This window comes from Pelobates fuscus, chromosome 2 (assembly GCF_036172605.1).
Source record: "Pelobates fuscus isolate aPelFus1 chromosome 2, aPelFus1.pri, whole genome shotgun sequence".
Lineage (NCBI taxonomy): Eukaryota > Metazoa > Chordata > Amphibia > Anura > Pelobatidae > Pelobates > Pelobates fuscus.
In genome coordinates, this window is record NC_086318.1 from 289,894,983 (window position 1) to 290,026,491 (window position 131,509).

The window sequence follows — 131,509 nt, forward strand, 5'->3', positions numbered from 1 at the left end:
GAGTTCTGATGTTCTGCAGTAGCTGTGCCTGTCTCTAGAAAAGGGGATTATCGCCTAAACGGATTTTTCCCCTTTTATGCTGAAACGGTCCGTTACAATTGGTGGCAAGCGGCGGGATCGTTCCTACAACCAGAGGGACAGCTACAGACAACACCATTCCTGGATTACAAAGTGAGGGCAACGCCAGTACCCGTACAGCGCCCCTATCTACAAGGAACCAACTGCAGCAGAGCAAGCATGGCACCCAGCTACACTCAAGAGGCGTATGACAGAGAGGTCACCGCGGTGCTGGCTATATGCGGACCCAACCTCTCAGAGGAGCTAATACAGTGTGTGAAGAAAGCAGTGCGAGAGTACTTGCCGCGGGAATCAGAGTGGGCCAGGGGGTTTGCAGACCTCCCTCCCCAGCGGCAATGTGTGGCCCAGGGAGCTGATGGTGTCGTCCATCCTCCCCAGCAGCCGTGTGTGTCCAAGGGAGCCAAAGGTGCAGTCCTTCCTCCCCAGCGGCAGGCTGAGTTACAGGGGGCAGAGGTTGTTGTTCCTGCCCCCCAGCAGCAAAGTGAGATGCCAAGAAGGCAGTGTGAAGTGAAGGGAGAGGAGAGCAGCGTCCTCCCTCCCCAGCGGCAATGTGTGCCCCAGGGAGCTGATGGTGTCGTCCATCCTCCCCAGCAGCCGTGTGTGTCCAAGGGAGCCGAAGGTGCAGTCCTTCCTCCCCAGCGGCAGGCTGAGTTACAGGGGGCAGAGGTTGTTGTTCCTGCCCCCCAGCAGCAAAGTGATATGCCAAGAAGGCAGTGGGAAGTGAAGGGAGAGGAGAGCAGCGTCCTCCCTCCCCAGCGGCAATGTGTGCCCCAGGGAGCTGATGGTGTCGTCCATCCTCCCCAGCAGCCGTGTGTGTCCAAGGGAGCCGAAGGTGCAGTCCTTCCTCCCCAGCGGCAGGCTGAGTTACAGGGGGCAGAGGTTGTTGTTCCTGCCCCCCAGCAGCAAAGTGATATGCCAAGAAGGCAGTGTGAAGTGAAGGGAGAGGAGAGCAGCGTCCTCCCTCCCCAGCGGCAGTGTGTGCCCCAGGGAGCTGATGGTGTCGTCCATCCTCCCCAGCAGCCGTGTGTGTCCCAGGGAGCCGAAGGTGCCGTCCTTCCTCCCCAGCGGCAGGCTGAGTTACAGGGGGCAGAGGTTGTTGTTCCTGCCCCCCAGCAGCAAAGTGAGATGCCAAGAAGGCAGTGTGAAGCGAAGGGAGAGGAGAGCAGCGTCCTCCCTCCCCAGCGGCAGTGTGTGCCCCAGGGAGCTGATGGTGTCGTCCATCCTCCCCAGCGGCAGTGTCTATCCCAGGGAGCTGATGGTGTCGTCCATCCTCCCCAGCGGCAGTGTGTCCTGCAGGGAGCAGAGACAGTCAGTCTCGCACCCCAGCAGCCGGACAAGAGAATGAAAGGGGAGACAGCTGGTCCCCCTTTCCACCAGCAGAGAGAGTGGCAGGGAGAGGAACCTGCTAACCCCCCTCCCCAGCGGCAGTTTACCGTCCAGAGAGAGGAGCTTGTTACACCCTCTCTCCAGCGGCAGCCTAACCCACCAAGGGGAGATGTTAAGCCCCACATCTGGGCAGATGGGACCGTAGTCTTTGCACTTACAGCCCCAGGGGTAGGGACGGTCGGTCCTGTCCCCCAGCCACAGAGCGATATACCTAAAGGGGAGACAGTCGGTCTCCAGCAGCCAGGCTCCCACCAGACTACTCCCGTGGTAGTGCTGGCAACAGGACAGAGTACCGCTGGTCTCTGCCCCCTCAACAACCCACCAAGACAGCATATCAGTCTCTCCCACAGCCATGGGGAGACACCTGAACTTGGACAAAATTCTCCCTCACCCAGGTGTAGTAACTGTTTATTATGGGTGGGCTGCTCTACTACTTCTGTTCTGTGGGTGGGTTGCTGGACTAACCAGGGCACTGACCGGCAGGAGGTCAGATACCCTGTTAGTCTAATTGGTAAAGGGGAGAATTGTGGCGAAACCAACTTCGCTACTGTGGGCTGGAGAAGCCTGGCTGCTAGCCTCCTGCCCTGCGACTATGGCCCCTGGACATATTGCACTTTAAAGACTATATTTGTGCATGTATAATTTATATTGCTGCTACTGGCCCTTTAAAATCAGCGGTGGACATTTTGGGACTAATGTCCCTTTAAGACTTTGTAACATATCACAGTAATACTGTCTTAAATATTATGTAGGTATTTGTGTTCAGTTAAACTGGGGATATGTAGAAATGTGTGTTTTATGTGTTAAATGTATCAGTATGTAATTTTATGTCTTTTACTGTCTTTTTGCAACCATGTGGTTAATGGAGTCTGACTCTAGTCCTAGATAATTGGATTACTTCTCCAATTATCTCCAGGGCAGAAGGGAGGAAGCCGGGATGCATTGTGGGGGATGTTTTACTTCTGTTTGGGCCAGATTGTGCCATGCTGCAAGCAAGGGCCCAAAATATACTTTTAGTAACTTTTAAACCCCTGGTCGGATTCATGCCATTTTTAATATGTTGTTCCCCTGAATGGATTGATTGTGGATATGTATTTTTATGTGAATGTGATGTATGGTTTTAAAGTTATGAAAGTTGTGTAAAAGTATATTTTACTCTGTATGCATAATGGGATTATGTGTCACACTAAGGGGAGGGGATGTGTGGGAGGTAACATCTATGTCATTGGTTCTTTTATGCCTCCCCCTGGGTGTGGCCTGTATGTGTGAGTTGGAAATAAAAGCCAGACTGGGTGTCCCAGTCTAGAGTTCCTGCTTAACCCTCAAAATGAAGTGTCGTCTCGTTCTTGGGGGGGATTGGATTGTAAGCTGACTGCCAAGAGTGTAAGCCGATTGTATGCTTTTCTTGTTCAGCTGTTCCAGTTCGGAGTGTTATTTCGTATCCAACTCGTGAGTTCTGATGTTCTGCAGTAGCTGTGCCTGTCTCTAGAAAAGGGGATTATCGCCTAAACGGATTTTTCCCCTTTTATGCTGAAACGGTCCGTTACAGTTTAGGTAAGTGTTTTCCTTCCCTGTCTTTTAGTGTACTGCAAGTCTATGACAGAGGACTAAATATATCAAGCTGTAGATAGACAGACAGATAGTTATATGGAATAGACACACACACACGCACACACACATCTAATTGGAAAATTTATCTAGGTCAGCCAAGCTTTACGTTTGGCTATATTAGGCAAATATTTGAAATACACTTTGAATTCATATTGAATTCTCACTTTAGTGAATAACCTTCTGTATGTTTTTTTCTTGCAAAACAGGAGACTCAGGACTATAACAGTTAACCAAACATCTTGGTGAAATCTGAGAATACTTTTTTTGTTTTTTAATATTGAGGCCCAAATTTGCCTTAGGTAGGGAATTTAGCTTATTTTCTATCATCGTACACAGAAACAGGCATGTGTGAATAGTTGAACTTGCTTTTTTTAATCCTATAGCAGCATATCACTTTGTGCCTGGGCATTGAGAGCTTTATGATCTTTATTGTTCCATTTTGATATATGTTTGGGAAGCTGCTAAATAGCATAGATTTATAAATATATACTTAACCTCATGTTTTTTTTTTTTTTTTTTAAATCTATTTTGTCTTACCTACTGTATGTGACTAATAGGGTAATGCTGCTTCTACTAAAAATTCAGACCATGCTAATATATTTCATGATATGAAATGCAGTATAATATACTTGTGCATTTTATTTGAAATGAACTGTAATTTGTCTGAGTTTTGGGTGATCAGTAGGGATGTCAGAATTAACTCCAAAGTTATGGACTTATCATGAACAAACAATGCACAAGCACTTTTGTAAGTTTCATGATGCAGAGTTCCATCCCTGGCATTGATTACAAGTAGCTTTTCTTAATCATTTGCATGGATGAAAATTATGCGAGCTGAACTGCCACTAAGACAAATTTCAAACTATCAGAACAAATCTAATTTTTTTTCTCATGTGAAATGATTCAGCCAAACCAAATTTTCCGCAATGCACATGTCTCTAAAGTTTGCATTTTTCCACATTTCTGTAAATTTACAAATTATTAACATCTACATAGTTCTCTTTTTACAAATCTAAAGACAACAATCTATTCATGAAATCTGTATTTTGTCCTAGGTTATTGGGATAACACAACTGTCCAGGGTTTGAAATAAATGTTACACTATCATGATAATTTAGTTGTGTACAGATTAATTGATCTAAAAAAAAAAAAGCAGTGCTGTTTTTCCTCATTAGATAATATAATATACATAATAGCTTAAGTAGATAAAAAAAAGAAAGAAAATAAAGTTTTATATCATTGCATATGGAATTTTATATTTTTTCTCATATGAACGGAATATCACCTGTTACCAGAGAGAAATTCTAATACTTCTGTTTATTGAACAACAATGTTGCCATCAGATTCAAGTGGAAAATTTCTATTCAGTAAAATTGCTAACAGAATTCAACAAACAATGCATACTTATAGATAAGGATGTACAATGTTTTTTATTTTTTTATTTGAACTGTTTCCAAAATGGGATCATTCGTTCACGTTTAATAATGACATGACAGAGACTGCTTTAGTCTTACTCTTTCTATCGGCTACAAACTATGAGAACGATGGAAAGGTTCTCTTGTTGAGTAATTATATACAATATACTTTCTTTCTGTGTAGCTTTTCAACAGATTATGATATCAGATAACACCTTTTGTAGCCACATTTTATTTAACATAATCAGCTTCCATCCTTACTCACTGCAGGATAAATGTATATCCATAATTAGTTCACGTTTGCTGGAAAATTCAAATAAAGCAGTAGATTCAAGTTTATGGGTAATGATAACATATAGCTTAGTTCCTGTTGTAAAGTCTTCCCCCTTGTTTTTAAATATTCACACTCTTAGAATTGCAATGTGTTTGCATAGTTAATCAAGCATTTCAATGTTTCAATGACAGCAGGCCCCCTTTAAGATTTGGAATATATATATATTTTTAATGGATACATAGTCTGCCCCTGCTTGAGTCTGCTCTAAGAAACCATTGACATTTCTATCTACAGTACCATCAGCCTGGAAGACATTATCTTTCACACTGAAGTTAATTTCCTTACTTTTCATGTGGCTTGTTGCCCCTGAATCAATATATCACCCATACACAGCAGTCTATTTAGTAACTATAACACATCGTCTCCATGAAATGTTTCCTTATTTGTGGCTTATCTTATCATATTGTATTGATAACCCTACTTGTCTTGCTTAGCATCCATGTCCCCTTTTCAAATGCCCTATTTTTCTACAACATAAACACCCAGGGTTCTTGTCTTGCTTTGTGACATTGCTGACTTTGAGAGCTGCATCTGATCACTCATTCTTACCCAATTTATCATAAGTTAGTTGGCCCATAATATATTACAGTTTAACTTCTAGTTCTTATATCATGTATGTGAATCTATATGACTCTGAAAGGCTGCATAGTGGAAGTACATGATTATCATTAATATCTTCTCTAGTAGCTTTTCAAATTTACTAACATAACTATGCGTTCATGCGTTTCCTATACCTCTTTTGGCCCTTATCTTATGCAGTTTCCTTAGCAAATACAGCTTACTGGTTAAAGTTGAATGTTAATGTAATTTATGTAATGAGACTCGCATACCATTTACTATTAATTAGAGTTGAGCGAACCCGAACTGAAAAGTTCGGGTTCGTACCGAACATTACTGTTAAGACACTCACCGCTTAAATAGATGAAACCGCCGTTTAGCCGATAATCCCCTTTTGTAGAAATGCAGGCTTTGCACAGCCGACCGCCAAACTCCCGAACCGAGTGTAAGGGAATGCGGTAACTCACAAACACAAAATCAGCCGAACTCCTTCCACGGCTAAAATAAATGAAATGCGCTTTCCAAGTAATAATTCCCCCCACAAATGAGACCAAGCTCCGTCTTGAGGGTCAAGCAGGATTCTGTTTAAAGGGGGCTACCTGCCCGGTATTTATGCAGGTCTCCCACCTGGTGGACACTCCCCTAGGGGACCAGAGGAAGACTGTAACACATATTGGACAGTAGCCAATCGCAGTGGCTTAGGTATAATCACTCCCCTTTACACACATATCCTGGAGATAATTGGAAATAAACCTAATTATCTCCAGGGATGGAGGCAAATCGCCATTTTAAATACAGTAATAAAAATACATTAAAATACATAAATGTGAAAATACCGAATGTATGTGGTTCGTGTAACATATCCCCAGATAGCCTGGATCTGAGTGCACATTTCTACCGAATAGCGCTCAGATCCAATGTACACAGTTCAATCGCCATGGAGTCAAAGTCCTTCACAAGTCTTTCGGTATACGATTGATTCCATGGGACGGCTATCTGGGCGAAGTTCATACGTACGTTGCAAACTCCCGAACGGACCGGTGTTCGTATGCCTCAACGAAATAGAAGGCGGGCGGTAGTTTTCAGTGGTGTTCGGTAGATAAAGTGTCTGCTTTTAGTTCCATAGAATCCTTGCTGAACACCGCTGATCCTTCTCGTGTTTCAAAATGGCCGCCGCCTCGTGGTCGTTATACGAACGACGACCACCCGTACGGATGGAATGGAGAAGTGTCTGCGGTTAACCACAACGTTCTAATTGGAGCCAAGAGGTTAACCAGCAGCACACTCCTCTCCTGGGTGGCTGTCCGTTCGGTAGTTTCAATCGGTATTTAGAGAAACACACGGACAGGGGCATACGGACAGGAAATCAAACGAAATAAAGGCAAACAGACGAACCAGCAATCTTAGTCTGTACAGATGGATCTGTCACAATTAAGTTTTTTGGACCCCGGGCTCGAACACGGACATATCACTGTATGTTCGGGTTGGAGTTCGGCGATTTAATGATGCGTTTTGAAAGGCTGCAGGGGAGCCAATCAACAAGTGTTTGAATCGGGTGCCCTTAGAAGCCATCACAGCCCCCCCACCCCACCCCTGAGCGGTGGTTGGGGGCCATAAATAAAAATTGGGGGGACACACTTTAGACATTAGTGCCCCCAGCCCCCACCCCTGCGCAGAGGGTGGGGGCACTAAATAACAATAAGGGAGGGGACCTACTGTCCTCCCCCCTGGCCCCCACCCCTAAGCGGTGGGTGGGGGCCATAAATAAAAATTGGGGGGGGACCAAATGTCCTCCCCCCGGCCCCCACCCGTGAGCGGTGGGTGGGGGCCATAAATAAAAATTGGGGGAGGACCTAATGTCCTTCCCCCCGGCCCCCACCCCTAAGCGGTGGGTGGGGGGCATAAATAAATAAAAATTGGGGGGGGGACCTAATGTCCGGCCCTCACCCCTGAGCGGTGGGTGGGGGCCATAAATAAAAATCCGACCAGGTGACTAGGGGTCCCCAAACCCCTAGTCACTCCCCTCCCCCCAAACAAATTACCCCTACCTACCCCCCTCACCCTAAAAATAAGGAGGGGGGACCATTAGTAGTACCTGTAAAAAAAAAATTACCATTTGATGTTTTCTTTCTTCTAAAACCTTCTTTTTTCAGCCCCAAAAAAGGGCAAATAAAAATCCAGAATAACCAACGGACAAAAAAAATAAATAAAAAAACGAACGCAGAAAAAAAAATCCTTCTTCACCCAGGGAGGGCTCCGCGCAGACTGAGCTCTGCAGGGCTGGGAAGCCTTGCCCTGCAATGAGGCTCAGAGCACTCTGATTGGTGGGTTTAAGCCATCCAAACAGACTGCTCTGACAGGTAAATGAAGAGACTGACAGGTAAGTCTCTACATTTACCTGTCACAGCACTTGGCTTGAAATCCACTAATCAGAGTGCTCTGTGTCATTTTACACAGCGTGGGAAAGTTCTTTGGAATTATCCAACGCTGTGTAAAATGACACAGAGCACTCTGATTGGGGGATTAAGTAACCAATCAGAGTGTTATGAGTCAAATTACACAGCGTCGGAAAATTCCAAAGAACTGGAAGGACAGTAGGTCCCCCCACCAAAATTCTTATTTATGGCGCCCACCCACCATGCAGGGGTAAGGGCCGGGGGGAAGGACAGTAGCCCCCCCCCCCCCACATTCTTATTTATGGCCCCCACCCACCGCTCAGAGGTGGGGGCCAGGGGGGAGGACAGTAGGTCCCCCCTTATTGTTATTTAGGGCCACCACCCGCAGCACAGGGGTGGGGGTGGGGGAGGAGGACAGTAGGTCCCCCTTATTGTTATTTAGGGGCCCCACCCACCGCTCAGGGGTGGGGGCCGGGGGGGAGGACAGTAGGTCCCCTCCCCTTATTGTTATTTAGGGCCCCCACTGGGGTGGGGGCAGTATATATATATATTTTTTTCTTTACAGTGAGCAGCCAACCCAGAACCCGGACTTTTTTTCAAATTCCGGCCTAAACCGCCGGACCCGAACATCCGATAATTAAGTTACCACAGCCACTTAAGCCAATTATCTCCAGGATAGAGGAGAAGATAGACCGGCCGCACAGCCTAAATCTGTGGAACTGTTTTGGGCATGAAAGCCATGCTTGCGTTCGGTCAAATGTGACTTCCATAAAACTTTTAAACCTCTGCTCTGATCTGGAGTGATTTTTGGATATGTTGTTCACTCAGATCAGGGCTATCCAGGGATGTTTGTGGGGATATGTTGTTGTTTTGGGGTGTTTCTGGACTTTGGGTAAAACTAGATATTTTCTGCCTGTGGTAATTGAGTTAGTTCATTGTGCTTGGTAATTGTATCACAGGCAGAGGGGGAGGGTTTATGTACATTAGCTGGGAGTGCATAACTGTACAATACTGTGTTGATTGGCTGTTGTGACTTTGTGTCCTGTGCTCCACAAGGTCCACATGGGTGGTAACCTTGTAGGGAAAACTGTATAAAACTGTATAAAAGAAATACCTTTGTGCTCATTAAACAGACTTGTTCTACCCTTCATGAAGTTTCGGCTCATGTTTGGAGGATTGGAGAACTACCTACACTCTGGGGATTGCTATAATCACTATACTCCCCAGAGTAAGCTCTTGTAATAGCTTGTTACTGTTCCTGTTCCTGTTCTAGGAGAGGTCTACCTATTGGAAGCTGGTCCCTGGTCTTGGGCCCAGAGTAGGAGGAAGATGGCAAGACCCCAAACAAGCTGTGGCGGTTCGTGTGGTCTGTGGGGTCTGTGTGTCTAGTGGAATGCTTGGAGCCCTCGGGAAGCACTAGGAGCATGCGTCGACGAAAGGTACCCAGTCGGTACCACCGCCTTATTGTTAATATTAGGCCCCACATCTGCTGGCACCAGGGCCGGATTTAGATGAAAAGAGGCCCTAGGCTATTCCGCTTATGAGGCCCTTTCACCTCCCATTTTTAAGTTTGTAAATTACATGAGAGACAATAAAATAGAGAGGGGGGTGATTGTGAGGGGGGTGATTGTGAGAAGGAGGGGGTGATGAGGAGAGGGGGGCTGATGAGGAGAGGGGGGTGATTGTAAGAGGGAGGGGGGGATGAGGAGAGGGGGTGATTGTGAGAGGGGGTGATTGTAAGAGGGAGGGGGGTGATGAGGAGAAGGGGGGTGATTGTGAGAGGGAGGGGGGTGACTAAAAAATTACCTTAAATCCCTGGTGGTCCGGTGGCCCTCATTTCTGGTCTGCAGCTCCGCAGAGCTGTAGACCATGGATCTTGCAAGACCCAATCAGAGCGTTGCCGTGGTAACCCGCGGCAACGCTCTGCTTGGGCAGTGCACGCGAGATCCATGGTCTGCAGCTCTACACATTGCAGAGCTGCAGACCACCGGTCTCAGTGATCGCGGCAGGAGGGGCATTGCAGTCTGACCCGGGCACCCCCCTAGTAAGTGGCACCCGGGACGGACCGCCCTCCCCCCCCCCCCTTAGTACGCCACTGGTCATATCATATGCATAGAATTTCTCCTTATTTTCGGTTCAGTGTTCACTGTTTTTAGAATAGTGTAATTTTAATTTTGCTAACAATTTGAATGTAGGCCCCTCTTGATCTTGAGGCCCTAGGCTGAAGCCTAGTTAGCCTATAGGAAAATCCCACTCTTTATTATAAACATTAGGATCTCCACCCTCCAGCATGGGTGGGGGCCTAGGTCCTCCCTTAAAATTCAAAGTATTCCTTACCAGGTGCCCATGGGAGGGGGCATAGGGTACTGTCACACCCCCATAATTTCGTAGGCCCAATAGCCATGGGATGAGACCTTTTATAGCAACTGGAAAGTAATGTCTGCTCAGTTGCTAGTTTTAAATGTTTAGTAGACATGAAAAGCAAGTGAATGATAATTTGCGAACATGCATCCTACTGTATGCATTTGTTGGTGGATTATTATTATTTTATTATTTATATGACACCAGCAAATTCCATAGCGCTGAGATAAATCTCCAATTCCGATGCTGTAAATGTGAACCAGCATTGGACCAACCAAATCCTGACTGCATTTTGCTTTAGTAGATCTGAGAATTCCCAATATGTTTGGAATTCAGTAAATCTGCATGTCAATATCATGGATGATTTGAATAAGGAATGTGTTTGTGTGTGTGTGTCAGAACCAGTAAAACATCCAAGAAGAATGAATAGCTTTTAAATGTAGTGGGGAGTAAATCATTAGTCATTTTAGTAATGGCCATTTCAAATTTTCAATAGAGTGAAGAGAAAGTGTAGAAGATCAGTGAGAGACTTTCAGGTCTAATTATTAAAATGAGAATTAAAGGCATATGTGAATGTATAAAAGTGTAAAAATTCACTTAGAATCCTCATTGAATTCCCACTTTAGTAAATAAGTCTCAATCTAAATATTTTTCAGACAAGGAGAGTATTGACATGGGATGTAGTTTAAGCAGAAATAGTTTCAAAGAGACAGTTTTTTTTTGTGGTATGATTGACAGTTGTATGTTTCTAGGATTTGATTTGCATGTGCATGTTTGAGGAAAGTGGGAAGATACCAGAAGAGAGGGAAAGAGATTTAAGATATCTAATAGGGATGGAAAAATTTGGAGAGTAACTGGAAAGGGCTAGAAGGAATGGAAAGACAAGAGGATAAATGGAGTCTTTTTCACCACTTCAGGAATCCTAGTACTTAATCATGGAGATCAAGAATGTCAAACGAGCAGGCCGCGGGGTAGTATGCGGCCCACAATGAATATCTTTGCGGCACCCGCGAGTCGCAAGTACATGCTTGGTGTTAAAGCAGAGTAGGCACCTGGATTCTCCACATTTCGTGTGCCTACTCTGCAAAAATGTACCTGGTCATAGAGGAAGCAGGACGCTGGCGGCAGCAAGGGAGCTCAGTCTTCCTGCTCCTCACTGCTCGTGCGCGCCATCTGTAGTGATGCCGGGTGCAAGAATAGGACGTCATATTCCGGCACCACTAAACTGTGCACAAGGGAGCAGTGAGGAGCAGGAAGGAGATCTCCAGATAGAAAGTCCCCACTGGACCCCAGGGAAAGATGTGAGTGTGTGCAAGAATGTGTAAATGTGTGTGTCTATCAGTGTGTGTGTGTGTGTGTCTGTCAGTGAGTGAGTGTGTGTGTCAGTGAGTGAGTGTGTGTCTGTCTGTCTATTTGTGTATGTTAGTGAGTGAGTGTGTATATGTGTGTGTGTCTGTCAGTGAGTGTGTCTGTATGTGTTTGTCAGTGAGTGTATCTGTCTGTCTGTCAGTGAGTGTCAGTGTGTGTGTGTGTCTGTCAGTGAGTGTGTCTGTGTGTGTGTGTCAGACAATGTTGCGATGGCCGCGGCTGGACAGTGGAGTACCTGGAGGTGCACGGAGGCACGCAACGCCACGTCACATTCCTATGTGACGTCGACGTGCTCCACCTTCACAGCATTTCAAGAAGTAGCGGGAGGATCCGCTTTGGCACAGGGTGCAATCGGCACCATTTGGGGGTATACCAGAGGCCGGACTCCGGAGTTGCATTCTGGCAGCGGTAATGTGAGTGGAGTCTGCTTGTTGGCTAGAGGGGGTGCTGGGATTTAGTAGAAGGGGGGGCTGGAATTTGGTATGGGGGGGTGGACTGGGATTTATATATTGGATTTAGTAGAGGGTGACTGGGATTCATTAAGAGGGGTGTCTTGTAGTTTAGTAGAGGGGTATGCTGTTTTTTTGTTCATACTGTACTTTTCAAAATAAACCTAAGTTTCTATGAAAACGTAAGTGTTTTTTATTTTGCGGCCCACATAAACTTAAACCTTGTTTATTTTGCCCGTGCTAGACTTTGAGTTTGACATGCTTGATGTAGATCAAAATATTGGCATTTGACAATGGCATGGAAAAAAAAAAGTTGTATTTTTTATGTAAAAATTTGTAATTTTTATGTTAGGCAGCTTGCCTTTTAATTTATAACTATATAATATCGTTGTACATTATTTGTTAATATAACATCATTCTTGCATTAAAGGGATTTGGAGCATTGTATGAAAGGATTTCTGAAGTGTGGAGCTACGATTCTTTATTTTTACATTAAAATGGAAATATATCACCTGAAGAATATCTTAGTAATCGCCTTTGGATATTTACTAATATACATTTCTTTTGGTGGACTTCAAACATTGCAGGTAATCTGTCCCTTCTTTTACACCACATAGGCCTGCTATATTTTCAATGTATTGCATTCAAGTGCAAGTATTAAAATTCGGGTCCTAAATTATTAACTTTAACAGTACTATAAGCAGCAACACCAGGTAACATTAAGTGGGGACTTTATTCTGACACTGTAAATGGCAAACTATTAGATTTCCATAGTTAAGAAGAAAAAGGACAGATCAAGTCAATTAAAAATATTACTTGATAATTCAGTGGTAGTATTGATCAGGAAATATAATTCGATGTGGCCTATTCAAATTTGGAAACATAATTGATATGGTTCAAAATTACAGTACAAATTTAATGCAAGTGGTTCAGAAGAAAATTTATTTTTCTTTCATTGACCATTGTTTTCTTTAAATGACCTTTGTAGGGGACTGGGCAGCCAGGTGGCAGAAGATATTTAATGTAGATAAATGCAAAGTTAGGCAATTTGAAATGAGGAACACACAAAGAAAATAAACCTCCAGGGAGATTCAATTATAGATAACAGTAAATGTGAAGCACTTGGGAAAAAGTATTGTAAACAGATTAAGCAACAATTTGCATTGCAATTCAAGCCAATAAAACACTTTGCAATGCCAATGCAAAGGTTATTATTGCACCTTCATAAGAGTGGTATTAATGTATATAGAGGAGCAGAGGCGTAACTAAAACTACAGGGCCCCGATGCAAAAGTTGCCCTGGGCCTGCCCCATACAGCCTCTCCATGTGTCACGTTCATGCCCCATAGCTCCTCCTTCTGCTCCATTCACGCCCCACAGGGTGAGTGTGGCATGGTTGAGGGGGAAAAGTATGCCAGAATTAGAGGGGTTCATGTGATAGGGTGAGTGTGACAGGGTGGAAACGGGCAAGTGTGACAGAGTGATGGAGAATGAGTGTGACAAGATTGGGGGGGTGGGGCAAGTGTGACAGTGCTAAAGAAGGTGAGTGTGATAAGGTAAATATGGCAGAGCGATGGGAGGTGAGTATGGAATGGGTGAGTGACAGGATTTTGGGGCGTTATTGTGAATGTGGCAGGGTGAAGGGAGGTGACAGTGTGCATGGTTGGGTGACAGTTACACAGGCACACATGCAGATAAGCAGACAAACACACTGACATACATGCAAACACACATCATATCACACATACAAATATATACACGGACACACATGCTGATACACAGACACACATACAGACGCACAGATTCACACACAGATACACATGCAAATACTCATACACACAGATACATATAAATACACAGACACACAGCATGACACATACACAGAATGACACTCCTACTTATACACACACTGACACACATTCAGATACATAGAATGACACTCCTACAGATACAAACACTGATACACATAAAGATACACAGACACACTGACACACATAAAGATACACATAGAAACATAGAAACATAGAATGTGACGGCAGATAAGAACCATTCGGCCCATCTAGTCTGCCCAGTTTTCTAAATACTGGCATTATCTTATAGTTAGGATAGCCTTATGCCTATCCCACGCATGCTTAAACTCCTTTACTTTGTTAACCACTACCACTTCAGCTGGATGGCTATTCCATGCATCCACTACCCTCTCAGTAAAGTAATACTTCCTGATATTATTTTTAAACCTTTGTCCCTCTAATTTAAGACTATGTCCTCTTGTTGTGGTAGTTTTTCTTCTTTTAAATATAGTCTCCTCCTTTACTGTGTTGATTCCCTTTATGTATTTAAATGTTTCTATCATATCCCCCCTGTCTCGTCTTTCCACCAAGCTATACATGTTAAGATCCTTTAACCTTTCCTGGTAAGTTTTATCCTGCAATCCATGAACCAGTTTAGTAGCCCTTCTTTGAACTCTCTCTAAGGTATCAATATCCTTCTGAAGATATGGTCTCCAGTACTGTGTACAGTACTCCAAGTGAGGTCTCACCAGTGTTCTGTACAATGGCATGAGCACTTCCCTCTTTCTACTGCTAATACCTCTCCCTATACAACCAAGCATTCTGCTAGCATTTCCTGCTGCTCTATTACATTGTCTGCCTACCTTTAAGTCCTCAGAAATAATCACCCCTAAATCCCTTTCCTCAGATGTTGAGGTTAGTACTCTATCAAATATTCTGTACTCTGCCCTTACTATCCAAGAGATCAATAATATTTGGGATTGTTAAAACCATTAGTGTCAATTGAACACATCATGTACCAGGAGTGGGGTTTCAACCCACGCGGACATTTGCCCATTGGATCTTAAGTCCAACGCCTTAACCACTCAGCCATCCTGTTGCTACACACACATGCAAATACACAGATACTTGATGACAAACATTCAGATACACGGAATTAAACACATACAGATACATAGGGCACACAGTGACATACAGATACACAGACATACAGACACACATGCAGACAAACATATACACATACTGACACACATACATACACACACACACAGACACATACAGAGACACAGATACATACTGACAAACACATACAGACACAAAAGCATACAGACACACACACACATACATACACACAAACACATACAGAGACACACACATACATACATACATACATACACACACTTGCATACAGACACACATACACACACATACAGAGACACACATACAAACACACAAATGCAAAATGTTTTAGCCACCCTCCTGTTTTCTACCTTTTAGGTGCAGGAGGGTGACTTCCTTGGGGTCCATTGGCTGGCTCAAGTTGATGCGAGTCAAAGTTCCCACTCTGACTCCCTCCTCTCCTTCTCCTCCTTTGCGGCTCTCGTGGTTGCTGGGAGGAAGTAACCGAGGCAGTCACTTTCTCCCAGCATATGATCTCATTACAGGGGGCCCAATCATGCTGTTAAAGGGCAACAGGGCTGACTGGGACGCTGGAAATCTATGCATAGGGTGGCCGTGTGGCTTTGGTGGTAGTAACCCATGGGCCAGGGCCGCACCACATGGAAAGCAGGCACCATGGTTGCAAGGGTCCACAGGGCGGCCAGGTCCCCTCGAGTGATGGGTCCGGTCGCACCTGTGACCCCTGCGACTGCGGTGGGTCCGCCACTGTAGAGGAGGTATTATTGTATCTGATAACAAATCAATGGCTTTACAGGATATAATGAAACTGGAAATAGTGCATAAGTTGGTTAAAAACAGCAAAGGTCAATATGATTTTAGACAAGCAAACTGCTAGAAAATATGTCATTTAAAAAAAATTAAGACATCTCAGAGGGGATATGGGCCTGTACAGATCTCTTTTAACCAATTAATTAATGATACTGCACAAGGGAGCAGAAAGAAATAAGATTTTAAGAGAGAGATAAGTGTTCTTTGCAGTAGAACATTAAAACATGTTATTATCTGCCTAAACAAATATAAACATTGCTGTTCCTCAGAAACATTTAGAGACCAAGACCACTACATCTAGATGGATGGGGTTTGGTGCTTAGAGTAACCCTTTAAAATATGAACTGCTGGGAATTTAAAGTGAATGCATAATAATTTTCCATCAAAATAGTTTATGAAAAATAAAACTTAGCTATATTTTCATATTGGCTATAAAGGCCTAACTTTCACTTTGATTCCTTGATAATACACAATTTAGGCGATAGTCCTGCAGGGTACTTTGTTTGTAACTATGTTTATATGGTGAAGTGTTTAATCAATCTGAAACAAAATTGATATTCTCAATGAAACACCTTAATACTACTTTGACACAAGTGGCCGGAATACATTTGTACCAGTTATCTACATTGCAAGTTATATGCTTTACCATAACCAAGTATGATTCAGATTTTTGTAGTATTGTGACTTTAATTTTTCTCCACAGAGTAGTCTAAATTCTCACGGAGGTCTTGGTGTTGTATCTCTAAGTGTTATATATGGAAGCCAGATCTTATCTTCCGTTGTTTTTACTCCATATGTAATAAGGAAGCTTGGCTGCAAATGGACAGTTACAATTTCTATGTGTTTTTACATCACCTATACCTTGGCAAACTTCTATCCGAAATGGTAACAGAAATATTACAATAATCTTCACTATTGTTAGTTCATAAGAGTCTGAAAACAAAATGGGATGTTGCTTCATAATATAGGTCTATTAAAAAAAAAAACATACAGATGTTTATTCATTAGGTTAACATACTAGATACCTAGATATCTCTATTCAACTTGAGTGAAAGTTATCTCTCCAAAAAAGTTCAGAATAATCAACATACTCACTAAATGATAAACAATCCTGATTCTGATCCTACTCACAATGGAAAAAGGTCTGGGGTTGCTGCATCTCTTGTACAGAGGAAGCCTTTGGGCACTTCTTATCTGGACTGCCCTTATGGGTGGCATTAGTCTGAAATGTGACATGCTAAAAGTCTCTTTGCAATGGCACATGCAAGAAAAATGTGTTTGAAACTGGAGGTGGAAATAATTGAAGGTTACAGTTGTTTATATAGTGTTTCTGCATATACTTGCGATGATATCACATATAAACAAAAGTATAAAAGTATATCAAAGGATATTCAAATAATTTATGAAATCTCACAAAGAACAGGGTAAGAATGGCAAAATACAAAAATAGAAAAAGTGGAAATGTATTTATTATTGGAAATATAAGTGGATATTTATACATGTTAATGGCAAAAATAACAGTATACATTGAAAAAAAACAGAATAATTGATAAATTGTAATAATTTAAGGTATTGCAAATCATAGTCCTAAAAAGTCATATTGGAAATATTATTAAGAGATTTTTCAAGTTGGGGAACTAGGGTCTAGTATTGGAAATTCTATTATTACTTATAGTATTACTATAAACAATCTACTGAAAGCTTTCCCTTTGGTTAGTACTTACCCATGTCTTAAAGGGAAACTCCAGTGCCAGGAAAACTATCCGTTTTCCTGGCACTGGAGGGTCTCTCTCCCTCCCACCCCCCAATCCCCGGTTGCTGAAGGGGTGAAAACATAGAGGCAGCGACAGGTCCCACGACGCTGCTTCCTCCTCCCCCACCGCTCCTCCTTCTGCTTACGTCTGATCTCGCCCGCCGGCCGAGGAGACCTCGGAGACCATGGCGCGCATGCGCATTAGCGCACCCCATAGGAAAGCATTGAAAATTAATTTCAATGCTTCCCTATGGGGAATAGAGCGACGCTGGAGGTCCTCACACAGTGTGAGGACGTCCAGCGACGCTCTAGCACAGAAAACCTGTGCTATGAAGCAGGAAGTTCCCTCTAGTGGCTGTCTAATAGACAGCCACTAGGGGAGGACTTAACCCTGCAAGGTAATTATTGCAGTTTAAAAAAAACTGCAATAATTAAACTTGCAGGGTTAAGGGTAGTGGGAGTTGGCACCCAGACCACTCCAATGAGCAGAAGTGGTCTGGGTGCCTGGAGTGTCCCTTTAAGCAAGATTTTGCATATTTGTTGTAGAGAGAATATGGGCCGTTTGTCTCACTCATTCCACCCATATGGACAGTCTAACTCCAAAATGCTGGCAGCTACAGCAACCCAAAACATTTGGTTTTGGCTTTCATTGGCCTTGTCGGTGAGGTGTAGCTAATGCCCCTCATTAGGTATGGCTTTTAGATGTGTTAAGTGATAAATCTTTACAATGGGTCATACATGGCATATTCTATAAATACTCAGAAGTGTGTTTAATGAAAAATTATGTATCTATATACATTTATAGCAGTATGTTTTGTGAAATTTGCTCACTAAATTGTAATCAATTAAAAAAAGACAAAATAATAAAATAATAGATTTGGAAAAAATCTCCAACAGAACTATAGTCACAACTAGATTTTGCAAGGTTACATTTTGCAATTCGGTTTTCAACCATTGCGAAGTGAGTAAACCTTTATGTTAGAGAAATCTAGATACAAAATTATACAACATTAATATTCATATTCATTTTACAGGTACACCCTTATTCCAACATCTGTGCTGGTAGGCTTAGCTGGGAGTCCTTTCTGGACCGCAAAATGTACCTATCTCACTCTTAGTGCACAGCAACGGGCTCAGAAAGAAAACAAGGTCACAATGCATATAATAAATCAATATTTTGGAATATTTTTCTTAATATTTCAGTCAGCGAGAATTTGGGGAAATCTTCTTTCTTCTTTAATATTACATTTATCAAGTGAAAACGGTAAGTGACACTATTTTGAATATCTATTTTTTTTTTCCAATGTATATTTTTATTGGATTAAATAAACATGAAATAAACATGGGAATGTCAGTCACAGTAGAATACATTATCTAATACGTATATGAGCAATACAGAGTGTAATACAGTGGTGAAAAAATCTCTTACATAACAATTTACGCAAAAGTAATAGAACACAATAGAGCTAAGTAATGTGTCATGACATATCAGAAAACAGAAATATGAACAAAGAGGGTGTACTTGTCACTGTACATCATACTCCAAGAGACTTATGAATATCTATTTTTAATTGTTCATTTGTAAATAATATTTCTGCCTGCACATAGTATGCATTTGTTGGTTTAGTTAATTATGTCTACTTATCCCTATATTTAACATATATGTATCTGTATGATATACAAATACAATTAACTGGAGAATCCCACATCTCTTTGTCTTGCAGCTGGGTACTACCATCTTAGCTCTTTGTCAATCATTATTGTAAGTTCTGTCTTTTGCACCTAGCCAGTGGCATTGCTAGGTTTCAGAAACATTGGGGGCTTGAGACCAAAATAAAACTTAATGACCCCTATATTAACAGAGAGGTGGGCATGACATGACATATCCCAGCCTTTCAATGCTATGTACATACCCTCTCCAAGATCTCAATAAAAGCATAACCGGAAATAAGAACATGCTGAACAGCCAGATATGCAATGTGATGTCACTATCCTTACTAACTAATAGTTTTGAGCAATGTTCTGTTCCCTAGCACCCTGGGGAGGCAAACATCTACTAATATTTTACAATTGTTGGTTGCTTGAGAAGCGGTTTCCTTATGTAACCTCCAACAATTACAATACATACAATACAATAAATACACAGACTGTTGAATATACACAGACTGTTGAGAACACACACAGAGACTACTGACTACACATACATACAGAATGCTGAGTACACACACAGACTGCTAAATACACACACAGACTGCTAAATACACACATACTGTGGAATACACACACACACAGACTGCGGAATACACACAAAGACAGACAAATGAATACACACAGACTGCTGAATGAATACACACACATACACTGCAGTGAGGGGTGCAGTGTGTGAGGGGTGCAGTGTGTGTAGGGGTGCAGTGTGTGTAGGGGTGCAGTGTGTGTGTGAGGGGTGCAATGTGTGTGTGTAGGGGTGCAGTGTGCGAGAGGTGCGCAGTGTATGTGTAAGGGTGCAGTGTGCATTGGGGTAGTGATACTGGCACCCGACTGGGTGCCTCCGCCATTCACTGCTTCCTAGTACCTCTGAGTACTTCCAAGCACTCCACCAGACACCACCAGCACCGTAGTCCCCACTTCCAGCGTTACAGCTTGCCTGGGGTCTCGCTGTCCTCCACCCACCCTGGACCCAAGACCAGAATCCAGCTTCAAGTGGGCAGATGTCTCCTACTCCAGAGAGTGTAGCAGGCTGCTCTTACAAGAGCAAGTGATTATAACAGAGAGGAGTATAGTGATATAGCAATCCCCAGAGCAGATACAACTGTTCCCTCCACACATGACATGAGACTCTATGTTGAGGGTAGGCAGGAACTCATTTATTGGCAGCCACAACTGGCCTTATATGCAGGTCCCCATGCAAGGGGCACTCCCCCCTGGACCAGAGAGTAGACTACAGTAAAAACAACCACACAATGACATTGGCTTTCAGGTCCAGGACACTCCGATACACAAATAAGATAAACCCTCCTCTGTGCCTGGGAGATAATTGAATCAGGAACTGTACTAATCTAATCCAATTATCTCCAAGCACAGAAAAACATACTTTTTAACAGTGCCCCAAAAGTATCCCCACAACCCATGGAAACTCTATAAAAGTTACATCCCCTGATAGCCCCAATCTAGGTGACCAACATATCCAAAAATCACCCAGATCGTTTCTGGGATTCAGGAATTTCCTGGAAGTCATAGTTTTGACCGACCGCACGCATAGTCCATGCCCAAAACATTTTCATTAAATCAGTGCTAATGGTTGGTCAACTTTGGTAGTCTTTTACAGGTTTCCCTACAGGGCCCATAGTCTGTGGGCAGGAGGCTGGCAAGCAAGCTCCTCCAGGAGCTTGTGGCAAATTCACGTGGGAAGGGGAGTTTGTCACAATATGTTTTCTAAAAAAATATTTATGTGCCCACTCCCTTCTTCTTACTTTTGCAAGCCATGGTGGTCTGATGGTGACAAGGAAACTTTAGCTTGCAGCTCCTCTGGCTGCAGGCCGACTCTACTCCTCTCGCAAGCTGAGCACTATGTCAGAGTGTTGCCTTTGTAATGTGCAACAACGCTCCCAACTGCCTGCTCGTGTCCTTCTTCTCTCCATCTCCCCTATTGAAATGCTAGGAGGCAAGGGAGGGAGATCTTTGATCTCCCCACTGGGCAGATAGCAAGGCTGACTCTGCTTGGGCTGGCAGGGAAGGTGAAAGGATCTCCTCTGTTGGCCTTGGCCCAGTGGCATCGCGGTGAGTCCCCTATGCTCGTGGGGTCCCCGGACAACTGCCCAGTGTGCCCATGTGCAAAGACAGTCCTGCAAATGCTCTCAATAATGTAATGCTTGGTCATTTTCTTTATGGCAGACCTATTTTTAATTACTGTTAAGAAGCTCTGGTAAAACTCTGATAAAGTGATAGATGTATAATGCCTGGCATGAAGTAAATATGCTTTTTTCCCCCCCAGAAATCATAAAACATCTGTACAATACAACATGTGGAGCAACTGATTCTCTTTCCATTGTATCAGCAACTAGGAATATGAATGGCACTGAAATAGCATCTATGAATTTACCCAGTTTCTTGATTTACTCAATTTTAGGAGTATATACAGGTATGATTATACATATTTATTAGTACAAGAAGGTATACTCATTTAATTAAGCACATACTTACATTCAGTATTATTGGACCTATTCATATAGGCATATAAGTTAAAGGGTCATTGCAACCAACATAACACATTTGCAACATTTAGAGTATGCTGGTCCTTGTCTAATGGCCCAAAGTGGCTTATAACTGCACCAATTATGCCTGCACATTGGATAAGTGATGCCAAAGAATATACTTTACTTCCTCATTTGCTGCTGAAGATCCATCCAACTTGTGCATTCAATCAAGTGAAGCATGCAAAGTTTGAATTTACATTTATCTACTCCACTCTTTAGCTTCAGCTTCAGTTTATTTGATGAGTAGAACTGTGGCTATAGGATAGGCAAAATAACCTATCCTATATACAGTTGCAAGAAAAAGTATGTGAACCCTTTGGAATGATATGGATTTCTGCACAAATTGGTCATAAAATGTGATCTGATCATCATCTAAGTCACAACAATACACAATAATAGTCTGCTTAAACTGATAACACACAAAGAATGAAATGTTGCCATGTTTTTATTGAACACACCATTTAAACATTCACAGTGCAGGTGGAAAAAGTATGTGAACACCTAGACTAATGACATCTCCAAGAGTTAATTGGAGTGAGATGTCAGCCAACTGGAGTCCAATCAATGAGATGAGATTGGAGGTGTTGGTTACAGCTGCCCTGCCCTATAAAAAAAAAAACACACACCAGTTCTGGGTTTGCTTTTCACAAGAAGCATTGCCTGATGTGAATGATGCCTTGCACAAAAGAGCTCTCAGAAGACCTACGATTAAGAATTGTTGACTTGCATAAAGCTGGAAAGGGTTATAAAAGTATCTCCAAAAGCCTTGCTGTTCATCAGTCCACGGTAAGACAAATTGTTTATAAATTGAGAAAGTTCAGCACTGCTGCTACTCTCCCTAGGAGTGGCCATCCTGTAAAGATTACTGCAAGAGTACAGCGCAGACTGCTCAATGAGGTGAAGAAGAATCCTAGAGTGTCAGCTAAAGACTTACAAAAGTCACTGGCAAATGCTAACATCCCTGTTAGCGAATCTACAATACGTAAAACACTAAACAAGAATGGATTTCATGGGAGGATACCACAGAGGAAGCCACTGCTGTCCAAACAAAACATTGCTGCACGTTTACAGTTGGCACAAGAGCACCTGGATGTTCCACAGCAGTACTGGCAAAATATTCTGTGGACAGATGAAACCAAAGTTGAGTTGTTTGGAAGAAACACACAACACTATGTGTGGCGAAAAAGAGGCACAGCACACCAACATCAAAACCTCATCCCAACTGTGAAGTATGGTGGTGGGGGGCATCATGGTTTGGGGTTGCTTTGCTGCGTCAGGGCCTGGACGGATTGCTATCATTGAAGTAAAAATGAATTCCCAAGTTTATCAAGACATTTTGCAGGAGAACTTAAGGCCATCTGACTACCATCTGAAGCTCAACAGAAGATGGGTGTTGCAACAGGACAATGACCCAAAGCACAGAAGTAAATCAACAACAGAATGGCTTAAACAGAAGAAATACGCCTTCTGAAGTGGCCCAGTCAGAGTCTTGACCTCAACCCGATTGAGATGCTGTGGCATGACCTCAAGAAAGTGATTCACACCAGACATCCCAAGAATATTGCTGAACTGAAACAGTTCTGTAAAGAGGAATGGTCAAGAATTACTCCTGACCGTTGTGCACGTCTGATCTGCAACTACAGGAAATGTTTGGTTGAAGTTATTGCTGCCAAAGGAGGTTCAACCAGTTATTAAATCCAAGGGTTCACATACTTTTTCCACCTGCACTGTGAATGTTTACATGGTGTGTTCAATAAAAACATGGCAACATTTCATTCTTTGTGTGTTATTAGTTTAAGCAGACTGTTATTGTCTATTGTTGTGACTTAGATGATGATCAGATCACATTTTATGACCAATTTGTGCAGAAATCCACATCATTCCAAAGGGTTCACATACTTTTTCTTGCAACTGTATCTCTGCTGGATAGGATTTATAGGTCATAAAAAAGCATTGGCCAGAATGAGAGGCTCCTGATTGGTAGAGTCTCATTTTGGTCTGGGTAGCTCTGATTGTTGCTTTTGCTTGCAGTATGTTACAAGCAGCAGTGTGAACTTTGAAGGTATCTTTGTTAATCATAGCATGTATGTATGCACATCATGCATGGAGCTACATTGATTTGCTTAGCAGTAACAGAAGGCAGCACTTATGGAAATTGAGTAGGTCCTACCATTTTTCATGCCTACAAACTAAATGTAACCTGTAAAACAAGCCTCGGTTAGTTTCCTTTGCTCCAATGCCTTCGTCTAGCAATGAAATAGATATATCTTCCAGATTGTAATTCTGAATTTCTTCAGAGGGTCACAGCACAGTGATGTTCATGGTGGAAGTCTAGTAAATTGGGAGGCTATTTGTAGAGATCCTATGAGCTCTTGGCTTTTACTGGGTTTCATTTCAAGCTGTTTTAACACCTCGCAAAGCATTGTATAGTACAGATGCATGGTTTAACTGTATATTCTGTTTGTGACATTATTTTGTTTCTCTGGCAGCATGTGGTGCTTTAGCAGTTTTACTGATCTATATGTTTTTGGATCCAATTGATCTTCAAAATGAAAAGAAAAAAGATGGATACCCTCAATATTTTTGGAATGATTTCCTTGCAACATTAAAACACCTACAAGACAAACGCCAATGTTTATTAATCCCCTTAACTATATACTCAGGAATTGAACAAGGATTTATTTTAAGTGACTATACAAAGGTGATGGAAGTATTAATTTAAATGTATAATTGCATGTATATGTAACCTATGTTCTAAGCTTTACCCTAAATGGCTGCTTAGCTTCAAGCACATTTATCAAAATTAGATGAGTGTTGCATTTATCTATTTTTCATTTAATAATGGCATAGGGAAGGGCATACTGTTTTTCCTGCATCCGACTGATGATGCAAAGTCCATGTGATATACTCTAACCATAATAGTTAGAATATAATTTAATATATTAATGTCTAAATGGTTGGCTCTCATGTAAACATGTGTTTGTTTGTTGATGTACAGCAAGTTTTAATCAGAGTCTGAACTTCAATGTTGCCAGAGCACAATCACCAATGTGAAGAAGACAGTCTTTTTCAAAGCAGAGTCCACAGCTCCAATCTGATGCCTGATCAGCCTTCGAAAATAAATTCCTGTAGAATATTGGGATTATTCACTTAAAGGGATACTATAGTCACCCGGACCACTTCAGCTCAATGAAGTGGTCTAGGTGCCAGGTCCTTCAGGTTTCTACCCTGCAGTTGCAATAATAGCAGTTTCAGAGAAACTGCTATGTTTACATTGCAGGGTTAGGCCAGCCTCTAATGGCTGTCTTCCGGACAGCCACTAGAGGCGCATCTGTGACACTGGAGGCATATTATGCCTCCATCACGCAGAGCGCCATAGGAAAGCATTGAGAAATGCTTTCCTATTGACAGCTTGAATGCGCGCGTGGCACTTGCTGCGCATGCGCATTTGGCTCCGCTGACGTCGGCAGAGGGAGCTGACATTGGCGGGGGAGGAGAGGTCACCAGCGCCGAGGGAGCCCGGCACTGGGTTAAGGTAAGGTAAGCTGCTGAAGGGGTTCTCCAATGACCTAGGGGCCTAGGCATGTTTCCACTGTTAGGCTTTGCTAACAAGCTGCTAATTGCTGCAATGGATGTTGCTAATGGTAAAGACTTACAGCTTTTCCCAAACTTGAAAATCTTATCTAAATTATTATCGACTGACAAGATTTGTATCTTTCTTAGAGAATGATAGAGATTGTTAAATAGAGAACAATAGGGATGTTAATTATTTATGGACCCATTTCTATGATATATACAACATTTTGACTACCTATTACTTTCTCACCAAATTTAAAACATACCTGAGCTATATGTAAAGGGAACTCAAATTAACATGTGCAAATTTTCCATACATCATATGGGAGAAAATATTTATTCCATGTGCAAGTACAAGCAAGTACTGTGCATGGTCAAAATAAAGTTCTTCCAAACAGACATGGTTTGGAATTGAGAATTTTTTTGTTTCTGAAGAATGACTGTAGAAAATGTTTGGTTCAATTAACAAAATATGGGTTGGTTCAAAAAATTCAAAATTGATCAAACATTTGCCTGGGAATGCCTAAAGTGATCACCAAAATGTGTCTATAGTGTCTTTTGAATAAAAAATAATAAAAAAAAAACTCTGAAATTGTAAATTAGAATTTTAAAGTTGTCAGAGGCTACTAGACTTGTTCACGGTGGACATGTTTTGGTTCTTCCAATTTTATATGGTTCTGACTTTTTTATTATTATTTTATTATTTAATTACTTAAAATAGTAATTTATTTTCAAAAGAAAAATGTTTGACAGGATGTAATTAAACAAAATAAAAACCCTTGTTAAACATTTTACCCAAAAAAAACATATTTTTTTTCTTTCTTTAACTTCTTAGTCATATGTCACCTGCTCTTTGGGAATTAAATTTGTTGGTTATGTGATAATCATTTTTGGAGCAATGACTTCGATTTGTTCTTTCCTGTTTGGAAAACTCTTTGAATATGTCAACAGGATTGCTTTCTTTATTCTAGGTAAGATGTGATTTGTTTTTAATATAATTTGTGTAGAAAATAATATAGGGCATGAAGTATATTCTTGTTGTACTATAACTGATTTATTTACCCAAAGGATCAGATGTAAGGAAGTAGTCATTATCATACATTTCAAGTTGACCAGTACAATACAAAAATCAGAAAATAGTAAGTAAAATCTTACTGGAGTATTTCTAAAAAGATACATAATAGGGGCATAATGAGAGAAATAACTATTTCTATACTATAAGATTTGAGAAAATCTATCACCTATATGCAGATCTCATTGGTAGTGTTGAAGGTGTATGTTAACCTAGTTCATTTAATGTATAGAGATCTACCCGATTAAAGTACAATAAAATACAATACATACGATTAAGCTTCGGATGGCTTGTATGCTTGTGAGAATGAATGTTTCTCTTCTTGTGAACATTAATATATTAAATGTATATGATTGTTACATATTTATTGGATTATGCGTTTTTTTGTCTATTTATTAAATTTTTGTGAAAAATCTCAAAGAATTAAAAAAAAAAAAAAAAGATCTGAGAAAGTTCAACTTATATTTCAACATTAGAACCAAACTGTGTTTTTACGTGACAAAAATCAAGGCACTTTAACTATTTAACTATACTCTATCATATAAGATGTCTGGTAGGTTTATTTCTGGAAAATTTCGGTATTGCCCCCATTAGGGAAATATATAGGGAAACAATAAAGGTATTTTGTGAATTATATAGGGTTTTTAATTATGCTCTTGAACCCATAAGGGGACTGGAAGTAAGTACTATAATAGCATTTCCTATTTAAGTAATTTTAGTTTCTATGCCTTGACTCCAGCAAATCAGGCCCTCACAGGCAATCACATTGCCGCAACAGCAGACCAAGGATCTGCCTGCAGGGGGACTGCCTGGATGTCAGACAGTCCCCATAACACTCTAAAATAAATAAAAAAAGTTTAAAAAGGCACCAAATTTTTATTTTTTATACATAAAACCTGGACATGGGGGTACCATGTAAAACATTTCTGAACACAAATATAATGAGCAGCAAAATGTATAATGCTGATGATATCATCTGTGAAAGGGCAGTTTATTTGTGAAAAATGCAAAAAACTAATATGACTGCTAACTTTTGCCAGGGTTTGTGACTAAGTGGCTACTAAAAAAGACTCGACATACTCCACTTTGAATACCCTGGGTTGTCTACTTTTGCAAATGGTATGCCATAATGCAGGTTATTTTCATTCCTGTGCTACCACACCGTCTCAAAGGAAACATAGGCCCAGTATGCAAATCTGCCACATTCATGTGTAAAGACTGAAAAGGGAGGAAAGTCCTAGATTTGACTCTGTAACTTTCCAAAACCCATAAAACCTGTACATGGGGTACTGTTATATTTGTGAGACATCGCTGAACACAAATATGTGTATTTTATTGCAGTAAAAGCTAACAGTATTATGACATTCACAGGTAAAATGCCTTGCAGAACTAAGAAAATCACATTTTTAAATTTCTCAAATTTTTAAAATGTTATTCATATTAAATTATGTTTCATATCTATATATTTGATGTGAAATGAAAGCACTATTTTTCATGAACAAAATGATATATCATAGGTGCAGGTGCACTGATTATGAAAGAGGTAAATAATGGTTGAACAGACAGGTAGCTCAAATTCCAGGTTTTGTTTTGAGCAGAACTTGTACAATTGAAGATTATGATAGCTTTAGTGTACTAATAATCTTAATTTTAATAATGACAGGAGGCGAGTATTTTGCATAATCTCTCTTTACTAGCTCCACACAGCAGCAAAGAAACACATAGAAAAAAGAAAAAAAAAATCACAAGAGAGTAGGATGTACATAAAGCATAGTGACCTCATCATTTCCTCTTTCAGAAAGTGACATCAAGCGGAAGTAAACATATAACAAGCAAATTATAACTCCCAAGTCCCACATCGAAGGAGCAAACTTCCAGAGAATTCCATACGAACATCGAAAAAGTGTTCAGGGATGAATCAAATCCAAAGGATTAAAATTCCCTGGAAGTTTCACGCGAACAACCAAATGTCTTCAGAGACTAATCATACTGAAAAGCTAATGTGTGACAGGTTTAAACACATAGTCATGAACATGTAAATCCAAGTAACGTACCGTGTACATCATCCCATAGAAGAATATTGTAAATTACAATCTGATAACTGAATAACCATTATGTAAAACCTAGTACGTTGGGGCTGTGGGAGAAACAACTCCGTCGAACACCCGAACATCCGGTACCTGACGGTAAGCCACACCAGACCAAGCAGGAAAGTCTGTCAGCAGATGCCCAGTCCCATAGAGAAAATGGAGAACGACCTCCACATCCCATAAGCCAAAGGTGGAGATCACTGGGTAGTTGCTAAACAAGAGGATACTAGTCCATCGGGAGTCCTCAGACCGGGACACGGGCCGTTGAGCTATCCCAATCACCACATAATGGATCAAGGTACAGTACCAAACACCAATCAGACCAGGAACGCCCAGATGGAGAGGCAGCATCGTCACGTCCCTGGGGCCCAAAAGACTCCCAAGAGGTCCCCAGCAGCCTGCGATAGTCCGCCAATCTGCCAAGAACCCCAAAAAGAGTCCAGGCCACCAGGGCAGTCGACCCTCCAGGAATAGAAGATGTGGGTTCCCTTCGGGTCCATGAGAAATAGTAGGATATGAATGTAGAAGGAGGAAACCCACACCAGTCAGTTCCGTAAGGTCCGGGAAACAAGGTTGATTCTGTCACAGTGGGACAGCCAAGGCAGTGTTATTCGCTGAACAACAAGATGATGGAGAATTTTCCCAAACATTGCAAGCAAGGAGGGGGAGACATATGTCCCCCGGGGAGGCGCAGTTGGCCAGACTGCGATCACTATTGTGCACTATCGTGCATTGTGGCAATTGAGGGACAGACCATTCTGGTGGTCCCTCTGATATGAGTCCGACCTCGAGGTTCTGCAAGGAAGGCAGGAATCGAAGATGCCTTTCATGATGTCTGACAGAAGACGGGAGTTGGTTCCATTCAGGCAAATGGCATACTGGACTGTCGACGCTCTGTCCATCCGTAGTAGGATGTAATAGAAGGAGTACTTCTTTACCAGTCTACGGATAGTGAAGTATTGACTGAAGAATTCTAGGTATGCAAAGTGTAGGGTCATGGTGTTGCAGTGGAGGACCATGTGAATATTCCTTGAGGATAGAGGAGACTGTGACAAACTGCCATTTGCCACTGGGCATTGGAGAAGATTTATTGCTAACCTCCTGCCCTGCGACTATGGCCCTGCAGTTCTGTAACAGAACCTTACAATTACCTGGGAATATTTGTTGCCAAGTCAGCCCTTTTTCAGAGACTATAAACCACCCTGGAATGGATTACCTGGTTCATGTGGAATAATCAGGAGAATTTGTTTATTTTATGCCATCTGTACGGTAGAAATTCAACCTGTAAAAGAACGAACCAAACTACCGAACACAGGACCACCCTGCTGTTAACTAAGTGGTATTTTACCTCCCAGGTCTATTTCAGCCGTTCGTATGGTTCAGCACGAATCCTTTGTGTTAAGCATAGGTGGCCGCCATTTCGGGACTTTGCACGTGTTCGCGGCCATCTTACGCACGGACAGCGGTGTTTGCCAGCAATCGCCTGGAACTAAAAATGGATACGCAAACAGGCGAACACCGCTGAGACCTCCAGAATAACGTAGCTTCGTGCTGGAACTACCGAACGACCTGCTGTTCGGTAGAAAGACTTAATAGGCTATGGGGATTCTAGCGACCATCAGGAATCGAATGGATGGCAAGATTTTCGTGCCTTTTTACCGCACGAACGAGGACCGACCGCAAGGCCAAATCTTATGGAACTATTTTCGGCTAGTGTGTCTGTGCGGTCGGTCAAAACTTTGAAGCTCCATATCTCCCGAACCCCTTTACCGAATGGGATGATTTTTGACTATGTTATACCCCCCGACTAGGGCCCCCGACTAGGGCTACTAAATTTATGAATGTACCCCAAGTATTTGGGGTACATCCAAAACTAGGGTAAAATTGTGTGCTTGTTAATTGTGTTACTTGTTTATCTGAGGGGAGGAGATGTGTGGGAGGTAACTCATGTATGATTGGTTATTTGTGTAATTCTTGTAAATCCCTCCCTTGCATGGGAGAATCCTTTAAAAGGAAGTTAGGTGAATAAAAGTTCAGTTCTTCTTGACCCTTCAAAACGTAGCCTCGTCTCGTTCTTGGAAGGGGATTGTATTGGATTACTACCTTGCCTTTTTCTACAGCTGAACCTGACTCTCCCCCTGGATCTTGTGGATGGGATTATACCAGCTCTATTTCTACATAGCGACTTGCCGGGGAAAAGGACGTCTCCAACGGCTGATACCCTCTCACTACCAGGGTAGCCGTTACAGAGACCTTTGAAGAGGGGGCTTCCGTGTGCAAGACGGGGAGTCGCTTGCGAATCACAAAAAGTGGAAACACGAAATACGATGGTTCCAGTCGGACCTTGGAGAATCGTGGGTGTTGACGAAGTCTTCATTTCTCTGAATCGACCCGAAGGAGATGGTCCAGGAAGATAATGCCTCACCTTCCCCACACGTAATTAAACACTGGTTTCGGTAGTTTAACGAAGCCCCCAAAGATCCGAGCTGAGGGATCAGGTGAAGAACCAAGGTTGATTGTGTCACAGGAAACCTAGATAGCGTCGCCAAGAGGAATGGAAAAACGACAAGCCAGCCATCTACGCGAAAGGGGTCCTTATTAGTTATCTCCTGTGGGTGTAGTAGAAAGTAAATTGATGGTACCCTAGGGGCACTCCCCTGAGGAAAACGGTACCTAGCGTATTTGTGCGTTCTGTGTTCTCTGTCCGATCATCTGAGCACTAGAGGTTGACTCTCGCTCTATATGGGTAATCAAGTTAGCGATAGCGGGGTACCGGGTCAGATGTCCCAAAGTGGTTGGCGACAAGCCCCACTGTCGACCAGTCCCAAAGAACACCCCTTATGGAGGTAACCATGTAACACCTTCCCCCTGGAGGTTTGGGTCTTGATTAGTGTGCCTTGTGCCTGGGGTCCCAATGATTTGGCGCCCAGATTCACCAACCATCCGTCAATATGGAGGAGTGCTGCTATCCGCATCCCATAGGAGAGGCGAACACTGGGGTTTATGATGAAAAATCTCTGAGCCCATTCACGAATATCATGAGCCCATTCCTGGACGGTGTTGGCGGTATCTGGCATCATACCCATGATAGGGTCTATAGAGTCCAGCAGTTAGTCTTGGGTGTCCCTGAGACTTTTCCTGACTGCCCTGCGGAGTCGCGGTCACCCAGAACTATGACGGACATCATCCGCTGGTCAAGCGCAATCGTCTGTGCAACTCTGTCCAAGAGGGAAGGGCATGGGTTGTCCGACCGCAAGCGGTTATGGATATCTTTACCTAGAGACTACAAAGCCACAGGTGCATAAAGTAGCCAGGTGATTGAGAGGGGACCAGTCTCTCGAATGTGAGTGACGGATGTGTAGGTTACACAGCCAGTGACCAGTAGGGTCCAGGGTCGTTTCCGTGTCTTCTTGGTCAGTAGCGTGCGAGGCACTGTCATCTTTGTTACCTGGGGTCACCCAGAAAGAAATAAGCAGGTAGGCTTATCGTAGTATGGAATAACCCTGTGTAAGGCACAAACCAGTAGGCAGGCACAGGATGCAGGGCAAACAGATCAGCCTAACATAGTAGTAGGCACTGCTCACAGAAACGCATGTAGGTTGTACTCTGAATCGTGGCCAAATAAAATAGACTGGGGATCACCCAGTAAATAGAGGTTGCAATAGCATGCCTCTGCTCAGCAGCACAGTGCAACACACATATAGTGGGGACTCACCCTAGGAGCACAGGGTAGGAACCCATTAGTGCTGGCCACAGCCCTGATAGAGAGCATCACTCAGTTCTCCCACCATTAATTCACTGTCAAGGAAGATATGCATTTAAGCAAGCAGCGCTGAAATCCTGTTCAGAAGTTAGTCGATGCTGCAAATACTGTGCCTCCATTCAGCATTCCAGTACAGCACACTCATAGTAGGGGCCTCACCCCGGATGCACAGGGTATGAGCCCTTAAGTGTTGTCCACAGCCCTGATATAGAGCATAAATCAGTTCTCCACAATGAATCACTGTTGATGGAGATATTCTCTCAAGCAGGAAGTGTTGAAAATCCTGTCCAGCGGTTAACAGAGGTTGCCCCAGTATGGCTTCCCTCAGCCTCATAGTGCAGCTCACACAGGGCCGGCATTAGGCCTGTGGGCGCCCTGTGTGAAAAATCACAGCGTACCCCTTTCCCCCCCCTCCCCCACTCCTTCCCCCCGCTCCTTCCCCCTTCCCACACACCCTGTCACACACACACACACAGGCAGACAGCCACACACTCACACACACAAACACACACAGACAGTCACACACAGACAGCCACACACAGACAGCCACACACAGACAGACATAGAATGTGACGGCAGATAAGAACCATTCGGCCCATCTAGTCTGCCCAGACAGTCACACACACACAGGCATACAGACACACACACAGGCAGACAGGCAGACAGGCAGACAGCCACACTCACAGGCAGGCAGTCATACACAGACAGCCACACACAAACACACAGGCAGACAGCCAAACACACAGAGGCAAACAGCCACACACACACACACAGTCACACACACAGTCAAACACACAGACAGTGACACACACACTGGCAGAAACCCCCCCCCCCCACACACACACAGGCAGACAGCCACACACATACAGTCACACACACAGACATACAGTCACACACACAGACAGCCACACACACACACACACAGGCAGACAGTCACACACACACAGTTACACACACACACACACACACACACACACACACACACACACACACAGTCACACACACACACAGGCAGTCACACACACACAGGCAGACAGCCACACACACAGGCAGACAGCCACACACACAGGCAGGCAGTCACACACACACAGGCAGACAGCCACACACACAGGCAGACAGCCACACACACACACAGGCAGACAGCCACACACACACACAGGCAGGCAGTCACACACATACAGTCACACACAAACAGACAGTCACACACGCTAGAGCCACACACACACATGCAGACAGTCACACACACACACACACACACAGACAGTCAAATACATAGACAGTCACACACACACAGGCAGACATTCACACACACAGAGAGTCAAACACACAGTCACACACACAGGCAGACAACCACACACACAGGCAGACAGCCACACACACACACACACACACACAGTCACACACACAGACATTCAAACACACAGACAGTGACACACACACTGGCAGAAAACCACACACACACACACACAGGCAGACAGCCACACACAGACAGTCACACATACAGACATACAGTCACACACAGGCAGACAGTCACACACACACACACAGGCAGACAGTCACACGCTCACACATGCAGACAGCCACACACACACAGGCAGACAGCCACACACACACAGGCAGACAGCCACACACACAGGCAGGCAGTCACACACACACACACATGCAGACAGCCACACACACACTGGTAGACAGCCACACACACACAGGCAGACAGCCACACACACAGGCAGACAGTCGCACACAGACAGTCACACACAAACAGACAGTCACACACACTAGAGCCCCACACACATGCAGACAGTCACACACGCACATGCAGACAGTCACACACACATACACACAGGCAGACAGTCACACACACACACAGACAGTCAAATACACAGACAGTCACACACATACACACAGGCAGACAGTCACACACACAGGGAGTCAAACACACAGTCACACACACACACACACACACACACACAGGCAGACAGCCACACACACACACACACACACACACGCAGACAGTCACACACAGACAGACAGTCACACACACAGACAGCCACACACACACAGGCAGAGAGTCACACACACACACACAGGCAGGAAGTCACACGCACAGTCAAATACACAGTCACACACACACACAGGCAGACAGTCACAAACACAGAGAGTCAAACACACAGTCACATACACACAGGCAGACCGCCACACACACACAGACAGTCACACACACACAGAGAGAGTCAAACACACAGTCACACACACACAGGCAGACAGACACACACACAGGCAGACAGGCAGACAGCCACACTCACAGGCAGGCAGTCATACACAGACAGCCACACACAAACACACAGGCAGACAGCCAAACACACAGAGGCAAACAGCCACACACACACACACACACAGTCACACACACAGTCAAACACACAGACAGTGACACACACACTGGCAGAAACCCCCCCCACACACACACACACACAGGCAGACAGCCACACACATGCAGTCACACACACAGACATACAGTCACACACACAGACAGCCACACACACACACACACACAGGCAGACAGTCACACACACACAGTTACACACACACACACACACAGTCACACACACACACAGGCAGTCACACACACACATGCAGACAGCCACACACACAGGCAGACAGCCACACACACAGGCAGGCAGTCACACACACACAGGCAGACAGCCACACACACAGGCAGACAGCCACACACACAGGCAGGCAGTCACACACATACAGTCACACACAAACAGACAGTCACACACACTAGAGCCACACACACACATGCAGACAGTCACACACACACACACACACACACAGACAGTCAAATACATAGACAGTCACACACACACAGGCAGACAGTCACACACACAGAGAGTCAAACACACAGTCACACACACAGGCAGACAGCCACACACACAGGCAGACAGCCACACACACACACACACACACACACACACACAGTCACACACACACAGACATTCAAACACACAGACAGTGACACACACACTGGCAGAAAACCACACACACACACACACAGGCAGACAGCCACACACAGACAGTCACACATACAGACATACAGTCACACACAGGCAGACAGTCACACACACACACACAGGCAGACAGTCACACGCTCACACATGCAGACAGCCACACACACACAGGCAGACAGCCACACACACACAGGCAGACAGCCACACACACAGGCAGGCAGTCACACACACACACATGCCGACAGCCTCACACACACAGGTAGACAGCCACACACACACAGGCAGACAGCCACACACACAGGCAGACAGTCGCACACAGACAGTCACACACAAACAGACAGTCACACACACTAGAGCCCCACACACATGCAGACAGTCACACACGCACATGCAGACAGTCACACAGACATACACACAGGCAGACAGTCACACACACACACAGACAGTCAAATACACAGACAGTCACACACATACACACAGGCAGACAGTCACACACACAGGGAGTCAAACACACAGTCACACACACACACACACACACAGGCAGACAGCCACACACACACACACGCAGACAGTCACACACAGACAGACAGTCACACACACAGACAGCCACACACACACAGGCAGAGAGTCACACACACACACAGGCAGGAAGTCACACGCACAGTCAAATACACAGTCACACACACACACAGGCAGACAGTCACAAACACAGAGAGTCACACACACACAGGCAGACCGCCACACACACACAGACAGTCACACACACACAGAGAGAGTCAAACACACAGTCACACACACACAGGCAGACAGCCACACACACAGGCAGACAAACACACACACACAGGCAGACAGTCACACACACAGGCAGACAGTCACACACACACACATAGGCAGACAGCTACACACAGTCACACACACACACACACACACACACACAGTCACACACACAGGCAGTCACACACACACAGGCAGACAGTCACACACACACAGGCAGATAGCCAAACACACAGGCAGACAGCCACACACACACAGGCAGACAGCCACACACAGACAGTCACACACAAACAGACAGTCACACACACACAGAGAGCCACACACACACAGAGATCCACACACACACAGGCAGTCACACACACATACACACAGGCAGACAGTCACACACACATACACACAGGCAGACAGTCACACACACATACACACAGGCAGACAGTCTCACACACACACACACACAGACAGTCAAATACACAAACAGTCACACACACAGGCAGACAGTCACACACACACACACAGACAGTCAAATACACAAACAGTCACACACACACACACAGGCAGACAGTCACACACACACACAGAGTCAAATACACAGACAGTCACACACACACAGGCAGACAGCCACACACACACACAGACAGTTACACACACAGGCAGACAGCCACACACACACACACACACAGGCAGGCAGCCACACAAACACACACAGAGTCAAACACACAGTCACACACACACAGGCAGACAGCCACGCACACACACAGGCAGACAGCCACACACACACAGTCACACACAGACAGCCAGACACACACACACACACACACACACAGGCAGAGAGTCACACACACACAGGCAGACAGTCACAGACACACACACACACACACAGGCAGACAGTCACACACACGGACAGTCAAATACACAGACAGTCACACACACACACACACACACACACACACACACAGGCAGATATTCACAAACACAGAGAGTCAAACACACAGTCACACACACACAGGCAGACAGCCACACACACATACACACAGATAGTCACACACACAGTCACACACACACAGGCAGACAGCCACACACACACACACACACACACAGATAGTCACACACACAGAGAGTCACACACACACAGGCAGACAGCCACACACACAGGCAGACAGCCACACACACACAGGCAGACAGCTACACACACAGGCAGACAAACAAACACACACACACACACACAAGCAGACAATCACATAATTACCTCTGTTCCTTGTGGAGGCAGACAGGCAGTGCAGCTCCTGGATTCTGGTTGTTGGGGGAAGCAGTTAGACGGTATTTTAGCTCTGCCCCCACCGCACAGTAAGCCCCGCCCCCGCTGCAGGTAAGCCCTGCCCCCACAGCAAATAATAAATAATATTTTTTTTATCTTAGCCGGCCATGTGTGAGCTGTGCGGCCGCAGGGCACCCCCTGCTCCATGGCGCCCTGTGCGGCCGCACAGCTCGCACACCCCTAAGTCCGGCCCTGGGCTCACATATAGTAGGGGCAGCACCCCTGGTGTACAGGGTATGAACCCTTAAATGCTGGCCACAGCTCCTATAGAGTGCAACAATCAGTTTTCAAACAATTACATTTGTTGTCAAGGGAGATATTCCTTTAAGCAGGGAGTGCTGAAACTCCTGTCCTGCAGTTAACAGTGTCTGTCATAGCATGTCACCATTTAGTAATGCAGTGCACATCTAGTAGGGGCCTCACCTGGGTGCACAGGGTATGAACCCTTAAGTTAGAGAGCTTTCCTCAGCTCTTCCAATAATTAATTCACTGTCATGGGAGATATTCCTTTAGGCAGTTTGTCCTGGAGATCATATCCAGCAGTTAAGAGGCTGTAGCAGCCAGGCTCCACTCAGTAGCACAGTGCAGCACACATATGGTAGGGGCCTCACCTCAGGTGCACAGGGTATGAACCCTTCAGTGCTGGCCACAGCTCTGACAGAGAGCACTAATCTGTGCTCAAACAGTTAATTCAAGGTTATGGGAGATATTCCTTTAAGCAGTATGTCCTGGAAATCATATCCAGCAGTTAACATAGGCTGTAACAGCCTGTATCCATACAGTATCACAATGTAGTATAAATATATAGTAGGGGGCATCACCCAAGGTGCACAGGCTATGAACCCTTTAGTGCTGGTCACAGCTCTGACAGAGAGCATTAATCTGTGCTCAAACAGTTAATTCAAGGTTATGGGAGATATTCCTTTAAGCAGTATGTCCTGGAAATCCTGTCCAGCAGTTAACAGAGACTGCAGCAGCCTGTCTCCATACAGTAGCACAGCACAGTAAAAATACAGTAGGGGGCTTACCCCTTGTGTGCAGGCCACAGTCCTGACATAGAGCACTAATCCATGCTCTAATAGTTAATTCAAGGTTATGAGTGAATTCCCTATTAACAGCTTATAAAAAGGGCATAATTCAAAATTAACATGCAACCCCAGTAAGACCCAAAAGCCCCTCAATAATTTGTAGAAACTCAATAAATAATATAGAAAAAACACAGCTGCACATAGTACAGAAGCACATCAAGAACAAACAGCAAAGTATATAAATATAATACAGAAACAACCTCAAAAGAGGCAATATAAACATAAAGTAATGGAGAAGAGTAATACTCTGATCTGTCTGCTTGATGGAGCAGCAAAGAAAGAGGAAATTATGAGGTCACAATGCCTTATGTACATCCTACTCTCTTGTGATTGGTTCTTTTTTCTATGTGTTTCTTTGCTGCTGTGTGGAGCTAGTAATGAGAGATTATGCAAAATACGAAGCCTCCTGTCATGTTGTAAAATTGGCTCTGTCCTTAAGGAGTTAATAAACATCACATGTTTATTTCATGGAACATGACCTCAAAAAAGCTAACAAACATATTATTGTTTCTCTTTGATGTGCATTTATGAAATTTCTTTTAAGGCTGATTGCAAAATGCTTTATTTTTCTAGCTACAGTAATTAATATTATCTGCATATCAGTTTTATTTGTATGGAGACCGAATCCTGAGCAACTTGGAATGTACTTTGTGTTTTCTGGACTGTGGGGCATTGCAGATGCTATTTGGCAAGCATCAGTAAATGGTTAGTATCTCCAATAGGAATAATTTGAGTGAATTGAAGATTTTAGGTACTCAAACTTACAAATATTTCTGTTCTTTTAAATGCACAATGCTTTTATTTTTATGTTGAATCCCTTTTGTGTGCTTGGTGTAAGGCTCAGAATGTACGTGAAGTTGCATGCATCTTTTTTTAAGAACTTTGTGTCATATTCTAAGAGAACCCATGAAAAACATTACAGTAATGGTAACATGTTTTGATGCACAGAAAAACTGGCAAATTCTGAATAGCATAGATCACACCACTTGCACACCTTTTAAATGTAGCATGCTTTGGACAACAGTAACTAAATCTGTCTATTATTTTTTTTAAAGCAGATAAATTGGGGGACTGGGCAGGCAAGTAGCAGAGGAGATTTAATCAGTAGCGTACTAAGGGGGGACGGTCCGCCCCGGATGTCACTCAGTAGGGGGGTGCCACCCTCTGTACCTCCTGCTGCTTCAGCTATAATAATCTCTTCTCGCAGCTCCGGCGCTCAGTCAGTGAGTTGACTGACTCAGACCACAGGTAGGGGATTCATCACTAAGCATCACAGGGGTTATTATGGAGTGTACCAGCAGGGGCACAGAACTTGTATTCTTCCAAGTTTCTCCCCTGCACGGCCACTTCAAATATGCTGGGGATCAGAGTCAACCTGTCTAGATCCCCTACACCTGCTGCACTGCCTGACCCTGGGTTGGGATGGAGAGGATGAGAGACAGCCCCTGCTGCACCCCCTGAATGGTAAGCTAATAATGTTATTGTAAATCTACCCTCACCTAATCATAATACCCTCTCTGCCATTATACCCTCACCCCCTCCCTCAGTCACCCTGTCACCTCCTCCCTCAGTCACCCTGTCACCAGTCACTCGCTCCCTCAGTCACTGTCACCAGTCACCCCCTCCCTCAGTCACCCTGTCACCCCCTCCCTCTGTCACCAGTCACCACCTCCCTCAGTCATCCTGTCACCCCCTCCCTCTGTCACCCCCTCCCTCAGTCACCCTGTCACCCCCTCCGTCTGTCACCCCCTCCCTCAGTCACTCTGTCACCCCTCCCTCGTTCATTGTCACCAGTCACCCCCTCCTTTAGTCACTCTGTAACCCCCTCCCTCAGTCACTCTGTCACCAGTCACCCCCTCCCTCAGTCACCCTGTCACGCCATCCCTCAGTCACTCTGTCACCCCCTCCCTCAGTCATTGTCCCCAGTCACCCCATCTTTAGTCACTCTGTTACCCGCTCCCTTAGTCACTGTCACCAGTCACCCCCTCCCTCAGTCACTCTGTCATCCCCTCCCTCAGTCACTGTCACCAGTCACTCCCTCCCTCAGTCACTCTGTCAGCAGTCCCCCCCTCCCTCAGTCACTGTCACCAGTCACCCCATCCCTCCCTCACTCTGACACCAGTCACCCCCCGTCACTCTGTCACTAGTCACCAGTCACCACCTCCCTCAGTCACTCTGTCACCAGTCACCCCCTCCCTCACGGTGTCACCGCCTCACAGTCACCAGTCACCCCCTCCCTTACTGTGTCACCCTCTCACTCTGTAATCATTCACCCCCTCTCTCACTCTGTCAACAGTCACCCCCTCCCTCCCTTACTATGTCACTCCCTAACTCTGCCACAGGTCACACCCTCCCTCACTCTGACACCTGTCATCCCCTCACTCACTTTGCCACCCCCTCACTCTGCCACATCATTCCCTCCTTCCCTCACTCTGCCACCTGTCACTACCTCCCGCCCACTCTGTCACCCCCTCCCTTCCACGCTCTGCCACCTGTCACCCCCTCACTCTGCAATCCTTATTCCACCCCACACTACATACTACCCATACAACATCCCTATCACCCCAAACTAAGTGCCTTACAATGCCCTACACACACTACATCCCTATCCCACCCCACACTATGTGTCTTACCCATACTACATCCCTATCACCCCACACTATGTGCCCAACATCAGGTCTCCTATTATTATTATTATTGCTATTTATAAAGCGCCAACAGATTCCGCAGCGTCTCCTAAATTGCAATCAATAAATACCTTATTTAAATAAGTTTTTGATAAAAAAAATTTTTTTATCAGGACAAGTAGATTGTCACGGCAGACAAGTAGATTGGGCAAACTCTTTAGTCCCTGGATAAGTAGTTTTTTTTTATTTTTTAACACCCCTGCCCTCCCTGCCATTTACACCTTACTAGTACACCTTGTCTCAATACCCTCCCTGCCATTTACACCCCTGCCTTGTCATAATACCCTCCTTGCACATACACCCCTGCCTTGTCATATTACTCTCCTTGCCATAAACCCACTACCTGGTCATAATTCACACCCTGGCATATACCCCTCAACAGGTCATATAATACCCACACTGCCATGATACCCTCCCTGCCAAATACCCCCACCTTAGCATAATACACACCCTGCTATACACCCCCGCCTTGACATAATACCCTCTCTTCCATATAGCACCCAATCCCATTGTTCCCCGTGACATATAAAACTCACCCCTGTCATATCAGACCATATACTCAACACCTCACCTGCAGCACCTCCTTCAATCCACTGTGTGCAATGGCACACACTGTCATAGTATCCACCACACTGTCCCACCCTGCCGTATACCTTTCTCCTGCTAGTTATACTCACCCACTTACATATACCTCCACATTGTCACATTCCCCCATGCAATATCACACACTAAGTCCCAGGCACATACAACTGTTCACCCACTTTTACATAGACACATTACACACAGGCTCACATTCACAGATTATATATGCAGTAACACACATTGCATGTACATAGGCTGTCACAAACACACATTTTCACACAAGGGGCTAGGACAGATATATACTGGGAGGCATTGAGATTAAAACAAATTTATGGACCATATAGGAGTTTGTGCGCGCCCTACAGTAAGGCGGGAGCCGGGATATGACGTTATCCTGGCTTCGGCATCACTACTGGGCGTGCAAGTGAGCTGTGCAGGAAGAGCACAGAGATCCCAGCCCAGCAGCAACTGCTAGTCACCAGGGGGAGGATCCACTCCAGCCCTCCCAGAGCAAGGTAGTGAGGTTGGTTGGACCTCTTATTAACTAAATGTGTGTGTATATCTGTGGTTGTGTGTGTATATAAATGTGTATGTGTTTAGTAGATAGCTCCCTAATTTGGTGTCCCTAAATATGTCAAATATAGAGAATTCCCTAAATTGGTGTCCTTATGTGAGATTACATATGTAAAGATACCAAATTAGGGTGCTGTTTAGCAGATAGCTCCCTTATTTGGTGTCCTTAAATATGGCAATCCCACATAAGGATAGCAAATAGGGGAGTTATCCGCTAAACAAAGATCAAAGTTAAGAGGTGTCAGCCATCCCAGAAATCTGGGTGCAAATGTGTTGTCTGATGCCAGCATGCCCAACATGCTGTCGTCAGACAGCCAATGGCAGCACATTACCCCATTCCCTAGTAAAAATTATTAATGCCCCCTCCCCCCTGCTTATGTGCCAAAATGAGGACCCGCTCCGGGTGCCAAATGCTCTAGGTACACTCCTGGATTTAATATAGATAAATGCAAAGGCATGACTTTTGGTAACGAACCCACAAACCACTTATACATTAAATGGGGTTGAGTTAGGGATAACATTTGATGAATATGACTTGGGAACAATTATAGATAAACTAGGCAATAGTATGCAATGCCAGTCTGCCATTGCAAAATTAGTAAGGTGCTTCCATGCCTAATAAGGGATATTGATTCACATGAATACAATATATTTTGCCTCTTTAATCAATGGTGAGATCATACCTTGAATATGCAGTGCAACTGTGGTCACCTGTTTTACAGAAGGATATTGCCAAACTAGAAAAAGTGCTAGATGGGCTACAAAATTAGTAAAACATTAGATATGAGGAAAGGCTAGAATAGAATTTTCTTGGTGCCTGATGATTGCCCATCCTTAACCGCATTGATAAAGCAAAATTAATACTTCAGCATTATTATCTTTGTCCAACTCAAATGTTAATGGTTAGCTGAGTGCACTGGGGTTCACCAGAGTTTATATTTCAAACTCAAAGGCAACTGCAACTTTAACCCCTTAAGACCGCAGGACGTACTATGCCGTCCTTATTTGGGCGGCTCTAAACGCCGCAGGACGGCATAGTACGTCCTGGGCGGTCTTCAGCCCCACGTGGCCGGCGGAACATGGCCGCTGCAGATCGCGGTCGGGGGGCATGCCTGGCCCCCCAGGCAGCCCCCCTGTGCCTGGGGACCGCGGTCTGCAGCTTCCGATCGCAGTGACAGGCTGTCACTGCGATCGGTATTTACCATGTGTCAGCCGATTTTAAAATCGGCTGACACATGGAGCCGGCCGCATTTTAAATCTGCAGATCGCGGTCGGGGTCATGCCTGGCCCCCCAGGCAGTCCCCCTGCGGTCAGTGACCGTGATCTGCAGAGTCTGATCGCAGGGAGAGGCTGTCTCTGCGATCTGAATGCAGAGACAGCCTCTCCCTGCGATCTGATCGCAGTGACAGCCTGTCACTGCGATCAGAGTTACTATGTGTCAGCCTATTGGCTGACCCATAGTACCTTCAGGCAGGATCCCCCTGCAGATCACGGTGGGGGGCATGCCTGGCCACCCAGGCACTCCCACTGTGGCCAATTACCGTGATCTGCAGGAGGTGATCACAGTGACAGCCTGTCACTGTGATCACTGATCCTGTGTGTCAGCCAGTGATGTAAAATCACTGGCTGACACTGTCTCTTAACCCCTTAAAGTAAAAAAAAAAAAAAAAATTTAAGTTAAAAATAAAATATACTTAGATCATTTATATATATATTATATATATGATCTAAGTGTATATATATATATATATATATATATATATAGACACACACATTTACACATACACTAAGTGTATTTTAATATTTATATATATAATTATATATATATATTAATATCAAAATACACGTAGAAGGATATTGATTAAATATATACATAATTATAATTATATATATATATATATATATATATATATATTTTATAATAAAAAATATATAAATACGTTAAAAAAAATAAATAAAACAATTAAAAAAAATAATTAAAAATATATATATGTGTGTAATTTCGTTCTAACTGTATTTTGATATTAATATATATATATTGATATCAAAATACTCGTAGAACGAAATAATATATATATGTATATACCTAAGTATATACGTATACATCACTATATGTATACCTATATATAAATAAAAATAATTGTAAAAAAATTATATACATATATATATACATATATATATCCACACACGTGTATATATAATAATTTTACATATATATTTATGTAATAATTTTACATAATTAGGTATCCTAATTAATTACAATTAGCGGGACCTGCCTAACAACCCAGGCCGAAAGTATAGGGAATTTAATTTGCTAGCACTATATTTAACCCTATAACTTTCCAAGACACCATAAAACCTGTACATGGGGGGTACTGTTTTACTCGGGAGACTTCGCTGAACACAAATATTTGTGTTTCAAAACCGTAAAATGTATTACAACAATGATATCGTCAGGGAAAGTGAAATTTATTGCATTTTTCGCACACAAACGGCACTTACACTGAAAATATTTTTGCTGTAATACTTTTTACTGTTTTGAAACACAAATATTTGTGTTCAGCAAAGTCTCCTGAGTATAACAGTACCCCTCATGTACAGGTTTTAGGGTGTTTTCAAAAGTTACAGAGTCAAACATAAGGCTTGCGTTTAATTTTTTTCACAATGAAATTCGCCAGATTGGTTACGTTGGCTTTGAGACCGTATAGTAGCCCAGAAATAAGAATTACCTCCATAATGGCATACCATTTGCAAAAGTAGACAACCCAAGGTATTGCAAATGGGGTATGTTCAGTCTTTTTTAGTAGCCACTTAGTCACAAACACTGGCCAAAATTGGCTTTCAAATTAGTTTTTTGCATTTTTCACACACAAACAAATATTAACGTTAACTTTGGCTAGTGTTTGTGACCAAGTGGCTACTAAAAAAGACTGGACATACCCCATTTGGAATACCTTGGGTTGTCTACTTTTGTAAATGGTATGCAATCATGGGGGTAATTCTTATTCCTGGGCTACCATACAGTCTCAAAGGCAACGTAACCAAACTGGCAAATTTCAATGTGAAAAAACTGAAAAGTGTAACATGCTTTATTTGACCCTGTAACTTCCCAAAACACCATAAAACCTGTACATAGGGGGTACTGTTTTACACGTGAGACATCGCTGAATACAAATATGTGTATTTTATTGCAGTAAAAGCAAACAGTATTATGACACTCACAGTTAGAATGTCACATAGAACTAAGAAAATTTAAAAAAATCTTATTTTCTGTCATTTTTTTATATTGTATTCATATTAAGTTATGTTCCATACCTAAATATTTGATGTTAAATGAAAGCCCTGTTTCCCCTGAATAAAATGATATATAATAAGTGTGGGTGCATTTAATATGAAAGAGGTGAATTACGCCTCAACAGACATATAGCGCAAATGCCAGGTTTTGTTTACGTTTTTTTTGGATCACAACTTGTACATTTGGCTGCGGTCTTAAGGGGTTAATGTGAGTGTTTACACCATTTCCCTTCTTTCGTCTTTGTGTATTGCAGTGCCTGCCCTATATGTGGCTTATTTTATTCTTTGATACTTTGCTTTACAAGCATTGCACAGAGCCAATTTTGTTTCATAGGTATCAAGATCTCAATCCCAGTGGTGGCCCCTTTGAGGGTACACCTACTCCATTTCCAGGGCCACCAATTTATAGGGGTTGCTATCTATTTACCATCATTTTTAAATTTTCTATTATCTAAGTTATCTTGCTTCTTTTTTATTCTATTGTCCCCCTGTTTTCCTTCCTTCCCTTCCATATGTTTATTCACTAAGACTATTCACCTTTACACCTTCCTTTCTGTCCTTCCAGTGTTCTGGGTGTTTTCCTTAATCATTATTTTGTTTCCTTTTACATAAAAGTGACTAAATCTCTAATGAAACAATTAACATCTAGTAACATAATGGGTTGTTCATATTGCATGAAAATAAGCCTTTTTTCTTTTGCACAGGTGAATTCTGATGATTTATTCATCTACCGGGGTCTAGCAGCCATGGATTTTTCTTATGCATACAATATTATTATTAATTTTATTATTATCATCATTTATATAGCTCTAACATATTCAGCAGCGCTTTACAATATTACAACTCTAATGTATTCATTGTGCACTTATGTTCAAGAAAGTAGTAACATTGCATAGTAGTTATAGGCTTATTTGCTTTCTAGAAAATTAGTACACATACTTATAATGGTCTCTCTTCCTTTATAGCTCTCTATGGAATACTCTTTGAAGGTAACAGAGAAGCCGCTTTTGCTAATTACCTTCTGTGGAAATCTCTGGGATATGTCTTATCTTTTGGATATAGCCCATTTTTATGTATTAACATAAAGTTATCAGTTTTAATATTTATTTTATTAGTGGGCATGTTTTGTTATGGAATTGTTGAATATTTTGAATGGAAAAAAACAGTATCGAAGATTACCAATATTATTGTTGTAGACAACGTAAACATACATTTATGAGACTATATGTAAAATAAATAAAGAAAAACGTAAAGCACATATTTAAATTTGTTTAATTAGAATAATAACTTTTTATAATTGCATATTTCTTTTTTTTACTGTAAAGTTTATTAAAGTTTTCCAAACCTATAATATAAAACGTACACTATAGTAACAATATAGATTTTTAATCAGCAAAATGATGCATGTTCATAAAGGAAGGCAGCAATTAAACAGTGAGAAATAAAGAGTAATCAATTAAGTAAGAAAATGTGGGTAACAAAAAAAAAAAAGACAAATGAGAAGAAAATTACCTTGTTAAGAAGGATAAATGGATCCATGATGATAATGCTGTTATCAACTCTGCAAACTTATGCAATGAGCTGAAGTGGTCTGGGTGCCTACAGTGTCCCTTTAAGCAGTAATTAACCCCTTTGTAAGTAAAGATTACCATGAAGAAGGAGTCATCAGGCTAGCTATGCTGACCCCTCAAGGCTGTCCCTAACCAGGAATGCACCCCAAAATGCCTCTTGAGTTGACCAGCCCATTTGGAATTGGTTAAATGCTTTCTTCTAATACATGCATTTTAACCCCTTCACGACCAAGGACGTATCAGGTACGTCCGACAAAGAACGGTCCTTAGGGACCGCGGACATACCTGATAAAATTACACACGTATATATAATATATATATAGAATAACTATATATTGTGTATATCTATTATAAAAATAAATAATTAATTTTAAAAAAAGTAAAAAAAAATGATATATACATATATATGTAATTTTATGCTAACTGTATTTTGATATTAATATATTAATATCAAAAACACTTAGAATTAAAATATATATATATATATATATATATATATATATATCAATGTATATATAAATAAATAAAAATAATACGAAATATGAAGTCTTGGTGTAGGAAAGAGGGTTTTGGGTTTTTTAGAGCACTGGGCTGATTTGGCGCTTAGGTATAACCTGTATAGTCCTGATGGATTGCACCTAAACGGAAGAGGGTCTGCTGTGCTGGGGTATAGGATGGCTAGAAGGTTGGAGGAGATTTTAAACTAGTATTAGGGGGGGAGGGTAAAAGCAATCTAGAAAATGAAGATAGGATAGAAAGGAGATAGATTTTAGCTCAATAAAGGGGGTGGAGATGAGGGGGTGAGGGGGGGGGGGGGGGGGGAGCTCAGAACAGAGGAGGTATGTAATATTGATGGAAATTCACCAAAAGTACAAATGACGCATGACAATATTAAATGTATGCTTACTAATGCATGGAGCCTATATAACAAAATGGGGGAACTAGAGGCAATATCATACACTAAACAATATGATATAATAGGCATAACTGAAACATGGTGGGATGAGACACATGACTGGGCAGTTAACTTAAATGGGTACACGTTATTTAGGAAGGATAGGAAAAACAAGAAGGGTGGTGGGGTATGTTTGTATGTCAACCATGAGTTAAAGTCAAATCTTAGGCATGTGGAGTGTGACAAGGAAAATGTGGAAGCTTTATGAGTAGATATCTGCTTGGGACAAACAAAGGGAAATCAATTATAGATTGGGATAAGTTATAAACCACCTAATGTAAATATCAATGAGGAAGAACAGCTGTTAGAGCAAATTGGGAAAGCTGCAAATCGGGGTAACACGTTAATTATTGGAGATTTTAATTACCCGGACATAAATTGGGATACAGTGACTAGTACTTCAGCAAGGGGAATCAGGTTTTTGAATGTGTTAAATGACACCTTTATGTCACAACTGGTACAAGCACCAACTAGAAAGGATGCTTGTCTGGATCTCGTTATAACAAACAATGTTGACCTTTTGACCAACATTCAAATAGGGGAGCATTTGGGAAATAGTGATCACAATATGGTAATTTTTTAAATAAACTCAAAAAAGCAAAAGCACGTGGGGTATACTAAAAGGTATAATTTTAGAAAAGCTAATTTCAATAAGATTAGGGCAGCTCTACAACATATCGAGTGGCATAAACTCTGTAGTGAAAAAAACACTGAGGATAAATGGAAACTATTCAAACAAATATTAGAAAGGTACATTTTTCAGTATGTACCATTGGGTAATAAATATAAAAGAAACAAATTGAAACCAATGTGGCTTAGTAGAGAAGTAAAACGGGAGATTAAAAATAAGAAAAGGGCATTTAAAGCATTTAAATTGGATGAATCAGAGGCATCCTATATAAGAGATAAGTAAGCCAATAATGCTTGCAAAAAGGCAATTAAAGTGGCTAAACTATAAAATGAGAAATTGATAGCCAAAGAATGCAAAACCAACCCCAAATTTGTTTTCAAGTACATCAATTCTAAAAAAAACATAAAATGAAAGTGTAGGTAGACTGGAAACAGAGATGGGTCTGTTAGTTAATGCAGATCAGGAAAAGGTAGACATTTTAAATAACAATTTTTCTTCAGGAAATATTAATAAGGATCCTATGGCAAGCGATATGCAAATGATTGCTGCAAAAAACTTGCAGATAACTTGTGATTGGATAACTCAAGACAAGGTGCTACAGCTGTTAGAGAAAATTAATGTAAATAAAGTTCCAGGGCCTGACGGTATTCACCCACTGATACCGGAGAAACTGACGGAAGCCAAGCACAGAGAGATGGACACAGGTTTCTTCAGGAAGGAAGAGATTCTTTATTCGATTCACCGACCGGGACTCAGAGGGACTAATGCCACCAAAAAACAGCAAAGTCTGAGTTCTGATCATACAGTGTAGGTCCCTTATATAGGCATGTAGCTCCTCCCATAATCAGTTCAACCTACACATACTCTTATCTAATCAACCGAATAGAGACTAAAATCCTGTTTGACCACATGGCTTGCCCAGCACAATGGAGGAGGGGAAATACTCGTATATCCTGTATTCCTACTTATGCTCCTTACACTACTGATTGTATCTTAGCTACGTGTAACTGACTTAACTGGTACATCAACATATGCAAATGCACATACCATGTGGCAATCTTGTCCTAGTAAATTTATTTTTACTGAGATTCCACCACATTCCCCCCTTTGATGCTTCTGATATTTCACAATTCCAGATGCATCACTTAACCATAGTTTGCTTACACCTCAGGTTGCTATGAACCAGACCAGACTTTGCGACTCCCTAACGATATGAATCCCTCAACATTCCTCTTCTTGTACTAGTTCTCCCTGATTTAGAGCCTCATACCTATATATAGCCATTATCTGTGCAGCAGCCTTTCTCTCTGCTATATTCTCTATAATGCTCTGCACAGACCTAACTACCAAAGGAATCAGACATGGTAGGAGAAGGCACAGCATCAAAATTAGCATGACTCCACCTACCAATGCCTTAAGTCCTCCAAACTGCTCATACCAATTACCAAACCAACTACTTGGATTATACCCTTTCCATACCTGGGTAGGCACATGCGCTAGTTTAACCATATGGCTAGTAAGCTCAGCTATTGCTTGCCCTTCATCATCTATTTGAAGACAACAATTGCTTAGGTTAAACTTCCCACATACACCTCCCTCTACTGCCAATAGGTAATCCAAGGCTAATCTATTTTGGTAAACGGCTGTCCTCATCCTAGTATTATGTTTCGCTAGGAGATTGAGCGCTTGTGATGTCTCATTGGTAATTATCTCAACCACTGCCTGTAATCTTATAATGCGGTTGAGCATATATATTGGGGTTCTATATCCGAAAGTACCATCTTCTGCCCAAGTGGCTGGCCCATAATAATCTATGATACGCTGGGGAGGCCATTCATTATCTTCCCAGGTACCTATCTCTAGGGGTCCCCTTTTCTTCCTATGATTCACATCATATACTTTAACTCCCAAAGTCTCTCCTGTTTCAATAGGCAACAAGAAGAAGGATGGTTTGAGCATACCTAACACACATGCCCCTTCCCAGTCCTGTGGTAACTCCGAATAGGCCTTCTTACCACAGATCCAGTACAAATTTGCTGGGGCTTTCCAACTAGATGTGATAGATAGATCAAACCACACGTCCTTTAAATTGGCATAACTTGCAAACGGGTTAGGTGGTTCTGAGACATTTGAAGCCGACCACCAGGTTGTATTCTTTGTAGTATCATCATAAGCTTTTTGCCATAGACAAGTTAGTTCTCCTACAGATGTGTTAAACATTATTCCTTTTCTTGCTATGCAAACATAACCTATAATGGAGGTCTTTAATCGCCACTCAGATTTACCTCTAACACTCATTTGATAATCGGCTTGAGAAGATATTATTTGTTCAATTGTCTCAGAACCGGACATTACCTCCTTTGCTTCCCAGGGCCATTGGTCTCCCATATTAGTACCTCCACACACATAGCAGTTGGTCACATTAAGACTACCAGCAATACTCTCGGCTAGATCAATAAACAAGTTCTTAGCATTATGGGGAATCTTATTTTCTACACTCATCTCTTGATAAAAAGAATGGAAAACCTGATGAGTTTGGGATGCTACGGTATCGGTCTCTATCCCTATAAATAATATTGTCCCAGGATCCAAACCCGTCCCATATATCTGGAACCCAAATAAGTTACCAAACCTATCTAAAAATTGTTCAGGATTATTAATAAGTATATGGACTGGGTTACACTCCATAGACTTACAATACGGTTTGGTAGGCAACTTAGTAACAATCATATCCTTATCTACTGTCTGTCCCCAAGTTGCCCACCCCACACAAGACCAATATGGGCAATAATTATAATCCCTATCTGGGCATTTTGGACTTACGTACTTATTTTTACTACTGGGACAAATATACTTATCGTTAGACCCATACGTTCTCTCCCACTTAAGATCCCCGCATACATTCCACGTTTTTCTACCACTTGATATCGCCTTACATGCATCAAATAGCAGAACACCCGAAGAATGTACGGTTTCTAATACTATTTTATTTATTAGGGTCCCCTGTGAGTCTCCATTCCGGAGGGTCAACCAAATTGTACGGGGTTGATACTCTGGATTGAAGCACTTAGGTTCGCCTACTCCTAAATGGCATACACTATACTCTATACCTAAGTATCTACACCTTGATACATATCCTTTACATTCATATTGTGAATGCCAAATTAGGGTCTGGGAAATATGATTACCTGTTATAGTAGTCTTAATGCAAACCTCACAGCTAGGTGTGTCGGTACCTCTACCTTCCTGAACAATAAAAAACATAAAATACACATTATCAAGAGCACTTCTTTCGACGTCTTCATCCTCAGTCTTCGTCCGTGCGATGGCACCTCAGCTTCCAGGGTGTAAGGGCTGCAAGGAATGGAGTTCTGCAGGTCCTCTCTTCCCTTCACAGAGGTCCCTTCGAGACACCCTGGCTATGTCACGTGGGTGAGTGGTCTGGCTTTATTATGGCCGACAAAACACTCACTTACTGATCTATTTAAACACACTTGTAATCCCAATATCTCCTCGTTACTCCGACTGAGTCATGCGCTTTAACCGGTTCTTGCAGGGATTCTCTGGATCTGGTGTAGCTTGCCAAGAATCTACTGCTGCTGGTTTAACCCTGGAGTGATGAATCCACTGAGTCACTCCAGCCACCTTTATTGCTGTAGGGGTAGACAAAAGAACAACATAAGGACCCCTCCACTTAGGCCCTAACGGTATACTGTTCCACTCTTTAATCCACACTTGATCTCCTGGATGATAGCTATGAACAGGGGGATAAATATTCACAGGTAATCTATCTTGTACCCATTTCTGTACCTCCTCCATAGTTTTACCCAACTCTACAACCTGCTGCCGGGTAATTCCTTCTCCCAACTGACTCAAATCCCCCCTTAAGTTACCAAGTACGGGAGGTGGACGCCCATACATGATTTCAAAAGGTGAGAGACCATTCCTTCTGGTAGGTGTACTACGAATACGTAACAGAACTATAGGCAAAAGAACATTCCACTTAAGTTGAGTTTCTTGACACATCTTTGCCAATTGGTTCTTAATAGTTCTGTTCATCCTTTCCACTTTCCCAGAACTCTGAGGTCTATATGCCGTATGAAGCTTCCACTTAATACCAAGCGTATGAGTCAGTTGTTGTAGGCACTGGTGAACAAAGGCTGGACCATTATCCGGTCCTATAGAACATGGTAGTCCATATCGGGGTATTATTATTATCGCACAACTTCTCCTGCTTTCTCTGTACGAGTGGGACATGCTTCTACCCAACCTGAGTAGGTACACACAACTACTAGTAGGTAGCGATGTCCGCCGGATTTAGGCATTACCGTATAGTCTATTTGAAGATCGGACATAGGGAGTCCCCCCATATACTGGACTCCCGGTGGTTTCACTGGTCCTTGCTTTGCGTTATTCTTAGCACATATTACACATCTTCGTACAATGGCTTGAGTCAAGTTGGACAATCTTGGTATGTAGAAATGTTTTATGAGAGATTCTTCCATACTATCTCTTCCAGAATGTTTCCCGTTGTGATAGTTCTGGCAATTTCTACAGCTAGTGATGCTGGAATGACTATTCTTCCATCTTCTAACTGATACCATTTGTTCTCCAGGTATTTCCCAGCTTCTGTCTTTAACCACTCTTCTTCTTGAGCTGTATAAACCGGAGTCCATTGAGACAGTGGAGTCGGTATAAGTGCACCTATATGTTCCACATATTCCTGTCTTCCTGATTCAGCGGCACGCTTAGCTGCATTATCTGCCATCCGATTTCCTTTGGTTACGTCACCATCTCCTTTCAGATGCGCCCGACAATGTATAATACCAACTTCTTTCGGTTCCCACACGGCTTCCAGTAGTTGCAATATTTCAGCTGCATACTTAATTTCTTTACCCTCTAAATTCAATAGTCCTCTTTCTTTATACAAAGCTCCATGGGCATGAGTGGTTAAAAACGCATACTTGGAGTCCGTGTAGATGTTCACTCTTAAACCTTCTGCCAATTGTAACGCTCGTGTTAGTGCAATTAATTCTGCCTTCTGTGCCGATGTTCCTTTTGACAATGGCCGAGCTTCTATCACCTTGTCTATGGTAGTCACTGCATATCCTGCATAGCGAATCCCTTCTTTCACATAACTACTGCCGTCCGTATAATACTGGACATCAGGGTTCTGGATAGGAAAATCACAAAGGTCCGGTCTACTTGAGAACACTTCATCCATCACCTCCAGGCAATCATGTTGACTCTCAGTAGGTTGGGGCTAAAGGGTAGCTGGATTCGAGGTATTAACAGTCTCTAAATGCACTCTTGGGTTTTCACACAACATAGCTTGATACTTAGTCATGCGGCTATTACTAAACCAATGATTGCCTTTATAGTCTAGCAGCGTTTGTACGGCGTGCGGGACTCGCACGTAGAGTTCCTGACCCAGAGTGAGCTTATTAGCTTCGGCTACCAGCAGGGCGGCGGCAGCTACAGCTCTTAGACAAGGTGGAAGACCACTGGCCACTGCATCCAGTTGTTTGGACATATATGCAACATGTCTTTGCCATGATCCCAAGTACTGTGTCAATACTCCCACAGCCATTCTTCTTTGCTCGTGTACATATAAGTAGAATGGACGTGTATGATCAGGTAGACCTAATGCTGGGGCACTCATCAAAGCCTTCTTCACATCTTCAAATGCCTTTTGCTGTTCAGGGGTCCACAGGAAGGGATCGTGTTCTGTACCTTTTATAGCTGCATAAAGAGGTTTCGCCAATATCGCATAACTGGGAATCCATATCCTACAGAAGCCTGCTGCCCCCAAGAATTCCCGCACTTGTCTTCTATTCTTGGGTATTGGTATTTGGCATACAGCTTCTTTTCTCTCTGGCCCCATTATCCTTTGACCTTCAGAGATATGGAATCCCAGATACTTGACAGTTGGCTGACACAACTGAGCTTTCTTCCTGGACACCTTGTATCCTGCCTTCCAGAGAATGTGTAGTAGATCATGTGTTGCTTGCTGACATATTTCTCTTGTAACTGCCGCTATCAACAAATCATCTACATATTGCAATAGTACACACTCTCCTGGGATGGACTTGAAATCCAGTAAGTCTTGACTTAAAGCTGATCCAAATAGGGTGGGTGAATTTTTAAACCCTTGGGGCAGTCTTGTCCAAGTCATCTGGCGTTTCGAGCCCATTACAGCATTTTCCCATTGGAATGCGAAGATACACTGGCTTTCCGCAGCAATTCGAAGGCAAATGAAGGCATCTTTGAGATCTAAGACAGTGAAATAGGTAGCCCCGCCCAGAATTAAAGCAAGCAGGTTATATGGATTGGGCACAACTGGGTGTATACTTACGACCGCATCATTGACTGCTCTCAAGTCCTGCACAGGGCGATACTCATCTGTACCGGGCTTTTGAACAGGCAACAATGGGGTGTTCCAGGGGGAAGTACAGAATTTTAGGATACCATACCGTATGAACTTATCCAAATACGATTGTATATTCTTCTTGGCCTTTTGTGGGATATGATATGTGGGATATGATATTGCCTTAAAAAGCTCACTGGATAGACCCCAAGTTTCAGTTCGATTCTAATTGGTGGGATATTGCGAGCAAGTCCTGGTGGGTTGTTCTCTGCCCACACTCCTGGTATATTAAACAAGGATTCATCACTCTTAGGGTTTTGGCTAGTCAACGCTGTATAAAGTCACCACTCTTCTTCCTTTGGTACAGATATTGTCATTATACCTGAAGGTCCAGATGAAATTTAACGTAGAGAAATGCAAAGCTATGCACTTCTGGGTCAAGAATGCACAAGCAACTTACACCCTAAATGGTAGTGAATTAGGGATAACTACACACAAGAAGGATTGAGAATTGTTATAGACAACAAATAAGTCAGCAATATGCAATGTCAATCTGCAGTTGTTAAAGCCAGTAAGGTTTTGTCTTGTATAACTAGGGGCATAAATTCTCGGGATGAAAATATAATTTTGCCTCTTTATAAATCGCTGGTAAGACCACACCTTGATTACGCTGTGCAATTTTGGGCACCTGTCTTAAACACTAGGGCACCTGTCTTAAACACTTGGGCATCTGTCATGACACTAGAAAAAGCCCAGAGACGAGCTACAAAATTTATAAAAGGAATGGAGATTTTTAGTTACGAAGAAAGGTTAAAAAATTTAAATATCTTTAGTTTGGAAAAACAGGACCTCAGAGGGGATATGATAACATTATACAAATATATTCTGGGCCAGTCCAAACCATTATGTGGAAATCATTCATAAACAGGGCTATACATAGGACACAAGGTCACGCATTTAGGCTCGAAGAAAGGAGATTTAATCTAAGGCAAAGAAAAGGTTTTTTTTACAGTAAGAGTAATAAGAGGTGGTTTTATCAGAGTCCATACAGATGTTTAAACTGAAATTGGATAAATACTTACAAAAACATAACATACAGGGATATCATTTCAAATTAGTGGGGTAATAGCTGATTGATCCAAGGAGACATCTGACTGCAATTTTGGGGTCAAGAAGGATTTTTTTTCTAGTTTGTTGCAAAATTGGAAGCGCTACAGACTAGGCTTTTTGCCTTCTTTTGGATCAACAGCAAAAACATATGTGAGGAAGGCTTGATGGACACAAGTCTCGTTTCAGCTATAGCTGTAACTATATACACATGTCCATGTACATAATTACATAAATAATTTCATATATATACAAGTAGATTTCAAATATATAAATATGTATATATATTTAAATTCTACATGCATATTTATGTAATATTTTTACATAATTAAGTAATTTTATAGATATCAATTTGGGGGACCGGCCTGAAAACCAGGTCGAAAGTTCAGAGAATTTAATTTGCTAGCACTATATTTAACCCTGTAACTATCCATGACACCCTAAAACCTGTACATGGGGGGTACTGTTTTACTCAGTAGACTTTGCTGAACACAAATATTAGTGTTTCAAAATAGTAAAACATATTACAGCGATGATATTGTCAGTGAAAGTGAATTTTTTTGCATTTTTCACACACAAACTGCACTTTCACTGATGATATCATTGTTGTAATATGTTTTACTGTTTTGAAATACTAATATTTGTATTCAGTGACGTCTATAACAATACCCGGCATGTACAGGTTTTATAGTGTTTTTGAAAGTTACAGGGTCAAATATAAAGGCCGTTTTTTCACATAGAAATTTGCCAGATTGGTTATGTTGCCTTTGAGAGCATATGGTAACCCAGGAATGAAAATTACTCCCTTGATGGCATACCATTTGCAAAAAAAGACAACCCAAGGTATTTCAAATGGGGTATGTTCAGTCTTTTTTATTAGCCATTTGTCCCTTTGGTATGTGAATTGTCCCTTTAGTATGTTGATTAACCATGGAGTAAAATAGCAACTGTCCATATTAATGTAACTATTTACATCTACAGATTTAAAATATGTGCTAGTTTTTAAAATTCCCTTCTCTATAAAAATCTGTAAATCTAAAAAGTGGACTGTGTCATGGCTTACTTCTCGAGTTAAAATAATGCCTAATCAGTCTAATAAAAGTATTAGAATTTAATTAAAAAAAAAAAAAAAATAATTCTTATATAATGCGGTCTCCTTTTCAGATAAAAAATATATAATTTATGTATCTTTTGTAGACGGCCAAGTTTGACACACAGTAATGCCCCGAATATACAAATGAATCTTCCCAATTTGTACAAATGAATCTTAATATCATATGTTGTCTTCTTTTAAAAAAATATATACAATTAAAGAGTTATTCAGGGATTCCTGACAGATATCAGTGTTACAATGTAACTTGCGTTAATTCTGAAAAAAAAATATTTGGAAATAGCAAAGTGCTATTTGCATTTATAGCCCTATAACTTTCCAAAAAAAAAGCTAAGAACATGTTAACATAGGGTATTTCTAAACTCAGGACAAAATTGAGAAACTATTTAGCATTGGTGTTTTTTGCAATAGGGTCAGTGCAGGACAGACGTTTCCTCTCCCAGCTTTGATCTGTCTGTGCTAGTTCTTTAAGTTTAAGAATATTTTGGGAAAATAAATCTTATACATCCACTCTCCAAATATACACATAAATAATAATATAAAAATACTGTTTAGTAGATAACCCCAAATGAAAAAAGCATGTATTTAATTAAGCATTTTTTCATAGAGGTTATGTATAAACACAGCTTGCCATAGTTGATGATCTCTTGTCTGACGTCTTTGAAAACCTTTCTCTTCTAACACAGCCCAAACTTTCTGTAACTTTTCAACTACAGAATTCCCAATCCAGCTCAATGATAACTCTTTGCAAGGCAGGGGCTCAGAGCAATTGCATTACTTTACATTTAGCTCCACTAAGCTAAACAACCAGGAAGTTTTAGGACCAATTATTATAGAAGTGCCAGTTTCTATTGAAATGCACACTTTTTGTAAAATGTAAATAGACACATCATAAATAAACATTTCAGAAAACTGAAGAACTTTTGTTGTCTGTAGTGTCCCATTTATCCCTAGAAAAGGAAGAATCTGATCTCCAGTGAGAATTAAAAAGCTGCATTCAATTTGAGAATGTGCCTGTGTCTTAGATACAGTTAATTAGTAATATTATTGAGCACTATATTCTTGTCGCTTGCATTTTCTTCTACATTAATAACTTTTTTATTGCAGTTTACAGATTACAAATATCCCAAACATTAACATTGGGTTGTCACTAAAGTTGAGCAGACACCTGGATGTTCGGGTCTGGCTGGTTCGGCCAAACTTTGAAAAAAAGTCCGGGTTCGGGATTGAACCTGACCCGAACTTGAAGTCAATGGGGACCCGCACTTTTGGGCACAAAAATGCCTCTAAAAACGTCCTGGAAAGGTCTAGAGGGCTGCAAAAGGAAGTAACATGGGGATGAGAGTAGGACAAGTGCCCTGCAAACAAATGTGGATAGGGAAATCACTTAAAATAACATAAAAATTAAAAATACAGCTGAGCCATAAAATAGCTCTAGATGGAATCTTTGATTTTAGCTTTGGAAGAACATAAATCAAAATCTAAAGCATGGCTGTCAGAAGGATCACCAGAATTATCCATTTGAGAGAGGGTTGGAGTGCAGGGTATTCTCTTTCATTGTTCAAACTGAGTTCAACTCCTGATGCATGGAGAAAAGGCCTTCACAAGCCTCTGCTATTGTGTACATAGTTTATACTAAGTGACCCATAGGTTGAGGAGGCGGTGACCGTGGCGGTGTAGGTAGAAGCGGCGGTGGAGGAGGAGGAGGTAGCCAACACTGTTTTTTTTATTGGGGTAGCCCCCAAAATATTGGGACATATAAAAAAAGAAAACAAAGAATAAGTGCACTTGAGTATAACAATGGCTGGGTGAGGCTGGTATAAATGTCTATTCTGCACAAGGTACAGACAAGTCTGGTGGGATCCATGCCTGGTTAATTTTAATAAACGTGAGCTTGTCCACGTTGGCTGTGGACAGGCGGCTGCGTTGTCTGTGATAACGCCCCCTGCTGTGCTAAACACACGTTTAGACAATACACTGGCTGCAGGGCAGGCCAGCACCTCCAAGGCATAAAGGGCAAACTCAGGCGATGTGCCCAATTTGGAGACCCAGAAGTTGAATGGGGCAGACCCATCAGTCAGTACATGTAGGCATGTGCACATGTATTGTTCCACCATGTTGCTGAAATGCTGCCTCCTGCTAAGATGTTCCATATCAGATGGTGGTGCTGGTTGTTGTGGCGTGCTGACAAAGCTTTTCCACATTTCGGCCATGCTAACCCTGCCTTTTGAGGTGCTGGTGGTGCCCCAGCTGTGTTGGCGACCTCTACCTCCTCCTCTGTCTTCGCCTTGTGCTTCCACTGAGCCCCTGGTGTCAGTTGGGAATGCCCTCAGCAGCGCATCTACCAGCATGTGCTTGTAGTCGCGCATCTTCCGATCACGCTCCAGTGAGGGAATTAAGGACAGCACGTTGTCCTTGTATCGGGGATCCAGCAGGGTGGCCACCCAGTAATCAGCACAAGTTAGAATGTGGGCAACAGCAGTCGTTGCGCAGGCACTGCAGCATGTAGTCGCTCATGTGTGCCAAGCTGTCCTCTGTGGGAGGTGTATCGCCTGTGTCCTCCATATCCGAATCTCGACTATCGCCTCCTGCTGCTCGCACAGTCTCTCCAGCATGTGCAAGGCAGAGTTCCACCTTGTGGGCACATTGCATATTAGACGGTGAGCGGGAAGGCCGAAGTTACGCTGCAGCACAGACAGGCGAGCAGCAGCAGGGTGAGAATGCCGGAAGCACGCACAGACGGCCCGCACTTTCTGCAGCAGCTTTGATATATCTGGGTAGTTTTTCAGGAATTTCTGCACCACCAAATTCAGCACATGCACCATGCAAAGGGATGTGGATCAAACCGGCTACGAGAGCTGCTACGAGATTTCGCCCATTATCCCACACCACCAGGCCGGGCTTGAGGCTCAGTAGCAACAACCACTCATCGGTCTGTTGTTCCATGCCTGCCCCCAGCTCCTTCGCGGTGTGGGTTTTTTCCCCCAAACATATGAGTTTTAACCCCTTAAGGACACATGACATGTGTGACATGTCATGATTCCCTTTTATTCCAGAAGTTTGGTCCTTAAGGGGTTAAAACAACCTGCTGTCATTTCCCCCTGGATGTGCTGAAGTTGGTGGTGAAGGTGTTACTCTGCCCGGATGAGGTGGTGGTAGAGGAGGAGGAAGCAGAGTAGGAGGCAACAGGAGGCAAAGAGAAATGCCCTGCAATCCTCGGTGGCGGAAGGACATGCGCCAAACTGCTATCCGCCTCACGCCCAGCCGCCACTACATTTGCCCAGTGTGCAGTTAGGGAGATATAGCGTCCCTGCCCATGCTTACTGATCTACGTATCTGTGATTGTGTAGACCTTGCCACAGATGGAGTTGCGCAGTGCACACCTGATTTTGTCCGCCAATTGGTTGTGCAAGGAAGGGATGGTTCGCCTGGAAAAGTAGTGGCGGCTGGGAACCATTTACTGTGGGACAGCTACCGCCATCAGGTTTTTAAAACTGTCCGACTCTACCAGACGGAATGACAGCATTTCAAAAGCCACAAATTTTGAAATGCTGGCATTTAGGGCCAGGGATCGCGGGTGGGTAGGGGCGTACTTCCTCTTTCTCTCCAGTGTTTGGGAGATGGACAGCTGAACGCTTCCATGGGACAGTGTGGAGATGCTTGGGGACGGTGGCGGATGTGGTGCCATTGCTGCCACATCCTCTGTCTGCTGGGTGGCAGGTGCCACTGTCACTCCAGAGGTGGAGGAAGAGGCCGAGACAGCAGCAGAAGAGGAAGCAGGAGGAGCCTGTGACCTTTCTTGGTTTTTGATATGCTTACTCCACTGCAGCTCGTGCTTTGCATGTAGATGCCTGATCATGCAGTTTGTGCTCAGGTTTAGCACGTTTATGCCTCACTTCAGGCTCTGATTGCACAGCGTGCAAACCACTCGTGTCTTGTCGTCAGCACATTGTCTGAATAACTGCCACGCCAGGGAACTCCTTGGAGCTGGCTTTGGTGTGCTCGGTCTCTGGGTGCGGTGAGCAGTAACAGGCTCCGCTTTTGCACCCTGCTCCCTCTTATGCTGTGCTGGTGCCTCTGTGCGACCACCGCCTCTTCCTCCAAACTGCACACCTCACTCTCATGACCTTCATTCCATATGGGGTCTAGGACCTCATCATCCTGCACATCATCTTCCACCCACTCCTCAACCCTGCCCTCCTTGCCGGTCTGCACACTGCAGAAAGCCAGAGTAGTTGTCACCTGTGTTTCGTCATCATCAGAGATGTGCTGCAGTGGTCCTTGCATGTCCACATCCTGACACATTAGTGGTTGTGCAACAGTGCACTCAATATCTTCCACTTCTGGGGCAGGGCTAGGTGGATGGCCCACGGAAACTCCACCAGCAGAGTCATCAAAAAGCATAAGAGACTGCTGCATGACTTGTGGCTCAGACTCCTTTGCTGATTTGCAAGGGGGTGAGGTGAAAGACAGATGGCCATGGGCTGCAGGTGCCAACTCTGAGCAGGGTGCCGGGTGGGAGACAATGTGCAGGAACTGGAGGCACTGTCAGCCATCCAATCTACTATCGCCTGTACTTGTTCTGGCCTCACCATTCATAGAGCGGCACTCGGGTCTACCAAATAATGCTGAAGGTTCTGTCGCCTACTCGCACCTGAGGAAGGTGTTTCACTTGTGCGTGTAGCTGGCACAGATCGACCACGTCCTCTCCTTGCAACAGGAGCTCCACCAACACCAGCAGCATCACGACCAGGGCCACGTCCCTTATTTGATGCTCTCCTCATTCTTTGCATTCACCGACCAAACTAACGGATGGTTTATGTCAGGCGACAATGTAACCACCAATAGTCAAATTTTTTGGGGGGGTTTATTAGACTGCAAGAAATGCACCACAGGCCGCAAATGTACTATTTAGCAGTTGAGCACCCAGAAAATAAGAATGTTTACAACTGCGCTGTAAGTGAATATTTGACGCTTCTATTTGACTCTCAGATATGAAGAGAACGCCCAAAATGTACTATTTAGCAGTTTAGCACCAAAACAATTAGAATGTTTACAATTGCGCTTTAACCACAGTATTTGACGCTTCTATTTGACTCTCAGATATAAAGTGCAGGCCGCAAATGTATTATTTAGCAGTTTAATACCAAAATAATTAGAATGTTTACAACTGCGCGCACGATTTGACGCTTCTATTTGACTCTCATATATGAAGAGCTTGTCCAAAATTTACTATTTAGCAGTTTAGCACCAAAACAATAAGAATGTTTACAATTTCGCTGTAAGCGCACTATAAGACGCTTCTATTTGACTCTCAGATATGAAGTGCAGGCCGCAAATGTACTATTTAGCAGTTTAGCACCAAAACAATTAGAATGTTTACAATTGCGCTGTAACCGCAGTATTTGAATCTCAGATATGAAGTGCAGGCCGCAAATGTACTATTTAGCAGTTTAGCACCAAAACAATTAGAATGTTTACAATTGCGCTGTAACCGCAGTATTTGACGCTTCTATTTGGCTCTCAGATATGAAGTGCAGGCCGCAAATGTGCTATTTAGCAGTTTAGCACCCAGAAAATAAGAATGTTTTAGCTTTAAATTGCTGAAAAACTTAAATGCTGGCCATGATAGAAAGGTGCCAGAACACACAGTGCATCGCAGTTTGCTGTGTTTGGTGCTGCATAGCCTCAGACTGGTAAGAGTGCCTATGATGACCCCACCACCGAAAGTACCTTCAATGGCAACCTAAGCACTAGATTTGATGAATCATGCTTTCTTTTAGATCAAGTGGATGGTCAGATGTGTGTGTTGCCAACTTGGGTAAGCGATGGCAGGACACTACAGGCAAGAGGCAGTGTTATGCTCTGAGCAATGTTCTCCTAGGGAACCTTGGTTTGTGGATGTTACTTTGATACGCACCACCTACCTAGAGATTGTTGCAGACCATGTACACCACTTGTGGTGGTCCCTGATGACAGTGGCCTCTTTCAGCAGGATAATGCAACCTGCCACAGTGCAAAATTGTTCAGAATGGTTTGAGGTGTTGCCTAGACATTGAGCATCTGTGGGATGTGCTGGAATAACAAATTCAAGGAGGCCACACCTCACTTGTTTGCAGGACTTAAAGGATCTGCTGTTAATGGTGCTAGATACCAGAGGACACATTCAGAGGCTTGTTGGAGTCCACATTGTGACACATCAGAGCTATTTTGGCAGAACGAAGGGTGTCTGAATTATATTAGAATGGTGGTTTTAATGGGCTCCTGATAATATTAATTAGGGGAAGGATCTAATGTCCCCACCAGCCCCCACTCATAAACGGATGGTGGTACTCTAATAATAATATTCAGGGGGAGGATCTAGTTCCACCCCAGGGGCTCTAATGAGTTAAATTTAGGATTGTATTTATGAGGGACAACTCTGGAGTATTTGTGTAGCTGTCTATTTGCATGCCTTTTTTTTATAGGAGTGCCTATATATATAGCACATATTAAGCCAATGTGACTTAGTGGGGAAGTGATCCAAGAGGTTAAAAACAAGAAAAGGGCATTTAAATCAGACAAATTAGAGGCATCCTATATAAGATATAAGAAAGCCAATGATGCATGCAAAAGGCAATTAGAATGGCTAAGGTAGAAAATTAAAAATTGATAGCCAAAGAATGCAAAACCAACCCCCAAATATTTTTAAAGCACATACATTATAAAAAACAAAAATTGATAGTGGATGTACACTGAAAATAGACATGGGGTGTTAGTTAAAGAAAAGAACATTTTAATTCATATTTTTCCTCAGTATATATTAAAAAGTATCTCATGGCAACAGATATGCTGCAGAACAATTGTGATTGGATGACTCATGACAAGGTGCTACAGCAGCTAAAGAAAGTTTACAAAGTTAACAAAGCTCTGGGATCTGACGGTATTCACCCATGAGTACTTAAGGAGCTAAGTGTGGAAATAAGTGAACCGCTGTATTTAATCTTTCAAGATTCTTTTCTTTCAGGAATTGTTACGGAGGATTAGAAGAAGGAAGATGTGGTTCCTATATTTAAAAAGGGTTCAATGTCTTTGCCTGGAAAGTATAGATTGGGTGTAGGATTTTGCCAAGGCATTTGATACGTTTCCTCACACTAGGTTAGTGTTCAAGCTAAAACAAATTTTTGTAGATCAAAATTATTGTTCTTGTTAGGAACTTTGGCTTGAAGACAGAGTATCGATAGTTGTCATTAATGGTAAATTTTCAAGCTGGACAAAAGTGGTGTTCCTCAGGGTTCTATTCTGGGACCACTTCTATCTAACATGTTTATAAATGATCTTGAAATAGGAATTAAAAGCCACGTTTCAGTGTTTGCAGATGAGACAAAATTCTGTAAAGTAATACAATGCGAATGGGGTATTGCTTATCTGCAGAGGGATTTAGATAGATTGCGGGACTGGGCAGATAAAATTGAGTGTAGAAAAATGCAAAGTTATGCACTTCGGGGTAAAGAATGCACAAGCAACTTACACCCTGAATGGTAGTGAATTAGAGATAACAACACATGAGAAGGATTTAGGAATGGTTATAGACCATAAATAAGGGATAAACAAGGGATGCAATGTCAATCCGCAGTAGCTTGGACCAGTAAGGTATTGTCATGTATAAAATGGGTTCAATAAAGCTATGTGTGCATTCCAGAATGGTTGCACATGGGCTCTGGCTGGGCTCTTCCAATAGTCCATAGTGTATAATGCATGAGTGTGCGCCGATACATGCGACGAGATGGAAGATTAGGCCCTCATGCGCAAATACCAGATTGGGCGCGAAGATCTTCATATTTAAGAAGAAACGCCGGAGAGTTCCACAGATCATCCCCAGCTCCTGAGGAAGTCCCGAATACCGCGGGACGAAATGCGTTGAGCCGAGCTAGAAACATAGAAACATAGAAACATAGAATGTGACGGCAGATAAGAACCATTCGGCCCATCTAGTCTGCCCAGTTTTCTAAATACTTTCATTAGTCCCTGGCATTATCTTATAGTTAGGATAGCCTTATGCCTATCCCACGCATGCTTAAACTCCTTTACTGTGTTAACCTCTACCACTTCAGCTGGAAGGCTATTCCATGCATCCACTACCCTCTCAGTAAAGTAATACTTCCTGATATTATTTTTAAACCTTTGTCCTTCTAATTTTAGACTATGTCCTCTGGTTGTGGTAGTTTTTCTTCTTTTAAATATAGTCTCCTCTTTTACTGTGTTGATTCCCTTTATGTATTTAAATGTTTCTATCATATCCCCCCTGTCTCGTCTTTCCACCAAGCTATACATGTTAAGATCCTTTAACCTTTCCTGGTAAGTTTTATCCTGCAATCCATGAACCAGTTTAGTAGCCCTTCTTTGAACTCTCTCTAAGGTATCAATATCCTTCTGAAGATATGGTCTCCAGTACTGTGTACAGTACTCCAAGTGAGGTCTCACCAGTGTTCTGTACAATGGCATGAGCACTTCCCTCTTTCTACTGCTAATACCTCTCCCTATACAACCAAGCATTCTGCTAGCTTTTCCTGCTGCTCTATTACATTGTCTGCCTACCTTTAAGTCCTCAGAAATAATCACCCCTAAATCCCTTTCCTCAGATGTTGAGGTTAGGACTCTATCAAATATTCTGTACTCTGCCCTTGGGTTTTTACGTCCAAGATGCATTATCTTGCACTTATCCACATTAAATGTCAGTTGCCACAACTCTGACCATTTTTCTAGTTTACCTAAATCATTTGCCATGAGACCTGATAACCACCACAGTGTTTTCCAAAAAAGGTATCCCCTAGGAGTCGTGACCAACAGGGTTTTGAGTGTACCCTAAGCAACATTTCCCAGTGGTTGGTGCTGGATGTAATATCCTGGTCTTACAACAGTACTGTCTATTTATATTCTATTTTATATATATTTCTACAATAAATCTTGCTACTTTTATTGGATCCTTTTGCATTGTTCAATCTTGTTGTTCTGCCTAGGTTTTTAGCACCCTCATTTGGTGGTTTGGGGCATTCCAAACCTTCACTTTTATTCAATACAAGCCATTTTCTGGAAATCTCTTCATAAATAGTTCTATACATAGGACTCAAGGTCACGCATTTAGATTGGAAGACAGGAGGTTTAGTCTAAGCCAAAGGAAAGGGTTTTTTACAATATGAATAATAAGGATGTTTAATTCTCTGCCTGAAGAGGTGGTTTTATCAGAGTATATACAAATGTTTACACAGCAATTAAATAAATACTTGCAAAAATATAATATACAGGGCTATACTTTTTAATTAGTGGGTAATAGCTTCTCGATTCCAGGAGATATCTGACTGCCATTCTGGGGTCAAGAAGGACATTTTTCCTAGTTTGTTGCACAATTGGATGGACTTCAGACTGGATTTTTTGCCATGAACACTCACTCACTGACCAATGCAGACTTACTGATCCAGAAAGACACAGACACTAACCTTGGTGGGCATGGGTGGCTGGCCTCTGTGATGTGCAATGTAGACTGATGCTGGCCTGGTTGTTTGGCAGGTTGGTGGCGGCTCTGCTCCCCTGTGTGCTGGCTGTCCTACTTTGACTCCCTCTGCCTCACTTACTTGCATAGAGGAGCAGGTGGGGACAGTGATGTCATATAGCTCCTACCACCTTTCTTAGATTAGCCCAGTGGTTCAGAACATCTTAAAATGTTGTCACTGTGTCGCAGGCCACCAGTCCAACAGTCCACCATGAAGGAGAAAAACAGGTACAATAGACTTCATTTTGTGCAGGCTGGGTGCTACACAACAATTGCTCCCATGGCAAGAAAATGGGCTGGCCGGTGAGGAGATCTCTGATCTTCATACCTGCCGTGTCGCTCAGAGGCTATGCCTCGGTGGCTGTATGTGAAATCTGGCGCACTCACTTATCAACTAAACAGCTACTTTGATGCTGACAAATTTGACTAGTTTTATTAAAAACACCTAATCTAGGCAAAAAATAATGGGGGTTTAGTTACACTATATGATCATACATTGCATAAGCCTGCCATAAACGTCAATGTACCCCATCTTTGGCAGGTCCTACTCTCACTGCCAACTGTCTACTAAATGAGCTACTCACTTGGGGAAATTCTTCCATCTCAAGTTCTCTGCAGTATAAGGCTTAAATAGGGTCCTGAGATGAGACACCTGTGACAGTAGTGTGACCAAGTGAGTAGCTCATTTAGTAGACAGTTGGCAGTGAGAGTAGGACCTGCCAAAGATGGGGTACATTGACGTTGTGGCAGGCTTATGCAATGTATGATCATATAGTGTAACTAAACCCCCATTATTTTTTGCCTAGATTAGGTGTTTTTAATAAAACTAGTCAAATTTGTCAGCATCAAAGTAGCTGTTTAGTTGATAAGAGTGCGCTGGATTTCTATCTTTACTGCACTTATTGGCCCCCAGCAGCACCCTATTTAAGCATGTTTAGGTGAGTGCAGCCAGACCCTTGTTTTCCCATATTTTTGTGAAATCTGCCCATGACTGGGAAGCAATGGCTGTTGAGTGGCTAGTTATAAAAAGGCTTCTGCTTTATGGAATGTGGGGGCAAAGAGAGGTTTAAAAACCCCCTTACAGAAATATGGATGCCTTATTGACTTTCATAGACTTTTGATTTGCTTATTTTTTTTAAAATTAATTTTAATGTGGTAGCTGGCTTGCATGTGCTGGCTGCCATCTAATTAACCAGTTTTTTTTTATTTTTATTTTTTAGTTTTTTTTACTATTTGCCATTTGGAAGACCTCAAGTCAATGATAACTTGCGGATGTCTATGCTGCCAGATGCGTTTGTTCCCAAATTGTATTAATTCAGAAGATTGCTGCAAACTAGCTTGGGTCAACTGAATTCCGACTGCATTTGGCTTTAGAAAATATGAAAACTGCCAGTGCAGTCAAAAGATTTTCACCAGATTTTGTCCATCTGAGCAAATTTCAGTGTTTAGAGAATAACGCCTTAAATGAGTTAGTGGCTTGCAGTGCATTGTAAATAAACTCTTTTGCATGTTCAGCCCAAGTTTGTAAATTTATTTGTTGAACATAAAGTACATTTTAAAGTAACTGATTTGTTGAACATAAAGTACGTAAAGTACATTTTAAAGTATAATCTCTTGTGTAATTATTTTAAACCATGTTCAGTTTGATGAAAGACAATCTGCTAATATTTCACACATACAAATAAAATTAAAGCATAAACTGGATTAATTGGGATGGGATTTATTCCTGTGCCAGAAGAACATATTGAGCTGAAATATGTGATTATTTGAAATTGATATATGTGCTGAATTAATGCATGAGGCTAACAATACCCTTTCCCCACCTTTTTGTAAATGAACATGTCTGGATGGGAGATCATATTAATGTTGGATACCCACTTTATTAAAATTAAAAATAAATAATCTTTAAGAAAAAAAAATAATTGTACATATAATTAATATAAAAATATAATTAATTTTGCATTGAAATAACTGACAAGGTAAAATGTCCATTCCTTTACATTTTACTTTTAGGTTTAGATGTCTGCTGTAGATCTCATCTGAAGCCTTTGCAAACCTCCCTTCTTCTCCTGCACAGACTATCTGTGGCTGTCCAATCAAAGACTTCCCAATGCAGCTCAATGAGAAGTCTTTGCAAGGCAGGTGGTATGAGCAATTGCCTGCTTCTTGAGTTTAGATCCACTGAGCTTAACACCTAGTAAGTAAAAGGACCGTCTGCCTGATTAAAAGCCAGAGGGGTGTAAGAAGGTTAATTCAAGTGGCAATTACTGAATGAACTTTGCACTTGTTAAGCTAAAGTGCTTTAGCAGCGTGATTTGTCCTTTTAAAATAAAAATCATTAAATGAATAAATAAATAAATAATAAAAAGAAACCTGGCACACGTGGCATCTGAGCAGGCTGAACATGTTTTTCTAGATACTAGTTTCTTAGAAGCTGACTGAGATGCTGCTAGTTTTTGATTCAGACTGGACACTTCTTCCTGCAGATTGTCACCAAAGCCTGGCAGTATGCAGAAGCCTTCTCATTTCCAGCTTCGAGAGTCAGCATTGCCTGACCACAACTTAGGTTTTGGAAGGGGCTCAGCAAAAAGGTTGTGTGTGTTAACTCTGCAAAGAAGAGGCAGCTGCACTCCTTTTACAAGCTGGGATTTTATAACAAGACACAGAGGCTCATATTGCATATCCTTTTCTTTACTGTCAACCAATAGCAGCAAAGAATACAAAACCAGTATGAAAACTAGAGTATAAGCCCCTCCCAGACCAAGTCCCAGTATAATAGTCAAAGAACACAAAAATAGTAAGAAAAATAGGGTATACATAGGTCACTCTCAGACCAAATCCCAGAATAATAGTAAAAGAATACAAAAACAGTAAGAAAAATATGGTATACATAAGCCACTGCCAGACTAAGTCCCAGTATAATAAACAGCCCCTCCCCTAGCTCCTCCTCTTTCTTTGCTGCTCCACAGTCAGTTAAGTACCGAATTCATTGTCTCTATAAATTTTAGTTGTACTTGTTATGTTAGATTTGTATTTTTATGTCACTTGTGACTTTATTCAGACTTGAAATGTTATATTACTGGGTTTTGTTCCTTATTGCTATGCATTTGTTTCTCCTGTCTTTGGGGCCCCAGGCCAGCTAGGGTTTTTCCCCATACTTTGAGGTCCCTCTCCACTGGTTTAAATTTACCTTACCTTGGCTCTTCCTTCCTCTTCTGTAGAACATGTGTTCTCCCCTATTTCTCTGTCTTTTCTACCTTTGTGTATCTCTGTTTTTCCCGGGTCCCAGGTCAATTTTGGCACTCTTTTGGCATTTTTTTTGCGCCACTCTATGGCCCTATTTGTACCATTTAAGGACTCGAGTTTGGCAGTTCACACACTAACGCCAGTTTCTCATACGCATCTCAACGGGCATTCTTAACGGCTAAATGGGAGGAAGTGACGACCCAGAGTCACTTCCTCCCACCTCAAAGACGATGAGCAGTGAGGAGGGGGAGCAAAGAGAGCCAGACCCCAACTCCCAACCACCCCAGCCAGCACACTGGAAGGTAGCCCCTTGCAAAGGTAGGAAACTGAAGAGTGTCTTTAAAAGTGTAAAGTGTGGGGGGCGGGGCCTGGCAGCCGACCGAGGCAGACGTGCAAAGCCAGAGCTCCTCAGAAAAAAGCTTGATCCTGATCAAAACCAGGGGTATTAACCCCCATTTTCAGACAACAACTCTGCCCTAACTACTTACCCACGGGAGGCAGGCAGGCTGAACGAGCCGAAGACAACAGGCTGTGTAATACCAGCACAGCCAGCGTCCGAGGCCTACTGCGTTGAGGTGGTGGGGATGACCGCTCCTCCACCTCACTCGGCTCCTGCTCACCGCTGTGCCCTGATTCCTCCCCCCTCTGGACCGGTTGGGGATATCCCGGTCCCCACTGGCGGACTAACCTACTACAGTGGAACGCCATCGTCAAGAGCAAACAGCGGCAGTACGCCCTATTCACAGTGACCAACTTTGCAAGATGGCCGCCGCAACATCCATGGCCTTCCACGAGGCGCGGATAGAAAAGGCATTTGAGCGCTTCTGGTCCCAATTCTGGTCTACAGTGGGCCAAAGAATAGAGCAGGAGGCAGAGGCAAGCCCCACTCTTACAAGCCCAAGAAATACCCACAACCCACAACCTGCTCTGCAGGGCCGCGACACGGCTCCAGTGACAAGCAGGAGGAGGAGGAAGAAACGGCAAGTACCCCAATCATGGAGACTCCGCGCTGCCAAACCAGACCAACCAAACCAGACCGCCAAACCAGAGCATGTTACCTTATCGTTTTCCCATTGATTTTATTACTGTCAGTTAAAGCAACATGTCTTAATTATTCCTCTTGTCCTCACCATATATGACATTGCTTATAGTATCCTGTTGCATATCGTCTGGCATTACTAGCATCAATCTATTTACATATAAGATAGTATAGCACAGATGTCGTTTTAAGCACAGGTGATAACGCTGACTTTTTCCCTTTTTCTGTACCTCAGCCTAAAGCGAGCATAGCCACTACAATAATTATACGCCCAGACGGTGATCGACTAATCCCTGTTGTAGCCCCACGTAGAATAAGGCCCCCTGCCACACATTAACATGTTCAAGTGCAGTTACTCTTGTACACAGCATGCCCCAGTGGCTCTTTACTCAAAGTTTAAATAGCTCTTGTCACAGCATCTTTATCTCATGTTTGGAAGCGAAGCGAGGTCACACAATGTTATGTGTATACCTAAACATCGAAAATCGTTAAAGCTCACTATATACTCTAATTTTATAAAAATGTGCTAGACTAAACATGTACCTCTCTGTTTAAAAGTTGACAATGCGATGGTGGATCGCCTTCGGGGTACCCCATGCGCGATTGTACTAAACTTATGCACTATAAAAAAAAAGAATAAAAAAAAAAAGGGTAAAGTGTGTGTGTCAGTATGCCTGTGTGTGTCAGTATGTCTGTCTGTGTGTGTCAGTATGTATGTCTGCCTGTGTGTCAGTTTGCATGTCTGTGTGTGTGTCAGTATGTCTGTCACAGTGTGTCAGTATGTCTGTGTGTGTATTAGTGTGTGTATCTGTATATTGTCAGTATGTGTGTAAGTGTGTATACCTGTGTACGTATCTGCGTATCAGTGTGTATACATGTGTGTCAGTGTGCCAGTATGTCTGTCTGTGTGTGTGCCAGTATGTTTGTCTGTGTGTGTGTCTCAGTATGTCTGTCACAGTGTGTCAGTATGTCTGGGTGTGCCAGTGTGTGTATCTATATGTTGTCAGTATGTGTGTATCTGTGTGTGTGTGTTTGTGTGTTTGTGTGTGTGTGTGTGTGTGCCAGTGTGTATACCTGTGTATGTATCTGTGTGTCAGTGTGTATATCTGTGTATCTGTATGTAGTCAGTGTTTGTATCTGCATTTGTCAGGTTATGTATGTGTGTGTCTGTATGTTGTCATTATGTGTATCTGTATGTTGCCAGTGTGTGTATCTGTATTGTCAGTGTATCAGCATGTGTGTCAGTGTGTGCATATGTGTGTCTGCATGTGTGTCAGGCTGTGTGTCAGTGTTTGTATGTGTCTGTGTAGCTGCATCTGTATCATTGTGTATATCTTTTTATCTGCAAGTGTTTTGGTGTGTGTATGTGTATCACGGTGTGGGTGTTTGTGGCAGTGCATGTGTATATGTGCATACATCTCAGCATTCAAACATTAACACTACACACAAATACACACCTGTATTCAAACTTCAATACTACATACAAACACACCTCTTTGTTAAACACCAAAATTATATATAAACACACATGTGCATTGAAAAACTAACACCACATATAAATGCATGCTTGCATTCAAATGCCATCTCCACATATAAACACATACCTACATTCACACAAACATACTCATACAAAAACATGCTTACATTCAAATACACAAACACTCTTCAGTGCTAAATACAATGCATGGGGAAATGGTAGAGCCCCAGCTGTCAAAGTTGCACCAGTGGCGGATCCAGAGCCTGATCTCGGGAGGGGCACTTGTAGATTATTTAAATACATAATCCAGACACAATAACCACTACAGCTCAGTGTAGTGGTTATTGTGCCAATAGTGCCGAGACCCCTTCCCAGAGTAAGTAGTCAAACTGTTTAAGAACAGTTTGACAACTTACCTGAGGTCCTCTGGGAAATGGGGCTGTAGTAGGGCAGAGGAGCAGTGGTATGTGTGAGTGGTGCAATGTGTGAGGGGTGCAGTGTGTGTGTGTGAGGGGGACAGTGTGTTAGCAGTGTGTGTGTGAAGGTTGCAGTGTGTAAGTGAGGGTGGCAGTATATGTCAGGGGTGCAGTGTGTGTGTGTGTATCGCAGAGTATGTGTGTATGGGGGGGCAGTGTATGTGTGGGGGCAATGTATGTGTGTGGGGGCAGTGTGTTTAAGGGGGGCAGTGTGTGTGTATGTGGGGGCAATGTGTGTGTATGTGGGGGCAATGTGTGTGTGTGGGGGCAGTATGTATCTGGGGGCAGTATGTGTATGGGGGCAGGGGCAATGTGTGTGTGTATGGGGGAAGGGGCAATGTGTGTCTTTATGGGGGGCAGGGGCAATATGTGTGTTTATGGGGGGCAGGGGCAATGTGTGTGTGTATGTGGGGCAGGGGCAATGTGTGTGTGTATGGGGGGTAGGGGCAATGTGTGTGTTTATGGGGGGCAGGGGAAATGTGTGTGTATGGGGGGGCAGGGGCAATGTGTGTGTGTGGGGGGGCAGGGGCAATGTGTGTATGTATGGGGGGCAGGGGCAATGTGTGTGTATGGGGGGCAGGGGCAATGTGTGTGTTTATGGGGGGCAGGGGCAATGTGTGTATGGGGGGCAGGGGCAATGTGTGTGTGTGTATGGGGGGCAGGGGCAATGTGTGTGTGTATGGGGGGCAGGGGCAATGTGTGTGTGTATGGGGGGGCAGGGGCAATGTGTGTGTGTATGGGGGGCAGGGGCAATGTGTGTGTGTATGGGGGGGCAGGGGCAATGTGTGTGTGTATGGGGGGGCAGGGGCAATGTGTGTGTATGGGGGGCAGGGGTGTGTGTATGATAAGAAGGATGGGGGGGGGCTTTTTTATATGTGTGTGTTTTTTTTAAATTTAATTAAAATAAATATAAATGTTATGTCCCCCCTCCCTTCTTACCTTTACTGGGAGGAGGGGGGACATCTTTCGTTCCCTGGTGGTCCCAGTGGGAATTCATTGGTGGTCCCAGTGGTAGGAATGAACTCTAGCCCGCGCTCCAGGGCTAGAGTTCACTCTCGCGAGATTTGGAGCATTGCCGTGGTAACTGCGGCAACGCTCCAAATCTCGCGAGAGGAGGACCCGGAGGAGCTGCTGGCTGAGCTCCCGGGTCCTCTCTCCCTCCCCTGCTGACTGTCAGCACAGTGCCTGCGGACCGAGGAGGGAGATCTCTGATCTCCCCGGTCCGCAGGCACATTGCAGGGCTGGCACTTGGGCAATGCCAGCCCTGCACCAGCCGGCGGAGGGAGAATCTCGGGGGGGCAATTGCCCCATTGCCCCCCCTGGATCCGCCACTGAGTTGCACGACAGATGGGGATCTACCTTCCCCCCCCTTGCCCAAAATAATTTATGCACCAGAGCCCGCTCTACTTTACGTCCGCCTCTGCTTGATTGCATGCCAGGGAGTTTGGGTGGGGGGCCCAAGCAAATGTTTGCCCGGGGTCCAATCAATATTAAAGACGGTCCTGTAGAGGTTACTCTGGGGGGCCTTATCTTTCCTAAAGAGATGTGTTTTGAGGCAATTTTTAAAAGATTGAAGACTAGGAGAGAGTTTGATGGTTGTAGGCAGGCTATTCCAAAGGAAAGGAGCCACCCGCAAGAAGTCCTGCAAGCATGCGTTGGCCGAATGGGTGCGAGCAGCAGACAGGAAAAGGAACATGGGCAGAGAGGAGAGACAGACAAGGGGCGTACCTGTGGATCAGTGAAGAGATATAGGAGGGGCTAGAATTGGTCAGTGCTTTATAGGTGTGAATAAGTACCTTGAATTGACTCCTATAGGATACAGGAAGCCAATGTAAGGACTGACAGAGGGGAGAGGTGTGAGGGGAGTGGCAGGAGAGGAAAATCAGTCTACCTGCAGCATTTATTACAGACTGTAGCAGGGCAATACGACTTGTGGGAAGACCTATTAGGAGAGAGTTACAATAATCCATGCAAGAGATTACTAGAGTATGGACAAGCTCCTTTGTAGCATCTTGCATAAGAAAAGGGTGGATGTGGGCTATGTTTTTAAGGTGGAATCTACAGGATTTGGAAACAGACTGGATGTGAGGCTCAAATGTGAGGCCAGAATCAAGTATAATGCCAAGTCAGTGTGCTTGCAAGGATGGACTGATGTGGGTACCACTAACTTGAAGGGAGAGTGAAAGAGGAGGATCAGTATTAGGAGGAGGAAAGACAAGGAGCCCAGTTTTAGAGAGATCGAGTTTCAAAAATCGGGAGGGCATCCAGTCAGAGATGGAAGAAAGGCAAGCAGTGACACGTTGCAGGACGGCAGGGGAGAGGTCCGGGGAGGAAAGGCATATCTGAGTGTCATCAGCGTACAGGTGGTATTGGTATCCAAATGTAGAATAACATTTAGTTAAAACAAGTGTTGGGTTCACATTTGTATTTGTTTATTTAGTTTGGGATATTATTGACAGATAGTTTTAACAAGTTTAGAGGTGACAAACAAGTAAATTGTATAGGTAGTAAGATGTTTTATCATACAAAACTATTTTTATTCCGAGACATAATTCCGTATGGAAATATCCTGGGGGTCTACTCTTGCACTACTTCCTATAGCAGTGGTAGTTTCGAATTGGTACATGCTGTTCTACTCCAAAGGCAACATGCGCCCAATGAACTTGTTTATGAAAATTGAGTATGTGTCGATAATTTGCAAAAACTTGCAGAGCCCTAAATGATATTTGTGAATGTAATTGTATCTGTTAATTGTTGCATGGAAAATAAGCTATTGTTTTTTTCATTCTTAAAGTTTTCTGTCGTCAGGTTACCAGTTGCAGGACTATGGAACCTTTTGTACAGATTTACAAGATAAGCATTTTACTAGTTCCTTAGAACTACTACTGGCATTGGAATTAAAAACTGATTAAAAGGCAGCAGCATTATAAATGAGGAATAAAGGTCAAAACACCTTGGTTTACAACACTTGTACAACCAGTACATTGCTGTTAGTTTGTCAAATAAATATAGTGAATGTAAGAAGGTATTAACTTTAAGTTGAATTAATTTGGAAAGGAGAAAATCAAGTTGTTTGTATATTAAAGAGTTACTCCCAGCACCATGGTCATTTATAGTGATTTAAAGTAGTCATGGTGTGTGGAGTCTGTATGTGCAGTATTTCACTATGATAAGCTGATGCTCTCTGCTATTGAATAGCTGGTGTGATCGGCATTGTTAAGAGGAGACCCGGCAACCTGTAGAGACCCAGAGAAGAAGGCACACCTTTGCAAAATAGTTTTCTCCTATACCAGTGAATGGCTACAGTGTACTCCTTGTATCATAAACCAGTAAAGAGTGCTACAATGGTTACAGTGCTTGGAGTAACCATTTAAGTTTTATTTTGTCACAATGACAACCTTTTCCATAGACATGCAAATTAATAAAACTAATGTTGTATGATTTACAGATATATGGAAGGCTTGGCCTGTAATTGTGGGAGGCACTTAAGTTCCCTATATAAACCGAGTGAGCCCCTGCTTACCTGTCTTCGACGTTCTCGGAAGTGCTTCAGTGTACTTCCGGTTCACGAATCCGTGACGTTACTGTTACATTTTTATGTGTGATGGTCATATTATTGCAGTCGAATAAATAGGTAATTTTGTTAGCTGTGTGTTAAGTTGGTTTCTCTCTTTTGTCCGGTCTAGTATTCCTTCCTCTAAAGTTTTGGTTCTTAAAAATTATTTAACCCCTTAAGGACCAAACTTCTGGAATAAAAGGGGATCATGACGTGTCACACATGTCATGTGTCCTTAAGGGGTTAAACGATCCCCTTAAAGGTATATTAAAAAAAAAAAAAAAAAAAAATACTATATTCATATAATTAGATGGCTGTTTATGTCCTCTTTTCTGTTATAGTCCTACTAGTTCAGACACTACTTGCAAGTGGCCCTTCGCGGTTATACGCGTTCGCAGCGTTATTAAAGAGGTAGGCCTCCAATTCACCCAGTTCGTTGGTATGTTTATTTCAGGTAAGCAGGTACTTAACATAAATAGGTCACGTTTCTTTCCCTTTAGTTCCGTTGGTTCCCTTCAGGACAAGCGTTTTCCTCCCGTCTTTAGGCAAATATTAGGTCAAGTAAAGTTTATTCCTTCCTCTACAGTATACCTAGTACGACACCGTCAGCAGGTACGTTTACTTGTGTGCCCCTGGGGGGGGTTTAGGACTAGTTGTAATTCTCCCGCCAATTTAGGTATATTCCCATAGGCCTCTTTGCCTATAAGTTTAGTGGTCCCGCAAGGCATAAAGTCAGCCTTCCGTTCGGAGGTTCAGGCCAATCGTCCCAACGCTTAGTTAAAGCCTTGCTTCAATTCATAGTTAGGGCCTCACCCGTCACGGCCAAACGTTTGTACATTCTTTTACGTGTCACCGAGAGGCCAACACCCCGCCACCCACCTCAGTGGCACAAAGGCCCCACGAGCCAAACCATAGGTAGTGCCTCTCATAGCCACTTGGCAAGTAGTTAGGGCCTCATCTGCCACCAACTTAAGCTAGTTAATACAATTTCGCCTGTTGGCACTAATCTAGTAAGCGGGGTCCCTCCGGTAATTTACAGTACTGTACTAATTCAACCTCTCTGCCTCACGCCCTTAGCATGTCCAACGCTTCTGTGTTAGAAGACAATCTGTCGGTTACCAGCACCCCTCTCAGATCAGGCACGCAGAGAAGGCAACCTATCCCTCTGAGTCCAGCTTCCAGCTACCGGTCCTGGACTATCCCAAAAATCACCGCAGAACTCAAAAAGAGGAATATCCCTTATCCGGCTACAGCCAGGAAAAATGAACTTTTTCGTTTGTTGAACTCTACTGAGGATGACGAAAGGCCTGGCCCTAGTTCAGAGGTTAACGTACTAAATAGCCTGGCTGAATTGCACACCATGATGGCCTCCCTAGTATCCTCAGTAGCTACTATAAATAATAGGTTGGATAATCTGGAGGCTAATAATGTTCCAACAGTCCCTGAAGTTCCCGGGCCTGTTACTCAGCCCGCGCCTAACCCTAGAGGTAACGATAACCCTCTACCGGCTAAAAAAGCTACTAATGTAATCAATCCTATTCACCTCATACCACAGTGTCTGAAACGTGACATCATAGAGGGCAAGGACGTTAACTTGGCCTCACTACTGATAGCGGCTCAAGACGTTGTAGAGAACAGGGCATACACGTTTGAGGTTCTGTCAGTAGTGATGAAGGCTAGAGATCCTAGACTAAATAGGAAACTTAACATTCCCGAATTCGTCTTGGCATTTGGTCTTTACAGAGACGTAATCTGTACAGCTTTTCCCCTCCGCAGAGAGGAGCTAGACTTATATCTACACAAAGTGATAGAGCTAGCTTATAAGTATGGGGGCTTTGCCTTTTACGACTATCACAAGTCATTCTCCTCCAGATCAGCCGCATCACTATCTCAATATAATACAGTCACAGACTGGGGACAGTTAGACACAGAATTATTTCTGATGCATTTTGCAGGTCTCAAAACTCCTTCCTGCGCCATATGCTCGTCAGCAGCTCATTCGGTTAATTTCTGTCCCGAAAATGTAGCTATCCCGTCTACCAGTAGCGCCAACTCCGATTATCAGTCCACCTCTACCCAGAGGGAAGTAAGAGACAAATTAGGCAGGCCAATTGTGTTTTTGGGTAAAGCTCAAGTCTGCAATAATTTCAATGCTGGGGGTTGTAGTTATAGTGCCTGTAGGCTGCTACACGTGTGCTCGCTTTGTTTCAGGGCACATGCCAAAACGATGTGCCCAAACAGATTGTACCCTAAAAAGGCTTCCACTCCAATAAACGTACCTAATTTGCTACGTTACCTGTCTAATCATCCTTCTTTACATCTGGTGGAATTTCTCACGACAGGGTTCACTCACGGGTTTCACACAGGGTTTGTGTCACTCCCCACAGGTATCTTGGAATGCCCCAACCTACAGTCAGCTCTCACAGACCCAGACACCTTACAAGAGCTCTTACAGAAAGAAGTCACTAATGGGTTCATGATAGGCTCTTTTACTACACCACCTTTCTCCTCCTGGAGAACTAACCCACTAGGTATCGCCACAGGGAAGTTTAACAATAAAAAGAGACTAATTATCGACTTTTCTGCACCTCACTCATCTCCCACACCTAGCCTGAATGCACTAATCCCATCAGAAGACTTTTCACTACAGTACGCCAGAATCGACGATGCCATTCAAGCTATCATTAACTCCGGGAAGGCGGCCTGGTTAAGTAAATCAGATATTACTAACGCCTTCAAGTTACTTCCCATTCATCAGTCACTCTGGCATCTGCATGGAGTTAAGTGGCAAGACAGCTACTATTTTGAAACCGGCTTACCTTCGGCTCCAAAAGTAGCCCCAAGTTATTTGACCTTTTCGCCGAAACGTTAACGTGGCTACTCCTCAACTTCTGCAGATGTCCAGTTGTCATACACTACTTAGACGACTTCCTCACCATCGAACCACACCAGTGCACTCCACACAGCCTTAATCACATGCTCACTCTCTTCAAAGATTTAGGAGTCCCTGTAGCCCAGGACAAAACTGAAGGTCCCAACACGGAGATTACTTTCCTGGGGATTACGCTCAATTCTGTCTCCCTGCAAGCCAGCCTGCCCCAGGAGAAAGTAGACAGAATTCTTTCTTACATTAACATCTGCACGTCACAAGGCACTTGCACCAGGAAACAGCTACAGTCACTACTCGGTTCACTAAATTTCGTTATGAGAATAATTCCACAGGGCAGGTCTTTTATTTCCAGAATCCTCTCACTTTTGCACGGTCTCCCTGACGACGACTCCACGACACCCATAGACAAATCAGCTACAGCTGATCTAAAAATGTGGCAGCTGTTCCTATCCTCTTGGAATGGCAGGTCCCTATTTGTTCCCCCCATTTCCGACGATTCCCCAGTACTCTGGACTGACGCTTCAGGTGCCATAGGTTATGCGGCCATTTTTGGCGATGAATGGCTATATGACTCTTGGCCGATCGAGACCTCATCGCTCGAAAATTTCAGTACCACCTCGGCACTTTTCGAGATTTACCCTATAGTAGCAGCAGCACACACGTGGGGTAAAGAGTGGAGGGGGCAGCCAGTCAGATGTTTTTGTGATAACTTAGCTACGTGTAACATCATTAACAAAGGCCGCTCTCAGTCCCTCACGGTTATGAACTTGGTCAGGAGACTCACTTGGCTAGCAGCTAATCTCCAGTTCTGCATAACCTGTGTTCACGTCCCAGGTATACAAAATACTGCTGCTGATGCTCTGTCACGCTTTAATTTTCAGGAATTCTTCAGACTGCATCCAACAGCAACCCAGCAACCCAGGGTACCTCCAAAATTCAAAGACCTAATAATGCGTTAAGCTCTCTCTTACAACATAGTGGGACGCTCGCTCAGGCGGGTTTATCCCTTAATACAAGGAAAGCTTATTACAGAGCATATGAACTGTTTAAAAGTTTTGTTCGTGATTACTGTATAATAAATGTTTTTTCCATTGAAACCATGGTTGCATTTACAACTTTTTGCCACTTTTCTCTTAATCTAGCTTACAACACAATCAAACTCTACTTAACGGGAATTCAACACTACATGTTAACCTGCTTTCCCAACAAATCTCCATTCCTAGCTTCCTACCCAGTTAAAAGTGTCCTCAAAGGGGTTCAGAAATTATCAGTACACATACCCACTAAGCGTCTTCCCATAGATAGTAAGCTCTTTAAGAATATCTCAGATGTACTCAACACGTCCCCTTTCGAACAAATCACAAACCTAGTTATCAAATCCGCGGCTTACTTAGCCTTTTATGGTTTCTTGAGACCCAGAGAATTTACTGTAGAGAAAGCTTCTGACTCCAGCTCATGCCTCCAAAAGAAACACTTAGTTAAAAAACAGGACCACTACATATTGTCTGTTACTCATACCAAAACGAGCCAAACAGGTCCACCAGTGGAAATTAAGTTTTATCCCACATCGACCAAATGGTGTCCTGTCCGAGTATTGGATAAACTAGTAGGATCCCAATTTAATTCCAACCCTGATTGCCCACTTCTAGCTATTCTAGGGAAGCCCCTAACCACTAAAAACTTTATGCTTTACATACGCACGGTTGGGACAAAATCCACATTCATTTTCGGGCCATTCATTTCGCATTGGAGCAGCCACAGCTGCCTCAGGTAATCATGTACCAACACACATAATTAAAAATATGGGGAGGTGGAAATCGTCTGCATAAAACAGATACATCCCCAATCCGGAAAAAGAGATAAGAATGGCTTTCTGTGAAATGTCTAAATGATGTATTGCTTAATAAACGCATTTGACTTAATCGCTTCTTATTTTTGCCCTCTTTTACAGGCCTAACCTCACGTCAGTTTCGGCACACCTCAACTGACTTGCTCTTAAGGAACTACTTATTTTAACTTTGCTTTCCTTACGTCCTCGGAATGTGCCGTACACAAATATATATATATATGTATTAAGGCCTTTTGGCCTGTAATTGTGGGAGGGGCGTATGACACACCTCTTCCCTACTTAAGGGACACCCCTTACCTGGCTCCATATCATTCGAGGTCAGCGCTGCATCATTTCCACTTCCGGGTCATCCAGACGCCATTTTACCTGATTACTCCATTAGGTTTTTTAAGCAGAGCTGTGTCAGGAATCCAGCCACAGGCTTTTCCGGCCTACCACCTTCTTTCTTCAATCCATCGCCGTGGATGGTGTCCAAGTGACTCACAAACTGTAAGTCAACCTACCCGTTATGCCAGGCATCAGTCCCACGGCACCATGCACGGGTCAGGTCCTCACTTTACGGCTGCATTTTGTCTAAGTCTGTTCTAAAACCATTGCATGTTCATGCATATCATTCGTTTAAACCCCTACCGGTCTTTGGGTGTACTACAGGCTTCTTAGACATTATCGCATTTCATGTACAAACCAACGAACCACTGCATTTTCGCCTACACACTGACCCCTACCGGTCATTCGGTGTACTACAGGCTTCTCAGACATTATTGCATTTCATGTACAAACCATCGAACCACTGCATTTTCGCCTACACACTGACCCCTACCGGTCATTCAGTGTACTACAGGCTTCTCAGACATTATTGCATTTCATGTAAAAACCAACCTTGCTTCATTTAAATGATTGTCATTTCGGTTTGTGTTTTCTGGTCGGCACTTATTCATAGTATATTCTATGCACGATTGCTGTTCGCATTAAAATGCATACTGTTAAGCTATTCATGCTAACTTCTGTTTCCCTTCATACTAAGATTCGGTTATTCTGCTATGTATTCACATAGATCTTTTTCGTGAGTTACATTTCATCATTTCATGTATTTACATTTGGTTAAAAAGTTGCTTGGTTAAATAGACAGACCATTTTCATGCTATTTTTATGGTATCACTTATTACATCAGGGTATGAAACCAGCTAACATTTCTGTATAGACATTGGACTCCCACGCTTACTGGAGTTTTTTTTTTATTTTTTTATTATCCATTTCATTACAATTAAATCAGCCTACGTTACAGGCCTCATTTCTTTGTTGTTAACCATGACACAAGGATTTAATTCCTTTTCATGCATACTCGGGTTGAATCACACGTACTGATCCAACCAATCATACGTTTCCTGCACAGTAATCGGTTAAACTTTCAAATACTTATTTTACACGATCTTAGGTTGTCTATTTTGTTTCAGTTTGCTTATTATATATATATATATGGTTTTAATAATAATAGTTATTTTATTTTACAATGCAGATATTACATGTATATTACTGTTATGGTTAGCCTACATTACGGCTCCTTTTTCTGTCATGCTTGTACGACATACCACGAGTTCAAGGACACGGTCCTATTTTCAAAGAGTATAATGGAGATATGATGTTATTACAACCATGTACATTACGATTACATGGCACTAACTATTCAGGCCATTTCTTATCATACTCATACGATATACCACGAGTATATAAGAACACGGTCCTACCTTCCACAGAGGGTTTCGGGTTGAATCACACGCATTGGTTCAACCACTCATACGTCACGTTACAACATTTTCTGCATAGATTGTCATTTCACATAATTTCACATGGCATTTACAAACTCAGGCCTTTTCTTGACACACTCAGACGACGTAACACGAGTATTCAAGAACACGGCATATACGTCTCACAAGACTTTCGGTTTTTGAATCACACGTTCTGGTTCATACATTCATACGTCACTTTACAGCAACATTTATGATTCTGCATATTGTCACTTCACATTTAAAAGTCCCTTGCATTCCCAGATCAGTTTAGTGACATGCATATCATCTGATCACCTTCCATATATACACATTACACGGCCAATCCCCTGCTGCCAGGTATCGGACTCAGCGTAACGCTTGTCACCAAGCATGGGCAGTCATGTCACTATCATACTCATAGATTTTACACCTCCCACACATACTGCTAGAAGCCCTAATCCCAGCCTATACAGATTACACAGGTCTCACAGGATCCATTCTCACTCTATCCCTTTTTAGGTTTATCCAGGTTTTCATACCTGTCGAATCTCAAAACTTCATACATACTACCAGGTACGTAAGCCTGCTCACGTTGTAGTTCACATACGTTTCATTCTTCTAGGCCATAGAGTACTGGCAAGTTAGGGGTATAGGCCCAAATAGGTACCTCCCTTCTTGGCATTTCTGCCTATCGTTTAGTGGTCCGCGAGGCCAACACCCCGCCTCAACGTTTCGGAGGCAAACGCCATCGGGCCACACGTGAGTTAGCCGCCTCGCAATATTATAGAGAGGGCCTCACCTGTCACTCCCTCCCCCTGTTTTCTTTTACTATCACCGATAGGCCTACGATTCCTGCCACTACGACGGGTGGCCTCAATAACCCCTCGCGCCAACTCATAGACAGAGCCTCTCATAGCCACTTGGCAACTAGCAGGGCCTCACCTGTCACAAAACAAGAGTAATTTTTCACCTTTCAGGCCTAGTTAGCCTGCTAGTATCACCCCTGGGGAATCGGTCACTACACCCCTTACCATGGCTGGGTCGGCCGCTGCGACCCCTCCAGCACTGGTTGAGTTGCAATCACTTTCTCCAGCCATCTGTTTCAGGGCACATGCTAAATCTGTGTCCAAATAAAATGTATCCCAAAACTATACTTAACATCAATAAACATTTCTGTACTTACGACATTACTGCCACATCATCCATCTAGACATTTGGTGGAATTCATTATCTCGGGTCTATCAGAAGGATTCACACAGGCCTCATACACATGCCTTCCGGAATCCTGGAATGTCCTAATTTACAATCCGCACAACAAACCCTACAGCGGTGGAGACACTCATAGCCAGGAAGTGGCAGATGACTTCCTATGGGGGCCCTTCCAGTCCCCTCCGTTCACCACATGGCGGACAAACCCCATCGGTATTGTCACGGGGAAATCTTCTCACAAACAGAGACTTATCATTGATCTATCAACACCTCACACCTCTGCCACTCCTAGTCTGAACTCCCTCATACCCTCTGAGGAATTTTCACTGCAATATTCCACCATAGATCACGCCATTACGGCTATCATGCAGGCAGGGGCCGGAGCATGGCTCAGTAAGACTGATATCACAATGCTTTCAAGTTACTGCCTATCCACCCTACACTGTGTCACCTGCATGGTATCAAGTGGGAAGGGAACTACTATTTTGCTCACGTTTAACATTTAGGTTCCAAAGTAGTCCGGCCATTTTCAACGTATTCGCTGAAACCCTATGCTGGTTTTATTAAATATAGCCAGATGCCCTACAGTTATACATTATCTGGATGATTTCTTACTGGTCGAGGAGAATATTTCCCCTCCCAGTAGCCTAAAAGAAACCATCAGTCTATTCGAACAGGTGGGTGTCCCAGTCTCCTCCACAAAGACTGAAGGACCAGATACCTTCATCACATTCCTGGGTATCATACTAGACTCAGCCACCATGCAAGCTAGCCTGCCACGCCCAAGGTAGAAAACATTCTGATCAACATAATCTCTACATACTACTCGGTACTTGCAACCGCAAGAATTACAGTCTCTGCTTGGGTCACTGAATTTTGCCATTCGCATCATACCTCAAGGCCGGGCTTTCATCTCACAACTCCTTTACATGTTTCCCACTTTTAGACATGATGGACACAGGTCACCCCTGGATACCCAAGCCACGGCAGGCGTAATTATGTGGAGAAAATTTTTAACCACCTTGAATGGTAAAAGCATGTTCCTTCCAAAATTGTCTGACTCCTCACCTACCATTTGGTCAGACGCGGCGTCTACCACAGGTTTTGCAGCAATTTTTCAGGAACGAATGGCTTTGGGGCAGCTGGCCTTCAGAAGTTCAGGACCTGGAGGGTTTTTCCACTACCTCAGCTCTGTTTGAGATATATTCCATCGTGACGGTTGCCGTGGCATGGGTGCTTTTATGGGCAGGTTCGTCTGTACGTTGCTACTCAGACAACCAAGTAACTTGTCACATTATAAACAAGGCCGATCCAAATCACTGACTATTATGAGATTCTTGAGGAAACTCACTTAACTGGCTGCATGTCATAATTTTCTCTTGTTTTGTATTCATGTTCCAGGTGTATGTAACACTGCTGCTGACAATTTGTCTCGCTTTAATTTCCAGGCTTTTCGTCAAATACTCCCATCAGCCGCACTCACAGCCACGAACACCCCACTATTCCACCATCTAGTAATGGACTAGATGCTATTATGCAACATAGCAGAACATTGTCCCAATTAGCACTGTCTACTAATACCCGGGAAACTTACGATAGAGCTTTCATTTGATTTAAAGATTCCTTTCTGAACACAACATCTTACAACCTTTCATCGTGACATCCTGGTTGGGCTTTGCTTCTTTTTGCCACCTCAAACTCAAACTATCATACAACACAATCAAACCATATCTGACAGGCATCCAACATCACATGCTAACTTTACAACCAGACAAATCAAGTGTCCTCCTACCAATTAAGAACATCCTTAGGGGTATTCAGAGATCCGAACCCCCACGTACGGCCCAGAGGCTACCCATAGATTTCCATATTTTTAAAGACTTATACAATTCACTAGATTTAAACCCTTTGCCAACAACACAAACCTCATTGTTAAAACCGCCATATACGTAGCCTTGTTTATGGTTTCTTGAGACCAAGAGAATTTACCGCCATCAGCACAACACAGTCCACTCACATCCTACTTCATTCACACTTAACAAAACACATGGACTATTATATCTTGACTCTGCCTCACTCCAAAACCAGTCAACATGCACTTTAAGTAGAGGTTAAGTACTATCCTACTCACAACAGGTGGAGCCCCGTCAAACTACTGGACTCATATACCCAGCATAACAACGAACCACTATCTCAACCACTTTCAGTCTACAAGGTTCGGTACTCACTACCACCACCTTTATGACACACGTCAGGTCTTTACTTACACAGCTGGGCCTCAAATCAGCTAACTATTCGGACCACTCCTTCCGCATAGGAGCGGCCTCCACAGCATCCAGTGCAAACATTCCAGTTCATGTTATCAAGTCACTAGGGCGCTGGAAATCATCGGCTTACTCTAGATACATACCTAACCCGGTACAAGAAGTAAGAAATGCCTTTCAAGACATGTCTGGTTAAAGTATGTATATTGCTGGTATGTAATAAATTTGATTTTCTACTTTTGCCCTCTTTATTTACAGGTCTACCTCATCGTCGGTTCCGGCACACCACAACCGACTTGCTCTTTTAATATCTTATCAGTGTTTGTATCTTCTGTACTATCATGAGCCCTTAACACAAGTATTAAGGCCTTTTGGCCTGTAATTGTGGGAGGGGCGTATGACACACCTCTTCCCTACTTAAGGGACACCCCTTACCTGGCTCCATATCATTCGAGGTCAGCGCTGCATCACCCTCCCACCCACTCCTCATTATTAACTCCTTTTCTCTTTACATTTCTTCTTGGTGGGCCCTCTTTATTTACAGGCCTACCTCATCGTCGGTTCCGGCACACCACAACCGACTTGCTCTTTTAATACCATCCTACACTTATCAGTGTTTGTATCTTCTGTACTATCATGAGCCCTTAACACAAATATATATATATATATATATATATATATATATATATATACACTGCTCCAAAAAATAAAGGGAACACAAAAAGAACACATCCTAGGTCTGAATGAATCAAATGAATTAAATATTCTTCTGAAATACTTTGTTCTTTACATATTTAAATGTGCTGACAACAAAATCACACAAAAATTAAAAAATGGAAATAAAATTTTTCAACCCATGGAGGTCTGGATTTGGAGTCAAAATGAAAGTGAAAAAACACACTACAGGCTGATCCAACTTTGATGTAATGTCTTTAAAACAAGTCAAAATGAGGCTCAGTAGTGTGTGTGGCCTCCATGTGCCTGTATGACCTCCCTACAATGCCTGTGATGAGGTGGCGGATGGTCTCCTGAGGGATCTCCTCCCAGACCTGGACTAAAGCATCTGCCAATTCCTGGACAGTCTGTGGTGCAACGTGACTTTGGTGAATGGAGCGAGACATGATGTCCCAGATGTGCTCAATTGGATTCAGGTCTGGTGAACGGGCGGGCCAGTCCTTAGCATCAATGCCTTTGTCTGGCAGGGCCAACCGCACCAGCGTATGGTCTCACAAGGGGTCTAAGGATCTCATCTTGGTATCTAATGGCAGTCAGGTTACCTCTGGCGAGCACATGGAGGGCTGTGCGGCCCCCCAAAGAAATGCCACCCCACACCATTACTGACCCACTGCCAAACTGGTCATTCTGGAGGATGTTGCAGGTAGCAGAATGTTCTCCACGGCGTCTCCAGACTGTGTCACGTCTGTCACGTGTGCTCAGTGTGAACCTGCTTTCATCTGTGAAGAACACAGGGCACCAGTGGCGAATTTGCCATTCTTGGTGTTCTCTGACAAATACCAAACGTCCTGCATGGTGTTAGGGTTATAAGCACAACTCCCACCTGTGGACGTCGGATCCTCATACCACCCTCATGGAGTCTGTTTCTGACACATGCACATTTGTGGCCTGCTGGAGGTCATTTAGCAGGGCTCTGGCAGTGCTCCTCCTGTTCCTCCTTGCACAAAGGCGGAGGTAGCGTGCCTGTTGCTGGATTGTTGCCCTCCAACGGCCTCCTCCACGTCTCCTGATGTACTGGCCTGTCTCCTGGTAGCGCCTCCATGCTCTGGGCACTACGCTGACAGACACAGCAAACCTTCTTGCCACAGCTCACATTGATGTGCCATCGTGGATGAGCTGCACTACCTGAGCCACTTGTGTGGGTTGTAGACTCCGTCTCATGCTACCACTAGAGTGAAAGCACCGCCAGCATTCAAAAGTGACCAAAACATCAGACAGGAAGCATAGGAACTCAGAAGTGGTCTGTGGTCACCACCTGCAGAACCACTCCTTTATTGGGGGTGTCTTGCTAATTGCCTATAATTTCCACCTGTTGTCTATCCCATTTGCACAACAGCATGTGAAATTGATTGTCACTCAGTGTTGTTTCCTAAGTGGACAGTTTTATTTCACGGAAGTGTGATTGACTTGGAGTTACATTGTGTAGTTTAAGTGTTCCCTTTAGTTTTTTGAGCAGTGCATAAATGGGAGAGTTTTGGTTTTCTTCAGTTTTGATGACTGACTTTTCATGGATACAGTGCTTTCATTGTGACAGTAACTGAATATAAAATATGTTGTCCATTTTATACTGCTTCTGAATATGTTAGATATTTATAAATGTTACTACTACTTCTACTAAAAAATAAAAATGACAGTAATGATAATAGTTATAATATATTTTTTAAATCTAGAAATCAGTTTATTTTAAAGATACAAAAATATATGACTTGCAGGTTTTAGAAACATTACTCCTCTAGGTGGTGGTCTTACACCAAGTAAAAAAATATGTACCGTATTTATCGGCGTATAACACGCACCGGCGTATAACACGCACCTCATTTTTAGAAAGAAATTCCAGGAAATTTCCCCTCCTCCCATAGTATTCCCCCCCTCATCCCATAGTATTCCCCCCTCATCCCATAGTGTTCCCCCCTCATCCCATAGTGTCCCCCCCTTTCCATAGTATTCTCCCCCCCTCCCATAGTATTCCCCCCCCCTCCCCTCCCCTCCCATAGCATTCTCCCCCCCTCCCCTCCCATAGTATTCTCCCCCCTCCCCTCCCATAGTATTCTCCCCCCTCCCCTCCCATAGTATTCTCCCCCCTCCCCTCCCATAGTATTCTCCCCCCCCTCCCCTCCCATAGTATTCTCCCCCCTCCCCTCCCATAGTATTTCCCCCTCCCCTCCCATAGTATTGCCCCCCCTCCCCTCCCATAGTGTACTTTCCCCTCCCATAGTGTACTTCCCCCCCCTCCCCTCCCATAGTGTACTTCCCCCCCCTCCCCTCCCATAGTATACTTCCCCCCCCCTCCCCTCTTATAGTATACTTCCCCCCCTCCCCTCCCATAGTATACTTTCCTCCCCCTCCCCTCCCATAGTATACTTTCCTCCCCCTCCCCTCCCATAGTGTACTTTCCTCCCCCTCCCCTCCCATAGTATACTTTCCTCCCCCTCCCCTCCCATAGTGTACTTTCCTCCCCCTCCCCTCCCATAGTGTACTTTCCTCCCCCTCCCCTTCCCTCCCCTCCCATAGTGTACTTTCCTCCCCTCCCATAATTACTTACCTGTCCTGAAGCGTGGGCCGGCTTCACAGCGCGCACCGCGGTACAGGAACTTTAATTTCAGGTTCCGGTTTCCGGCGGGACTGAAAGGAAATGTGCACACTATTGTGCACACTTCCTTTCAGTCCCACCGGAAACCGGAACCTGAAATTAAAGTTCCTGTACCACGGTGCGCGCTGTGAAGCCGGCCCACGCTTCAGGACAGGTAAGTAATTATGGGATATCGGCGTATAACACGCACCCACGATTTTTCCCCTATTTTCAGGGGAAAAAAGTGCGTGTTATACGCCGATAAATATGGTAGTTAAAGGAAATTAGAACTTACTGTACTGTAGCTCATAGAGAAGCATTGGAAAGCTGCAATTGCTTTGCTTCATGCAGATACAACTTCAAAGTACAACTTTATATTTATATATATGTAATATATATATTGTTTTTTTCTTTGTGTGTGTTTTCTATAATTTTTTGTGGCGCTTGGGTTCAACCTCTAAATTTGATCCCACAGTTTTTGAGAGATCGTTCTGGATGATAACCAAAGGTGGGTATAGTGTGGGTATACCTTTCAAAGTTGATGTAGAGAATATCCTGCACACTATGGGTAAGCGCATGTTTGATCTGCGGAACATTTGTCAACCCCTGCTGGACACCACCAGATCACCTCATCAAATTTATGCACCTCTAGATTCGGAAGTCCTTGGACAAGGAAAAACATAAACCTTTGAGGTCTGAGTGCCCACAGCCTTCGCTACCTAACAAGGTTGCATACACAACTGAATTCGGTCTGCAGAAACAAGGCAAATTGTAGAGGCCTTCATGAAGAAGTTAAACATGTGAATGTGCTCAACTCCTTGAATAAACCACAGTCATCTGTGAGAAAGGTCTACACGGGCAATATCTCCAATAGTGTTTTTGAAGGACCTTGCCAATAGCCGCTTCTGGCCATTGGGCCCCTGTACTGCACAACTGCAACTCTTTTACCTGGAGGTGGGAAGCAGACAGGGCTTTCAGTATTCTATAAGATCAGACAGGGGCTGTGGAGTGGCCAAGCTTGGGCCCGATTTGCCTCAGGTAATTGACCATCTAGCTACAACTGCAGGCCACCATTCTAAATTTTTACAGAATTTGGAAGGCTTATCCATGGACACTTTGGGACTGCAGATCATTGAATGATATTAAATCGGGTCTGAGGACATCCCGATTCAGACACATCCACCCCGTCCTCACCATTTCACATTTGCCAACATACATCTTATCAAGCTGGAACTTCAAGAATTACAAATAAAAGGTGCCATTTAACCTGCCACTCGGAAACAAAGGATTTTTCAGCAATTTGTTCCTGGTCCCCAAGAAGACAGGGACTTCTTCACAGTCATCAATGTACTGGACCACAACGCCTATGTTATCTAAGATCAAATATAGGGTATACACCTCTTGCGGGACCTCCCCTAGGATGGTGACTGGCTTGCCCATCTGGACCTGAGATACGCATATCTATTGGTCCCTGTACACAAAGACTGTCATCCTTTTCTCTGGTCTCTGTGACAAGGGAAACCATGGCAGTTCACCTGCCTTCCATTTGGACTCAGTTCGGCCCCATGGTGCTTCACAAAAAAAAACTGAAGCTGGTAGTGGCTTATCTTGTCTCGGGCTCAAGGAATGAAATAATTTATCTGGATGACATTATGATCATTTGTTGGGACAAGGTAACACTATGTGGTCACACTGGTTACACAGTGGGGTTGCTGGAAACTCTAGATTTCGTAGTCAATCAATACAAATATGCACTGGTCCTCTTGCAGATAGTCCAGTTCTTGGGCTTGAAAATTGATTTGACGTTTTGTATTCTTCAACTTCCTTCTTCAAAGGTTTCTGCTATTTGCAAGGAGATTCGCAGGGTGCTCCAAACCACTCTGAGATAATGGGACTTCTGTACTCCTCCATCCAAGCAATATTTCCAGGCCTACTACATTACCGAGCTATGCAGTGTCATTTTCTGCAGAGAAATCCCACATACAATCAACCCATCCTAGTGACAGACAAGGTTCGAATGGAACTCTAGTGGTGGCTGACCAGCATGCGAGCATGGAACAGTTGGGCTATTTTCGCCAATTGTCAGGATTTCATTCAGGAGTCAGAAGCAGTCTGTGGGGCTGGTGGATGACCAGTGAAGGTTCCTCTACAAGAGGAATGTGGACGACTCCGGAACTCTCCATGCACATCAATTGTCTGGAGCTCCTAGCGGATTTGTTCATAAATTCACAATCTCACGAAAGGAGGTACTCTGTTGTATTCTGCTTCGGGTGGATAATGTGTCAGCATTTTGCTGCATCAATTACCTCGGGGGGACACGTGCTCAGGGACACTGTCGGACTTTATAAAGGAGATATTCTACTATTGTGTTCCCTGTAACAAAACAATTACGGCGGAATATCTGGTGGGGGAAACCAACATCATTGCGGGCTGTTTTTTTCTCCACTGGTTCTCTCGCCACCCTCACAGTCTGGTTTACTGGGCCCACCTCAAGATATTTTAACCACAGCACAACTGGAGCAGTAGCAGTGGGCAAGTGTTGTCTACTAACCCTTTAGAGTTAGATGGGGGCATTTTGTCATCCATGTGCTCTCACATGAAATGTACCTTCCTAACTGCCTTTATAGTTAGATGGCAGGGCATTTTACTACTCATAAGCTTTTTTTTCCTTCCAATTATGGCAGCTGGCTATCAAGTGCTGACTGGCCACCACATGCCACTATTTGTACCAAACAAAAAAAACATAACAAAACAAAACAGAGGATATGAGAACTCTGCAAATTGTAAAATATTTAGAGAAACCTCAATGCAGATCTGAAATGCTGGCAACTTCCTTCTGCACAAGAGACACAGTAACCCTGGAGAAGTGTTTCAGTCTTCTTTGGGCTTTGTCAGCGAGATGTAACTAGTACCCCTCTAGACACATTGAGTAAAGAGTTCACATCTGGACTACACTTCAAAGTTAGGGAGATCCTAAGTAATATCATTTCTCTGATCTTTCGCCCATTCTCAGCATTCTCATATTCTCTGTTTTAACTATTTGCCTGCAAATTGATAATGCTGTCAATAATAGGAATAGTTTGGACTTTTAAAATAGGCCATTGCATTTTAGCAATCTGGGATAGTATTTTAATGTGTCCGTTCCTCAGAAACCCCAGTGTTCGCCTCTCCTATGGGAAGCGCATAGCAGCACTCCTCCATATTGACGGATGGTTGGCGGATCTGGGTGCCAAATCATTGGGACCCCAGGCACAAGGCACACTTTTCCCGAGGTAACTTATAGCACACGTTTATGGTCCCATGGCCCTCACCAACCATCCCTAAGGGGTGTTCTTTGGGACCGGCTGGCAGCGGGGCTTTGTCAACAACCACTTTGTGACATCTGACCACGTAGCCCGCTATCGCTACTCTATTACCCAGTAGGAGTGAGAGTCAACCTTGGGTGCTGCGGATGAACGGACAGTGAACACAGAACGCGCAGATGCGCTAGATACCATTTCTCCTCAGGTAAATGCCTCTAAGTTACCATCGACTGTACTTTCTACTCTGCCCACAGCAGTTTCCATCGTATCTAGGCGAAGGCATTCAAACCTAATAAGGACCCTTTTGCATTGACGACATAGGTTCCATAGGTCTCCTCTATCCTCGAGGAATTTTAACACGGTCCTCCACTGCAACACCATGACCCTACATACACTCACCCGGATTGTGCGATACTGCCTTCCTCCATCCGGGCCATATTCCCAGACGTTACCAGGACAGTCAGTGAGGCCTGGTCAGGTTCCCTCAGACAGACCCCTATGATCAGCTGGACTTCACTCGGTAGTCGGATAAAAGCTTGTGGGGCAAGGGGCTGCGAGGACAACATGCGAGACCACACCCACAGAAATAAGTTCATAATTCAGAAATTCATGTTGCAGATCTAGCAGTCTTTGTGCAGTACTTCACTATCCACTGCCTGGTTGCATCCTACTATGGATGGACAGGCCATCGACAGTCAGGTATACCAATCGCCTGGACGGAACTAACCCCCGTCTTCTATCAGACATCATGAAAGGCATCTTCGATTCCTGCCTTCCTCGCACAACCCCGAGGTCGGCCTATCTCCCGGGGGAGACAAATATCAGAGGGACTGCCAGAATGCAGTGCTCTTCAAATGGCACATTGCACGAGGGTGCACAATAGTGATCGTACTCCGGCCACTTATGCTTGTGATTATTGTGAAACTTATCCATCATCTCATTGTTCAGCCAATAACACCACCTTGTTTCCCGGACTTTATGGGACTGACTGGTGAGGATCTCCTCCTGCTACATTCATCCTACTATTCTCACGGATCCGAAGGGAACCTGCATCTTCTCTTCCTGGAGGGTCGGCTGACCCTGGTGGCTGGGACTCTTGCTGGGGTTCTTGGCAGGTCGGCGAACTATCTCAGGCTGCTAAGGACCTCTTAGGAGTCTTTTGGGCCCCAGGGACGTAACGATGCTACCTCTGGGCATTCCCGGTCTGATTGATGTTTGGAACTGTACCTTGATCCATTATGGGGTGGTTTGGACAGCTCGATGGGTTGTGTCCCCGGCATGGGGACTCCCGATAGACAAGGATACTAAAACGCATGTACCAGTTACATCCACCTTCGGCACATGGGACGTGGAGGTCATTCTCCATTTTATCTATGGGACTGGGGCACCAACTGATGGACTTTTATGCTTGGATGCTTGGATGCTTGGCTTTCCACCAGGTACCGGATGATCAGGCATTCGACGGGGAGTTTTCTCCCGTAGACCGGACGTGCTAGGTATCCCGTTGCACTTTCAGCTTCTTCATTAATTTTCAATTCCTTTCTCAGTATTAAAAATGCAAAATACAAAGCCTCCTGTCATGTTGTAAAATTGAAGATTATGCTAGCTTTAGTGTACTAATAATCTTAATTTTAGTAATGACAGGAGCCGAGTATTTTCCCTCCCTGCTTCGCTACCCACCCTTTCTGTTCATTTTCTTTGCATGTATCATGGGTCTAAGGTAGGTTTGGCTCTCAATGTTTTGTGCTTACATTGATGATTGTATTTTCATTAATCTGGAATTCTCATTGGAGTTTTACATTATAGTTATTCAGTTATCAGATTGTAGTTTACAATTTTCTTCTATGGGATGATGTATATGGTATGTTACTTGGATTTACATGTTCATGACTTTGTGTCTAAATCTGTCACACATTCTCTTTTCAGTCTGATTCGTCTCTGAAGACATTTTCCTTCCTCCAATCCTTCGAATTTGATTTGTCCCTGAACACATTTTCGTTGTTTGTGTTTTGTTTGTGTAGAATTCACAGAGAAGCTTGCTCCTTCGGGTGTTGGGAGTTATTGTTTTGCTTGTTATATGTTTACTTCTGCTTAATCTCGCTTTCTGAAAGATGAAATGATGAGGTCACAATGCCTTATGTACATCTTACTCTCTTGTGATTGTTTTTTTTTTTCTAAATGTTTCTTTGCTGCTGTGTGGAGCTAGTAAAGAGAGATTATGCAAAATACTCACCTCCTGTCATTACTAAAATTAAGATTATTAGTACACTAAAGCTAGCATAATCTTCAATTTTTACCCATTCAGTATGGGATGAAGAAGACCTTGAATACGCTTGCAAGGAGAGACAGAAGTACTGGTGGCTGTTGAAATTATATTATAGTGGGTGCTAGATAGGCATGTGCATGGGGAAAATTTTCAGTTTGGTTCGGCGTTTTTCGCAATTCGAGACTTCAACACTTCGGAACTTCAGCAACTTTGGAACTTCGGCACTTCGGCAACTTCGGCACTTCGACACTTCGGAGCTTCGGAATTTCGGAACTTCGGAATTTAAGGACTTCGGGACTTCTATTGCAGCCGCTTATTAGATAACTCCCTAATTCCCACGGTATTAGGCAGCTATCTACCAAAAGGCTGAAAGACCTAAATTGGTCTTTCAGACAAATTTACTAATACTAAGTAAAAATGACTTAGTATTAGTAAATGTTGCCCCTATTCGCTATACCGCGAGTAGGGGCATGTCTATTAAACAGTGAGCAGTCTGTGGCTGCTCACTGTTTTAAAAAAATAAATAAAATAGGCCCTTGGGGTGGGGGCCAGGTGGGAGGACCTTTTTAGTATTTAGGGCCCCCACCCGCCGCTCTGGGGTGGGGGTCAGGGGGGAGGACATTAGGTCCCCCCCCTTCATTAGTATTTGGGCCCCCACCCACCGCTCAATGGTGGGGGCCAGGGGGGAGGACATTAGGTCCCCCCCTTATTAGTATTTAGGGCCCCCACCAACCGCTCAGGGGTGGGGGTTAGGGGGAGGACCTTAGGTCCCCCCCTTTTTGTATTTAGGGACCCCACCCGCCGCTCAGGGGTGGGGGCCAGGGGGGAGGACATTAGGTTCCCCCCTTATTTTACTGTAGGGCCCCCACCCACCACTCAGGGGTGGGGGCCAAGGGGGAGGAAATTAGGTCCCCCCTTATTAGTATTTAGGGGTGGGGGTCAGGGGGGAGGACATTAGGTCCCCCCCTTATTTTACTGTAGGGCAACCCACCAACCACTCAGGGGTGGGGGCCAGGGGGGATGACATTGGGTCCCCCCCTTTTTAGTATTTAGGGCCCCCACCCGCCGCTCAGGGATGGGGGCCAGGGGGGAGGACATTAGGTCCCCCCTTATTATAATTTAGGGCCCCCACCCGCCACTCAGGGGTGGGGGCGAGGGGCGGAGCAATTGGTCCCCCTTTAGCTTAAAAGCGCGGGTGTTTTTTTTTTTACCGTGAGCAGCCAGAGGCTGCTCACTGTTTAATAGACATGCCCCTACTCGCGGTATAGCGAGTAGGGGCATAATTTACTAATACTAAGTAATCTTTACTTAGTATTAGTAAATTTGGCTGAAAGACCGTGGGAATTAGGGAGTTATCTACTTATTCTTTCCTGTCATTACACTGACTGGCCAAGTAACTTACATTTTATATGAATGTATGTTACTTGATTGTTGTAAGTGTTGCAAATGCTTACAGGTGAATCCTGGCTATGTTTGTATACTTTTTATTTAAATTGTATACAATGTAACATTCTTCTTCTTTCACTGGGTAAGTATGTTAGTACTTAGGCAATACTGTACTTCGGCAACTTCGGCACTTCAGAAATTTGGTAATTTCGGACCTTCTGGACCTCGGCAATTCGACACTTCGGCAATACGGCACTTCGGACATTCGGAAGTACCCAAATGTTCGAATTGCCCAATATTCGTCCGAATTCCTATTCGCACTGAAACGAATTGCTAGATTCTAGCAATGAAATTTGACTCTGACCTCTAAGTTATTGTATGAAATATATGGGTTAACTAGCTAAACTCCAAAATGTAGCATATTGAAATCTCAATGGCAACATTTACACCTAAGTCACCTATGTTTGCATGCATTTTGTAATTTGCATATCATTTTAAAGCAATTTGCTGTTTATTGAATAAATATATAGGTTGACACTTTATAAATGCCAGTAATAGTAATATTAATAATAATAATGTTTATCCTCATAGTTTCCCATTAAATGTCTTAAACCGAATCCACAAATGTAATACTATAGTGCCATCTAGTGGACAAAAACCTGATAGCAACAGACCCATAAGATTTCTTTTTTCTTTGTGTTAACAGGCTACCAAGTGCAGGTCAGCCACGAAACAGCTTAACCCTTGCACTGCCAGTGTTCTTAAAAAAAGTTTTTGTGTGCTGGCTACTTGTGCTGCCAGCACTGCCAGTGGGCAAACTGATAGGACTTTAAAAAAACATCTGGCGATTTTTGGAATCTGGGCCCGTACTTTACTGTTTAGAACCAAATTACGTCCATTCAGTCAGTCTGAAATCTAGATCTTACAATACTATTTATGAATGGATAAATAAAGAATATAAATAATAAAAAAAGGAAAAAGAAGAGAAATAGAAAATGTTTCCCAGCATAGTTTACTTTATTTCTGTTTCAGAAATAGCAAATTCTTTAGCCAGTCCATTTAAAGTTTGCATTACATGAACACTCTGGGTACCATAACTAATTCATCAGAATGAAGTTGCTATGGTTCCTGCAGGTACCTGGAGCTGGCTTACCAGTCATTGCTCCCATACGTCTATTTGAGTCAGAGGCTTTAATCACGAACCACAGACAGGAGAACTGCTGAGGTTTCAATTAGGAAATGGGGGGAAGAGCTGACCAGCGCTGGACCAAAGACTTTAGGATTAATGGTTTAATCCCTGAAAGTAAGCTGGTGTCAGGGAACTCCTGTCACCATATTATTACCTTAAAAGAAAAAATCTCAGGCACTCACTGTGATACGTTCAATTATTTCCTGTCCGGCTGGGTACATGAAAATGAAGCTCCTGTACCATGGTCCGCTCCGCTCAGCCACGCTACAAAATAGGTAGGAGGCATACAAGGAAGAGAGGGCCACTAAGAGGCGAGGAGGAGGGAAGGGATGGGAGAGGAACACTAAGGGGGGGACGGGACCAGGGCCGGTGCTAGGATTTTTGACTACACAGGCGAAGATGCATTTTGATGCCCCCCCCCAAAAAATAAAAAAAATAAACAATGCATCTTCACCTCTGTGTCTCGTAGCCCCCTTTTGAATTTCTTATTCCCATTAGTGTTGCACATCCACTCTCTTGAATGTCTTACCCCTTTGGCCCCTTTGTGCCTTACACCCCTCTTTAGTGTGTCTCCTACAACCCCTCTTATGTATTTCTTACTTCCCCGTCAGCCCCTTTCTGTCTCTTTCTTCCCCCCAGCCCCTATCTCTCTTTTTCTCCCACATAGACATAGATACAGGCAAAAATACATACATGCACAAATACACAAACATACAGACACACAACCATACAAGCACACAGACATAATTATTCAGGCACACAGTCACAAAGATATACAGACACACAGTCATAAAAGGCACACAATCAAACAAACACAGTCATACAATCTACACATACAGGTACATTGTCGTGCAAACACAGACATACATTCATACAGACACAGGCATACACAGAAATACAGACACAGACATAAAGAAACAAAGAGATAGGCATATAGAGACATACATACACAATGATACAGAGACATACATACACAGACAGTCATAAAGAGACATACAGACAAGGCATACAGAGACATACATACACAGACAAATAAAGAACACTGATAACGTGTAAATGCTCCGGCCATCCACAGTGGTGGATGCTCCGTGTCAGACGGACATCGCTGGATCCACCAGTAAAGTCTTCAAAAGGAATAAACGCAGGCAACACTCCAATAGTAAGGATGGTATATTTATTGGTAGGTGAACCACCCCATAGAAAGTGTGACGTTTCAGCTCATGCAATAAGGCTCTGCTGAGCCGAAACGTCGCACTTTCTTTGGGGTGGTTCACCTATCAATAAATATACCATCCTTACTATTGGAGTGTTGCCTGCGTTTATTCCTTTTGAATACATACACAGACAGTCATATAGAGACATACAGACTGTATGTCTGTGTATGTACACAGGATGGCTAAAAGATAGATCCCCATCTGTCGTGCAACTTCAACAATGCTTTGAAAGCTTGGGCTCTACCGTTTCCCCATGCTTGCAGGATTGTATTTAGCACGGAGCAGTATTTGTGTGTTTGACTGTAAGCATGTGTTTGTATGGAGTATGTTGGTATGATTGTAGGGGTGTGTTTGTATGTAGTGTTTGCGTTTGAATGCAAGCATGCATTTATGTAGTGTTGGTTTTTGAACGCAGGTGTGTGTTTATATATAATTTTGGTGTCTGATACAGAGGTGTGTTTGTATGTAGTGTTGACATTTGCATGCAGGTGTTTATTTGTGTGTAGTGTTGGTGTTTGAATGCTGAGATATATGCACATATACACATACACTGCCACACATGCACACACTGTGATACACATACACAAAGATACACACACTGACACACATGCATATACACATATACACAAACTGATACACATTAAGGTAGACAGACTCAAACATACACACACATATACAGATACACACAAACACTGACAGATATACAGATAAAAACATACACAATGATAGACATACACAAACGCACAAAGACACACTAACAGACAGACATATATATATACACACACACACTGACAGACAGACATATACACACACAGACACACTGACAGACAGGTTCAGGAGGGTGGCTTACCTGGGATCCAAAGTGCTGCCTGAGGTAGCTGCCTTCTCCTGCTCTCTGATGTAGTCTTCTTGGGAGGAAGTCCTCCCATGTTGATTAGAAGGGGGCCGGCAGTAGCTCCACCCCTGCTGGGTGCCAACCACGCTGTGTGCTATAGAGGGAGCAGGGATATGACGTGTTCATATCCCCGCCCCCTCCACACAGTCTGTGGCACTGCAGGTTGGCGCTCGGCCACACTACAAGAAGAGACCGGCAGGAGAGGGCCGCTGTGCGCTTCCCTCCTGCCGGTCACCCGGACATTTGCACCCCCGGGCCGGTGCACCCTAAGGCAGCCACCTGTGCCGCCTCATGGACACACCGGCCCAGGACGGGACACTAGGAGACAGGTATGGGGGTGAAGAGGAACACTAAGGGACAGGGGAGGGAGGGGAGAAAAACACTAAGGGACAGTAGAGGGAGGGGAGAGGAACACTGATGGACAGGGAAGGGAGGGGAGAGGAACACTAAGGGACAGGGAAGAGGACCACTAATGGACAGGAAGAAGAAGGGATATGACCTCAAAGGACATGAAAATGAGGGGAAAAGGACCACTATGGGACATGAATGGGATAGGACCTCTAAGGGACATGGAGGGGAGCAGAGAGGAACAACACTAAGGGACATGGAGAACACAGGGGCCCCTGAGTGGGAAGAAAGACACACAGAGGGAAATGAGGGGGAAGAAAGACACACAGATGGGCCTGGGGGTGAGAAAGAAGCACAGAGGGGCTGGGGATTAAAGAGACACACAGAAGAGTCTGGGGTGGAAATACAAAGTGGCTGGGGTGAAAGAGAGACATAGGGGCTAAAGAAGAGAAAAAAGAGACACAGAGGGGCGGTGGGGAGATCGACGGGCTGGGGGTGAAAGAGAAACACAAAGGAGCTGGAAAGAGTAAAAGACACAAAGGGGCTGGGAGAGAAAGACATATACAAAGGGGTTGGGGGAGTAAGAAAAACAAATGAGGTTTGTAAGAGCTACACAAGGGAGGTGTAAGACACACAATGGGGAAAACTAGGGGATAAGATACACTAAAGGGGTACGACATTTAAAAAAAGGTGATACGAAACAAAGAGGCACACAGGTGAAGATGCTTTCTTGGGGGTGGGGGGGATAATGTATAGACAGTATAAACTGCTGTTTCTACAGATCACACAGAGCTAGTGAGTTCTGAAATGTTAATAGCTTGCCATGCTTTCCTTGTCCCTATGGTTCTCACATGGCTTTGGGTGATCTCAGGATGGGCCAGGCTCCAGAGTCTGACATCACATTGCTTTTTGCAGTTCAGGGAATCTCTCACTGCCATCATTGCAAATCTGAATGTCAGGAGGTGTAGCTTGGCTGGCTGACATGATTCTGGAATGGGATTTTGCATTTCAGGAGCAACTGCTGTTCTTCTGCCTGTCTTAATTGTGATGGGGTAGCTGAGGGTAAAAAAGTGCCCTTCATTCCCTGCTTCATTACCCTCAGCTACCTCATCACAATTAAAATAGGGATGGAGGGTAGGAAAGCTGGGAATAGATGGGATGAGATTCATAGGTTTCTCCATTCACAGAAAGACTGGCTGGCAGCCTTAGGCCTGGGGGGCAAAACCAGTCAAGTGGCCCATTGCACCACCAAATCAGTTCACCATCCATGCCCACATTTTCCTGGTTTTATAACGGATATTGATGTTATGCTAATCAGTAGCTCTTTGCCATACCCGCTCCTTCACAGCGCTGACTTTCAATGTTGTCAGAGCACAGGCTGAGAATCTCCGAGCCTGTGCTCTGACTCACTAACTGAGCGCTGGAACCACGAGGGAGAGGATATGATCTGACTGCACCTACTCCTGGTGCGCACCAGTGGACCACCAGCGAATCGTTTAAATTAAATATGCTGGTGTACCCAACTTTTGAGCTGTGTTGGCCGCCGGGTGCCCCTGCGTGACCGCACAGCTTGCCCAGCCCAACGGCTGGCCCTGCTGACACACACTGACGTTACTACTTAGACATCCCTCAATATTAATACAGACATCAGAGTAAACACCAATAAACTGTGGAAACAGAGCTGATCCCCCCAAATTTATAAAGGTTTGCTTAGAGGATTTATTCAAGATGAAATCATGCCTCCTCCTCTCTCTCCCCCATGTGCTGCTCTGTAGGCTGCGAGGAAGTGAAGAGTAATCACAGTTTCCCAGCACAACACCACCTGTGGCTGCATGGGGAATAGCTGTTTAATGTAATGCTTGCAGGACGGCTAGCTGCCGCAGAACCTCTTTGTTTCCGTCTCTGCAAAGGGCTCCAGGCACTGCTTGTTGTGAGTGTGAGCCACTGTAAATTAGGGGCAGAGGGCACTTGCACTGCGATCAAGACGGGTCTGGGCAGAAGGAGAGTGCAGTGCAATCATTGCACTCCCCTCCTGTGGGTTACCAGTACACTGGTGCACCTGCCCAGGATCAGAGCCGGTGCAAGGATTTTTGCCGCCCTAGACAAAATATAAATTTGCCGCCCCCCCATGTGACATCACAATGCCCCACCCATATGATCTGCCATATGAACTAACGCCAGTGCTGCACACAGTGTGTGTTTACATTAAAAAGCCTGCAGGGACCAGCTATAGACACCAGAACCACTTCATTAAGCTATACTGTCCCTTTAATGTGAGGTAAATTATAGATTAGTGTCACTAATAATATACTAGATTGCCTACTTACAATTAGATGAGGATGATGATGGGCTGCAGTTTGGCTCCACTGGTCTGGTGTAGAACAGGATCTCTGGAGGCTGTTTGCAACTGTGGTCACAAAATTCAATGTTCTGGGAGAATTGGAAGCAGCTCCATTTTTGGGGGGCCTCTTACACAGCTCAAGGTCTGGGCCCCAGTGCCTGACGGTGAGTATGCCCATAAGGCCCACTCATAAGTCCACTTATATGTTCCACCCACCCATGAGTTCGCTCACAGGGAGTGGAGTGTGTAGGGGATGTGTTATGTGTTATTGTAGAGGATCTAATATGTGTGCTTATGGTATGTAGTGTATAGGGATACCAGTTTGTGCAGGTGATGCAGTGTGTATAAGGGATGTATTATGTGTTTCTGGTTGTGTGTAAGGGATGCATTGTGTGAATCTGTGTTTATATGCATAAGGGATGCAAGGTGTGTGTCTGTATGTGTGTGCATTGAGTGTAAGAGATGCATTGTGTTTCTGTGTGTATGTAAGAAAAACAGTGTGTGTGTTTGCATGTGTGTGTAAGGTTTTGCATTGTATGTTTCTGTGTATGTGTGCAAATGATGCATTGTCTTTGTGTGTAAGGGTTGCATTGTGTGTGTGTGTGTGTAATGGATGCATTGTGTGTTTCTCTGTGTGTAAGGGAAGCATGTTGTGTTTCTGTGTATGTATAGGGATGCATTGTGTGTTTCTGTGTATGTATAGGGATGCATTGTGTGTGTGTGTGTGTGCACGTAGTGTGAAAGAGCTCCCTGTCTTGCCCCCTGTCCTATAGAGCTGTCCCTTCTGTCCCTTAGAGCTCTCCCCTGCCCCTTAGTGGGCTCTCCTCTCCCCCACCCTCCCCTAGTGGTCTCTTCTCACACTAACCCACCCTCCCTGTGCTCTTCTCATCCCCCCCTCTACCCTCCCTGTGTTCTTCTCACTCCTCCCTCTGTGTGTTCTCCATACCACCCCTGTGTTCTTCTTACCCCCTCCTCCCTGTGTTCTTCTTACTTCCCCCCTTGTTCTTCTTACTCCCCCTTGTTCTTCTTACCCCTTCTTCTTATTACTCCCCCCTTCTTCTTCTTCTTACTCCCCCCTTTTCTTCTTAACCCTCCTACTTCTTCTTACTCCCCCTTCTTCTTCCTACCCCTCTTCTTCTTCTTAACCCCTTCTTCTTCTTACCCCCTTCTTCTTCTTACCCCCTTCTTCTTCTTACACCCCCCTTATTCTTCTTACTCCCCCCTCTTCTTCTTACTCCCCCTTCTTCTTCTTACCCCCCTCTTCTTCTAATTACTTCCCACTCTTGTTCTTCTTACTCCCCACTCTTCTTCTTACTCACGTATTTTTCTTATCTCCCCTCCTTCTTACTTCCCCCTTCTTCTTACTCCCCCCTCTTCTTACTCCCCCCTTCTTCTTCTTAACCCTTCTTCATCTTACTCTCCACTCTTCTTCTTCTTACTCCCCCTCTTTTCCTACTCCCTCCTCTTCTTCTTCTTACTCCCCCCTCTTTTTCTTACTCCCTCCTCTTCTTCTTCTTACTCCCCCCTCTTTTTCTTACTCCCTCCTTCTTCTTCTTACCCCCCTCTTTTTCTTATCTCCCCTCCTTCTTACTCCCCCCTCCCCCTCTTCTTACTCCCCTCCCCTCTTCTTCCCCCCTCTTTTTCTTTTCTCCCCTCCTTCTTACACTCCCCCCTCCCCTCTTCTTACTCCCCTCTCCCCTCTTACTCCCCGCTCCCCTCTTCTTACTCCCCCTCCCCTCTTCTTACTCTCCCCCCCCTCTTCTTACCCCCCTCTTCTTACTCCCCCCCTCGTCTTACTCCCCCCTCCCCTCTTCTTACTCTCCCCCCCTCTTCTTACTCCCCCCTCCCCTCTTCTTACCCCCCCTCCCCTCACTCCCCCTCTTCTTACTCCCCCCTCTTCTTACTCCCCCCTTCTTACTCCCCCCTCTTCTTACTCCTCCCCTCTTCTTACTCCCCTCTCCCCTCTTACTCCCCCCTCTTCTTACTCCCCTCTCCCCTCTTACTCCCCCCTCTTCTTACTCCCCTCTCCCCTCTTACTCCCCCCTCCCCTCTTCTTACTCCCCCCTCCCCTCTTCTTACTCCCCCCCTCTTCTTACTCCCCCTCCCCTCTTCTTACTCCCCCCTCCCCTCTTCTTACTCCCCCCTCCCCTCTTTTTACTCCCCCCTCCCCTCTTCTTACTCCCCCCTTCCCTATTCTTACTCCCCCTCCCCTCTTCTTACTCCCCCCTCCCCTCTTCTTACTTCCCCCCTCCCTCCCCTCTTCTTACTTCCCCCCTCCCTCCCCTCTTCTTACTAACAATTTTTTTTTTCACACAATATTTCTTAGAGGAACACTGCAAAAAAAGTGAGTTCCTAACACTAAATATGCCTCTGACCCCATTACATCAGATACCCCCATGCATAAAAGGCATTATAACCATATTAACACTCAACTTAATACCAGCGCTTTTAATGCACCTTAAGTATATGTTGAATACATGTTTTATGGTAGCACGTTTTTATGGTTGAAGTAAATGTTTTATTCATAATTATCAGAAAAAGACGAAGACAACTGTGTATAAAAGGCGCTTATAAAATATTAAAAATCGTTTAGATGCTACAACACTCTTGTGGGGGTCCCTCACACCCACATCAAATTGTAGAAACTAGAAGAAAGGTAGAAAAGCCAGAGGCGTCTAGTCCTGATATTGTAGCAGTATCACTTTAAATTCAGCGTATATATACATAGAAAGAAAAACATATACAGGGAAATAATAGTGTAAATCTGTGTGGTAATTAACCGTTGTGCAGTGATCAAAACAGAATGCTCACTCACATTTTTTAGAGCCTAAGATGGGATAGGCTCAAATCACTTGCGCTTTAGTACTGTCTGGTGGTACTTGTCCCCTTTTTTTGAAGCGTTGGTGGAATCCCTCAGAGATAAGAGATACAGGGAAAACGTAATAGGAGATAATATAGTGTAGTAACTAAGGCTATAAAGGGTATACTGTATCTTTAAATAGGTGGTCACCTTATTCAGAGCCAGGTACTTTTTCCAGCTTTTAGGGGAGAGCCTGCTCAGGAGGTAGGAGGCGGGGTTGGCACAGACAACATAGGGATAGAGGAGCAAAAAGAGAGAGCTACTCCAGACCCCACACTCTCATCAACCTCAGCCAGCCACCACCCTGCACTCAAAAGGTATATAAAACCTGACACTCACATGTATGTGTGTGTCGGGTTTTGTGTTTCAGTGTGTGTACATGACAGTCTGTGTATCTGTATGTGTGTGCCAGTGTGGGTATCTGAGTGTGTGTGTATGTTTCAGTGTTTGTATATATCTGTGTGTGTGTATCAGTGTGCATATATATCAGTCTGTGTATCTGTGTGCCAGTGTGTATGTGTCAGTTTGTGTATCTGTAAATAGAAAAAATCCCAGGCACTCACTGTGATTGTTCTCCAGGCAGATTTATTGCAACGTTTAAACCTATTCAGGTCTTTATCAAATGTGTGTATCTGTGTCCCAAGGTGTTTATGTGTGTCAGTGTGTGTATTTGTGTGCAGTTGCATGTGTCAGTGAGTGTATCTGTGTGTCAGTTTGTGTAACGAAAATATACCCCAACACGCAGGATTCAACTAAACAGAAGGGGAGATACGTCTACCGGACCTTAGAGTGGCCGGACTCGACGTATATAGGAGAAGTACAGAGTCAGGAGCGATCCGAGGTCAAGGGCACAAAGAGACAGCGTAAACTAGGACTAGCCGGGGTCTGGTACACAGTAAACAGCAAGTCGGCAAACAGAACAGATAAGGATAAAGAGATAACGTAGTCAGATAACAAAGCCAAGGTCAAGTACGAAGGAACACAACTGAGTACAACAAGCGCTAAAGGGAACTGAAACAGAAACCACGATAGGGCAAGGAACTAAGGGAAAGAGGTGAGTATATATATCTTAACATCTATTTTGATTGGTCCCTGTCACATCCACGCCCCCCAAAAGGTAAGTGTATGGGGAGTGTGGCATGACAGGGACCAATGGGAGGCCTTTGCCAATTTAGGCTCCCACTGTCCCTTTAAGAGCACGCCCGAGACCCACGGCGCGCTCTTAGAGTCAGGCGGGACACGTGACCGCTTCTCGCGGTCACTGCCCGCCTTCCTGTTGCAGCCGTCAGATGAGCTGCACGCGTCTCGTGCAGCAGCAGGGCCGCGCGCGGCTTGAACAGAGGACCCCGGCCGGCCCCTGGAAAGGGTAAGTACCGCTACAGTTTGTATGTGACACTGTATGTATCTGTGTGTCAGGTGTGTGTTTGTATCAGTGTGTGTGTTAATGTTCATATATATCTGTGTAAGTATTATGTGGCAGTGTATGTGTGTATTTGTAAACATCCAATCAAATAACAACACAACAGAATGCAAACACACCACTGCAGTCAAATGGAAGCATTACATACAAACACTCCTTTATTTAACCCCTTAAGGACCAAACTTCTGGAATTAAAGGGAATCATGACATGTCACACATGTCATGTGTCCTTAAGGGGTTAAACACTAACTCTGCTACCTCTTGTCTTATACCCCCATTTCAACCCTTAGATTGTAAGCTCACGGGCAAGGCTATCTACCTGTTGTATCGGTCTGTTCTTATTGTGTTTGCCTTTTTCCCCAATTGTACAGCGCTGCGGAATTTGTTGGTGCTTTATAAATGCCAGTAATAATAATAATAACACTACACTCAAAAGCAAACCTGCATTCAAAAGCCAGCACTATATACAAAACCATCCCTGCATTTAAACGCAAACACTGCACACAAGAACACCACTGCATTCCAATGGCAACAGTAGATAGAAATAAAACCCTACATGCACACACATACTCTATACAAAAACATGCCTACATTCAAACGCACAAACTATGCTCACAAATGCAAACCTGCAAGGATGGGTAAATGGGAGATCGCCAGCAGGCAAGCATTGTAGCCTTCCAGCTGAAGTGGTAGAGGTTAACACAGTAAAGGAGTTTAAGCATGCGTGGGATAGGCATAAGGCTATCCTAACTATAAGATAAGGCTAGGGACTAATGAAAGTAATTAGAAAATTGGGCAGACTAGATGGGCCGAATGGTTCTTATCTGCCATCACATTCTATGTTTCTATGTTTCTATGTACTAAGATGGTGATCTACCTATTGGTCACTTTTGTGCTAGAGGAGGGCCCAAAATAATTTCTTGCACCAGGGCGCTCTCTGCCACTGCCCAGTTGCCAGCAGAAATGGCACCTAAATGGTAGTAAATCCTGGACTACAGAATTATTCCATTATGTGCCCTGAAGGGTAGGGCATCCATGAAAGAATGATTCTGCCATCAGATTAAGGGGTTAAAAAGAACATATGACATGTATGTGTGCACTTAACAACAATGCATGGAAAAAAAAACATGTTTTAATAATGTGAATTTTAAAACAAGCAGTACAAATATAAATGTATAACAACATAAAAATTTATTTATATTCTTATAATGCTCTTCTTAGAATGCATTATATTCTTATAATGCTCTTCTTATAATGCATTATATTCTTATAATGCACCATGTTATGCATGGGTATTCTGAATAAACCAAGAGAAAATGTTGCACAATATATACTTTTGTTATAGCAGTAACGGAAGCTGGTAATCATTTTCACAGAACATTCAGTCTCAAAATAAAGACAAACAACATCAAGACACATTCCAAAACTCCCTGAAAGCCATTTACAGAATACTTGTGGTGTTTATATCTTCATTTTTTTTTTACCAAAGAACGTCCTGACAGTGTTTTAATCGTAAGGCATTTGTGAGTGGTAAGTTATTATATTTTTATGTTTTGTTTTTTTTAATTGTATAAAAGATAAAGAATTTAATAGATGTATATTCTACTGTACATATATCTTAATTTCTAAATTGCAGAGAAATGAACAATGCAACTGCAGAGGAATGATATTTATGCCAAAACTAATTTAATACTTTGAGCGTTCCTTTAAGGTTCTATCTGCTGTTTCATTCTAGTGATCGTGGTTTGTTGTTTTACCTGTATAGGGATCAAACTGAACATGTTTCCTAAAAGGACAGTGTACCCACCAAAAAACTTTAGTTTAATGAAGCAGTTTTGGTTTATAGATAATTCCCTTGCTTTCTCATTGCTTACGTCCCTGCTGTTTATGCAGCCCAAGCCACATCTCCACTGGCTGTGACTCATACATAAAAAAGTTTCAGCACTGTTACAGCAGACTTTTTATTACATGCTCTATTAATAGAAGTTTAATAACACACATGAGACCATTGGAAGGCTTTTTTACTGTGTTGGATAAGATGGGCTTAAAAGCATGTAGACGAGCATAGAATGCCCTGCAGATTTGGTGTGCAGTGCTAAATCCCTGCTCACACCAGGGTGCCCCAGGTACTAATTGATACCCTGGGTTCCTGTCTGCTTGGGCCAATTTTAGTGGCCCCATACTTTAAAATGAGCTATTTGAAATGCTGGAAGCCAGTGCTCCCAATATCCCTTTAAATGTAGAGAGGGCATTTCCAGTTGAGGATTTACCATATGCCCTTCATTGCAGATCTGTATTTGTAAGCAGTGTTTTTTTTTTTTATGTAAGCATGTTTTGTGTGTTTGAATGTACATATCTGTGTGTAGTTGGCATCTGAATATAGTTGCATGTTTGTATGTACTGTTGCCATTTGAAAGCAATGGTTTACTGTTTAGTGATTATGTTTGAATGTGTTTGTATGTATAGTTGGCGTGTGATTGATGGGATGTATGCACATATACACATACACTGCCCCACACATACACTCTGAAACACACACAGATACACACACTGATACATACACACATAGATGCAAACATACATACTTACAGATGCACACAGATACAAGCATAAACACTGACACACAGATGCACACATATGCACACACAGATGCACACATTTAAACACATAAACTCAGATAACACATATACACATACACACAGATAAAACATACACACATTTACACACAGATAACACATACACATACATATATCACATACACACATATACACACACTTACAGACATAGATCACAATTTACATAATTTTAGCCACCCCCTGCTTCCATATATTTTAGTGCAGGAGGGGGGCATTTCTGCGGTCTGGTGGCATCTGGAGTCTGGAAGGATTATGGTCCATGCGCTCCCTCCTCTCTATTGTCCTCCTCTCTCGCTCTTTCACGCGACTCTTTGGTAAGTTGGGAGGAAGTGCAATGTACTTACTTCCAGCACCATGTTTTTTTTTGTTTGTTTTTTTAATATCTCTTTATTCAGATTTTCGTAATTTATATAATACATTCTATCATTTGCTTATACAATCATTTGATTAACAAATTACATAAAAATTTCACCTGTCAAATATACGTTTCTGACAATAAAGAAAGTTACAAAGCATTATGTATGCTATGTATACTATATTTGTACCAATAATTCTGGTCTAGTTCTAGCAATTAAAAAGGCATTTCCCATAATCCTATGCTTCTTTTTTTTCATATTATTGTGACAATTATTAGTTGCAATATTAATTTCTGAAGTCTATGCCTATAGGGCCTGTTTTCCTCTTATAATAGAAGTTTAGAACCTACTTTCTTATCACTTGGAATATTTCCTTTACCTATGTAACCCCTCCCCATTCCTACTCCCCCTCTGGCGTTATAAACTATGGGATTGTTTAATTATGTACAATTAGTGATGTACTGAACGGTTCGCTGGCGAATAGGTCCTGGCGAACATAGCGAGTTCGCGTTCGCCACGGCGGGCGAACATATGCACGGTTCGATCCGCCCCCTATTCATCATGATTGAGTAAACTTTGACCCTGTGCCTCACAGTCAGCAGATACATTCCAGCCAATCAGCAGCGGACCCTCCCTTCCAGACCCTCCCACCTCCTGTACAGCATCCATTTTAGATTCATTCTGAATCTGCATTCTTAGTGAGAGGAGGGAAAGTGTAGCTGCTGCTGATTAGATAGGGAAATGGATAGCTAGGCTAGTGTATTCAGTGTCCACTACAGTCCTGAAGGACTCATCTGATCTCTGCTGTAAGGACAGCACCCCAAAAAGCCCTTTTTAGGGCTAGAACATTAGTCTGCTTTTTTTTCCTGTGTAATCTAATTGCAGTTGCCTGCCTGCCAGCTTCTGTGTCAGGCTCACAGTGGATACTGTGCCCACTTGCCCAGTGTCATCACTCATATCTGGTGTCACAATAGCTTGCATTTAAAAAAAAAAAAATCACTGTAATAGATTGAATAGCAGTTAGTTGTCTGAAAGCGTCTGTGTGGCAGGCCTACAGCTTGTACTCTGCCAACCTCTGCCAGTGCACAATGCCACTCATATCTGGTGTCACAATAGCGTGCATTTAAAAACAATTTTTTTTTCACTGTTATAGATTGAATAGCAGTTAGTTGTCTTCAAGCGTGTGTGTCAGGCTTACAGCATCTACTCTGCCAACCTCTGCCAGTGCACAGTGCCACTCATATCTGGGGTCACAATAGCTTGCATTTAAAAACAAAAAAGGTTTTGACTGTAATATAATAGCAGTCAGTGTCCTTCAAGCGGGTGTCAGGCCTACAGCGTGAATGCTGCCAACCTCTGCCAGTGCACAGTGCCACTCTTATTTGGTGTCACAATAGCTTGCATTTAAAACAAAAAAAGGTTTTGACTGTAATATAATAGCAGTCAGTGTCCTTCATAAGTGTGTGTCAGGCCTACAGCGTGTAAACTGCCAACCTCTGCCAGTGCACAGTGCCACTTATATCTGGTGTCACAAAAGCATGCATTTAAAAACAAAAAAAGTTTTTGACAGTAATCTAATAGCAGTCAGTGTCCTTCAAGCGGGTGTCAGGCCTACAGCGTGTACTCTGCCAACCTCTGCCAGTGCACAGTGCCACTCTTAGCTGGTGTCGCAATAGATTGCATTTAAAACCCAAAAACTTTTTTCACTGTTATAGATTGAATAGCAGTTAGTTGTCTTCAAGCGTGTGTGTCAGGCCTACAGCATCTACTCTGCCAACCTCTGCCAGTGCACAGTGCCACTCATATCTGGGGTCACAATAGCTTGCATTTAAAAACAAAAAAAGTTTTTGACTGTAATATAATAGCAGTCAGTGTCCTTCAAGCGGGTGTCAGGCCTACAGCGTGAACGCTGCCAACCTCTGCCAGTGCACAGTGCCACTCTTATCTGGTGTCACAATAGCTTGCATTTAAAACAAAAAAGGTTTTGCCTGTAATATAATAGCAGTCAGTGTCCTTCATAAGTGTGTGTCAGGCCTACAGCGTGTAAACTGCCAACCTCTGCCAGTGCACAGTGCTATTCTTATCTGGTGTCACAATAGCTTGCATTTAAAAACAAAAAAGATTTTGACTGTAATCTAATAGCAGTCAGTGTCCTTCAAGCGGGTGTCAGGCCTACAGCGTATACTCTGCCAACCTCTGCCAGTGCACAGTGCCACTCTTAGCTGGTGTCGCAATAGATTGCATTTAAAAACCCAAAAACTTTTTTCACTGTTATAGATTGAATAGCAGTTAGTTGTCTTCAAGCGGGTGTGTCAGGCCTACAGCGAGTACTCTGCCAACCTCTGCCAGTGCACAGTGCCACTCATATCTGGTGTCACAATAGCGTGCATTTAAAACCAAAAAACTTTTTCACTGTTATAGATTGAATAGCAGTTAGTTGTCTGCAAGCGGGTGTCAGGCCTACAGCGTGTACTCTGCCAACCTCTGCCAGTGCTCAGTGCCTCTCATATCTGGTGTCACAATAGCTTGCATTTAAAAACAAAAAAATAATCTACCGTATATACTCGAGTATAAGCCGAGTTTTTCAGCCCATTTTTTGGGCTGAAAAACCCCAACTCGGCTTATACTCGAGTCAGAGTCTGTATTATGGCAATTTGCATTGCCATAATACAGACTGGGGGGAGAGGGGGGCTGGCAGAGCTGTACTTACCTTTCCTGCAGCTCCTGTCAGCTCTCTCCTCCTCCGCGCCGTCCGTTCAGCACCTCGGTCAGCTCCCAGTGTAAGTCTCGCAAGACCTGCGGCTCTCGCGAGACTTACACTGGGAGCTGACAGAGGGAGCTGCACATACCGCGCGGAGGAGGAGAGAGCTGACAGGAGCTGCAGGAAAGGTAAGTACAGCTCTGCCAGCCCCCCTCTCCCCCCCACTGAACTACCAATGCTGGACCACCAGGGAAGGAGAGCCCCCCTCCCTGCCATATATCAAGCAGGGAGGGGGGACGAAAAAAAATATATAAATAAAATAAGAAATAAAATAATAAAAAAAAATTAATAATAAAAAAAAAAGGGTATAAGGACCACTATGGGAGGGGGGGGGTATAAGGACCACTATGGGAGGGAGGGGGTGGGTTAAGGACCACTATGGGAGGGAGGGGGGTATAAGGACCGCTATGGGAGGGAGGGGGGGTATAAGGACCACTATGGGAGGGAGGGGGGGGGTAAGGACCACTATGGGAGGGAGGGGGGGGGGTAAGGACCACTATGGGAGGGGGTGGGATAAGGACCACTATGGGAGGGAGGGGGGGTATAAGGACCATTATGGGAGGGAGGGGGGTATATGGACCACTATGGGAGGGATGGGGGGGGGATAATGAACACTATGGGAGGGAGAAGGGGGATAAGGACCACTATGAGAGGGAGGGGGTGGGATAAGGACCACTATGGGAGGGGAGGGGGAAGTAAGGACCACTAGGGGAGGGGAGGGTAAGGACCACTAGGGGAGGGGTGAGTCAGGACCACTGGGGGGGGGGGAGTGAAGGAACACGGGGGTGGGGAGGTAAGGACCACTGAGGGAGGAGGAGGGGAAGTCAGGACATATGGGGGGGGAGGGGGCGGCAAAAAATGTTTTGCCTACGGCGGCAAATATCCTTGCACCGGCCCTGCACACACTGCATTCACACACTGCATTCATGCACACACACACTGCATTCATGCACACACACACTGCATTCATGCACACACACACTGCACTCATACACACACTGCACTCATACACACACACATACGCACACACTGCATTCATTATACACACACTGTAAATAAATATTCAATTAATATATTTTTTTTAGGATCTAATTTTATTTAGAAATTTACCAGTAGCTGCTGCATTTCCCACCCTAGTCTTATACTCGAGTCAATAAGTTTTCCCAGTTTTTTGGGATAAAATTAGGGGCCTCGGCTTATATTCGGGTCGGCTTATACTCGAGTATATACGGTAACTGTAATATAATAGCAGTCAGTGTCCTTCATAAGTGTTTGTCAGGCCTACAGCGTGTACTCTGCCAACCTCTGCCAGTGCACAGTGCCACTCATATCTGGTGTCACAATAGCGTGCATATAAAAACAAAAAAACATTTTTGACTGTAATCTAATAGTAGTCAGTGTCCTTCAACCGGGTGTCAGGCCTACAGCGTGTACTCTGCCAACCTCTGCCAGTGCCACTCATATCTGGTGTCACAATAGCGTGCATTTAAAAACAAAAAATGTTTTTCACTGTAATAGATTGAATAGCAGTTAGTTGTCTTCAAGCGTGTGTGTCAGGCTTACAGCATCTACTCTGCCAACCTCTGCCAGTGCACAGTGCCACTCATATCTGGGGTCACAATAGCTTGCATTTAAAAACAAAAAAGGTTTTGACTGTAATATAATAGCAGTCAGTGTCCTTCAAGCGGGTGTCAGGCCTACAGCGTGAATGCTGCCAACCTCTGCCAGTGCACAGTGCCACTCTTATTTGGTGTCACAATAGCTTGCATTTAAAACAAAAAAAGGTTTTGACTGTAATATAATAGCAGTCAGTGTCCTTCATAAGTGTGTGTCAGGCCTACAGCATGTAAACTGCCAACCTCTGCCAGTGCACAGTGCCACTCTTAGCTGGTGTCGCAATAGATTGCATTTAAAACCCAAAAACTTTTTTCACTGTTATAGATTGAATAGCAGTTAGTTGTCTTCAAGCGTGTGTGTCAGGCCTACAGCATCTACTCTGCCAACCTCTGCCAGTGCACAGTGCCACTCATATCTGGGGTCACAATAGCTTGCATTTAAAACAAAAAAGGTTTTGCCTGTAATATAATAGCAGTCAGTGTTCTTCATAAGTGTGTGTCAGGCCTACAGCGTGTAAACTGCCAACCTCTGCCAGTGCACAGTGCTATTCTTATCTGGTGTCACAATAGCTTGCATTTAAAAACAAAAAAGGTTTTGACTGTAATCTAATAGCAGTCAGTGTCCTTCAAGCGGGTGTCAGGCCTACAGCGTATACTCTGCCAACCTCTGCCAGTGCACAGTGCCACTCTTAGCTGGTGTCGCAATAGATTGCATTTAAAAACCCAAAAACTTTTTTCACTGTTATAGATTGAATAGCAGTTAGTTGTCTTCAAGCGGGTGTGTCAGGCCTACAGCGAGTACTCTGCCAACCTCTGCCAGTGCACAGTGCCACCCTTAGCTGGTGTCGCCATAGATTGCATTTAAAAACCCAAAAACTTTTTTCACTGTTATAGATTGAATAGCAGTTAGTTGTCTGCAAGCGGGTGTCAGGCCTACAGCGTGTACTCTGCCAACCTCTGCCAGTGCTCAGTGCCTCTCATATCTGGTGTCACAATAGCTTGCATTTAAAAACAAAAAAATAATCTAACTGTAATATAATAGCAGTCAGTGTCCTTCATAAGTGTTTGTCAGGCCTACAGCGTGTACTCTGCCAACCTCTGCCAGTGCACAGTGCCACTCATATCTGGTGTCACAATAGCGTGCATATAAAAACAAAAAAACATTTTTGACTGTAATCTAATAGTAGTCAGTGTCCTTCAACCGGGTGTCAGGCCTACAGCGTGTACTCTGCCAACCTCTGCCAGTGCCACTCATATCTGGTGTCACAATAGCGTGCATTTAAAAACAAAAAATGTTTTTCACTGTAATAGATTGAATAGCAGTTAGTTGTCTGCAAGCGTCTGTGTGTCAGGCCATCAGCGTGTACTCTGCCAACCTCTGCCAGTGCACAGTGCCACTCATATCTGGTGTCACAATAGCGTGCATTTAAAAACACATTTTTTTCCCACTGTTATAGATTGAATAGCAGTTAGTTGTCTTCAAGTGGGTGTGTCAGGCCTACAGCGTCTACTCTGCCAACCTGTGCCAGTGCACAGTCCCACTCATATCTAGTGTCACAATAGCGTGCATTTAAAAACAAAAAAAGTTTTTGACTGTAATCTAATAGCAGTCAGTGTCCTTCAAGCGGGTGTCAGGCCTACAGCGTGTACTCTGCCAAGCTCTGCCAGTGCACAGTGCCACTCATATCTGGTGTCACAATAGATTGCATTTAAAAACCCAAAAACTTTTTTCATTGTTATAGATTGAATAGCAGTTAGTTGTCTTCAAGCGGGTGTGTCAGGCCTACAGCGAGTACTCTGCCAACCTCTGCCAGTGCACAGTGCCACTCATATCTGGTGTCACAATAGCGTGCATTTAAAACCAAAAAACTTTTTCACTGTTATAGATTGAATAGCAGTTAGTTGTCTGCAAGCGGGTGTCAGGCCTACAGCGTCTACTCTGCCAACCTCTGCCAGTGCACAGTGCCACTCATATCTGGTGTCACAATAGCGTGCATTTAAAAACACATTTTTTTCCACTGTTATAGATTGAATAGCAGTTAGTTGTCTTCAAGTGGGTATGTCAGGCCTACAGCGTCTACTCTGCCAACCTGTGCCAGTGCACAGTGCCACTCATATCTAGTGTCACAATAGCGTGCATTTAAAAACAAAAAAAGTTTTTGACTGTAATCTAATAGCAGTCAGTGTCCTTCAAGCGGGTGTCAGGCCTGCAGCGTGTACTCTGCCAACCTCTGCCACTGCACAGTGCCACTCATATCTGGTGTCACAATAGATTGCATTTAAAAACCCAAAAACTTTTTTCACTGTTATAGATTGAATAGCAGTTAGTTGTCTTCAAGCGGGTGTGTCAGGCCTACAGCGAGTACTCTGCCAACCTCTGCCAGTGCACAGTGCCACTCATATCTGGTGTCACAATAGCGTGCATTTAAAACCAAAAAACGTTTTCACTGTTATAGATTGAATAGCAGTTAGTTGTCTGCAAGCGGGTGTCAGGCCTACAGCGTCTACTCTGCCAACCTCTGCCAGTGCACAGTGCCACTCATATCTGGTGTCTCAATAGCGTGCATTTAAAAACAAAAAAGTTTTTGACTGTAATCTTATAGCAGTCAGTGTCCTTCAAGCGGTTGTCAGGCCTACATCGTGTACTCTGCCAACCTGTGCCAGTGCACAGTGCCACTCATATCTAGTGTCACAATAGCGTGCATTTAAAAAACAAAAAAAGTTTTTGACTGTAATCTAATAGCAGTCAGTGTCCTTCATAAGTGTGTGTCAGGCCTAGAGCGTGTACTCTGCCAACCTCTGCCAGTGCACAGTGCCACTCTTATCTGGTGTCGCAATAGATTGCATTTAAAAACCCCAAAACTTTTTTCACTGTTATAGATTGAATAGCAGTTAGTTGTCTTCAAGCGGGTGTGTCAGGCCTACAGCGTGTACTCTGCCAACCTCTGCCAATGCACAGTGCCACTCATATCTGGTCTCACAGTAGCTTGCACGCATAGTATCACTAATCCAAAAAATAATGACAGGCAGAGGCAGGCCACCCCGCAGGGGCCGTCGTGGTCGTGGTGCTGTGATTCCCTTTTGCCCTAGAATAATGCCCTAGAATAAATAAGTTTCCAGAGGCCACGTACCCTGAACTTGAAAAGTTCTGAGGACATAGTTGACTGGCTAACACAGGACACCCAATCTTCTACAGCTTCCGCTCGGAACCTTTAGGCACCCTCCTCCAGCTTCGGGCACCTCTCAAGATACTACTCACCCGCCTGCCGCCACCACCAACACTAGCACCACAGCCGCTTCACTTTATTTGTCAGAGGAGTTATTTACACATCCGTTTGAAGAAATGAGTGATGCGCAACCATTGTTGCCAGAGGATGTAGATAACATGGATATGTCTCAGTCAGGCAGCATTAAACACATGGAGGTACGGTGTGATGATGATGATGTTGTACCCACTGCTGCTTCCTTTGCTGAGTTGTCAGATACAAGTGAAGCGGTTGATGATGATGCGTCCATGGCAGTCACGTGGGTGCCCGCTCGGCAAGAAGAAGAACAGGGCAAAAGTTCAGATGGGGAGACAGAGAGGTGGAGGAGACAAGTTGGAAGCAGGGGGAGGTCGTCGCAAGGAGCTAGTGGCACAGTCAGACAGCATGCATCGGCACCCGGGGTCAGCCCGACAGCACGCCAATCAACGCATGCTGTGTCCACCACCAGAATGCCGTCATTGCAGAGCTCAGCAGTGTGGAATTTTTTTGAAACTGAGTCATGGGAAGTCCAACACCCACCTAGGTACAACTGCTTTGCGTAGGCACATGATCGCACATCACAAACGCCTATGGGATCAACACATGAGTACAAGCAGCACACAAACTCAAAGCCGCCATCCTCCTCCTGGTCCAGCATCTTCAGCCACATCAACCACTGCTGTCCTCCTTGCCCCCTCTCAACCATCCGCCACTCCGTCTCTCGCCTTGAGCAGTTCCCGCTCATCTGCCCACAGTCAGGTGTCTGTCAAGGACATGTTTGAGCGTAAGAAGCCAATGTCAGAAAGTCACCCCCTTGCCGGCGTCTGACAGCTGGCTTGTCTGAACTATTAGCCCGCCAGCTTTTACCATACAAGCTGGTGGAGTCTGAGGCGTTCAAAAAATTTGTAGCTATTGGGACACCGCAGTGGAAGGTAATTTATTTTCACAAAAGGCAATCCCCAACCTGTACTCGATGGTGCAAAAGGAAGTAATGGCATGTCTGGCACACTGTGTTCGGGCAAGGGTCCATCTGACCACTGATACCTGGTCTGCAAAGCATGGTCAGGGCAGGTATATCACCTACACTACGCATTGGGTAAACCTGCTGATGGCTGCCAAGCATGGAATGCGTGGCTCTGCAGAGGAGTTGGTGACACCGCCATGACTTGCAGGCAGGCCTGCTGCCACCTCCTCTTTTCCTCCTACTCCATCTTCTTCCATAACCTCCTCGGCTGAGTCCTCTTCTGCTGCTGCATCTTGCTCCACATCAACGGCACCCCCCCAGCTCCCCAGGTACTATTCCACATCCCGGATATGGCAGTGTCACACATTGTCTTACAGTTTTTACGGGACTAGCCTCCTAACGAGAAATTATCACTCCGCCAGCTTACGGCAAAATTCACCTTTCTGCTCTGCCTGGTCTCCTTTTGTCGGCAGTCCGATGTAGGTGCTTTTGACGCCGACGCATACACCTTTTGCCCAGCGGGTGTAACCTTCCAGGTCTCTAGACGCACGAAGTCCGACTCTTCCTCTGTCTTTTACCCCTTTTTTCCCTCAGACCCTCAGCTCTGCGTGGTCTCTACTCTCCGTCAATACGTGGAAGCTACCGCGACGTTGCAGCCTATTTCCAATTGTCAACTTCTCATCTCTTACGTCCGCCCCTTCGGTCCAGTCTCGGTCACTACGTTGGCCAGATGGGTTAGATGGCTCTTAGCTCTTGCCGGGATTGACCAAGCTTTTGGAGTACACTCCGTTCCAGGGGCCGCGGCCTTTTCCGCTTACGCGGCAGGTGCCCCCCTTCCAGATATCTTGCGGGCGGCGGACTGGACTAGAGAATCCACCTTTAGGACGTCCTCCATCTAATCCAGCTTTTGCTCTACTTTCTCAGCGTTGAAATTGCTAAATACGAAGCCTCCTGTCATTCGGTAAAATTGAAGATTATGTTAGCTTTAGTGTACTAATAATCTTAATTTTAATAATGACAGGAGGTGAGTATTTTCCCTCCCTACTCTCTTTCGTTCTTCCCTCCCTCTGTTTTTCTTATATACCTATAGCATTTGATCTTTCTTTTACTGTATTAGTGTCTAACTTTTGCCCATCAAGGACTTAATGTATATATTCAATGTGGGTTGGCTATTTAATTAGTACTGTTAGACGGGAGGATATTATTGTTTTATTCATTAATCTTAAGGGATAGATATTCATTGCTTTTACACAACCATTTTTGGAATCTAATACCTTTTATATTCTCTTTTCAGTTTAATCGGAAACCACAAGGGACTATTAAAGACTCCGTTCAAGGTTTCATCATCATTATGTCATTGAAGATCATCGTTTGAACTCAAGGCGTCCTAGTTTGGATCTCTACCTGTTTCCTGTTCAATTTATTCATGTTTATTCTATGGTTATCATGTATTATGGACTTGTGATGTCGCATAGGTAAGAGGAAATGATATAATATGACACGCTTCTTATACCCTATACTGCATTGTGATTGCCTCTTAGTTTTCACTTTTTTCTTTGCTGCTATGGGAGTTAGTAAAGAAAGATAATGCAAAATACTCGCCTCCTGTCATTATTAAAATTAAGATTATTAGTACACTAAAGCTAACATAATCTTCAATTACAGCTAATAATAATAATAAGCCTCCTTAGTCACCGGCCTCTCACATTTCAACATGTTCCTGTTTCCCAGTCTCTGAAAAAAAACATACCTTTTGCAGCCAATGAAAATAAAGGCATGTCCTATCTAGTGTAAGGAATGCTCACAGCACAGACTGCACCATATAGACCATTCAATCACTTGTTAAGAAATGGAAAATTTGGTACCAAGCCAAGGTCAGGTAGACCAAAAAATATTTCAGCCACAACTGCCAGAAGAATTGTTCAGGATACAAAGAATAACCCACAGGTAGCCTCAAGAGAAATACAAGCTGCTCTGAGAAAAAAAAAAAAACAGTGTGGTTGTTTCAAGTAGCACAATACGACGATACTTTAACAGAAATGAGCTGCATGGTCAAGTTGCCAGAAAGAAGCCTTTACTGCAGCAATGCCACAAAAAAAGCCCGGTTACAAAATGCCCAACAACACTTTGACATGCCTCACAGCTTCTAGCACACTGTAATTTGGAGTGACGAGACCCAAATAGAGCTTTATAGTCACAACCATGAGCGCTATGTTTGGAGAGGGGTCAACAAGGTCTATAGTGAAAATAATACCATCCCAACTGTGAAACATGATTTTGGCTCAATTATGTTTTTTTTTTTTTCGGGGGGAGGGGGGGGTGTAAGCTCTAAAGGCATGGGGAATTTTGTGAAAATTGATGGCAAGATGAATACAGCATGTGATAAGTAAATACTGGCAGACAATTTGCATTCTCCTGCACGAAGGCTGCGCATGGGACACCCTTGGACCTTAAAATGACATTGACCCTAAGCACAAGGCCAAGTTGGTTACAACAGAAAAAGGTGAAGGTTAGGAAGTGGCCATCACAGTCTCCTGACCTTAATATCATTGAGCCACTCGTCTTGCATCACTATAGCAAAAGACTGCACACTGTCATTGATGCTAAAGAAGGCAATACACAGTATTAATAACTAAGGGTATGCAGACTTTTGAACAGGGGTCATTTAGATTTTTCTTTGCTGCCATGTTCGGTTTTATGATTGTGCCATTCTGTTATAACCTACAGATATACAGTTGAATATGAATCCCGTAAGAAATAAAAAAAAATGTGCTTTGCCCGCTGACTCAAGTTTTCTTTAAAATGGTACATATATTACCAATTCTCCAAGGGTATGCAAACTTTTGAGCACAACTCTCTCTCTCTATCTATATATTTATCTATATCTATTTCGATCTATATCTTTATATACGTCTATCTATATCTATATATATATATTGTTTCCTTATAAAACATTTTAGTAGCTTGAAACAGGAGAAACATATGGGACTGAAGCTGCATGATGGCATTCCAAGGATCCTTTGTTTAAAACATTCCTGAGTTACTATGCGAAGGCAGAGGTGAGCAGGAGGAAATGGTTCGAACATGGTTGCTTTACCCAGTACTGGAGGAATTTGAAGATAATTCATTGAGAAGAGAAGCCAAGTCATTTTTATTCATGATTGTTTATGAAGAAACAATTCATGATGACTTACAGATTGAATATTGCATTTGCGGAGGATTCTCAAGAATAGATACATACTCCAAAAAGTATTCTTCCATCTGATAATGCGCAAATCGGTGGAAACCAAAATACTTTAAAGGATATGTGTCTTTTGTAACACATCAGTAGAAAGTTGCTCACATGTATATTCTTTAACAGAGATCTGTTTGTAAAAGGGTTAATCCTGAAAATACTATTGTGTATTGAAATGGTTAGACAGATTAATTGATATTGAGCACAGCAATGTATTTAAAAGGAAAGTCAAAAAGACGCAGTATTGGCTTTTTCAAACTAATGATTCTATGAATGAATGGTGTCAACTTAAAAAGATAAGTAATTGTTATGTTTGTAATACATCGAAACAAAAAAAAAGAAATGTGTTGTAAAAACAATTCAAAATATATGTGTTGTTGCAAGGTCTAGTAATTTCCCTAGCCCCTAGCAAAACGGGGAAATCTTCTCAAAAGTTAAAAGAAGGGAAATCATTGGCTCTCTTTTGATGAGTGCATTGGATGCAACTGCAACATTAGTTGAAACAAAAAACTCAGACTGAAGACTCTCAGCAGTTGTTAAAAGGATTTAGTTACGTTGAAGAAATGAAGATGTTAATTATAATGAAAGTAATATATAAACGTATAACCTTTAATTATAAATTATAAAGCAGATATAGCAGCAAGTGAGATTTCTGGCGCTTGTTCCTTATGTGTGCAGCAGCTAAAACTTTCCCAAACCAGAGTCTCTTCTTTCTGGTCGTTGATGCAAGTGAAACAGGGTATTTTTTTTTACAATATAATGAACAATAACAATGACACATAAAAATGTTACAATACTATATACACAAAAATAAAACTAGGGAATAATGATACAAAATAATCATTCAGAATGTGTGTATAATATCTTCAATAAATTATTATGGTGCAAAATGTTATAAATGTTTATAATACCTAAAATATATGTAGGTCAAGTGGGATCAGGAGTGTAAATTATACCTCTGTTTGACATCATTTTCCCAAATAATGCACTTGTGTCTTAAATAACTAATCGTATCAGATAGTGGTCTGAAAACAAGTTCACACATCATATGTTCAAACAGAAAATGAAGCACTTGATATCTGGAATATCAGGTGATCTCCAGTGATGTGGAATAACTATGGTGGCTGAGATTAAAAGATGGCCTATTATAAAACATTTGTATTTCGGAAAATTAAAATTTCTGTTTTGGAGTAAGATAAAAATAAAAATTCAATGCTTGTATTAAATAATCACAGTCCAATGGCAGCTAAATCACCAAGTACGGAGTCTCTCATGTCCGATAGAAAAGCAGGGTAGAACAAGAGGTAGGTGTAGCACCTAAATAGTCTTTATATGTAATGAAAGAAAAGGAAAAACAGAATAGTGTAGTATATTAAAACTTCTTTGTAGAGTATAGTTAAAGTAGAAACATAGAAACATAGAATGTGACGGCAGATAGGAACCAATCAGGCCCATCTAGTCTGCCCAATTTTCTAAATACTTTCATAAGTCACATTAGCCTTATCTTGTAGTTAGGATAGCCTTATGTCTATCCCACGCATGCTTAAACTCCTTTACTTTGTTAACCTCTACCACTTCAGCTGGAAGGCTATTCATGCATCCACTACCCTCTCAGTAAAGTGATACTTCCTGATATTATTTTTAAACCTTTGCCTCTCTAATTTAAGACTATGTACTCTTGTTGTGGTAATGGTAGAAATATACATATGTACAGTATCTCACAAAAGTGAGTACACCCCTCACATTTTTGTAAATATTTTATTATATCTTTTCATGTGACAATACTGAAGAAATTATACTCTGCTATAATGTAAAGTAGTAAGTGTACAGCCTGTATAACAGTGTAAATTTGCTGTCCCCTCAAAATAACTCACACTGCCATTAATGTCTAAACCATTGGCAACAAAAGTGAGTACACCCCTAAGTGGAAATGTCCAAATTGGGCCCAATGTGTCAACATTTTGTGTGGCCACCAATATTTTACAGCACTGCCTTAACCCTCATGGGCATGGAGTTCACCAGAGCTTCACAGGTTGCCACTGGAGTCCTCTTCCACTCCTCTTAAACTCCTCCTTCTTTAGCAAGGCAGTGGTAATCTTGGAGGTGTGTTTGTGGTCGTTATCATATTGGAATACTGCCCTGCGGCCCAGTCTCTGGAGGGAAGGAATCATGCTCTGCTTCAGTATGTCACAGTATATGTTGGCATTCATGGTTCCCTCAATGAACTGTAGCTCCCCAGTGCCGGCAGCACTCATGCAGGCCCATGACACCCCACCACCATGCTTGACTGTAGGCAAGACACACTTGTCTTTGTACTCCTCACCTGGTTGCCACCACACAAGCTTGACACCATCTGAACCAAATAAGTTTATCTTGATCTCATCAGACCACAGGACATGGTTCCAGTAATCCATATCCTTAGTCTGCTTGTCTTCAGCGAACTGTTTGTGGGCTTTCTTGTACATCATCTTTAGAAGAGGCTTCCTTCTGGGATGACAGTCATGCAGACCATTTGATGTAGTGTGCAATGTATAGTCTGAGCACTGACAGGCTGAGCCCCCACCTCTTCAACCTCTCCAACCTCTGCAGCAATGCTGGCAGCACTCATACGTCTATTTCCCACCGACAACCTCTGGATATGATGCTGAGAACATGCACTCAACTTCTTTGGTCGACCATGGTGAGGCCTGTTCTGAGTGAAACCGCTGTATGGTCTTGCCCACCATGCTGCAGCTCAGTTTCAGGGTCTTGGCAATCTTCTTACAGCCTAAGATATCTTTATGTAGAGCAACAATTTTTTTTTCAGATCCTCAGAGAGTTCTTTGCCATGAGGTGCCTCGTTGAACTTCCAGTGACCAGTATGAGAGAGTGTAAGAGCGATAACACCAAATTTAACACACCTGAGACCTTGTAACACTAATGAGTCACATGACACCGGGGAGGGAAAATGGCTAATTTCCACTTAGGGGTGTACACACTTTTGTTGCCAACGGTTGAGACATTAATGGCTGTGTTGAGTTATTTTGAGGGGACAGCAAATTTACACTGTTATACAGTCTGTACACTACTTTACATTGTAGCAGAGTGTCATTTCTTCAGTGTTGTCACATGAAAAGATATAATAATATATTTTCATAAATGTGAGGGGTGTATTCACTTTTGTCAGATACTGTAAATAAGAAAATATAGCCTTTTCCTGATCTCTTAAGAAGCTGCATATATTTTGTATGCATTGCAATTCTTTCTTAGCGCTATGTACTCTATGTACACTAATATAGCGGTATAAATTAGAGCTATGTACTCTAATATAGCGCTATGAATTAGTTTACTTAAATTGAGCTACAAAAAGCATGTTACTATGCAGTTAATATAAATCGATAATGTTCTATCATTTCAATATAGCTTCTCATAAATCTTAATCTATCTATCATTTCAACAGAACTTCTTATTTTCACATTTCACGTGTATATCGACATATACTTGGACTGAACTAGATCCTGTTAGACTACACAAATATTTAATTAGGCAGTTATTTATATTCAATTATGTGTATGCACATTATGAATAATTAGGTGTGTCTAAGTACTATTTAAAGGTTACTTAATGCTTCTCTATAAATTTACATTACGATGTCTGAAAAGGTAGTTGGAAATCTCTTCAGTTTGTGAGAAAATTATACTTGAAATGGTCTGGGGAGAAAACCAGTTGAAATACTTTTCTCTACAAAGTGGAAATTGGTAAGTTTGAATTGCTGTTAAGTTATACAAATAGCTACAATAATTTTTCTATTATTTGAGACATTTAAAACATAATTAATTTGCTTTATGAGCATGATTCCCATTTAATGACTGTTAGGACTAAATTCCTTCCACTAAGAATCTCAGTACTTGGTAATCCAAATCTGCACATCACACCTACAAGCTCGGAGAATTGACATAAACAGTAAACAAATCAATTCTGAGTGTATTGGCATAACATTTCAGATTAGATAGGTAGTTTACCATGTTACTTCACATTATACAGCAAAGCCCTAGGACATCTTTCAAAATGTACTCATTATAACTAGACAGACATTACATTTAATTAGGTACTGATAAGAAGGAAGTGAGTTATCAAATATGAGGGTGAGCTGACCGAGTTGCAGTTTTGTTTATGTTTGTTCCCTAAAATCTTTACTGGGAAACATCTGACATCAGGCATATTCTTTTATGTACATATACAAGAAAGAGAGAAAATAGACATATATATAGAAGTAGATACAGATGTGCATTTGTAACAACTGGTAAAATGTAGCTATGCAAAATCCTATGTCTCTTACTGACCGGCCTGCCAGACAAGGGGCCACAGTGTTTAGCACCAGAGAACCAACTTCGATGTTAAAGCATAACATAGTTTAAAACCTACATGTCCCGAAGCTGATTGTGACTGAGCAGTGCTAGTCTTTGTCAGCTGCTCAACACTGACCACAATGTAATTGCCTGGGAAATCATGCTTGATTCAGTATTACAGGAACATGTTCTGCTCTTACTGTTTTAACTAGGAAACCCATCTGCTGATATCAGTACAGAACAGTAAAGTACAGGTTTATGATGTAGAGTTAGTCGTAGGGTTAGGATTAGTGTAGGGTTAGAGTCAAGGTAAGCTAAGGGTAAATTCTTGGTTGGGGCTAATGCTGTTTTAAGATTAGGAATAATGTAGGGTTAAGGTTTGGGTTAGATATAGAGTTGGGGGGGGGGGGGGGGGGGGGGGTTGTTAGTATTGGGCTAGTGTTAACTACCAAAAAAGAATTGTGATTCTAGACATATGAGGCATTTTACACTCAGACTGGTATATGAATCTGTTTTACATTTCTTTATTTAGTTGCAAAATTATAACATTTTATTCATACTTATGTTAGGTAGATATAGGATAATAAAAGAGAGCATTTCTACCCTTTAAAAAATCTGTTTAATATGTTTGGTTCAGAACTTGGACAATGACCTCCATAAGAGAAAATAAATGAAATAATTTATTAACTGTAATAAAACTAGGTAAAAATCACAATAGCAATAGTGCATTTTGCCAATTGAAAAGGCTTTTTCAAAGTGTCCAGAGCATTCAAGATTCTGTCTTTAATGAGTTTTAGGAGCTGTTTAAAATGTTTTGATACAATATTACATGAAAATTGTAAAGTGCTCCTAGGTACAAAGCCTGGGGTGCCTAATACAAAGTGGCTTTGGATTTTATGATAATTTTTAAATGTATTTTACCAGCATACTATGTATATATTATCTACTAAAATTCATTAAGACCCTGTACATGCAAGGGTGGAGCCTACCCTGCTAGCTGAACAGACACATGTTCATTGGGCTCCCACTGTATCTGAGGATTTATTGATCATACTCACCGATACCAAGCTTATTCAGACAACAGGGTGCCCTACCCGTGTTCAGGGTGCTGTGTTCAATACTCACATATTTTGGTAATCAGAAACCCGAGGTGTTGTGACAAACTGCCCTTTGCCACTGGGCATTGGAGAGGACTGATCGCTAGCCTCCTGCCCTGCGACTATGGCCATGGGATGTATTACCCTTTAAGAACTGCATTGGGGCATAATGGATTTGTATAATGCTGTTCCTGGCCCTTTAAATACTTTGGAGCAGTGTTACAACTTTTAAACTGGCACTTCGAATGCAGTCAAAGTGCTGAAGTCGTCAAAGTGCCGAAGTCGTCTAAGTGGCCGCCATTCGACAAACGAACACGTGGCGGCGGCCATTTTAACTTATTCGAACGCGGTCAGCGGTGTGTGCAGCCAAATCGATGGAACTGTTTGCGGCTACCCAATTGCACGAACACCGCTGACTCGTACCTTCTTCGACACCGCGGCTGGAGACTAAGTCCCGTTTAAAGATTCGAACGCTCGTTCGAATGGGACTTAGTCATTTTCTTGGTGCAAAATAGACCGACTGCACAGCCCAAATCCATGGAACTGTTTTGGGCAGGAAAATGTACTTGCGGTCGGTCAAAAGTGACTTTTTAATATTTCTGGAACCACTGAACGGATTTTTCACGAATTTTGAATATGTTGTTCCACAAGTTGTGTTGTTCATAAAAATTTAAGTTTTATTCATGTACAATGTAAAATGAGAAAGTTATAAAATTGTATAAAAATTTATACATTTTAGCTTGGAGATAATTGAGGAAATACAGTAAGAAACTCAATTATCTCCCAAGCAGAGGGGAGGGAATCTGTGGGATGTAACCGTTATCTTATTGGTTAATGCCTAATTGCCTGTGGGCGTCTCCCTTGCAGGGGAGCACAGCATAAAAGCAGAGTACCTGCCATTAAACATGAGATCTTCTTGACCCTCAATATGTAGCCTTGTCTCATTATTGGAGGGAACTGCTATATCACACTGGGGATTGCTATGCTCTGCATACTCCCTTGATCTTTAATCACTTAGCCCTTGTTCCTGTTACGCTATCCTGGAGGAGAGGTCTTCCCACACGGTCCTGGAGGACAGAGGCAAATTCCAGGGTGGACGGAAGACGGTGCAGTTCCAGTTAAGCTACGGTGGTTGTGGAGTCTGCAGTGGTTGTGGTGTCCAGTGCGGTGCTTGTGGTCCTCGGCGCAAGCTAGGAAGCGTCTATTAATGGAAGGTGATCCGCTACAGGTGTCTTGCCGCTGCCTGTGGGTGACAGAGCCGGGGAGAGATGGCCGCTCTCCTCGTCCTTACATCAGCAGTGCAGATCCACAGACATCCTACTCTCCCTTCCCACGGACCAGTTGGGGTGATCCCAGTCCACCCCTGGGAGGCAGCCTGGGTATACTATATGCATGCGATGGGTCAACACAAGCAACTTGCAGAAGCGGGGTCATGCACAATGGCGGACGCCACGAGCACTCCCAACCACCGTGAGGAGAGGCACGACATCCTGGCAAGGCTGGAAAGCACTTTTGATGCCTTCTGGATTAATCTGGCACTCACAATGCAGCAGGCTGCGACATACACAGCAGATGAATTCTTACCTGAGGTGCCATCTCCATGCTCCTGACACAAACAAGCAGTTCCAAGACCACAGGGAAATGGCGCAAATGGCGCTGGAGAAAACTACATCCCCTACCTGCACGCACCCGCATTGCCATCTATTTCTAAGCAACAGCCACAGCCATATTCCAAGCTATGCTGGGCCCTAATGCCTGGAGGAATCCTGCAGGTCCTACTGGTCATGCCCTATTCTAATCGCATCGCAGCTGGTCTCTACTCAAGCGGGCTGCTGGGCTCGGTTTTGGGACCCCCCTGGCTGGTCTCTGTATTACCCCAGTGGGGCATAGGCTGACCTGGCTGCAATGTGCAAAGTGGAGGACCTCACCTCACCATATGTGGCGAAGATGGAACTTATAACACCCGTAGTTAATGCAGGCTGTGGGGGAAGAACATTCTAATTTAGTTTTTCACTATGGGTCTCACATTTAGCTCACTTAAAGGCCTCCTAGTATTTCTCACTTTAACCTACTATATGTGCATTTAGGCTACTTACTTACTGTACCACTGCTGCTCAACTAATTTGCACCATGATTCTGCTGTACTCATCTCTAACATTTAAAAATATGTGTTGTTCTAACTATATGTAAAAGACCGTTTTGCACACAAGAGGTTAAAAACCGTTTAGGCGATATTCCCCTTTTCAGATGCACAGACAGTTACTGCAAGCACCAGTCTCCCGAACTGCAAACACATGAATTCACCTATCTCCCGAACTGCAAACACATGAATTCACCAATCTCGACTCCCGAACTGGAACCAGGGGAATGCTCCAAACTCCCGAACAGGAAACACACGGATGCTGTAAACAGCCGAACAGGAAAAAACATACGAACAGTTTACACTCCTGGCAGTCGCACTGTAACAACATACAATCCAATTCCCCCCAAGAACGAGACAACACTTTGTTTGAGGATCAAGCAGGACTGATTTACTGGGGCTACCTGCCCAGCTTTTATGCAGGTATCCCACCTGGTGGACACTCCCCTAGGGGACCAGATGGAAGACTGGGAAACATATTGGACATTGACCAATCACAAGCTTACAATCCCACAATGCATCACAATCCCTCCTCTCTGTCCTGGAGATAATTGGGAAAGTAATCCAATTATTTCCAAGGACAGAGACAAAACTCCATTAGCCACATGGCAGACAAAGGATAATAAAAGACATAAAAATACATACTGTTACATTTATCACATAGAACATACACATTCTACCTATCCCCAGATAGCTAAGATCTGAGTGCACATTATTACCGGATGGCGCTCAGATCACATACATACAGTTCAATCACCATGGAGCCAAAGTCTTTCATACATTCTTTCAGTATACGGCTGGGCTCCATGGCATAGCCATCTGGGGTTTAATACCTTAAGGACACATGACATGTGTGACATGTCATGATTCCCTTTTATTCCAGAAGTTTGGTCCTTAACCCCTTAAGGACCAAACTTCTGGGATAAAAGGGAATCATGACATGTCACACATGTCATGTGTCCTTTAGGGGTTAAGGGGTTAAACAGTAAAGTACCGAATAGACCGTTGTTCGGATAATTGACTGCAGGTAGGAGAAGGGAGGTCGGCGGCTCAGTGGTGTTCGTGACTTTAACAGTCCGCAGAAAGGCACGAACCAGCCTTTCTGCAGGGAAAAAGAACAGTGTTAAACATAGGGCCATAGTCCAGTGGCAGGAGGCGGGCGACCAGGCTCCTCCAGTGGCCAGTGGCGAAACTTTAGTTTCTGTGTGAACTCATACCATGAATGTTTCAATAGTGTATATTATGCATCCTCTGATATTACTATGCACGACAAAAAAAAAAAAAAAATAATTTAAAAAAATCAGGAGTTGCTTTACAGAAATAGACGCTGGATACAGGTAAGTCACTGAAGGGGTTTTAACCCCTTCAGCAACTTGGGATGGGGGGTGAGAGGGAGAGGGGACCTGCAGTGCCAGGAAAATGGTTTGTTTTCCTGGCACTGGAGAGTCCCTTTAAGAACAGCCGGTGAACTCAGTTAATTTCTACTCTTAACAAAGGCGCAACATAGCACTGAAACGCGCTTCGAGGAGGACGCCATGATAGGCGATTTCTATTTTATTAGGGTTTCCTAAGGGCTCTGCCATCATGCACTTTGCCATGATAGTAAGCTTAGTTTCTTTATTTTAGAGGTGCTTTGAAGCAGCTAGAGAGATTTGGGGTGTGTTAGTATCTGTGTGGAACTGATTCTGATTTTTATTTGGTAGGGATTTACCTTTAACTTGTACCACCCTAAGTATGAGAGTAAGGTTTATGGATTATGACCTTTAGAGTGATATCTCACTAGGGAGTCTATACGGTATGCTTTAACCCTGGTTTAGGTGCCTCTGGATGCAGTATTCACCTAGGTTAGCTACCCTGACTAATCCCAGATACTATATATATATTTTATTTATTTTGATCCAGCCCTTTTGGATGACTGCTGTTTTTTTTTTTTTTTACCTTTTTCTTTGTATCTATAATCAGGGTTGTGGTTTGTAGTGGGGAAGGGAGTGGATAATTATTGTTATGAACTACCCTCCTGTTTTCCCCTATACATCCCATCCC

The 131,509-nt window shown here is 43.3% G+C and overlaps 1 protein-coding gene and 1 non-coding gene across 2 annotated transcripts; one reads left to right on the forward strand and one right to left on the reverse strand.

Moving 5' to 3' along the window:
* Positions 1–12,453: 12,453 nt before the first annotated feature.
* LOC134586296 (protein unc-93 homolog A-like) lies at positions 12,454–120,041 on the forward strand. The gene is made up of 8 exons (XM_063441778.1): positions 12,454–12,543; positions 16,396–16,577; positions 18,480–18,709; positions 24,188–24,399; positions 26,110–26,245; positions 38,958–39,089; positions 46,486–46,721; positions 119,961–120,041. Exons 1-8 carry the CDS (start codon positions 12,454–12,456, stop codon positions 120,039–120,041), a joined length of 1,299 nt encoding a protein of 432 aa, XP_063297848.1.
* Positions 14,762–14,844, reverse strand: TRNAL-UAA (transfer RNA leucine (anticodon UAA)). Its single transcript has one exon. It is a non-coding gene; the product is annotated as a tRNA-Leu (tRNA).
* Positions 120,042–131,509: the final 11,468 nt, after the last annotated feature.

Excerpts from the sequence above, each read along its gene's own strand:
- LOC134586296 (XM_063441778.1), top strand. The coding sequence starts at position 12,454 with ATGGAAATATATCACCTGAAGAATATCTTAGTAATCGCCTTTGGATAT. Across the intron at positions 12,544-16,395 it reads GTGGACTTCAAACATTGCAG|AGTAGTCTAAATTCTCACGG; the intron begins GTAATCTGTCCC and ends TTTTCTCCACAG. Across the intron at positions 39,090-46,485 it reads TTGGCAAGCATCAGTAAATG|CTCTCTATGGAATACTCTTT; the intron begins GTTAGTATCTCC and ends CTTCCTTTATAG.